Source organism: Vipera berus, assembly GCF_964194415.1.
Source record: "Vipera berus genome assembly, chromosome: Z".
Classification (NCBI taxonomy): domain Eukaryota; kingdom Metazoa; phylum Chordata; class Lepidosauria; order Squamata; family Viperidae; genus Vipera; species Vipera berus.
This window is the reverse complement of record NC_138205.1, coordinates 4,623,345-4,764,572: the sequence shown is the minus strand read 5'-3', so window position 1 is coordinate 4,764,572 and position 141,228 is coordinate 4,623,345. Positions and strand designations below refer to the sequence as shown.

General features: G+C 47.3%; 5 protein-coding genes and 1 long non-coding RNA gene across 12 annotated transcripts; 1 reads left to right on the top strand and 5 right to left on the bottom strand.

Moving 5' to 3' along the window:
* Window positions 1–3,413: 3,413 nt before the first annotated feature.
* On the bottom strand, window positions 3,414–29,102 carry LOC308678358 (putative RNA-binding protein 23; the record flags this gene model as incomplete). 4 transcript variants are annotated; one of them, XM_081345496.1, is made up of 17 exons in its annotated part: window positions 28,942–29,102; window positions 28,467–28,550; window positions 22,789–22,917; window positions 22,605–22,685; window positions 19,915–19,962; window positions 19,416–19,489; window positions 19,267–19,317; window positions 17,514–17,687; window positions 16,737–16,790; window positions 16,515–16,632; window positions 15,296–15,448; window positions 13,493–13,630; window positions 13,302–13,367; window positions 12,209–12,419; window positions 9,733–9,834; window positions 8,806–8,890; window positions 3,414–4,546 (listed from the first exon to the last, which is right to left on the bottom strand). In XM_081345496.1, exons 3-17 carry the CDS (start codon window positions 22,822–22,824, stop codon window positions 4,543–4,545), a joined length of 1,395 nt encoding a protein of 464 aa, XP_081201622.1. In that variant the 5' UTR covers window positions 22,825–22,917; window positions 28,467–28,550; window positions 28,942–29,102. The 4 variants fall into 4 exon arrangements, with proteins under 4 accessions (XP_081201622.1, XP_081201623.1, XP_081201621.1 ...); XM_081345497.1 differs by having other exon boundaries at window positions 28,946–29,095; XM_081345495.1 differs by lacking the exon at window positions 28,942–29,102 and having other exon boundaries at window positions 28,467–28,860.
* LOC308678359 lies at window positions 4,572–5,752 on the top strand. Its single transcript, XR_014028643.1, has 2 exons — window positions 4,572–5,334; window positions 5,437–5,752. It is a non-coding gene; the product is annotated as an uncharacterized lncRNA (long non-coding RNA).
* A 5,036-nt stretch (window positions 29,103–34,138) lies between the features above and the next one.
* On the bottom strand, window positions 34,139–69,246 carry LOC308678231 (protein arginine N-methyltransferase 5). 2 transcript variants are annotated; one of them, XM_081345281.1, is made up of 17 exons: window positions 69,070–69,246; window positions 60,515–60,633; window positions 59,643–59,728; window positions 58,393–58,527; window positions 57,549–57,664; window positions 54,398–54,447; window positions 54,157–54,320; window positions 52,403–52,564; window positions 51,360–51,437; window positions 49,258–49,316; window positions 47,007–47,129; window positions 44,141–44,316; window positions 40,698–40,807; window positions 39,019–39,112; window positions 37,267–37,383; window positions 35,359–35,423; window positions 34,139–34,542 (listed from the first exon to the last, which is right to left on the bottom strand). In XM_081345281.1, exons 1-17 carry the CDS (start codon window positions 69,222–69,224, stop codon window positions 34,390–34,392), a joined length of 1,962 nt encoding a protein of 653 aa, XP_081201407.1. In that variant the 5' UTR covers window positions 69,225–69,246; the 3' UTR covers window positions 34,139–34,389. The 2 variants fall into 2 exon arrangements, with proteins under 2 accessions (XP_081201407.1, XP_081201408.1); XM_081345282.1 differs by lacking the exon at window positions 69,070–69,246 and adding an exon at window positions 67,121–67,147.
* A 3,723-nt stretch (window positions 69,247–72,969) lies between these two features.
* LOC308676897 (HAUS augmin-like complex subunit 4) lies at window positions 72,970–91,986 on the bottom strand. Of its 2 annotated transcripts, XM_081342957.1 has the most exons (10): window positions 91,947–91,986; window positions 90,570–90,617; window positions 90,320–90,462; window positions 85,392–85,508; window positions 82,758–82,898; window positions 79,757–79,853; window positions 78,477–78,622; window positions 74,338–74,468; window positions 74,020–74,088; window positions 72,970–73,216 (listed from the first exon to the last, which is right to left on the bottom strand). In XM_081342957.1, exons 2-10 carry the CDS (start codon window positions 90,610–90,612, stop codon window positions 73,039–73,041), a joined length of 1,065 nt encoding a protein of 354 aa, XP_081199083.1. In that variant the 5' UTR covers window positions 90,613–90,617; window positions 91,947–91,986; the 3' UTR covers window positions 72,970–73,038. The 2 variants fall into 2 exon arrangements, with proteins under 2 accessions (XP_081199083.1, XP_081199084.1); XM_081342958.1 differs by having other exon boundaries at window positions 90,320–90,623; window positions 91,947–91,967.
* Window positions 91,987–98,061: 6,075 nt separating this feature from the next.
* LOC308677469 (uncharacterized protein C14orf93-like) lies at window positions 98,062–112,266 on the bottom strand. Of its 2 annotated transcripts, XM_081343908.1 has the most exons (7): window positions 111,518–112,266; window positions 109,661–109,927; window positions 108,741–108,802; window positions 106,925–107,028; window positions 106,128–106,240; window positions 104,764–104,829; window positions 98,062–99,042 (listed from the first exon to the last, which is right to left on the bottom strand). In XM_081343908.1, exons 1-7 carry the CDS (start codon window positions 112,022–112,024, stop codon window positions 98,641–98,643), a joined length of 1,521 nt encoding a protein of 506 aa, XP_081200034.1. In that variant the 5' UTR covers window positions 112,025–112,266; the 3' UTR covers window positions 98,062–98,640. The 2 variants fall into 2 exon arrangements, with proteins under 2 accessions (XP_081200034.1, XP_081200035.1); XM_081343909.1 differs by lacking the exon at window positions 104,764–104,829.
* An 8,362-nt stretch (window positions 112,267–120,628) lies between these two features.
* Window positions 120,629–135,169, bottom strand: LOC308677381 (proteasome subunit beta type-5-like). Its single transcript, XM_081343684.1, has 3 exons — window positions 134,962–135,169; window positions 132,931–133,237; window positions 120,629–121,703 (listed from the first exon to the last, which is right to left on the bottom strand). The coding sequence occupies exons 1-3, from the start codon at window positions 135,151–135,153 to the stop codon at window positions 121,405–121,407; spliced, it is 798 nt and encodes a 265-aa protein (XP_081199810.1). The 5' UTR covers window positions 135,154–135,169; the 3' UTR covers window positions 120,629–121,404.
* Between the last annotated feature and the right edge of the window lie 6,059 nt (window positions 135,170–141,228).

Genomic DNA, 141,228 nt, shown 5'->3' with positions numbered 1-141,228 from the left:
CTTTTTTTTGGCCTAGTCGTGGTTGCGCGATCAAAATCTGTGACCTTCCCACCCAATTTCCGAAAGCAAAGTCAACGGGGGGAAGGTGGGAGTCGCTGCACGCCCGTGCGACTCACTTAGCGACTGAAATGATTTCCTTCACATGGTGCCGCCGGTAAAAGATTGCCGGCGGAGAACACCCAGGGGGAGGGCCTTTTCTGTGGGTGCGCCTGCCCTGTGGAACCAGCTGCCCGTGGAGCTCAGGACTGCCGCCGACCTGCGTTCATTCCGCCGGGACCTGAAGACTTGGCTCTTTGAGCTCTCCGGCCCAGGCTGAGAATTTTTAACTGGGGTTTTTATTTTCAGGGATAATTTAATCTTTTTATTTGTCTTTTAACTTTTGTATTTTGTATTGGTGTGATTTTAAAATGCCTTGTAAACCGCCCCGAGTCCTTCGGGAAAGGGCGGTATATAAATCTAATAAAATAAATCATAAATAAATCGTAAAAATCAGCCACAACTCATCTACCGTAATAACCGCTTTGCTTAAGGGAAGAAAATTCTGGTCCCATTTGTCTCTGGAGATTCTCGATGGTTTCATCTCCATATAGAATGAAATAAGAGCTGGAAGGGGCCTTGGAGGTCTTCTAGTCCAGCCCCCTGCTCAAGCAGGAGAACCTATACAATCTCAGACAAGCGACTGTCTAGTCCAGGGGTAGGCAACCTCGGCTCTTTTATGACTCATGGACTTCAACTCCCAGAATTCCTGAGCCAGCCAAGCTGGCTCAGGAATTCTGGGAGTTGAAGTCCATGAGTCATAAAAGAGCCGAGGTTGCCTACCCCTGGTCTAGTCTCTTATTAAAAGCCCTCCAGTGATGGAGGGCCCACGATTTCCGGTGGCCAGCTGTTCCACTGGTTAATTGTCCTCACTGTTAGGAAGTTTCTCCTTAACTCCAGGTTGCTTCTCGCCTTGATGAGTTTCCATCCGTTGCTTCTTGTCCTGCCTTCTGGTGCTTTGGAGAATTAAGTTCACGCCTCTCTTCTTTGTGGCAGCCCCTCAAATACTGGAATACTGTTATCATGCCCCCCCATAGTCCTTCTTTTCTCTAGATTGGCCATTCCTGATTCCTTCAACCGTTCTTCACATTTTAAGTCTCCAGGCCTTTGATCGGCTTAGTTGTTTTCAAAGGAGCAAATTTCCCCTTTCATCTCCCCTACGGAGAAACAATTTTTAACTATTTTGCACGGACGAATGCTTCATTTTTTTTTCTCCTGATCTATCCCGAAATCAAACATACTTTGGAGGGTGGGGGAAGAGAGAGGGAAGGGAAGGAGGGATGCATTAAAACAATACGCATTTTAATAAAAACAACCAACTTGGGATGAAATAAGGTTGAACAAAGAGCGGGGAGGCAAGCAACGTTCTGGGTGCCGTCCCCTAAGGAGAGACATCTGGCAGGAGGGGGGGCCCTTCTCCGTGGGGGCCCCCTCCCTTTGGAATGCCATCCCTTGAGAAATTAAGATTGAACCCCACTTGGGAGACTCTTTCGTAAGGCCCTGAAGACCTGGCTTGGCCAGCGGGCCTGGGGAACTTGGGTTGGGATGGAGCCCATCAATTGGCTATTTGCTTGTGTGTTGTCACCAGTGGGGTGGGTTTCCCCCCCCCCTATGTATTTTGTTTGTAGGCTTCCTAGAGTTGCTGTGAGCATGTAGGCAGCTATAGTTAATTTTCTAAAAAAGGTATGATATAGACAGACAAGAAACAGATAGATGCAGATCATGATATCGATGGATAAGAGACAGATAGACAGATGATAAGATACACGATGGATAGAGACAGATAGGCAGAGGCAAATGATTAGATAGATAAGACAGATAGGCAGACAATAGATAGGCAGATGATAGATAAGGCAGATAGGCAGAGGCAGATGATTAGATAGACAGACAGATAGGCAGATAGACAGGCAGCCGATAGATAGGCAGAGGCAAATGATTAGATAGGTAAGAGACAGATAGGCAGACAATAGATAGGCAGATGATAGATAAGATAGGCAGGGGCAGATTAGATAGACAGACAGACAGACAGATGAGACAGATAGGCAGCCAATAGAGATAGGCAGTCAAATGGGGTTTTTATTGGGGATTTTTATATTATTCTACTGTTTTTAGCTCGGGCTCGTATTTAATTCTCTTTTTAATTTTTGTATTCTGTATTATTATATGTGCTCTGTTCACCGCCCTGAGTCCTTCAGGAGAAGGGCGGTATACAAATATAATAAAATAAATAAATAAATGATTAGATAGGATAAGACAGGCAGCTGATAGATACAGAGACAGATAAGCAGAGGCAAATGATTAGATAAGATAGGATAAGAGACAGATAGGCAGATGATAGATAAGAGACAGATAAAGGTAAAGGTTCCCCCGCACGTGTGTGCTAGTCGTTTCCGACTCTAGGGGCCGGTGCTCATCTCCGTTTCAAAGCCGAAGAGCCAGCCAGACGTCCGAGGACGTCTCCGTGGTCATGTGGCCGGCATGACTAGATGGCAAAGGCGCACGGAACGCTGCTACCTTCCCACCGTAGTGGTCCCTATTTTTCTACTTGCATTTTTTTTTACATGCTTTCGAACTGCTAGGTTGGCAGAAGCTGGGACGAGTCACAGGCGCTCACTCTGTTACGCGGCACTCGGGATTCAACCCGCCAAACTGCCGACCTTCTGATCGACAAGCTCAGCGTCCTAACCCATTGAGCCACACCGCGTCCCTAAGAGACAGATAGGCAGAGGCAAATGATTAGATAAGACAGATAGGATAAGACAGATAGGCAGATGATAGATAAGAGGCAGATAGGCAGAGGCAAATGATAGATAGGATAAGAGACAGATAGGCAGATGATAAGATATAGATAGATAGATACAGATAGGCAAATGATAGATAAGACAGATGATAAGAGATAAATAGATAAGGCAGATAGATATAAAGACGGACAGATACACAGATATAGACAGACAGATTGATTTGGAAAACGCTGATCAAAGTAAGGAACTGAGGACTGCTTTCCTTTCTTGCACGGACTCTCGGATGTCGAGGAAAAACCCTTCCCTCTCCAAACACTTTTACCCTCGTCCTAAAGGTGTTTTTCCCCCCCTCTCTTTTCAGGAGAAACTCTTTCCCGCTCCTTGGGGGGGGGAGGAAAGAAAGAAAGAAAGAAAGAAAGAAAGAAAGAAAGAAAGAAAGAAAGAAAGAAAGAAAGAAAGAAAGAAAGAAAGAAAGAAAGAAAGAAAGAAAGAAAGAAAGAAGAGAAGAAGAAAGAAAGAAAGAAAGAAAGAAAGAAAGAAAGAAAGAAAGAAAGAAAGAAGAAAGAAAGAAAGAAAGAAAGAAAAGAAAGAAAGAAAGAAAGAAGAAAGAAAAAAAAAAAGCAGTCGTACGCACGGTTCCGTTCGGTGACTTTTATTATTCATTTATAAGCAAAAGAAGAAGAAAAACAGAAAAATCGAAAAGAGATAAAAAGAAAAAAAAAAGAAAAAAAACCAAAATACACCTTTGAAAATCTGAAAAGGAGGGGACGGGGTTGTTTCTCTCTGAAGGATTCCGAGGACACGGGGGGGGGGACGGACAGGGGGGTGCAGCCGGAGAAGAACGGGGAGACACCAAGAAGGGGAGACGAGCGTCGAGAGAGAGAGAGAGAGAGACAGAGAGAGAGAGAGAGAGAGAGAGAGAGAGAGAGAGAGAGAGAGAGAGAAAGGGGGGGGAAACACCCAAACATCCCCATGGGTACAGATCGAGGAGGGGGGGGGCGGTGGGGAGTGGGAAAACGGGGAAGAGATATACACCGCGCGGGCCTCCCACCCACACGCTGGCTTGCGCGCCTCTCCGGTCTATGTACAACGTGCGTGCGCGCGCACAAACACACGCACGCACGGATCCCGTCTCGGCTGCCAGGACCGCCCAAAGCCATCCAGCAGCCTGATCCGAGAGCAGAGGGTGAGAAGGAGGAGGAGAAAAAGAGAGAGAGAGAGAGAAAAAGAGGGAGGGGAGGGAGGGATGGAGCCAAGGGTCTTCCTGGCCCTCCGAAGCCCACCAAGCAAGAGAAGCTGCAATTCCATCTCTTGGGGGGGGGGAGAGGAGGAGCTCCTCCCAGGGGGATAGTGCACCCTCCTCCAATTACGGCTTGAGGAGGGGGAGGGTGGGTGGGAGGGAGGGAGGGAGGGAGGGGAGAGAGAAAGGGGGGGGGGTGTTTCAGAATACAAGCTTCTTCCTCCTCCCCAGCACTCGGCGGGAGGGAAATTCGGAATAAAATCAGAGTTCGTGTTCAGAAGGATTTTCTTCCTCTCCCGCCCCCCCCCCAAAGAGAGAGAGAGAGATCCGTTCCTTCAAAGTCCGTCCCCCAGCTTTGGAATCCAATTCGGGGGTGGGGGAGAGAGAAAAAGGTTGTCCGGATGAGGCTGTTAACGGTGTGGAGATGATTATTTCCGCCCCCCCTCCTTTCCGAGCTCCCTGGGAGAGGAAGGGCCGGAAGGGTGAAGTTGGGGGGGGGGGTTGGGAGAGAGACCGGATCGGGCCTTACCTGCAAAATAAGGGGAAAATAAAGAGAGGTTAGCAATCTTCCTCTCCACACGGCCCCGTTTCCTTCCTTCCTTCCTTCCTTCCCTCCCTCCCTCCCTCCCTCCCCAAGGTCCTTCTCCCACTCCCTTGTCTCTACGCCTCGGCCTCCCCGCTCAGCAGGGAAGGGGGGGGCTGGACTGGATGACCTCCCGAGGTCCCTCCCCGAGGTCCTTCTCCCACTCCCTTCTCTCGACGCCTCGGCCTCCCCACTCAGCAGGGAAGGGGTGGGGCTGGACTGGATGACCTCCCGAGGTCCCTCCCCAAGGTCCTTCTCCCACTCCCTTCTCTCGACGCCTCGGCCTCCCCACTCAGCAGGGAAGGGGGGGCTGGACTGGATGACCTCCCGAGGTCCCTCCCCGAGGTCCTTCTCCCACTCCCTTCTCTCGACGCCTCGGCCTCCCCACTCAGCAGGGAAGGGGGGGGCTGGACTGGATGACCTCCCGAGGTCCCTCCCCAAGGTCCTTCTCCCACTCCCTTGTCTCTACGCCTCGGCCTCCCCACTCAGCAGGGAAGGGGGGGGCTGGACTGGATGACCTCCCGAGGTCCCTCCCCGAGGTCCTTCTCCCACTCCCTTCTCTCGACGCCTCGGCCTCCCCACTCAGCAGGGAAGGGGTGGGGCTGGACTGGATGACCTCCCGAGGTCCCTCCCCAAGGTCCTTCTCCCACTCCCTGCTCTCTACGCCTCGGCCTCCCCACTCAGCAGGGAAGGGGGGGGCTGGACTGGATGACCTCCCGAGGTCCCTCCCCGAGGTCCTTCTCCCACTCCCTTCTCTCGACGCCTCGGCCTCCCCACTCAGCAGGGAAGGGGTGGGGCTGGACTGGATGACCTCCCGAGGTCCCTCCCTCCCCAAGGTCCTTCTCCCACTCCCTGCTCTCTACGCCTCGGCCTCCCCACTCAGCAGGGAAGGGGGGGCTGGACTGGATGACCTCCTGAGGTCCCTCCCAGCGCGGTTGGGGTTTCCCACTCGCGATTTCGCCCTAGGGCGGAGGGGGAAACTTCCAAGGGCCGGGAGGGAATTTAACGGGCCGAGGAAGGAGTCTGGGCGCTGGAGAATCTGCATGGCCGGTCGCTCAGACCGCTTCCCCAGGACAAGCCAGCAGGAGATACCGGTTGTCCCCGGACTTACGACGCTTCCTTTAGTGACCAAGGTTACGACGGCCTTGGGGGGAGGGAAAAAAAGAGGGACTTGGGGCCGTTTTTCACACTTGCGGCCGTCTGCGGCATTCCCCCTGGGTCACGTGAGTTACACTCGGATGCTTGACGACCGCTTCATATTTACAACGGCCGCGGTGTCCCGGGGTGGTGGTGGTGGTGGGTTTAATCCTGCGATTCCCCCCTTCTGCGTCCTTCTGACAAGCAAAGTCAACGGGGAAGCCGGATTCGTTTTAACAACCGTGTGCCTCATTGAACAACTGCAGCGATTCACTTAACGGGTGCGGGCAGAGTCGTAAAATGGGGCAAAAAATTCAGCCGACAAATTTCTCAAATTGAGAATTGAGAAATTGAGTCCTGGGCTCAATTGTGGCTGTAAGCCGAGGGCGAGCTGTAAAAACGAGAATAAAGGCCACTCCCTGCTAGACGGATGACGTTACCTAGTTGGGTCATGAAATGTCTAAAAGACAGCAGTCGGGTTTAAGAGAGCACCAAGGACCTCGCAGTCCCATCATCCCTCCTCCTCCTCCTCCTCCTCCTCCTCCTCCTCCTCCTCTTTCTCCACTCCACAAACCCAACTCCTTTCTAGACCGATGGTGTTACCTAGTTGGGTCATGAAACGTCTGCAAGAAAGCAGCCAAGTTCAGAAGCACCAAGGAGTCCTTCACCTCTGAATTTCCCCCCCCCCTCCGTCCTCCACTTTGCAAACTCCCTACTACCACTGATGTCAGCTAGCTGGGTCATGAAACTTCCTAGAAGCAAGATCAGAGTGCACCAGGGACCCCACAGTCGTCCTCCTCCTGCAAACCCCACTCCCTGCTAGCACTGATGATGTTACCTAGTTGGGTCACGAAACGTCTGCAAGAAAGCAATCAAATTCATTGAGCACTAAGGATCCCACGGTCTTCCTCCTTGCCACCTACTCCTCCTCCTCCTCCTTTTGTTCCTACTCCTCCTCTACTCCACAAACCCAACTCCCTGCTAGCACTGTTACCTAGTTGGGTCATGAAACATCTGCAAGAAAGCAGCCAAGTTCAGAGAGCACCAAGGACCCCACGGTCCTCCTCCTCCTTTCCACCTACTCCTCCTCCTCCACCTTTTGTTCCTCCTCCTCTACTCCACAAACCCCACTCCCTGCTAGCACTGGTGATGTTACCTAGTTGGGTCATGAAACGTCTGCAAGAAAGCAACCAAATTCATTGAGCACTAAGGATCCCACGGTCCTCCTCCTCCTTTCCACCTCCTCCTCCTCCTCCACCTTTTGTTCCTACTCCTCCTCTACTCCACAAACCCAACTCCCTGCTAGCACTGATGATGTTACCTACTTGGGTCATGAAACATCTGCAAGAAAACAACCAGGTTCAGAGAGCACCAAGGATCCCACGGTCCTCCTCCTCCTTTCCACCTACTCCTCCTCCACCACCTTTTGTTCCTCCTCCTCCTCCTCTACTCCACAAACCCCACTCCCTGCTAGCACTGATGATGTTACCTAGTTGGGTCATGAAACATCTGCAAGAAAGCAACCAAGTTCAGAGAGCACCAAGGATCCCACGGTCCTCCTCCTCCTTTCTACCTCCTTCTCCTCCACCACCTTTTGTTCCTCCTCCTCCTCTACTCCACAAACCCAACTCCCTGCTAGCACTGTTACCTAGTTGGGTCATGAAACATATGCAAGAAAGCAGCCAAGTTCAGAGAGCACCAAGGACCCCACGGTCCTCCTCCTTGCCACCTACTCCTCCTCCTCCACCTTTTGTTCCTCCTCCTCCTCTACTCCACAAACCCAACTCCCTGCTAGCACTGGCGATGTTACCTAGTTGGGTCATGAAACATCTGCAAGAAAGCAACCAAGTTCAGTGAGCACCAAGGATCCCACGGTCCTCCTCCTCCTTTCTACCTCCTTCTCCTCCTCCACCTTTTGTTCCTCCTCCTCCTCTACTCCACAAACCCACCTCCCTGCTAGCACTGTTACCTAGTTGGGTCATGAAACATCTGCAAGAAAGCAGCCAAGTTCAGAGAGCACCAAGGACCCCACGGTCCTCCTCCTCCTTTCCACCTACTCCTCCTCCTCCACCTTCTGTTCCTCCTCCTCCTCCTCCTCCTCTACTCCACAAACCCCACTCCCTGCTAGCACTGGTGATGTTACCTAGTTGGGTCATGAAACATCTGCAAGAAAGCAGCCAAGTTCAGAGAGCACCAAGGACCCCACGGTCCTCCTCCTCCTTTCCACCTACTCCTCCTCCTCCACCTTTTGTTCCTCCTCCTCTACTCCACAAACCCCACTCCCTGCTAGCACTGGTGATGTTACCTAGTTGGGTCATGAAACGTCTGCAAGAAAGCAACCAAATTCATTGAGCACTAAGGATCCCACGGTCCTCCTCCTCCTTTCCACCTCCTCCTCCTCCTCCACCTTTTGTTCCTACTCCTCCTATACTCCACAAACCCAACTCCCTGCTAGCACTGATGATGTTACCTAGTTGGGTCATGAAACATCTGCAAGAAAACAACCAGGTTCAGAGAGCACCAAGGATCCCACGGTCCTCCTCCTTGCCACCTCCTCCTCCTCCTCCACCTTTTGTTCCTCCTCCTCCTCTACTCCACAAACCCAACTCCCTGCTAGCACTGGTGATGTTAACTAGTTGGGTCACGGAACGTCTGCAAGAAAACAACCCAGCTCGGAGAGCACCAAGGTCTTCGCGGGTAAGCCATTTTGTCTTGTAAAACTGCTCACAGAAAATCGAAGGGCCGTGGGGAACTTTGGGGTTCAAGGGTCGCCTGGCTCAGATATTTTTTTTTTGCGGGGTGGGGGGGTAGGGAACGAGGCAGAGAAGACCTTGAGTTTTCAGGTATCCCGTTTGGCAAAAATCCACCCTGGGTCGACTTACAGATCTTAAAGTTAGGTTGTAAAAGGTCTGCATTGTCAAATTTGGAACGTAACGCAGGTGAAAAATCTTCTTTCCTCCCCCCCCCCAAGCAAAGACTTCTTTCCTGCCAAACACACACACACACACACACACACACACACACACACACACACACACACCCTAGACGTTGCTGTTTTAGCGACTTACATTGTTTGGGGACTGAAGAGGCCTGTAAGCTGGAAGCACTGGGAGGCCAGTGTCTGTGAAGCCAGATTCAACGCTGGGCTAAGAGCTGTAGGGGTGAGAGAAAGATAAAGCGTTAGGAACCCAGGAATAATTTCCCGTAGGAGGGGAAGGAAAAAAAAAAGATGCTAAAAGGAGATATTTGGTGTAATGCCAAGCAGCAGTCTGGAGAAACATTCACTAGATTAGTTTACGCAAGCTGGTGACTTTACAATGTGGAGAGACTTCAACTCCCAGAATCCCTCAGCCGGCAAACATTTAAGATGGGTGGAGTCCAACTCCCAGAATCCCCCAGCTGGCAAACTTTTAAGATGGGTGGACTTCAACTCCCAGAATCCCCAAGCCCACAAACTTTAAGATGGGTGGAGTTCAACTCCCAGAATTCTCCAGTTGGCTAACTTTTAAGATGGGTGGGCTTCAACTCCCAGAATTCCTCAGCCAGCAAACTTTAAGATGGGTGGACTTCAACTCCCAGAATCCCCAAGCCCACAAACTTTAAGATGGGTGGAGTTCAACTCCCAGAATTCTCCAGCTGGCTAACTTTTAAGATGGGTGGGCTTCAACTCCCAGAATTCCTCAGCCAGCAAACTTTAAGATGGGTGGACTTCAACTCCCAGAATCCCCAAGCCCACAAACTTTAAGATGGGTGGAGTTCAACTCCCAGAATTCTCCAGCTGGCAAACATTTAAGATGGGTGGATGTCAACTCCCAGAATTCCCCAGCTGGCAAACTTTAAGATGGGCGGGCTTCAACTCCCAGAATCCCCCAGCTGGCTTGGGAATTGAAGTCCAACCATCTTAAAAGTTGCCGCGTTTGACACACACTGAGTCACCTGTCCTCAGGACCACTCCCAATTGCTCCTGGGTCCCCCCCACCCCCTAAAAATCTTACCTGTCAGGGCAGCCGGATTCAGGGCTCCCAAAGGTATCGCTCCGTTCAGCTGCAAAGCAGCCTGAGCTGCTGCTGTGGTCGACAGTGGGATCGCAGAACCTGCTGTGTGGGGCAAACACAAGACAAGACCTTTGGGGAGGGAAGAATGAGGCTGCCGCACTCGGGGCAGTGAAAAAAGACCACCCTCTTCCCGAGGGGAGGGAGCATTCGGGCCGTGACTTATGGGAGCTGTTGTAAGTAGAGGACTACCTGCACACACAGGGCCATCGTCTCTTTGGTCCTCCCAAAATTATGGCTGGGAAGATGTACTATTACAGCTTCCATCTTTAAGGCCACGGAGACGTTCTGGCGCTGACTGTTATTTGATGCCATTCTGAATGAAGGCAAATCTAGGCGTCCCGGGATAATATTGCAGGATTTGAACATTTCCCTGGCTGTTTTTGTCCCTGCTCGGCCAACAATCCTAGTAGCTGCAAAATTGAGTACCTGATAAGGGGGATTGCACCTTATGTAGGACAAATGGGGAGGAAGCTAACCGCCAGATTACAAGAACATGAGCGAATGGCCAGACAGGGAGATTGGAACTCATTGGTAGCCTCACACTGCAGTGAACAAGGACATACAATTTCGCAGCTACTGAGATTGTTGGCCGAGCAGAGACAAAAACAGCCAGGGAAATGATTGAAGCCTGGGAAATGGGCCCCTTGTCAGTCAATAGGAGTGCTGATTTGCCACCAGCTTATTAAGTACTTAGGGGCCGAGGAGTTGACAGCACAAGGAAACAACAGCCAATCGCTGGCCATCAACACACCAACCAACCAGTAGGACGGTACCACATGAATACAAAGCATCAGAATAGCCCAAAGCACACATAATCCCGTAGAGAAAAGTTTGGACAAGTCCAAAAGCTCAAAAGACAAAAATCTCTGGTTCTGGTGACAGACCCAGATTGGATCTATGCAGTTGCCTTCCACACCAGATCAAGACACAGTCCTGTTCAACTATTATTTAATGAAGTAGGGGAAATTTGGGTCACCCGAAACTTAAATACTATGGATCTTAAAGGCTAAATTGGAGCACTGTAATTGAAAATGGCTAAAATTTTAAAAAAACAGGACACAACAACTATAACTAAAAATATACTGATAAATATCTTAACTGACTGTGCTATAACTAGAATTGTAGTAACTTGATTGTGACATAGTAATTGTGGGAAACAAGAGAGGAAAATGTTAGATGTTCTAACCTGAGATAGGCACAAATGATTTTGGTACTGGACTATTGTTTACCCAATCACCACGTTGCTTTCTAAAACATTTTGATATTTTGATGTAAAGTTGGAAAATTAATAAAAATTGTAATAAAAAAAGACACAGCCCTGTTTGGCCAATTGGTCAAACGTCACTTTTTTGTGCAATTTTCTGTCCCTCCTTCTCTTCCACACAGACTTCATCACACACACACACACACACACACAATCCAATTCCGTTATTCTGCCAAACATGCTTCCTAAAATATACCTCTATGATCCAGAAAGGAATTACCGTATTTTTCGGACCATAAGACGCACTTTTCCCCTCCCAAAAGTGGGTGGAAAAACGAGGTGCGTCTTATGGGCCGAAGGTAAGCGAAAACACTTGTCTCCTGTTCAGTCAACGCAGTCCATCAGCTCCATTGGAGAGACGTGATTGAATGAAGACGTGGAATTCTCCGCCCCGCCCGTGTGATTGGTCGGCAGGGGAGGAAATACGGACGTGCCTGCCATGCCTTCTGACTGCCTCCCCCTCCCTGCGCGCGCACATTTTCTTTCTTTTACCTCGCTGCTAAAGAAATAGTTTTTGCTGAACTAAACCTCATAGGCGACTTGCCCCAGCAAAGCCGTGAGGAGTCGTCCCTGCAGGTTTCTCTGCGAAGTTTATTGGAAGTGATTTCCCATTTGCAAGATAATACTGCTAATTGTTTGAAATTGCTTCGGCATCTTAGAAAACCTATTCAGGGAAAAGAAACTACCGGTACCTCCCTTTCTTTCTTTCTCTCTTTCTTCCTCCCTCCCTCCCTTTCTTTCTTCCTTCCTTCTCTCTTTCTTCCTTCTCCCTTCCTTCCTTCTCTCTCTCTTCCTTGCTCCCTCCATCCTCCCTTTCTTTCTTCCTTCCTTCCTCCTTTCTCTTTCTTTCTTTCTTTCTCTTTCTTTTTCTTTCTTCCTTCCTTCCTTCCTTCCTTCCTTCCTTCCTTCCTTCCTTCCTTCCTTCCTTCCTTCCTTCCTTCTCTCTCTCTCCCCTCCTTCCTCCCTAGTATACCGGTACTATTTGGTTCAGAATAGTTTTTTTCTTGTTTTCCTGCTCTAGAAACAAGGTGCGTCTTATGGTCAGGTGCGTCTTATGGTCCGAAAAATACGGTAACCCCATTGCTACTGGGCCTTCCCAAATGTAAACCGAATCCATCCCCCGGCCTCCAAATTTCAACCAGGGTGCCTCACCTTCGGCCAGTTTTGCCATTAGTTGCAGCTGGGAGCCGGTGGTCCCCAAGTTCAGAGCTGACCGGTCAGGCTCATCAGCCCCATCAGGAAAAGTGATGTCGGTGGTGCCGTCCAGCCGTTCGGTGACCTGTCCGACCCGCATGGGCCGTCCAGCCAACTCGAAACCGTTCAGCTGTTCCAGGGCACGGCGGGCACATTCTGCTTCTGCAAACTGGAGAAAGGAGCATGATAACGGGCTTCCAATATTTGAGGGGCTGCCAGAAATGGGGGGGGGGCAACCTATTCTCCACAGCACCCGAAGGCAGGACAAGAAGCAACGGATGGAAACTAATCAAGGAGAGAAGCAACCTGGAACCGAGGAGAAATTTCCTAACGGTGAGAACTATTAACCAGTGGAACCACCTGCCTCCAGAAGTTATGGGTGCTCCAACACTGGAGGTTTTTAAGAAGAGATTAGACAACCATTTGTCTGAAATGGTCTAGGGTTTCTTGTTATTCTATTATTTTTATTCAACTGTAAACCTTTTACACATGTACTGCGTCCAGTTTTGGTCACCACAGCGTAAAAAAGATGCTGAGACTCTGGGAAGAGCATCTAAGATGATTAGGGGACTTGAGAGGCTAAAACATATAGGGAACGGTTGCTGAAATTGGGTATGTCTAGTTTAATGAAGAGAAGGACGAGGGGGGACACGATAGCAGTGGTCCAGTATCTCAGGGGCTGCCCCAAAGAAGAGGGAGTCAAGCTATTCTCGAAAGCGCCTGAAGGCAACGGATGGAAACTAATCAAGGAGAGAAGCAACCTAGAACTAAGGAGAAATTTTCTGACAGTTAGAACAATTAACCAGTGGAACCACCTGCCTCCAGAAGTTGTGAATGTTCCAACACTGGACAGTTTTTAAGAAGAGACTGGACAGCCACTTGTCTCAAATGGAATCCTGAGTGGGAGGAGGGGGGGGTTGGACTAGAAGACCTCCAAGGTCCCTTCCAACTCTGTGATTCTGTTACGTTGCAGGTGCCTGTGTCTTGGTAAAGAAGAGCCGAGGCCAATTTCCGCTCTGCCCCGTGCGGAGAAAATCCACCCCCAACTTACGGTGATGAAGCCGTAGCCTTTGGACTGTCCAGTATCCTGGTCCCGCATTAGCACAATGCTGTCAATCTGCGGAGGAGAAGAGGTGGCGGCCCCAGTTATAAAGCCAAGGCCGTGCCCTTGGGGCTTCAGGATCAACACAAATACACACACGCACCCCACACACCCTTTTCTGTGTCCTCCTCCGACCCTACCTTGCCAAAGGGCTCAAAGATCCCCCGCAGCATCTCTTTGGTGATGTTGCAGTGAAGAGAACCGACGTAGAGCCGCATGGGACCCCCGCTGCCTTTCTGAAGGTTGTTAGCCATGGCTGCCAGCCTGTTCTTCTCCGCCTAAGGTCACAAATTGGGAGGGGTGTGGGTGTCAAAAACAGCCAGGAATAACCCATTGTTTATTTTTTAAAGGTAGTCCTCGATTTGCAACGGTTTTCATTTAGCACCCGAAGTTACGACGTCACGAGGGGGGGAAGAGGCCGTTTCTCGTGCTTAGAACATGGCCGCATGCCTGCGGCCGCGTGATCAGAAATTCAGAGGCTCGCCGACGGGTTCGTATTTATGACGGTGGTGGTGGTGGCGGTGTCCCCGAGTCGTGGGATCGCTTTCCGCCACCCTTCTGACAAGCAAAAGTCAACGGGGGAAAAGCCAGATTCCCTGAACCGTGTTAACTAAATTTACCAACTGCAGCGGCTCGCTTAACAACTGGAGCAAGGGAGGTCGTAAAAAACTGAGGCAAGACTCATTTAACAAATGTTTCACATAGCGACGTAAATAAACGTTGGGCTCGACTGCGGTCGTGAATCGAGGACTACCTGCAACCCCACGTCTGGCCAAAAACAATGAGAGAACAAATTCCATTTGCAGGGCCCATGAATATTTAGGGAAGGGTCTTCAAACTTGGCAACTTTTAAAGACTCGTGGACTTCAACTCCCAGAATTCCTCAGCCAGCCGGAATTCTGGGAGTGGAGGTCCACAAGTCATAAAGTTGCCAAGTTTGAGTCATGGTTGTCCCAAAGATGCTTTTTCAAAAAAGACAACTGGACCCTCTTTTTCTTTGTGAAGACGTTTCGCTTCTCATCCGAGATGCTTCTTCAGTTCTTCAGCAATGCAAGATGAACCGGGGAAGCTCCGTGGATGAGAAGTGAAAGGGCTTCAAAGGAAAAAAAAACAAAAAGTCCAGTTGCCTAGACTGGGGGACAAATTCATAAATGTCATAAATCACAATCCCCAATTAACTACTTTGGCAGGGCTTTCTAACCAATGCGCCAGCTCCAGCCCGCCAAAATGTAGACAGCTTGACCTTGGTTCCCACAGGAAAGTTATTGTTATGACTAAACCAGAAGCAAGCATCTCCCCCTTCCCGTTGCTGTAGGCAAACGAAAAAAACGTAGTGAAGACGGCCGCAGTTTGAAGGTTTTTGACACCTGTTTTGTGTGCGGGTGAACAGCAGGCAGAAAAGAGCCACGGAGATTAAGCGTTGTTAAAAAAAATAAATAAATAAAAATTAAGGATTCCTGACTCTGCTCAACCTAATCATGGGAGATTCCGTCTTCCCTTTGGCTTGCTCTGTTCGCAATCCCACAAATCGTACTTTCTATCCCACCTGTATTATTATTTTTAATGTGCATTTAAAAAATCGCATTCCTGTCTTCTGCCCTTCCTTCCTTCATTTCTTTGCACGCCTGGCTGAGGAATTCTGGAAGTTGAACTCCACAAGTCATAAAAGGGCCAAGTTTGAAGGCCCTTGCTTGTGGACTTCAACTCCCAGAATTCCTCAGCCAACATGCCTGGCAGAGAAATTCTGGGAGTTGAAGTCCACACGTCCTAAAAGGGCCAAGTTTGAAGGCCCCTGCTTGTGGACTTCAACTCCCAGATTTCCTCAGCCAGGCACGTTGGCTGAGGAATTCTGGGAGTTGAAGTCCACAAGTCCTAAAAGGGCCAAGTTTGAAGACCCCTACCGCAGATTTTAAATTTTTTTAAAAAAATAAAATGTTTCAAACCTGGGAAGCCTGAACGATAATGGGCACGCCCAGGAGGCGTTGCCCCGTCAGCCCGATGGCCAGCGGCACCGACTGTATCTCACAAAACTCGACGTAAGCGATGCCTTTCGAGCGGCGGGAATTTCGGTCAGAGATGATCCGTACGTCACGCACCTGGCCAAAGTGACAGTTCAGGAGAACATTACCGGAAGAGTCCTAGGTGCCAAACATTTTGTGCTTGGGTCTCCTTTGTTCTTTTTATTTATTAGATGTTTTACCTCAGCTTTATTCTTTTTATAAATAACTTAAGGCAGAGAACGCAGGCATTATTTCTTCCCACAAAAACAACCTTATGCGATGGATTAGGTTGAGTGTGTGTGATTGGTCCAAAGTCAACCTGCTGGCTTTCCTGCCTAAGGTGGGACTAGAATTCACTGTCTCCTGGTGATTCAACCAGACACACCCAGTTTTTGTGTCTAAGATGGAACTACTGTGTTTCCCCGAATATAAGACTGGGTCTTATTTTATTTTTTTTGCCTCCAAAAGAGGCACCAGGTATTATTTTCAGGGTAGGCCTTACCTCACCTCCGGCACCAACAGCCCCACCCAGCCGGTCCACTTCTTCTGGGGCCAAAGTTGTGCAGCTGCATTCAGGCCTGCGTTTTACAGGCCTAAGCAGCCGAGTACCGAGCTATGGATCCAATCCATAGCTTGGTGCTCGGCTGAGGTCTTGCAGAACCAAGCTATGGATTGAACCCATAGCTCGGTTCTTGGCTGCACAGGCCTTCCGGAAAGCCCCGGGACTGAGAAATGCAGGCCTGGCTGCAGAAGAGGCCTTAGAAGAAGTGGGCTAGTGAGGAGAGGCCTGGCTCCAACGTAAGTGGGTGCGGGGCGGGTGGGGCAGCTCCACACCCCCATCCCTGCCCTAGCTTGATTTTTAGGTGTGTGCCTCGCCCCAAAACTAGGGCTTATATTAGGCCCACCCCCCCAAAATCAAGCTAGGGCTTATTGTTGGTGTAGGCCTTACTTTCAGAGAAACACGGTAGAAGTCACGGTCTCCAGGTTCCTAAGCCAGTGCCTTAACCACTAGCCAAATCAGGGATAAAACCAGAGACTGAGGTATCTACTACTCCGCTTAACTGCAATCATGGACTGTGCTAACTAGGTTGGTGGGAAGTAAGCACCAGAATGGGCCAGAAGCCCTTGCTTGGGGCCAAGTAAGAAGGGAAGGGGACCTGACCTTGCCAACAGCAGAGAAAAAATCCTCAAGGTCTCGAGGGCGGATACGGGCAGCCAGTTGCATGCAGAACACGGTGCGGGCATCACGCTCTTCGGGGCTCAAGCTGCCCAGGGGTTCCCTGTTGGAGACAAGAGGGGTGATCCAGACACGGAACGGATGCCCGGGAAAAGAGACGTGGCACGTGACGAGTCCTCTCAGTTACTCCCTAGTTGCGCTACTCACCGGAGGGGGCTTTTCTCTCTGAACAAGGGACTCTTGCTGTGTCCAAACCGTCGCCTGCAGAGAAACACAACACAAGCCCAGATCGCAACCTTCAGCAGCGGCCCCACAATCGCAGCACGGGTGACGCAGCACAATTTGCCTTGCTCATCATCGCATTACAGCCTGCCCATTACAGTCATATGACATAATGGTTGTTAAAAAACAGGTTGGTTAAATGACTGTCTCGGTTTTACGTTGTTTTTTGCAGCGGTCATTAAGCAAATCGAGGCTTTGCTATGGATGCGGGGGGTGGGGGTGGTTTGCCAAAAACTGGAAATGCCAGTTTTCGGCAAAACTGTTGTAAAACATGGTCGGGTGACCACAGGGTGCTGCCAACGACTGTAAATCTGGCCGTGTTGCCAAATGCCCCGAGTTCAGTCACGTGACTGCAGAGGAAGCCCGACCGCCAGAACTTTGAACCTGGTCTTCATCGTAAGTCAAGGACTACCTGTGTAATCCTTAGAAACAAAACAATTTGTTCTGTCCCATCAACAGTACTGGCTGTGGTAAAGACGTTTCGGCCCTTTTCGAAAAATGGATCCTTTAAAATGGCTTCGGATCAGCCAGATAAGGAATTCCAAAGAACAGGTTATCCAGATTTAAGCAAGAGGTTTTCAGAAAGGTTAGACCAGGCCTACCCAGTTACTTCAACCATTCTTCGTAGTAAAACTGAGCTTTCATTCTTTCAGTTTTGGGAGAACCACACTATGGTCTCGGCCGAGCTTTTGGATGGCTTACCCGGGGGGAGGTGGGCTGCGGTAGCGGACTCTTTCCTCCCGTCGGCGCTCTCGGCTCCGAGATCGGCTGGCCCGCCTACGATCCCGACTGCGGCTCCGATGGCGGCTTCTGCTCCGGTGACGGCTGCGGCGATCTCGGCTGCGTCTGCGATGACGGTCTCGGTCCCGACTACGGCTAGGAAGACAAGCATATCCGATTTGCGCATCGTGTGTGTGTGTGTGTGTGTGTGTGTGTGTGTGTGTCTTTTGCTATTTTCCCCTGTAACTGGATTGCTGAGGGAACCAATTCTCTATTTAGCCCAGCAGGAGGAAAAAAAAAATCGGAAAGCCTCAAAAGCGGAACAGCCCTTTGACCAACCACAAACTCTGGAAAGATCCCGACAGTCTCTCCATTTATTTACGGGAGTTTTCAAATCAACAGCCGCAGCAACAATGGTAAAAAAAAAAAAAGCAACATACAACCAGCGGTTCAGCTGGTTCGCACTACTTTAGCAGAACTGGTAGCTAATTTTTTTGTTGCCCAGGCCCGGAATGGACTTCCAGAAGCGGCATCCACAAAAGAACCGGTTGTTCACGTATGTGAATCCCACCACTAGATGGGAGGCTGCAAATTACAGCTGCCATGTCACAAGGGGTTGCAAAGTGATCATGTGAGCAACCAGATTTTATTTTTTTATTTTTTTTTAGCAGGAGCAGCAGTAATAGGGTTCTCTAAGGGCATGGTTTTGCCAAAAAATCAGAATGCCAATAGCGGTAGCCCTGAAGACTTATATACCGCTTCACAGTGCTTTACAGCGCTCTCTGAGCTGTTTACAGACTCAGCCTATTGCCCCCAACAATCTGGGTCCTCATTTTACCGACCTCAGAAGGGTGGAAGGCTGATTCAACCTTGAGCCGGTCAGGATCGAACTGCTGGCAGTGGTCAGAGTCAGCCTGCAATCCTCATCCCTGCTGACCGTGGGACACTACACACAGCCATGAACGAGGCTGTGTTTGAAAGTGCTGGAAGCTTAGTCGTGTGACTGCAGAGGGCCCCCCGTCCAAAAAGTTTGGAATTTCGAATCTAGGTCTTAAATTTTTGCAGGTTTGTTGTAACTTCAAATAGTTGCTAAGCAACCAGTCGTAAATTGAGGACTACCTGCAAGCAACACCGAAATAACCTGCCTTTCTTTTGACTCCTCACCTTCCACGTGAGACCTGCCAGCACTTAAAACCTCTAAACATTTGTTCAGAAGATGTAACTTTCATTAGAAAGCGTATCGCAGCAATGCATATAGCCGGACCTGAGAGTCACCTGCCAAAATCCCTAAATTCAACTTTTCCCTCCTTTAACTGCCTCCCATCGCTCACACCCCCCCACCCCCAAATGACCAATCAGATTTAAGCAAGAGGTTTTCAGAAAGGTGAGTTCAAGCGTAGGCTGTGGCATGCAGCTGCTTTCTTCTCCCAGCCGGGTGACCTTGAGGCAGCATCTCAGGGACATACAGCTATTACTTTCGCTTTCCCCTAAGCATCACCCATCCCCAGAGTTCGTGGCAAAGCAACAAACAAGCGTTAAGGTGGCAGCTGACATGCCATGATCCCCCATCCCACCCCACTTTTCAAAGGCCCTGTGCCAGCTTCCCTACGTGGGGAAACACACACACACACACACACACACACACACACACACACACACACACCTCTGCTTCTGCACCAACCCCAGCCTGGGCCTGCCCACTTCCTCTGTGATCTCTCTCTAGGACCATCCCTACCTGTGTCTGTGGTCTCGGCTCTTGCTACGACTCCTACTCTTCTTCTTTTTGCTGTGAGGGAGGAAGCAAGGCAGCAATGAGAGTCACTCCGACACAGGGAGGGAAGGAGGGAGAAGCAAAGGGGGATCCGCAAAGCCTCTGCAGCTCACCTGCTGCTTTCCCCGTTGCTGCTGCTGGGGGCGCTGTCCTTCTTCGTTTCTTTTCCTTGCTCCTCCTGCGAAGGCTAAGGGAGAAAGGAGTTTATAGAGCAGTGATGGCGAACCTTTTAGAGACCGAGTGCCCAAACTACAATCCAAAAACCCAATTATGTATCGTCGGGTGCCCGGTGGGCCTGGCTGTGGTGGTAACGGCAGACTAGGTGGGACTAAAAAGTTCAATCAATCAATTCCAACTTTGCAAGACTTTTTTTTTCCCCGTGAGAAGTTGAAATTGATTGAACCTCTTTTTTTTTTTTGCACACAGCGGCAGAGACCTAAAGCGAAATTTTTTTATAAAACCCAGCTGAAGGCCTAAGACTGGGGCGATGGCGCACGTGCCCACAGAGCGGGCTCTGCGTGCCAACTGTGCCATAGGTTCGCCACCACAGTTATAGAGTGTAGTCCTCCAGCTCCCTCTCATATCTCCACCCCGTCCGTTTTTGGACATTACCTGGGCTGTGGGGGGGTCAGCTGGTGGCTTTGAGGGTCCTGGCTGGGCCTGGAACAAATACAAGAGTGGATTCAGCAGGAAAGAGGCACCAAGAGGAGGCAGGCACGGAAAGACGATCCCCTTTTTGCACTTAAAACCTGTATCAACCCACAGCCTGATTTTTTGCTAGCTAGAGGTGCAAAGTGACCCCCGAGAGAGAATGCTAATCAGCAGGCTTCAACTGTCATTTGCAAATGCGGAGGGCGGAATCCTGAACTCTAACCTCCAAAGGGCATCCTCCATTTTTTCATGTGTTCCTTAGAATTTCAGTCCTAATTTTTAGAAGCAAAAAAAAAAAGATTGAACTATCCAGTCACTTTGGCCCAACTAAAGACATCACACACCCCACGTCACCTCTCAACGTTTGCATTTTTCGTTACTGAGAATGCAGAGAACGAGGAGGACAGCTGAGAGACTGTCTCCAATAAATATTAACATATAAGAGTTTAGAGCTGGATTAACACAGATTGAAACGTCATTTGAGACTGGAGTGATGATCATCTTTAAAACACAATATTCTGCACAACACAGACTCGGGACTAAATAGTTACAGGGACTGCGAGAATGAGGCTGGCGCAAGCGGCGAACAATGAAAAAAGGGGACACTTATGTTTCCATTCCGGGTAGCCCTCAACTTACAAGCATTCACTTAGTGACCATTCAAAGTCACAACAGCACCCCAAAAGTGAGTTTTGATCGTGTTTCACACTTATATCTGCCACGGCATTCCCGTGGCCATGTGATCAAAATGTTGGCGACTGGTTCGTGACAGCTGCAGCCCAGGGTCATTGGAGTCCTTTTGTGACCTTCTGACCAGCCAAGTCAAACGGGGAAGCCAGATTGTTGTCAAATGGAGCAAAACTCACTTAACAACCGTTTTGCTTAGCCACAGAAAGGTGGGGGCTCAACTGCGGTCGTAAGACGGACTCCCAAGTAAATGGAGACCAGCAACACTGGGAGTGGGATCCCCACCCACCCTCTGCCTTCCTCTTCATCCTGTGTCAGACTCCAAGAGAGATTTGCCCTTCTTCGAGGCGAGATGGGGTGTCTAGGACAGGGCTTTTCAACCAGTGGTACAGGTACCACCTGTGGTACATTGGCACCTGGCAGGTGGTACACAACCATCCTAGAAAAGTGGTAGCGGGGGATGGGAAGGAGCTGAACCGGTGGCAGCACTGCACAAGCCTGAGCGAGAGACGGCTGGAGCTGCAGGGCTGTCAGGGCTCAGCGGAAGCGCCAGGCTCCGGCTGGAGCTCAGCGCTGATCCCGGCGCTTCTGCTGAGCCCAGAAGAAGCGCCAATCAGCTGGAATGTTGCAGCATCTCCAGGGTCTTGTGATTTACATTCAGATGCTTGGCAACTGATTCATATTTATGACGGTCACAGTGTCCCAGGGTCATGTGAAGTGACCAAAACCTGCTGCAACCATCCAGCAGATGGGGGGGAGGAATAAAAACCAAACACCCGCCACCCCACCCCCACTGCCAATCCTCAAGAAAATTGCTCACAACAATGAAAACCTCGGACATGAGGAAGAGCGCCGCCGGGCGGGCAGGCAGGTGTCTTGCTCGGCTGTGGCTTGGGAGGCACTTTTTTCAGTGCCATTGTAACTTCAGTCACTAAGCGAAACTGTTGTAAATTGAGGACTACCTGTACTTCATCACTTTTTTCCTTTTTTGGGGGGGGTCATCAAGTTTTTGACACCTTGCTAGGCAACTGGTGGTACTCGGATGTTGCCATATCCTAAAAGTGGTCCAGTGGGTGAAAAGGTTGAAAAGCCCTGGTCTAGGAGGCATAAGCTACGCCTAGGAACACCTACTGGAGGCTTAATTCAGCAGAAAAGGGACAGCCAGCCACCTTATTTTAACTTTATACAAATTCCTGACATACCTTTCTATACCTTTTCTTTTTCTGCTAAGAAAGGACACTGACCAATATTTTGAAAACCATCTTGAATTACATGGGTGTCAGACCTGCCACAACTTACCACCTCTAAACAGAAATGATCCTTGACTCCGTTTGTTGAGAAAGGTATAGTTTTATTAGAGCAGGGGGTCCCCCAACCCCTGGCCTGTGGATCGGTACCGGGCTGCGGCATGCCAGCAACCGGGCCGCACAAACAAAGCCCCATCTGCGGGATGCCGCCAGCACACAAAACCACGTGGGAAAAACCTCTCTCCACGGAACCGGTCCCTGGTGCCCGAAAGGTTGGGGACCTCTGTATTAGAGGTCAAGTGGATTGGAGTATTGCAAAGCCAAGACCGTGCCCCCAAATCCCTAAGTTCTACTTTTTCCGTCCCTTAACTATCTCTCATTGCTCCTCCCCCAGTGTTGTAACCCATTAGGTTCAGGCATGATGTTTTCCTAACAGTCCAAGCGCAGTTTGGTATGCGGTCCCCCTGCTTCTTCCAGCTGGGTGGCCTTGAGGCAGCATCTCCAAGAGATACAGCCCTTACTTTCGTTTTCCCCACAGTTCCCCCCCTCCCCCACAATTCATGGGAGTCGGCATAGCCAGAAGCAAACACAAAAGCAGCGGCTGGCTGCGGCAAACTGCTATGAACTTATCTCTGGATCCCTGGCAAAATACAAAGTAGTAGTAATACTTTCCCACAGGTTGAGCACCTTTCTGATTTGTAATCTCTCGTTCCTCACCTCCTCTTTCTTGTACGGGGCCTCCAACATAGCCTCTATCACGATGTCAAAGTCGTCTGAGGCCATGCCATCTTCTTGGGTCTATGAATGAGAAGAGTTAAGAAACAAGAAGGTCAGAGGCTAATAACCCTAACCCACCATGCCATCTTCTCCAAACGAAAGGGAAAGAAGGCTGGATACTCACAGGATCCCGGGATGGATGGGGGAACGCCGGATCCATGGCTGGCCCAAATGGGTGGGCTCCCCACCACCCAGAGGCACAGGAGCCGCTGGTGGAGAAGCGGGTCTAGCAGGCAAAGGAGCTGGTCACAGCCTGGAAGAAGAAGGGGAGGCCAGAATGGCTCTGAGAAGTGGAATATAGAACAGGAGCTGGGGCCATATAAGTTGCCTGGAGACAAAAAAGTTCTACACTCTGGAATGGAATTGTGCTCTAAAAACCCCTTTCTGGAATCCTCTGGATAGCGTATCCAGCAAAGAACAACCCCCACCCCCCCACCCACCCACCCCCGCTTTCAAATTAATTATCCATCAACTTTTTACATAAAGGAAACCGTAATTTATAACAATTGGCCTTTGCTTCTATTTTCTCTGCTTTGCTCACAGACATATCTGTACTCCAGGCCATCCTAAGAGACCTCCTATTTCAAAACCCCTCAGATTGTCAAGGACGAGCAAATGGAAACTCGACCAGAGAGAAGAAGAAGCAACCTGGAATTAAGGAGAAACTTCCCGACAGCAAGGACAATTAAACCAGTGGAACAGCTTGCCGCCAGAAATCATGGGCGCTCCATCGCTGGAGATTTTTAAGAAGAGGCTGGGACAGTCCCTTGTCTGAGATGGTAAAGGTTCTCCTGCTTGAGCAGGGGGCTGGACTAGAAGACCTCCAGGGTCCCTTCCAGCTCTATTTCATTCAAATGTTTGTTTCTCCACTGGGTTAAGGTAGAACTATAACTTAAAAGTATTTTGCGAGCATAACTTGCTTCTGAAGGAGATGGCCAGATCGGCATTCAAATCCAGTTTTTTTTTAAAATCAACAGACTGGAGAAGAAAGTCCTAGAAAATGTTTGGATGGAAAGATGAAGGGAAAGAGTAGGAAAAAAATCTGTGCTATCTATCAGTAGCTAAGAAATCCTAAAAGCCACATTATCATTCTTTTTTTTAAAAGTTGATTTGTAAATGAGTTTTACAATTCTGGTTCAAATGGTTTGCCACAATACTGCAATCAAATATTCATCTATTTTCAAGCATGAAGTGTTAACTTAAAGAGAGAGAAAAAGAGGCATTTTATAAACATGTTTAAAAGAAGGAAAGAGAAAAAGGAGAAAGAAAAAGAAAGAAAGAAAGAAAGAAAGAAAGAAAGAAAGAAAGAAAGAAAGAAAGAAAGGAAGGAAGGAAAGAGAGATGAGAAAGGGAGAAGGAGGAGGGGAAAGAAAAAAAAAAATGAATCCCAGCTTTTTGGCTGGGGGGGGGGAGAAACACAATATCCTGCAATAACACTTCAGGCGCCCATAACTTTAGTCAAACATGCAGTTACTTTCACAGAACTTTGGAATCTAAGTAGAGCTTGCAAAGCTTGACGATTTGGGAATGCAGCATTTCTCAATTTTAGCAACTTTTCGGAGATACGTGGATTTCAATTCTCAGCATGCCCTAGCCTTCAACTCCCACCAATTCTGGGAGCTAGGAATCCACAAATTCTGAGAAAAATTGGGAATGCTACGCAGCCCTTCTGGACCTTGCCATCCTGTGGGCAAAACGGAAAATTCTAGAGTTGCCCCAAGGGACGCGGTGGCTCAGTGGGTTAGGACGCTGAGCTTGTCGATCAGAAGGTCGGCAGTTTGGCGGGTCGAATCCCGAGTGCCGCGTAGCAGAGTGAGCACCTGTTACTCGTCCCAGCTTCTGCCAACCTAGCAGTTCGAAAGCACGTAAAAAATGCAAGTAGAAAAATAGGGACCACTCCGGTGGGAAGGTAACAGCGTTCCGTGCGCCTTTGGCGTCTAGTCATGCTGGCCACGTGACCGTGGAGACGTCCTCGGACAAGTGCTGGATCTTTGGCTTTGAAACTGAGATGAGCATCGGCCCCTAGAGTCGGAACCGACTAGCACGCACGTGCGGGGAAACCTTTACCTTTTAGAGTTGTCCCATTTGGCTCAATCCTAGTTGTAAACGTTTACAACCCGCAGGATCACCAGTGGCATAAACGTAACGGGTTTCACCAACCCGAAACAGGAGCAAAACTATCCTCTTTTCACTCCCAGGAAGATTTCACAACAATTCTGGCCCTTTCTTAAACTTTTTCTATCCTCCCGCTGCTAGCTTTTTAGTAGCTGAGGATGAGAAATCGAAGTTGTACCGTGAGCCTTAAGTACCAGAGCACTAAAGCGAGGCTCATATTAGAAGAACAGAACAAGGCATTTAAAATACCTTCCTGAAACAAGTTTAAGGGGGGGGAGGGGGAGGCATTCTCCAAAACAGCAGTTCTCAATCTTTTCTTCACCATGGACCCCCCCTTTAAATTGCTTTTGTGGCCACGGACCCCGCCCCAAAGACTTAAGATTTAAATTGTCACATTTCTTCAAGCCTCCGTGGACCTCCTGTGACGGCCTGGTGGCCCACAGGTTGAAAACCGCTGCTCCAAAATGTTGTCAGCAGAAGGAATCGGTCCGTTTATTTCCGCGTCTTTCGCGGAACCTTTTCAACATTTGTTGTTGTTGTTAGTTGCGAAGTCGTGTCCGACCCATCGCGACCCTATGGACAACGTTCCTCCAGGCCTTCCTGTCCTCTACCATTTTCTGGAGTCCATTTAGGCTCACGCCTACTGCTTCAGTGACTCCATCCAGCCACCTCATTCTCTGTCGTCCCCTTCTTCTCTTGCCCTCAACCTTTCCCAGCATTAGGCTCTTCTCCAGTGAGTCCTTCCTTCTCATTAGGTGGCCAAAGTATTTGAGTTTCAACTTCAGGATCTGGCCTTCTAAAGAGCAGTCAGGGTTGATCTCCTCTAGGACTGACCGGTTTGATCGCCTTGCAGTCCAAGGGACTCGCAGGAGTCTTCTCCAGCACCATAGTTCAAAGGCCTCAATTCTTTGGTGCTCAACCTTTCTTATGGTCCAACTTTCACAGCCATACATTGCAACTGGGAAGACCATAGCCTTGACTATACTCATAAATTCATCATAGGCACCGTTAAATTTCAGCTGCCAATGCATGTCTAGTTCTCTCTCCTCCTGCCTTGCTTTCCTTGAATTTTTCTTTCCGAAAGAGAGCCAAGCCACCCACCTACCAGTAATCCTTACAGACACGATCTTCGATAAAGGAGCTAGCTATCATTTGCAAGTTGCTCTATATAAGCACATGTAAGTTTCTAAAAAGCTTATCTGAATTTCCAGGGGCAAACCCTTTATATTCTTCCTTCCAGCAAAGTCCCAAGACTGTTCATCCTTATTTCTAAAGTAAGAATATATCAGCATAACTGTAATGGAACTGCTTTAGAAGTTATCAGCAACTATACATCTACTCTGATGTTTTTTGCACTCTGTTGTTACCCAGGAAAGGACTTGAGTTACTACTTATTCCAAAATAAAAGGAAATTTACTGGAATGTAAGTGGGAAATTCAACCAAATAACCCCTTTTCATTTCCTAACAATTTAACCAAGCCAAAAAACAAAAACAACCCTGACAATATCTAGCAATAAAGAACATATATTGCCCTAGTTTTTTTTTAAACAACTAGAGCTCTGGAAGCACACACTGTAACATTCTACTGGAAAAGCAAACAGTACAAATGAGTTTTAAAATTTTCCAACCAGCAGGCGTGGGGAACACAAAAATTTTTAACTTACAGGCTCATAAGCAGAAAGGTTCACCATTGATGGTTCCTAGTTTAAGTCATGCAAATTGTGGAAAACTTAACAAAAATACTATGCAGATTGCTGAAATCAGCCAACTGTAGCTCTTTGCACAGAGTAAGGCTGCTCACAGACACAAGAAGCCTTTTGAAATGCCAAGGTACCCATAAGAGCCTTATGCAAAGAGGACATTACATTCAGATTTATTTACTTAAAACTCACAAACACGCAAAGAAGGTTCTCTCCCTATTTCCACACTGCCAACACTCATGGTTATTCTATAACTTTGCAAAATTCCACACTGCCAAATTTTAGGATCTGTGAATAAAAGCAAGTAAGTGCACTCTCAAAACACATTTAACAGCCTTGAGATCCAATAGATCAGAAATATTCCCAACATTCACTTTTGGGGGGGAAAAAAAGCTGGAACTTCCTAAACCTCCAATTGTTATTAAAATTTCACCTTGCTACCTCCCTTTCCCAAGATCTTTTTGTTCCAAGTGGCAGTTAAGAATCCTTTTTGAAATCTGAAAACAAAAATAGATTTTGTAATCCCATAGTATAATAACACACTCACCCAAACCCACTGCTTTTATTATTATTATGAAGGATCTGCACTACAGCATATCCACACAACTTCCTTGTTTACTAGGCTTTGTTTGAAGAAGTCACACATGCAAAGCCAGATAATCTCTTACCACAAGCCTTTTCTAACAAGACACAGGCTTCTAGATTTCTAAAAACAGGCTTGAAACCAATTTCATTTTCCTGCTCTAAGCCACCTCCATGCCTTTAGACTCTCTTATTCCATGTTTACTGAAGAGTCTAATTCGCTCATTATCCAATTCAAAAACAAAAATGACATAAATAGAGTTTCACAGGGCCTGCAAAGATGGCAGGTGACCACTCTTCTGGGCATAAGCACAGCATAAATCAGGGCAATTTCGCCCTGCTAAGATCTCAAATTCACCGAAAATAAACGTCTACGAAGATTCTCAGTCATCCAGGTCATGGTTGTCTCAAAGGTGCATTTTTCAAAAGGCAACTGAACTATGGGGGTTTTTTCCCCCCTTGAGGTAGAAATGTTTTTTCCTCGAGGAAGCTTTATCAGGGAATAATTCATCTGGAAATCAGCTCTATTAAACAAACCTGCAAAGGAAGACCCCAAGCAAGGGCCAGGCCAAGGAATAAATCAAGGCAAGGCTATACTAAGCAACCTTTTGTCTGAAATGGTCTAGGGCAGTGACTCAACCTTAGTGACTTTTAAGATGATTGGACTTCCAACTCCCAGCCAGAATTTCCCAGCCAGCATAGATGGCTGGGGAATTCTGGGAGTTGAAGCCCATTCCCCTTAAAAAAAGTCAAGGTTGAGAAGCACCGATTCAGGGTCTCCTTTAGTTTAGTTTAGGCCGGGTTTTCCTTGTGTGTCCGATCACACTTGGCCAATAAAAAGAACATTCCAATTCCATTATTGCAAGTCTGAGCAGAGGGTTGGACTAGGGCAGGGGTTGGCAACCTCGGCTCTTTTATGACTCGTGGACTTCAACTCCCAGAATTCCTGAGCCAGCATAGCTGGCTCAGGAATTCTGGGAGTTGAATTCCACGAGTCATAAAAGAGCCGAGGTTGCCGACCCCTGGACTAGGGAGACCTCCAAGGCCTCTTCCAACTCTTTGTTATTCAGTTATTCTGAAATTCCATCCCATTTAACACAAGGCCTTTCAGCAGATTTCTAACCCACTTCCCCCACCCCTCAGCCTGAAAGGGCTGTGGCTTATTCCTTATCCCAGCGGTTTCTCAACCTTGGCAACTTGGAAGATGTCTGGCCTTCAACTCCCAGAATTCCCCACCCTGGGGAACGGGGATGGGAGGGGGTCCTGAAGATTGTTGTCTGGCCTTCAACTCCCAGAATCGCCCAGGCAGCCATACAGGCTGGGGAATGATGGGAGTCGAAGTCCCTACGTCTTCCAGCTGAGAATCACTGCCTTTATCCGATGGGCCCAATGATGGCAACCTACCTCTCTCGCTCTCCCTCTCCTCCTTTCCTCCTTGCCTCGCCCCGACTAAGGCAACGAACCACCGGCACACCGCAGCCCCAGCGCCTGTGGGTAGAAAAAACAGCGCCACATGGACCAGGGCACCCTCTGCGCCATGTTCCCCGGCTCCCTGCCTTCCCCAAGGCTCCATCTTGTCACCTACCTGCCCTGAAGACGAACAGCCCCCCCTCCCCCAAAACGCACTTCCGGGAAAGAAAGGCCGAAAGGTACCGGACGGGGGAGCAGGCCACGCCCTCCCACCGAAACCACGCCCCTTTCGGCAGCTGCGCCTCTTCTCTCTCCCCCCCCCCACCTCTTTCGGAGCCCTGATGGAAATTCTAAGCCCCCGTTTGACGTCACCGTCCGCGGCGTGACGTCACCGCCACTATCCGTTCGTCGTTTCGACCGCCGGAGGCCTGGCTGTTTTGGGTTCTTTTTCACCCACTAAGTCACTCACCCACCTCCCCCTCCCTTTTGGCCGCTAGACCGCGGCGATTTTGTCCGTCCCGTCGGCCTCCGAAGGGCTTCGCTCCCTCCTCAGACGCGGCGGCAAACGAAGCAGGAGCAGCAGCGATTCTAAGATGGCGGCGGACGCTGCTCCCTCCAGGACCGTACCCCTCCCCTTCTCCTTCGCCTCGCGAGGGGGCGCAGCACGCGTGCGCAGGGGCGTCCGAACCGCGGATTGGCTGAAAAGATGAGGAGGGAAGATGAAGCGTGTCAAAAGAGGGAGGGACCCGAAGGGAAAATCTCGGGCGCCGATTGGATTGTCTGCCTCGGGGAGGCGGGCTTCTATAGTGACGTTCCCGCTGATTCGATCACGGCTCAGAAAGGCGTATTGAGATAGATCTTTTTTTTTCTTTTTACCTTTACTTCCCTCGCAGGTAAGAAAACCAATGGTTGTTAAGACAGAGGCGGGGTTTCCTAGTAGCCAATTGGGCAAGCCGACGGGAAAAAAAAATAAACTATCGGGCCGGTTGATTGGCTGGACGAGCGGAAAAAACGCGAAAGTGTATTAAGTACAGCGAATATCATTGGGCTACAGCGTGGCGGGTGGAGCGAAGCGAAAGGATCCTCCCCTGCGAGGTTTGCCCTGATTGGTTAGCCCTTCCGGCTACAAACAAAGACCTGATTGGGCCTTTGGTCGCCGAGTCGGTAAAGAGAGCCACTTTCCGGGCGGGTCAGAGGCCGCGAAGCTCCTGTAGCGAAGGAAAAAGGGGAGGGGTCGCGCAGTTACCACGGCAACAGCGGCCTGGTCTCCCGGCTGAGGCCTGGCGAGTTGCTCGCCTCGCCCAGTTTCCTAGCGAGGAGGCAAAATAGGCGGCCTTTTGTCCCGAAACTGGGGAGGTTTTGTAGGCTGCCGAGGCGGGATGGAGATTCGGAAGGGCCAAAGGTCTCCATAATCCCTTATTATTAAAGCCTTATTAAAACCTGGCAGCTGAGCGCAATTCCTGAGGGAGCCCATTATGTGAGGTAAAAGAGGCCGCTTTCAACAGGGTCGCCTCAGCTAATCCTGCTTCAAATTGGGAGCCGGCATCCCTCGTGCATCCAGGCCCTTAAGGGGTGATAAAAGTAAAAGCACCCCCTTCCATCTGCCCATAACACAGCGGTAAATCAAGGACATCTCTCCACAATGGCAGCAAGCCTGCTCCTTTGAGCCTAAAATTTTATGTTGCTGAGCGAGAAATTGGTGAAGTGGATTTTGCCTCGTTTTACGACCTTTCTTGCCACGGTTGCTAAGGGAATCACTGCGGTTGTTAAGATAAAGAGTGGAAAGTCAGCCCCCTCCACCAGAGAAGGAAATGTTAAAAGGGCAGGAAAATATTATTTCCTCAAAGGATCTTGGAGAGGCAGGAAAGCAAGCCCAGTTTTCTTAATAGTCCTAAGTCTCCCTCCCCCAAGCAGAAACCAGCTCTATAGAAATGCAGGTGTAAATCCAGGAAGGTTGAAGCTAGAAAATTAAGAAGACAAAAGGCACCTAAAATCTACATACCCCACCCAAACTCTTAAAGACAGCACATAATAGTGAAGGGAAGGCACACAGGTCAAAATCGCTCGGATTCGGACCGGTCTGGACTCTGACTGGGCAGAGTCTGGCGATCAGGACACGGGCGGTCTTGTCGATACCACCTGGGATGAGTTTGATTCTGTGACCCCTGAGGAAGTGGACAGGATCATGGGGAGGCTGAGCACCACCACATGTTTACTGGACCTGTGCCCTTCCTGGCTGGTCTATGCAGCCCGGGAGAGGACACGCAGCTGGTTCCAGGCAGTTATATCGGCTTCTTTGGGTGAGGGTAGCTTCCCCGCCGTCTTGAAAGAGGCGGTGGTGAGGCCTCTCCTCAAGAAGCCTGCCTTGGACCCAGCTGTATTGAACAACTTTCGTCCTGTCTCCAACCTTCGCTTTCTTGCGAAGGTTGTGGAGAGTGTGGTGGCGCATCAGCTCCCTCTGGTCCTGGATGAAGCGGATTATCTAGACCCGTACCAATCGGGTTTCAGGCCCGGGCACAGCACGGAGACGGCATTGGTCGCGCTGGTGAATGATCTCTGGAGGGCTCGGGACAGGGGATATTCCTCTGTTCTAGTCCTATTAGACCTCTCGGCGGCTTTCGATACCATCGACCATGGTATCTTGCTGCGGCGTCTCAGGGGACTGGGAGTGGGAGGCACAGTCTTACAGTGGTTCTCCTCCTATCTCCAGGGACGTTCGCAGTCGGTGTTGGCAGGAGGGCAGAGGTCGACCGCGAGGTCTCTCATTTGTGGAGTCCCTCAGGGGTCGGTCCTCTCGCCTCTCCTGTTCAACATCTACATGAAACCGCTGGGTGAGATCATTCGTGGTTTTGGAGTTGGGTATCATCAGTACGCGGATGATACCCAACTTTTCTTTTCGACCCCAAACCACCCCAGTGATGCCCTCAACGTGATGTCCCGTTGCCTGGAGGCGGTTCGGGTCTGGATGGGGAGGAACAGACTTCAACTCAACCCCGACAAGACTGAGTGGCTTTGCATATCTTCATCCCGGGTCTATTTGGACATTCCACCTCTTGCTATGGGGGGTGAACTATTACCCCCCGTAGATAGGGCTCGCAACTTGGGAGTCCTCCTAGATTCACGGCTCACCTTGGAAGACCATATAGGAGCTGTGACTAGGGGGGCTTTCGCCCAGGTTCGCCTGGTGCGCCAGTTGCGGCCCTATCTTAGCCGGGATGATTTATGCACGGTCACTCATGCGCTCGTGGCCTCTCGTCTGGACTACTGCAACGCTCTCTACATGGGGCTGCCCTTGAGGACCACCCGGAAGCTCCAACTGGTACAGAATGCAGCCGCGAGAGTTGTGTTGGGAGTCTCCCGATACTCCCACGTTACACCTTTGCTCCGTGAGCTGCATTGGTTGCCAGTTGCCTTCCGGGTGAGATTCAAGGTACTGGTAATGGTGTTCAAAGCCCTTCATGGCATGGGGCCGGAGTACCTTAGGGAACATCTGCTGCCGGCATCAAGCTCCCTGCGCCCTGTGCGTTCCCACAGAGAGGGCCTCCTCAGGGTGCCACCGGTCAGAGAATGTCGATTGGTGGCGCCCAGGGGGAGATCCTTCTCTGTGGGCGCTCCGGAGCTGTGGAATCAGTTGCCGGTAGAGCTCCGGATGGCGCCCGATCTTCGCTCCTTTCGTCGCGATCTCAAGACGTTTTTGTTTGTACAAGCCAGCCTAGCCTGATGGGGATTGGTGGGGGTTTTATTTTTTTGTATTCTTAATTTTATTTTTGGGGTTTTATTATTGTATTAATTGTTTTAACTTGGGCAATTATTTAATCTCTTTTTAATGTTTGTACTTTGTATTTGACTTTTGCCCTGTGAACCGCCCTGAGTCCTCAGGGAGAAGGGCGGTATATAAATATTATTAAATTAAATTAAATTAAATTAAAATACGTGACACAAGAAATAGCCTCAAACAGGAACAGGAAGCAGCTCCAAACAAAAGGCTCCAGAGGGTATAAAAACCCACTCCCTACATGTGTTCACCCTTTTTTTTTTCTGTCAGCCATCTTCCTGTCTGGTTCTTTTTTTCAATAAACTACAACCTTCTTCCTTAAAGCGGTCACCATGTTTGTTTTCAGCTTGGACGGAACCACGATGAAGATTTCTCTTCCAACAATAGGTCACACGCTTGCGAAGTGAATCAGGCTTCTGCCGTTGACTTGGCTTGCAACCGTCATAAATGCCGAGCGTCTGAATTTTGATCACCGGACCATTGGGGACGCACCGACGATCCCAATACGAAAAACGGTCGTTAAGTCACTTTGTTCGCAGCCCTTGTAACTTTGAATGGTCGCTAAGCGAACTGTTGTTAAGTTGAGGACTACCTGCATCAGGCTAGCTTAACAGCCTGGCTGCCTCATTTTGCACCTTCTAGATACTCTTCAAGGGAAGCCCTACATACAGTCTGCTGGAGTAGTCAAGCTCAGAAGCAACTACTGGCAGGATATATGCATTGCTCTAAATATGAGGAATGCAGTCATTAATAGCACTAAGACTTATAGACAGTTTCATGGGGCTTAGCAGCCCTAATTTATGGAATCAGCCTAATCCCCCCCCCTAGGAATCTGGGTCATTTTACTGACCTCGGAAGGATGGAGTTAGGCTCAAACTGCTAGCAGCGAGCAGCAAATTGGCCTGCAATACTGCATTTGAACCACTGCGCCCACTTTTGTGATCGAGAGCATCCTGTCATACAGGATCACAGTCTGGATTGGAAGCATCCCTGATTTGGACAGGAAAGCGGTGGAAAGAGTAGTGAGGATGGCTGAAAATATCATCGGCAGTTCCTTCCCTTCCACCCAGGACATGGCACAGAAGCGTTGCTTGAGCAGGGTCCATACGATTATCTGGGACACGACACATCCTCTTCACGACCTGTTTTTCTTGTTACCTTCTGGGAGGGGGCTCCGTGGTATCTGAAGCAGAACATCCAGATTCAGTCACAGCTTTGTTCCATAAAGTATTAACTTTGTGAACTCTAAAGCTTCCTCCTTCCGTTATGTATTCAAGATGGACAATGATTAATATTTATGTTACTTATATGTAAGCGTGGTCTATACCCGTGCTGGTGAACCTATGGCACGCATGCCATAGGTGGCACGCAGAGCGCTATCTGTGGGCACGTGTGCCGTCACCCCTGTCCTAGGCCTTCAGCTGGCCAAAAAAAAAAAAAAAGGTTCGTTCAATCAATCAATTTCAACTTCTCACAGGAAACCAAAAGATCTCACAAAGTTGGAATTGATTGATTGAACTTTTTAGTCCCACTCAGTCTGCCATTACTACCACAGCCATGCCCACCCAATGGGCCATGCCTACCCGGCACCCGATACATAAGTGGGTTTTAGGTTGCAGTTTGGACACTGGGTCTCTAAAAAGATCGCCATCACTGGTCTATACATAGGTTGTATATAGCATGTTTAAATGTGCGTTATGTATGTGTACACTTTGAGAGCAAGCAACTAAATTTCATTTTTAATGTGTGCCATTGTGCCCACAGTAAAAAATGACAATAAAGTTCTATCTATCTATCTATCTATCTATCTATCTATCTATCTATCTATCTATCTATCTATCTATCATACTGCTCCAGGTCCTTGTTTCTCTTGGGTAGTGGCTTCCAAGAACACATTTCAGCAACTTTATTGAAATTTCACCGACCGGAAAACATGATCGAGGCAGGTGGAAGCAGCCAAGCTAAAGACTTTTGAGTCCAACCTGCAAACCAGCAAACGGTGAAAGACCTTGTGACTTTGCGTAGAAAAATCAGTCTCTCTCTTGTCCCGAGTGCAAAGCAGAAGGAGGTTCCTTGTGGTCTCGATGCCGGAGCGATGGCGGGGCAGGGGAGGGGGGGAACGACGACAAATTGAACTCCTGCTCACAATCCAATGGTGTAGGAACGTCCCGTGGGGTTGTGGATGACCGAACACATTGGGGAAACCACAGCCCACTCGTACCACACTTTCTTGGAGTTGCTGCAACGCCAAAAGGTCACTCGGATCTTCTCGCCCGCCTGGACGGTCATGGGTTGCTGTGGGTGGGACACCGTTACTAGCAGCACAATCATTCTGGGCCATATAAACATTACTTTCCCCCCTCACACACACACACAAAGTCAGGTCCCACGGGGTCAGGCCTCCCCCACAGAGTCAGTCCCACCAGCATGTTTCCGTACAGAAGTAGAGAGGTCATAGGAACCCAAGTATTTTTGAATTATTGGCTGAACACCTGGTTCTGCCAGCGGGTCTGGGGAGCTAGAGCCCATTAAATGGTTAGTTTGAATCTGTGTTGTCACTGGGGTGGGTGGTGGGCTATTATTTTCCTTCTTATTTTTAAATTCTTTTTAAAGCATGGTTTTTATATCCTGTAAGCCGCCTTGAGTCGCCATTTATTTTCTACATCAATAAATATTCAAACGCATTTCAAATAAACACCTAATTCTCACACTGCTGTCTAATGACTATGTATATTTACCCATGTAGTATGGCTGCAGTGTTATTATTTATCATTATTATATTCTTTACTACTAATCCATCCATCCACCCATCCATTCATCTACCTATCTTATCTTATCTATCATCTATCTATCTCTCTCTCTATCTGTCTATCTATCTACCTACCTACCTATCTACCTATCACTTAACTAATGTCTCCCTTGGCACAGAAATTTGGCGCTCAAGGGCAGTCGTTAAGACAAGGACTTCCTGTAATGTAAAAACCCTTGCAGCGAAACAAAAGTTTCGTTTTGTTAATAGTTTTCCTCGGTGAAAAATCTTCAAATACTGCTGACAGGAAGGCTTATTCCCATGCCGGGAATTTAAAAAAAAAACTAATACAAAAGACCTACCTTAATGGGAAAGAATATAGGGAACCACGAAAACATGCCAGGTGAATGAGTCTCAGGTCGGATACCTGTAAGAATGAGTGGGGAGAGGAGAAAGGGGAAAAAAAAGAGGTTTCAGCAATATCAAGGCAACTATAACATCTTCCCACTGAGGGTGAGGCCCCCACCTACCCTTCTGGCCTTGAACAGAATAGAATAAAAGCTGGAAGGGACCTTGGAGGTCTTCTAGTCCAGCCCCCTGCTCAAGCAGAAGAACCCGTCCTATACCATCTCAGACAACGGACTGTCTAGTCCAGGGCTCTTCAAACTTGGCCCTTTTATGACTTGTGGACTTCAACTCCCAGAATTCCTCAGTCAACCTCCATTTTGTTTGTTAGATTTAAGACAGGGCTCTTCAAACTTGGCCCTTTTATGACTTGTGGACTTCAACTCCCAGAATTCCTCAGCCAACCTCCATTTTGTTTGTTAGATTTAAGACAGGGCTCTTCAAACTTGGCCCTTTTATGACTTGTGGACTTCAACTCCCAGAATTCCTCAGCCAACCTCCATTTTGTTTGTTAGATTTAAGACAGGGCTCTTCAAACTTGGCCCTTTTATGACTTGTGGACTTCAACTCCCAGAATTCCTCAGCCAACCTCCATTTTGTTTGTTAGATTTAAGACAGAGCTCTTCAAACTTGGCCCTTTTATGACTTGTGGACTTCAACTCCCAGAATTCCTCAGCCAACCTCCATTTTGTTTGTTAGATTTAAGACAGGGCTCTTCAAACTTGGCCCTTTTATGACTTGTGGACTTCAACTCCCAGAATTCCTCAGCCAACCTCCATTTTGTTTGTTTGATTTAAGACAGGGCTCTTCAAACTTGGCCCTTTTATGACTTGTGGACTTCAACTCTCCGAATTCCTCAGCCAGGCACTGACTGAGAAATTCTGGGAGTTGAAGTCCACAAGTTATAAAAGAGCCAAGTTTGAAGTGCCCTGCTCTAGTCTCTTCTTGAAAATCTCCAGTGATGGAGCACCCAGGATTTCCGGTGGCAAGCTGTTCCACTGGTTAATTGTCCTGTCAGGAAGTTTCTCCTTAGTTCCAGGTTGCTTCACTCTTTGATCAGTTTCCAGCCATTGTTTCTCGTCCAGCCCTCTGGTGCTCTGGAGAATAATTTGACCCCCTCTTCTTTGTGGCAGCCCCTCAAATGCTGGAACGCTGCTATCACGTCACCCCTATTTCTTCCTTTTCTTTAGACTAGCCAAATCCAAGTCCCGCAGCCCTTCTTTGTACGTTTTACTCTCCAGGCCTTGGATCATTTTACTTGCTCTTCTCTGAATTTTTTTTTTCCAAACTCTCAACATCTTTTTTGTGATGTGGTGACCAAAATTGGCTGCAGCATTCCAGGTGTGGCCTCGCTAGGGTTTTATACAGCGGTACTAATACCTCGCGTGATCTTCGTTCTGTGTCTCTATTTATACAACCCAGGATTGTTATTAGCTTTTTTTTTGGCTGCTGCTGCTGCACACCACCGGCTCACGGTCAAGTGATCGTCCACTAGCACTCCAAGGTCGCTCTCAGAGTTACCGTTTTTGAGCCCGGTCTTGCCCCATCTGCGCTTGTACCTTTGATTCGAGGCCTTCCAAGACCTTAAAATTTGGCTGTGCCGGGTTGGCGCAGAGCCCCGATGGAGATGCATTGGAAAGGTGGGTGGCTGGTGTACCCCCCCCCACACACACACCTCCTCCACTCAAGCCTGCGGTTTTTACTTGTAACCCATCCTTGTAATTTAATTTTTTTAAAAAATATTTTTATTACATTGTTAAGCTGCCCCAGAATCACTTTGGATAGTGCGATGGGCTTCGTATAAATGTAATAAATGATAAAAGGAGAAGGGCACATTCTTCCGTCTGAGGCTTCCCTTAACCTACTGAGTGTGATATCGCCGTATAGCGTCGTCTCAAAGTAGCCGGCGAAGCCGTGAAGCACCGTGTTCACGTCCACCTGGAATTCCAGCGTTTGATAACGGTTGTTGTCCTTCAGAGGGTCTGCAAGAGGGGAAAAAGACGAGGCAAAAGGTATTATGGGACACACACACCCCGGAGGCTCTAAAGCAGGCGTGTCAAACTGGCGACATATCGTGACTTGTTCCCCAGTGCCGGCAATGGAGTAGGCGTGGTTTCGGCATGACGCATCCGGCCGGTCGGCCGGCAGTTTGACAATGCCTGCTCTAAAGAAAGCAAGGATAAAATATCCAAGCCAGATCCAGCTGTTTCGAACAGGGTGGAAGATGGCTTGTTGTGGGGCGGGTTAACCCAGGTTTTCTAGTAAAGTTAAAAAAAATTTTTTTTTTTAAAAAAAAAGTGCAGTCAGCTCTTCTTATCTAGACAAGGGCTTTTCAACCTTTTTACAGATCGTACCACTTTTAGGACATGACAATATTCGAAGACCACCAGTGCTTAGCAAGGTGTCAAAAACATGACGACTAAAAAAAAAGGGGGGGGGGATTTTGGGCTTTACTGGTTGGATTCATTGGTCGTGATAGAAATGGCTAGTTTATAATATTATGGGAAAGGGACACGGTGGCTCAGTGGGTTAGGACGCTGAGCTTGTCGATCAGAAGATCGGCAGTTTGGCGGGTCGAATCCCAAGTGCCGCGTAACAGAGTGAGCGCCTGTCACTCGTCCCAGCTTCTGCCAACCTAGCAGTTCGAAAGCACGTAAAAATGCAAGTAGAAAAATAGGGACCACTACGGTGGGAAGGTAACAGCGTTCCGTGCGCCTTTGGCGTCTAGGCATGCCGGCCACATGACCACAGAGATGTCCTCGGACAAGCACTGGCTCTTCGGCTTTGAAACGGAGATGAGCACCAGCCCCTAGAGTTGGAAACGACTAGCACGCATGTGCGGGGGAACCTTTACCTTTTTAATATTAAGGGAAAGTAAAAAGTCGGGGTTCAATGTTAATGCTTCCTTCTACTACAACCGAGGAAGTCAGAAGTCAATGCCTTTTCTTTTTTCCCTTCTCCCCCTCACTTTTCCCTTTTTCTCTCACCCCTGGCTCGCAAAAGGCCCTCACTCGCTCTCTCACTCACTCACCCTTTGCTTGCAAAGGCCACTCTCTCTCTCATTCACTCACTTTGCTCCCAAAAGCCCCTCACTCTCGCTCACGGACACTTTGCTCCCAAAAGCCGCTCTCTCTCTCTTTCACTCACTCACACTTCGCTCGCAAAGGCCACTCGCTCGCCCTCTCCTCACTGCTTCATTAACAAAAGCCTCTTCTCTTCTCTCTCTCTTTCTGTGTTTTTTTTTCTCTCTCTCCCGCCGAAATCTGCCCCTTTTAGAGCTTCTCCTCTCTCCGTCCTACTCCCTTTTTTCCTCTGGAGACGCTGGAAGCTCCGATCAGCATGTAGCCGCGTGCGGAGATCCTGAGGCTTCTGCCGAGTCCTGCAGCTCCAGCTGATCTTGTCCAGGCCTAAGTAGAGCCGCTTTAGCTTGTTCCCTCCCCGTTACACTTTGGCTAGGGGGTTGCGTACCACCTGCCAGGTGCTAAAGTACCACCAGTGGTACGCGTACCACTGGTTGAAAAGCCCTGATTTCTAGACAACTAACCATCTAGTTCAGGCAAGTATTCCTTTCCATAACACCGTAGGGGTATTTTGCTCTCCGAAAGCATTGTCCCTACCTGGATTGGGGTGTTTGAAGGAGAAACAGGCTTTTGGGGGTGCTAGCTGGTGGAAGTTGTGAAGGCGCACAACGTACGGCATTTCAAATTGAGCCTGGGAAGCAAAACGAAATAAAACAGAATAAAACCAGTTTTTTTAAAAAATGCCAAATGTGTTAGGGTGCTCTCTGAGCTTGGTTTTTTTCTTCTTGCAAACGTTTCACAACCCACCTAGGAAACATCATTAGGGCTACTGGAAGATGCCATTCCCAAATCTTTTTTTTAATAGAAAGGTTCCAATTTCCCTTTGTCTCTAAGGATCAAATTAAAGGTTTGTAATAATTTCTCTTCTACATGTAGGGTGGAGTATACTATATGTTTGATTCTGCATGCTGCTGAAGATTCCTTTTAGTTTTGTATCACTGATAAAATTAAATTTAAAAATTCCTCCGGGGCGTCCTGCAAATCTAAAGGATGTATTTTAATTAGGAGATTTGATTACAAAATACGTATGTTTGATTATATACGTCATTTTAAGACACGAGATCCTTCATTATCTTTTAACAATGTTATTTTAACGGAAGTAACTTGATTATTTGAAAACACGTAATATTTGACAGTAAATAATTTTAGGAATTTTAGACGTCGGGGGGGGGGGAAGGCTAAAGTGAGAATTAAGAAATTAGATGATGGAAATTACCAGAGGGAATGTTTAAAAATTAAACATTTGTTTGAAATATGGTTAAAGTAATAGAAAGATTGTGAATATAAATGAAGATTAGTTTAAGAGAGATGAGCCCTTAAAGTAATATAATATGCCTTCTTTTTTTTTCTTTTGTGTTTGGTTTTTTTGACATGAGAAATATAAAAACGTTGGGGTGGTTTATATAAAAGAAATGTTTTCTGTTTTATCTTTTTTTTCTTTTTGCTCTTAACCGCCCTGAGTCTTCGGAGAAGGGCGGGATATAAATGGAATTAAAATAAAATAAATAAATAAAATAAATTTTGTTTTAAGATACAAGAAATGTAAAAATGTCATGGCTTGTATGGGAAAAAAGACTTAAATACCTAAGTGTAAGTAATTTTGAGAAAATCTTAACCAGTAAAAGTGTTTTGAATACTGTGGGGAAAAACAAATTTAAATAAGAATTTTGTAAACAGGATTTATGACGAGGCAATCGAAATGATCAATGAAAAGAAGCTTTATATTGATGTGGCTATTATTTGCAGAAACATTAGAAAAATGTTTATATTTAATTGTCATTTACAATTTGTGCTTTAGATTGTACGCCGCCCTGAGTCTTCGGGGAAGGGCGGGATATAAATGGGATTAAAAAAAAAAGAACTGTATTAATTTAAGATTGGCAAAAGCGAGAATATTATTGGAAGAAGGGGCAATCAAGTAAGACTATTATATGGACTATAGAATTATAGAAATTAATTGGTATTGTTTTTTAAACATTAACCCAGACAACACAATATTAAGGTGTATGTTAAAAATCAACAGAGCATATTTTTTTAAACAATAAAATTAGGAATTTTAACCTGACCTTTACTGCATACATATTTTTTTCCGTTAGGAAAAGCCTTACTTCCCCCCCCCCCCAAAAGATCAAGAATTCTTTTTTCCTTTCCTTTTCTTTTCTCCAAACAGATTTTAATTTCTTTCTAGCAAAAAACACATTTGGAGACCCACTCACCTCAGGATCGCGATCCTTTTCACGACAGGCCCGCACTTCATTATAAAGTTTCGAGGACGAGATGGGGCCCAAGAAAGAGGTGTAATCACAGGGGATGCTGACCCCGCCCTCTGTGCATGGGCAAAAAGCAAAGAAACATCAGTCACTTGCAATTAAAATAGGTCGTTGAATCTATCCTAATCCACAGATCTTCCAGCTGGCTTACGGCATTATTATTACCGGTAGTCCTTGACTTACAAGCAGTCAAAGTTGAAAAAAAGTGATTTACAACTGATGCTTGCATTTACAACCATTGCAGCATTTTCCCACAGTCATGTGTTCAAAAATTAAGCTGCTTGGCAACTGGCAGGTATCCGTGACAGTTGCAGCACGCCGGGGTTGCAAATGCAATCACCATTTGCAGCCTTGACAGCCGTCAAGCCTTGACAGACCTACCAGAGAGTCGGGGATACACCGTCATCTGGACCATAGTTGACCTGTTTTCCAAGCAGGTCCATTTTGTTCCGTTAAGGGGCTTACCCTCGGCCCGGCGTCTGGCCTGGCTTTTTATAACCCACGTGTACCGTTTACACGGGGCGCCTAGACGTATTATCTCGGACCGAGGGGTACAATTTACCGCCAGGTTCTGGCGTGAATTTCTCCAGTTCATCGGGTCATCCCAGGGACTAAGCTCGGGGTATCATCCCTGCACAAACGGCGCGGCAGAACGAGCCAACGCGGCGGTGGAGCAATACCTACGCAGCTATGTCTCGTACCAGCAGGCAGACTGGGCTGACCTATTGGCGTTTGCAGAAATCGCCCACAACAACGCTGTGCACAGTGGTACTGGTCTCCCACCGTATACAGTGGTGTCTGGCTACGATTTCCCTCCTGTTCCCGAGTGTGACCAGGGGCCGGCCTCCTCTTGTCAACCCCAGGAGTGGATGCTACAAGTCAGAAAAGTATGGGCGGCGACCAAACAGGCTCTAAACAAGCAAGCCAGTATTGTAAAAGCCCAAGCGGATAAGAAGCGCCAACCGTTCTACACCCCAGGGGTTGGGGACTGGGTGTACTTATCCACAAAATACCTGAGATTACAAATACCTAGTAGAAAGCTGGGCCCTAAGTACATAGGCCCCTTCCAGGTAACCCACATCGTCAATCCGGTCACGGTGCGCCTTCGGCTGCCTAAATTTCTAGGCAAAGTGCATCCCGTGTTCCACGGCAGCTTACTGAAACCAGCCCCTGTTCCTATTCGGGGGGAGCCAGTCGGGCCGGGGCCTGTGGGTGATGGGCAATATGAGGTACAAGAAGTCTTAGACTCCAGGATGCGGAGAGGGCGACTGCAATACCTGGTGCTGTGGAAAGGATACCCAATAACTGAGGCATCCTGGGTGGCGGAGTCAAACGTTCAGGCCCCTAGATTGGTTAAGGCGTTCCACCAGAAGCACCCTGGTAAACCCTCGGGAGGGGGTCGGGGGGGATCTGCTGCTCTCCTTAGTGCTTGTCTGACTTCTCTACCTTGCCTTTCAGGAGGAGCCTTGGTAGGAGGGGCCGACTGTCGAGCCCTTCGGGTTCGACAAACTCGCCGGGAGGGGGATTCGGCTCGCAGCCCTCGGCAACAGCAGCGGCCACGCCCACACCCTCCAGCTGTCCGGCGGGCGAGCTGCCGTTTGCCGCCGAAAGCCCAGCCGGCCCCAAAGCCCCCAGCTGACCGGCGGGCGAGCAGCCGTTCGAATGCCCAGCCGCTCCTACACTCGCCAGCTGGCCGGGGGGGAAGCAGCCGCGCGCCGCCGAAGGCCCAGCCGCTCCCATCACCAGCTGGCCGGGGGGGAGGCAGCCGCGCGCCGCCGAAGGCCCAGCCGCTCCCAAGCTCCTCAGCTGACCGGCGGGCGAGCAGCCGTGCGACGCCGAGAGTCCAGCCGCGCCCACACCCTCCAGCTGTCCGGCGGGCGAGCGCCGGACCCACGGGCGTGCCGCTATCTGAAAGGAGGCTGAGGGCGGTCGTGAGTGGCTGCAGGATGGCTACGCCGGGGCAGCCAGCAGGGAGACGGCCGGCAGCGACGCAGGGTGCTGAACAGCTGCACCCGGACCTTGGGGGCTGCCAGGGGGTCATGGGGATGGCGCGGGGAGATGCATTGGTGGAGGGGAGCACACTCAGGTTGTTAGGAGGGGGGTGGGCTTGTACTTACCTTCACGCTGGGAAGCACGGTGCCGGTGGAGGGAGCTGGGCGTGGGTTGAAGGAGTAGGGGGGTGGAGTATTTACGCAGGCCAGGCGGATGCTGGTCTGCACGAGGGAGGGGTGGAGTCTAGGGGTGGGGCTGCTACCTAGTTACAGATTCAGAATAAAAGGTGCGTTGAGAGCGTGTGGCTCTCAACGCTGACTTTGTTAAGGTATAGAGATCCTGCTATTAAAGGTACTCTTTCCAGTCATCCGTACTTCGTCGTGGTTTTTCCTGTGGGCTTGTCAATCCGGCGAAGACGAGGAGTTGACACTGGCAAGCAAATTCTACCTGGGGGAAGCCCAGATTCCCTTAACAAACCCGTGATTCATTTAATGACCATGGTGATTCACTTAAGAACCATGGCAAAAAAAGGTCAGGATCGGAAGCTGCCCAAACTTACCCTGTGTGGTAAGATGGGTGGCCAATAAATTTTATAAAGAAAAATAAAATAAAATAAAAAATAATAAAACAACAAAAACTGAATTAAATTAAATTAAATCAAAAAAGCAATAAAACAAAAAATGATATTAAAATAAAGTAAAATGTAACAAAACAATAAAAAATGAAATTAAACAAAAACAATAAAAAATAAACAAAATAAATAACAGAACAATAAAAAAGTAAAGTAAAATAAAAAACAAAAACATGAAATTAAAATAAATAAAATGTAAAAACAAAAAAAGGAAACTAAACTAAAATAAAATGTAATAAAACAATAAAATGAAATCAATAAAAACAATAAAACAAGAAGAATGAATTAAAATAAACAAAATAAAATATAATCAGATTAAAAAATGAAACAAATTCAATTAAAATAAAAAATAATAAAACAAAAAATAAATTAAAATAAATAATAAAATATAATCAAATAAAAAATGAGGTAAATTAAACCAAAACCATAAAATAAAAAATAAATCAATATATAAAATAAATACAATAAAAAAATGAAACAAAATAAAAATAAAACAAAAGTAAATTAAAAATACAAACAAAATAAACAAACTATAATAAAATGCAGAATGATAAAATAAAAATAAAACAAAATTAAATTAAAAATAAAATAATACTAGGCATGAATCCCTTAAGAACTGCCTTGCTCAACAGCGGAAATTCTGCCTCCCCCCTCTGGTTGCGGTCGTAAGCCGAGGACTCCCTGTGATATATAAATATTCTAAATATTTCTGACCACAACTGTCATTTTTTTAAAGCTTCCATAGTCTCTTTTTCCCCCGACTCACCTTTCAGACAATGTTCCGCCCCATCCAGACACTCCGGAGACAACTCATTGTCCGCGAAGGAGCCCAGCAATTCCGACACCATCAGATCCGCTTTCTCGGGGGCCTCCCACTCGCGCATGTCCCGGGAGACCACCGTCACCTGAGAACCCCATTCCTCGTACTGCCAGCTCTCCAGCCTGGAAGAAAAAAGGGCGGGAAGAGGTGCAGGCGGTTAAAAGGGACTAGCACCTTCGATCGCTCGCGTGGAAGACTTTCTCTCCACAAAACCGCCCCACAGAGCAGACTAGGATTAAATATGATTAAATGTTCATCTCCCCATTCCCCAGAAGCAAGAGGTAGAGAGGAAAGGATGAGAGAGACTGCTCTCAAAGCTGGCTGGGGGGGATTCTGGGAGTTGAAGTCCACGTATCTTACGCCCCCTACCCCCCCAAAAGGTTGACCAAAACTACTCTTAAGACTTCCATTGTTGCATCCGTCCCCGTTGGGTAAGGAAGAGAAGAAAGAGGGTGATGTTTTTCTGAGCAGAATTTGTCATCCGTTTGGATTTAAGTTGGCCTAAGAAACCATTATTTTGACCAAGAATGATGGCTGTGTTAAACTGTGGTTTGGAACAGGGCTCTCCGAACCCGGCAACTTTTTAAGACTAGTGGACTTCAACTCCCAGAATTCCACAGCCAAGCAGGCAGGCCGGGGAATTCTGGGAGTTGGAAGTCCACCTATCTTAAGGTTCCCCAAAGATGAACAAAACTACTTCCACTTGTTTCATCCAGGGGTCTTCAAACTTGGCCCTTTGATGACTTGTGGACTTCAACTCCCAGAATTCCTCAGCCAGGCACGTGTGCCTGGCTGAGGAATTCTGGGAGCTGAAGTCCACAAGTCATCAAAGGGCCAGGTTTGAAGACCCCTGGCTTTATTCATCACCTTTGGAGAAGGAAAGGAGGAAAATAGGTAGGTGCACAATTTTTTTAAATCCTGTGCCCCACTTCAGAAGTGCACGTAACACCCCATCTCACCCCCCTGGGTTCTGGGTAGGAAAAACCGGATTGGAAAGAAACCATGATACTAATGGGTAGATTCCCACCCCCCACACACTGCACTCTGCAATGGTTCCAATAGCTTAAGCCGCAAAACACACAATCAGTCAAGTCTTCTCTGGCCACTGTCCCTTCCCCAGATGTGTGACTTCTCAATTCTTGGCCTTCTCAACAGGCATGCTGGCAGGGGAATTCTGGGAACTGAAGACCCTTCACTGACAGGGTGCTCGGGGAAGAAATACTGCCTTAACTAAACGGACATCCAAGATCTAGGCCAAACCCAGGTCACGTAAAAAGGCCTGAATCGCTGCCAGCAGCAGACAAAACAAGAAGCCTTGAGTGGGTTTCCTGGATCCAGTCGTTCGTGTCCTGCCTTTATGTTTTATTTATTTTTTTCATAAATAGCTCAGCATACTTAATACTCCTTCCCCCTGCTATTTTCTCCGCAACAACAACAACAACAACCCTGTGAGGTGGGTTGGGCTGAGAGTGTGTGTGACTGGCCCAAGGTCACCCAGCTGGCTTTCATGCCTAAAGCAAGCCTAACAATTCACCCTCTCCTGGTCATTGTCCCCAAAGTCACTCAGCCAGCCTCCCACCTAAGGTGGGACTAGAACTCCCAGTCTCCTGGCGATTGGCCCTAAGGCTCCAAGTCTTCCGCCTAGGACAGGATTAGAGCTGCCAATCTCCTGGTGACTGGCCCCCACATCACCCGGTGCTTTTCCTGCCGAAGGTGAGACTAGAATTCCCAGTCTCCTGGGGACTGGCTCCAAATCACCCACTGGCTTTTCTGCCTAAGATAGGACTAGAACTCCCAGTCGCCTGGTGATTGGCTCCAAATCAACCTAGGGCTTTCCTGCCTAAGGTGGGACTAGAACTCCCAGTCGCCTGGTGACTGGCTCCAAATCAACCTAAGGTTTTCCTGCCTAAGGTGGGACTAGAACTCCCAGTCGCCTGGTGATTGGCTCCAAATCACCCTATGGCTTTCCTGCCTAAGGTAGGACTAGAACTCCCAGACTCCTGGTGACTGGCTCCAAATCAACCTAAGGCTTTCCTGCCTAAGGTGGGACTAGAACTCCCAGTCGCCTGGTGATTGGCTCCAAATCAGCCTAAGGCTTTCCTGCCTAAGGTGGGACTAGAACTCCCAGTCGCCTGGTGATTGGCTCCAATCACCCTGTGGCTTTCCTGCCTAAGGTGGGACTAGAACTCCCAGTCTCCTGGTGATCGGCGCCAAATCATCCTGTGGCTTTCCTACCTAAGGTGGGACTAGAACTCTCTGGGTGACTGGCCCAAGGTCCTCTAGCCAGCGTTTGTGACTAACGCAGAACTAGAACTCACCGTCTCCTAGCCACGGGTCCAAAGTCACCCAGCCAGCTTTCGTGCCTAAGACGGGACTAGAACTCCCATTCTCCTGGCTTCTAGCCTTTACCACTAGACCAGGGGTAGGCAACCTGGCCTCTTTTATGACTCGTGGACTTCAACTTCCAGAATTCCTGAGCCACCCACGCTGAGGGAAAAGGGAGAGGTTTCCATGCTGAGCCATGGCTGGCTCAGGAATTCTGGGAGTTGAAGTCCACGAGTCATGAAGGGGCCAGAGTTCCCCCATGCTGGCTCAGGAATTCTGGGAGTTGAAGTCCACAAGTCATAAAAGAGCCCAGGTTGCCTACCCCTGCACTAGACCATGCTGGGTCTCCTCAAAACACATTTTCCTGCACAATGACATCCACAGGCAGATTCCCCCCCACACACACACACACCACGCCCCCCCCCCCGTTGGAACTAGAGCTTCACGCCAAGGACACGAAGTCCCTGGCGGGCCAGAACCCACTTACGTCACCACAGCGTTGGGGTTCTTCTCCACGGCGTAAATCTTAACGCGCCGGTTGGCCTGGCGGGCCGCTCGGAGGGAGGCGTTGACCAGGGGACCCCTCCCGGCCCCCAAGACCATCACCACCCTGCGGGGTCGGGGTAAAAAACAAACAGGGAGAAGCGTGGGACACAAGGCAAGGAGTCGACAAAACAATAACAACAACAACAGGCCGTTCTCTATCATTAGCGCCTGGCTAAACCGGGCGCCCCGCTGGGAGCAATCCAGCTAAAAACCAAGCTGGCGAGAGCGAGTGATTGTTGTCGTCCCACAGGGCCAGAAAGTGTGTCTCCACTCACAATCAAACACAAGGCCGCCCACCCGTTGGGCGACAAGCACCGGCAGCCAATGAAGCCGAACGAGTGGCTGGTCTCACTGCTTTTCATTAAAAAGGGGAGTTGGCGTGTGTGTGTGTGTGTGTGTGTCTGTGTGTGTGTGTGTGTGTGTGTGTGTGTAGAGAATGTGCTTAAAAGTGAATTCTAATTTTAAAAAAGGTGACTTTTGCATTGGGGTATTTGCCCAGCTGCCCCTTTTATTTTAAAATGAGTTTGTCTCGGATCGCACAGCCGCCAGCCATGTAATCCTGGACGGAGCTGCGTGGTGTGATGTTGTGTTCCAGGGACTGGAAGGGGTCAGCAGGCAGTCCTCGACTTAAAACGACCACAACGGAGCCCCAAATTTCGGCTGTGGCTCAGCGAGACGGTTGAGGGAATTTTGTCCCGTTTTTACCAAAGTCTGGCCAAAGTGGTTCAGCGAATCGTTGAACTTGAGCGAGGAACACGGTCGTTAAGTGAATCGGGCTTCCCCCTCCCCCCCCATTGACTTTGCTTGCCAGAAGGTGACAAAAGGGGGAATCACGTGACCCCGGGAGGCTGTGACCGTCGTAAATACGAGTCAGATGTCAGGCATCAGAAACCCGACCACGTGACCGCGGAGGATGCTGCCACGGTAGTTAAGTGTGAAACACGGTCGTGAGTCCTCTTTTTTCAGCGCCGCTGTAACTTCGAACGGTCGCTAAAGGAACCGTGGTAAGTCGAGGCCTACCTGGGACATTAGTGCTTTATTGCTATAGAAAAAAAAAGGATTAAAAATTGAGGGAGAGGCCACATTTCAGCTTATTATGGGTGGTCCTCGACTCACAACCCTTTTGTTTCATGACCGTTTGAAGTTCAACGACACTGAAAAGGGGACATATGTCCAGTTCTCACACTTATGACCACTGTAGCATTCCCCCCCTCCCCCCCCGGTCATGGGATTCAAATTTGGGTGACAAACGTCATGTATTTCCGGTGTTGCAGCAACCGGAGTCCCGAATTTGTCATTTGCAACCTTCCTAGATAGCTTCTGACAGGCAAAGTCAAGTGGGAAATCCAGATTCACTTAACGACCGCAGCAACTCATTTAACAACTGTGGCCAAAAAAAAAAAGGTAGTAAAATGGAATAGGACTCATTTAACAACTGCCTTGCTTGGCAGCCGAATGTTTGGGTCCCACTGTCGACATAAATCGAGGACTACCTGTAGTCACTAATATTATTTAATCCAAGGGACCCAGGATGATTGACAGGTACCCTTGCATCCCCAGTGGGTCCGTTGTAATTTCGAATAGTTTCTGAGCAACCGGTCGCAGGTCAAGGACGGTAAGTCCGTCGTAACTTCAAACAATTCCTCAGCAACCAGTCCCAAGTCAACTCCTTGACTTGCGACCGGTTGCTTAGCAACTGCTCGAAGTTACGACAGACCTAAACGGAAGGGGGGGGGGTGTCTTACAATCCCTATTTGAAGACCTGAAGGTTCTCTCTCACAGTCATGTGACTACAATCTGGCTGCTTGGCAACCAGCCCGCCTTTACAGCCATTGGCAGCGTCCCGTGGTCACGTGACCGCCTTTGACAACGATTTGCTCCCAGTGGTCGGCAAAACGGGCCCATAGCAAACCACTGACCACAGCAGGGTTCACTTAGTGACCACGGATTTGCTTAAGGACCGCTGCAAAAATGAGAGAGTTTTACAAGCTTTGCAACTTACGACCATGATGGGGAGGCCTTCCATGATGGCTGTTAAGTCGAGGACGACGTGGTACACTTTTGTAGGAGGACTGAAACGCGGCAAAGAGGAGGCAGATGGATCTGACACATTTTGTCAACCTACGTCCAAGGATTGTGAACACACACACACACACACACAGGCCTGCCTCCATGTTGGGGTTTCTACTCACTGGACATTCGTCTCTTTCTCCGCGTCGGGAACACGGTCCAAGAGGCACCGGTATATCGCCTGAACAGAGAAAAGCAACACAACTTTAGTTTTCCCGATCTAGAACAGGGGTCCCCGAACCCCGGTTTGTGGACCAGTACCAGGCCGCGGCATGCCAGCAACCGATCCGCACAAACAAAACCCCATCCGCGAGATGCAGGCAGCATACAAAACCACGCACTCTCCGGTCTGCGGAAAAACCTTTCTCCACGGAACGGGTCCTTGGTGCTCAAAAGGTTGGGGACCTCTGGTCTAGAACAGGGATAGCCAACCTTGGCTCTTTTATGACTCGTGGACTTCAACTCCCAGAATTCCTGAGCCAGCCATGCTCCACGAGTCATAAAAGAGCCAAGGTTGCAGAACATTGAGGGTCACACAAGCATTAGGGCTGCCCTCAAAGGGCCAGTTGCATAAGACTACGTATCGTATTCTTGAAGAGCATCCGGAAGCTCCAGTTGGTGCAAAAGGATGCAGGTTTTGTGCAGACCTCGGTTCATGCAAGCACCATGGGCATTCGCAGCCCCATTTGTATGAGTGTCGCGGGCATTCACAGCCCCGTTCGTGCGAGCACTCATGGCGCCACTCTCACGAGCAATGGGTTTTTGTGCACACGTGCGTGCATTTGAGCACACAAACCCTGTCCCCACAAAACCATCCCTTCATTGCCCCCTCCCCCAGCTCTTGGACGCCAAACCCCAAAAGGTTGGGGAAGGCTGTTATTGTTCTGTCCCAGCCTACTTGAGTCCTTGTTAACTCACTAGGACAAACCCCTCTTCCAACAAGTAGGCTGGAAGTGCAGGAAAAACAAACCCCTTTTAATATTACTTACAGACCTGCAAAATGTCCCCAAAACAAAGGCAAACAGAACACGATTCAAACCCGAGAATTGTTCACAGGCAAGGCAATCAGAACCTGATCCCACAAAACTGGAGTCCTTTGCAAATGGTTGCCTTCAGCAGCCAGCACCGCCCACACCTTCCCTTTTTATTATGCAGCCCCAAGGGGTGGCTTCTCAATGCTTTCTCCTTCGCCCTTGGAGTCGCCCCATTGCCTCCCTCTGTCCTGCTCTTGTTGCCTGTCGGCGTTTGCGAGCGTCTATGGCCGTGGTGGCGAACCTATGGGACGCGTGCCACAGGTGGCACGCAGAGCCCTCTCTTGTGGACACACGAGCCGTCGCCCCAGTCCTAACCTTTCAGCTGGGATTTATAAAACCTTTTCGCTTTAGGCCTCTGCCGTCGTGTGCAAAACAAAAAAAAGCCGCCCTGAGTCTTCGGAGAAGGGCGGGATATAAATGGAATTAAAAAAAAAAAATTCAACTTCTCGCTGGGAAAAAAAAAAGATCTGGCAAAGTTGGAATTGATTGATTGAACTTTTTAGTCCCAGCCAGTCTGCCGTAGCCACCGCAGCCACGCCCACCCAATGGGCCATGCCCACCCGGCACCCGACGATACATAAGTGGATTTTGGGTTGCAGTTTGGACACTCGGTCTCTAAAAAGTTCGCCATCACTGGCCTATACATAGGTTGTATATAGCATGTTTAAATGTGCATTATGTATGTGTACGCTTTGAGAGCAAGCAACTAAATTTCATTTTTAATGTGTGCCATTGTACCCACAGTAAAAAATGACAATCAAGATCTATCTATCTATCTATCTATCTATCTATCTATCTATCTATCTATCTATCTATCTATCTATCTATCTATCTATCTATCATACTGACCACCCGTCACCCAATGATACATAAGTGAGTTTTAGGTTGCAGTTTGGGCACTCGGTCATCGCTGGTCTACGATGTCTTCCAGCTGTGAGTCCTCAGAGTCTGACTCAGCTTCCCAGCACAGCTGGGCCTCAGCCTGAGAACGAGGGAAAGGGCCAGGGTCTTCATCAGATTGGAAGTCCCGGCACTCATCAGAGCCTCTGATGGCTCTCCAGGCCCCCCTCCCCTCCTCCTCCGATTCCCCAGACTAAACTGCCGGGTCCACTGGCTGGCACGGAATCACAACAGTTATAGACTTTTTCATTATTTCAACAAATCGCCCCCTCTACCTCTTGAGAACTGACCTGCTGGTACTGGGAGTATTTGATTGGGTCCTTCTCGAAGACTTCGTAAGTCTGGGACTCCAGGTTGTCCATCAAGGGCTATTGGGATCAAGAACCAAGGAGAGGCGTTGGAATCGGGGATAATCCACAGAAGGCAAAGAGCAAATTGGAAGGGCACAACTTCCCTCCTCAATATTTGAGATAATTCTGAATACAGGCAGTCCTCAACTTACGACCGATCCATTTAGCCAACGTTTGTTGTGACAACGGCCCAGGGAAAAAAAAAACGACCGTTTTTCACACTTAACGACGGTCGCAGCATCCCCGGGTTCACGTGATCCCAATTCAGACGCTTGGCAACTGGTTCGTATTTACGACGGTCGCGGCGTCCCGGCGTCATGCCATCCCCTTTGGCGACCTTCTGACGAGCAAAGTCAACAAGGGGGAAGCCAGATTCGCTTCCCAACCGGGTTACTAAGATGTCAACTGCAGGGATTCGCTTAGCAACCGCAGCCGGAAAGGTCGTAAAACGGGGCAATTCTCAAGAGTTGTCAAAAGCTGTCTCGCTCAGCAGTGGAACGTTTGGACTCAGTTGTGGCCGTAAATCGAGGACTACCTGTAATTAAGGCATCGTCAAGATTGAGCCGGTCTGATGCCTGCTAGCTTCTAACGCTGATCAACTTGCCGTAGGAAATCGGGGAGGGGTAGAAAGTGAAGGGAGGAAACAGAATTCATGGACCGCGAGAGCCTGCGAGAACACCAAGGTCACTAGCGCAGGTGCTCGAAGGAGAAGTGGATTGTTCCCATAACCAAAAGAAACATTACTATTGGACAATGTAAACACCCAGCAGGTGGAGCCAAAGGGAACCTACTGTTTAACTAAGCAAGCTATTGCGCAGGAAAACCAGAGCTGGTTTTGCTTCTTCGGTTCCGAGACGGTGTATCCCATAAAGTTTTACCTTTGGGGCATTTTAATTGCCTTGCGGGATCCTTTCCTTTGGGGACATTCCGGACCCCAAATCTTTCTGAGGTTCGGTCCAACATGCCAAGAACGGAAGACTCACCTGCAACGGAGACTGCAGGTAATCTTCATAACCTTTTGCAAAAAGCTCATAAGCGGAAGGAGGTGGGCGATTCTGGCTGAGATACTCCAAGTATTGCAAGTAAGAGCAGAATTCCTTTCCTGGATGGTGGTGGGCTCCCGTGATGATGAACTGCACCTCAAGCTGAGTGAGGGGGAAAAAAATAAGAGGTTCACAGCTTCCAGCAAAAAATAAAATAAAATAAAAATGCATGATTAATATTAATATTTATATATATATATGTGTGTGTGTGTGTGTATGTGTGTGTGTGTGTAAAAGTAAAGGTTCCCCTGCACATACTCTAGGGGCCGGTGCTCATCTCCGTTTCAAAGCCGAAGAGCCAACGCTTGTCCGAGGACGTCTCCGTGGTCACGTGGCCAGCATGACTAGATGCCAAAGGCGCACGGAATGCTGTTACCTTCCCACCGTAGTGGTCCCTATTTTTCTACTTGCATTTTTACGTGCTTTCGAACTGCTAGGTTGGCAGAAGCTGGGACGAGTAACAGGCGCTCACTCTGTTATGCGGCACTCGGGATTTGACCCGCCAAACTGCCGACCTTCTGATCGACAGGCTCAGTGTCCTAACCCACTGAGCCACCGCGTCCCATATATATATATATATATATGTTTTCGTAGATTCTCGCGGGTGTCTGTATGTGTAGGTCTAGAGTCTCAGGTTTCTTCCCGCGTTCCTTTCATCTTCAGAAAGTTGTGGCGACGTTTCGACGACGGATGGGATTTCGTCGAAACGTCGCCACAACTTTCTGAAGATGAAAGGAACGCGGGAAGAAACCCAAGACTCTAGACCTACATATATATATATATATATATATATATATATACACACACATACATATATATATATATATATATATATATATATATATATATATATATATATATATATATATATATATATATATATATATATATATGCTTGTTAACTATTTTGTTAACTTGTTAACTATATATATATGTATGTATGTATGTATATATGCGTGTGTGTGTGTATGATGTGTATATGTGTGTATATATGTAGATGTATCTGTATATAAAAATAGATGTGGAGAAGCAATCAGAGCAAGGAGAAAAGATAAGAACAGCTTTAAGCAGAGACGGGAGGATTATTTCTGAGTCACGCAGGCCAATTAAGCGCCAGACTTCTTTTTTTTTTCATTTGCCCAACTTTTTACTTTTAGGTTCAAACTAATTGTGGGAAATATACAGTTAGTCCTCGATTTACGACCATTCATTTATGAGCCGTGGCAGCGCAGTGGTTAGAATGCAGTATTGCAGGCTAATTCTGCCGACTGCCAGGAGTTCGATCCTGACCGGCTCAAGGTTGACTCTGCCTTCCATCCTTCCGAGGTCGGTAAAATGAGGACCCAGATGGTTTTTGCGGGGGGGGGGGGGGACAGTAGGCTGACTCTGTAAACCCCTTAGAGAGGGCTGTAAAGTGCTGTGAAGCGGTATATAAGTCTTAAGAGCTATTGCTATTTCTAAACAAAAAGTGGTATACGTTATCAGCATTTGCCTGTTCTGGAAAAGAGTTGAGAAAAATTGAAGGATGGATGGATGGATGGATGGATGGATGGATGGATAGATAGATAGATAGATAGATAGATAGATAGATAGATAGATAGATAGATAGATAGATAGATAGATAGATAGATAGATAGTGTCTGTGTGTACCGAAAAGAGGACAAACCCAACAGAGGTTGGGGGGACTTACTTACTTTAAGCAGGCGAAAGATCAGACGCTGATGCATCTTGGAAAGAACAGGGAACCCTTTCTTATTGGTTAAGAAGATGCTGGTGGGTAGGATGGCTGCTTTGATTGGCTCGCCCAGCCAGCGGTCGATGACATGGTTGGATGGCAGGTCTGGGCCCACCTCCAGCGCTGCCAAGAAAGGGAACAGAAAGTTGATCAGCGGGAGGAAGCGAAACGGCACGGGAACTTCTCGTCTCGGCACTTACCCACAGCCACACGCTTGTTGTAGTCGCACAATGTTCGGAAGCTGTGCCACCTGCAAAAAAGAAGGGAGCGAATTGGGGCACTCAAGAAAGACTGGCCTTGCCCATCTCTCTCTCTTTCCCTCTCTCTCTCCCACACTCCCTACCTACCTCTCTCCCTACCCCTCTCCCCCACATTCCCTCTTTCTCCCTCTCTCCCTCTCTTTCCCACTCCCTCTCCCACATTCCCTACCTCTCCCTTGCTCTCTCCCTCCGTCTCCCACACTCCCTACCTACCTCTCTCCCTCCACCTCTCCCCCACACTCCCTCTCTCTCCCTCCACCACATTCCCTACCTACCTCTCCCTCGCTCCCTCTCTCTCTCCCTCCATCTCCCACACTCCATACCTACCTCTCCCTCCCCTTCTCTCCCTCCCTCTCCCCCACACTCCCTCTCTCCCTCCCTCTCCCACTCCCTCTCCCTCCCTCTCTCCCACATTCCCTCCCTCTCTCCCTCGCTCCTTCCCTCTCCCTCCATCTCCCACATTCCCTACCTACCTCTCTCCCTCCCCTTCTCTCCCTCCCTCTCTCCCCCACACTCCCTCTCTCCCTCCCTCTCCCACTCCCTCTCCCTCCCTCTCTCCCACATTCCCTACCTATCTCTCCCTCGCTCCTTCCCTCTCCCTCTGTTTCCCACACTCCCTACCTACCTCTCTCCCTCCCCCTCTCCCCCATACTCCCCCCTCTCCCCCATACTCCCCCCCTCCCTCTCCCACTCCCTCTCTCCCTTCCTCCCCCACATTCCCTACCTACCTCTCTCTCTCCCTCCATCTCCCACACTCCCCCTCTCCCTCCCCCACTCCCTCTCTCCCTTCCTCTCCCACATTTCTTTCCTACCTCTCCCTCGCTCCCTCCCTCTTCCTCCCTCTCCCTCCCTCTTCCACACTCTCTCCCTCCCTCTCTCTCCCTTTCCCTCCCTCCCTCCCTCTCTCTCTCTCCCACACTCCCTCCCCCCTCTATCTCTCTCTCTCCTTCCCTCCCTCTGTCTCTCTCTTTCGCCAGGAAGGGCTCACAAAATTAGCAGGTGTGGGGTGACAATCGCCAGGAGATGACTCACTAATTGGAATAATAAGCAATTCCCCACTTCACAATCCTCACAATAGTAACAGATTTGTTGTTTGTGTTTCAAAGCTGCCTAAAAGTAGCGCCTCGAGGCCGTTTCCTCTTACAGAGGAAGCACTCGAAATAAATAAACGAAGCTGTCGCCTTACAACCCACAATGGTGCCCGAAATGTCGGCTGCTAAGTGAGACAGGCTGTTAAGTGAGTTTTTGCCAAATTTTACGACCTTTCCTGTCAAGTGAATCGCTGCGGTCATTAAGGTGATCAGACGGTTGTTAAATGAATCTGGCTTCCCCAGGGACTTTGCTTGTCAGGAGGGTGCAAAAAAAGGGATTAACATGACCCCGGGACAGTGCAACCGTCGTAACTATGAACCAGATGCCAAGTGTCTGAATGTTGAGTCTGGGGATGCTGCAATGGTCGTTAAGTGGGAAAAACGGTCCTAAGTTTGTTTTCAGTCACTAAACGAACTGTTGTTAAGTCAAGGACTAACCTGTACTGTCAAATAGGAACACGTGGTTTTTAAGAGAATAATCCAAGGCCACATTTGACTTGACTTCTCTCTTGAGATAAATTATATTATAGTGGTGAATTAACTGAATTCAGCACTTTATTTCGGATCCAGCGAGACTTATTCCTAGGAATGCAAGTAGTCCTCGCTTTATAACCGTTCGCTTAGCAACCGTTCAAAGTTGCAACGGCACTGAACAAAACTGACTTACAACCGGTCCTCGTGCTTACGACGGTTGCAGCATCTTATGTGATTGCCATTTGCGCCCTCCCTAGCTGGCTTCCGACAAGGAAAGTCAATGGGGGAAGTTGGATCCGCTAAACAACAGTGTGATTCGCTTACCGGCCGTGCGAAAAAGAAGCCACAAAATTGGGTGCGACTCAACTTTGCCTAGAACCAGAAATTCTGGTTTCCCAGCTGTGGCCGTAAGTCAGGGACTACCTCTACAACTCGGTAGCTATTTGAAGTTCTTGAGAAACTTAATTTAACTGTTCGATTCGTCCCATGCAAGTAGTCCTCGACTTACAACCGTTCATTTAGTGACCATTCAAAGTTGAAATGGCACTGAAAAAGTGCCGTTTTCCACACTTACGACCTTTGCGGGATCCTCATGACCACGTGACCAAAATCCAGATGCCTGGCAGCCGATTTTCTATCTGTGACGGTCGTTGCAGCGTATCACGGTCACGTGGTTCCCCCTTTTGCGACCTCCTGACCAGCCAAGTCAACGGGGGAGGCCGGATTCACTTAACGACCGGGTTACTTTTTATTATTTTTTATTATTAATCATTTTTAATAATCCATGATTTTATTTTTTTATGAAAGCTCCAAGCACATGGATGACATATCATGTTCCCTTCCCTTCAGACAAACCTTTCCATACTGGTGTAGGAGTTATCAGCCAGTGGAACAGGCTGCCATACAAAGTGGTGCTATATTCTTCCTTGGAGGTGTTCAAAGAGGAACCTAAAAACATATTTATTTGAACAAGCCGGCCTGGTCTGATGGGTTGAGGGGTATTTTAATGTTATTGTATTAATGTATTGAATTGGGCTGTAATATTTAATATTTTTTAATTTTTGTATGTTGTATTTTATTGTATTGCCCTGTACACTGCCGAGAGTCCTTCGGGAGAAGGGCGGTATAGAAATTAAATTATTATTATTATTATTATTATTATTATTATTATTATTATTATTATTATTATTATTATTATTATTATTATATTATTATTATTATTATTATTATTATTATTATTATTATTATTATTATTATTATTATTATTATTATTATTATTATTATTTGATTATCCACTGCAGTGATTCACTTAACCCCGGTGGCAGGAAACATCGTAAAAACAGGGCAAAACTCACTTAAAACAGCAGAAATTCTGGGCCCCAACCGTGCTCGTTGAATCGAGAACAATCTCGGCAGCTGAGTAGCTACTCAAACCCGCTTGAGCAACTTGATTTGATCGCTCAGTTCATCTCGTATTTCAAACATCGGCCAAACTTCCCTGGAAGAAAGACTTCTTTCTCACTTACCACTGCCAGGTCTTCTCCTCGCCCACGCAGTCCTCTTCCCCGGCCTGCAGGGCCTCGTTTTCAATCACATCGTCTCTCAGATCTTCTGGGGCCAACAGCGGCACTCGCATCCAGAACTGGCACGGGAGAAAGAAAAGGAGCCTTAAGTCTGCGGTGGATAGGTTTACATGTGTATGAATAATGCAGAGAATAACGAGAGTTGGAAGGGACCTTGGAGGTCTTCTAGCCCAACCCCCTGCTCAGGCAGGAGACCCTAGACCAGGGCTCTTCAAACTTGGCCCTTTTGTGACTTGTGGACTTCAACTCCCAGAATTCCTCAGCCAGGCACGCCGGCTGAGGAATTCCGGGAGTTGAAGTCCACAAGTCACAAAAGGGCCAAGTTTGAAGAGCCCTGCTTGTGGACTTCAACTCCCAGAATTCCTCAGCCGGCGTGCCTGGCTCAGGAATTCTGGGAGTAGAAGTCCACAAGTCATAAAAGGGCCAGGTTTGAAGACCTCTGCTTGTGGACTTCAACTCCCAGAATTCCTCAGCCGGCACGGCTCAGCTTGGAAACCTCTCCCTTTTCCCTCAGCGTGGCTGGCTCAGGAATTCTGGGAGTTGAAGTCCACGAGTCATTAAAAGAGCCAAGGTGGCCTACCCCTGCTCTAAGAGTAATTGTCACATCCCTTTTAAGTTATTTCTTGCTAAGATCTTCCCTGCTTTTGCTCGATGAGAAGAGAAAATAATGTAAATTTAAATAGGAAGGAAACGACGTTATCAGCTCGGGCACCGTAGACGTTGTGCGGGTCTCTGGTTGTGGTGACATCTTATCTGAGACAGACGACAGATATCTCGCTGGACGTACCATGGAGGTGTGGTGGCCGGTATGGATGTGGTTACACAGGACACGTGCCAAGTTGGGGTGGTCCGCCTGGGTCAAGGGAATCAGGAAAGCGGGGAGGCCTAAATAAGCCCCGAAGTTCAGCTCCTCCAGCATGGCCTGCAACGGAGAAAAAATAAAAAATCAGAGATATTAAGATGACAGCTTGCAGTCCTGCACACTCTCCTGGATTTACAAGCCTTCGTTGAGCCACCGCTCAAAGTTGCCACGGGTGACCTAGGACCAGTGTTTCACCCTTACGACCGTTGCAGCATCCCCCACGGTCACGTGATCAACATTCAGAGGGCTCGGCAACCTGACTCGTATCTACGACGATCGCAGCAGTCTCCCCGCGTCACGCGATCCCCTTTGGCGACCTTCTGACAAGCAAAGTCAACGGGGGTGGGGGAAGCCGGATTCGGTGAACAACCCGGCGACTAATTTTAACCACTGCAGTGATTCGCTTAACAACGGTGGCAAGAAGTGGTTTTGGTCAGAAAATGGAAGTAAATGCTGGTTTCTGGCAAATAAATAAATAAATAAATAGACACCGCGTTCATGTGAAGGCGTCGGCCGTACATCAAGGACCACCTGTATGCCTCCAATTCACTAATCCGGGGGTCTTCAAACTTGACAGCTTTAAGACATGTGGACTTCAGCTCCCAGAATTCCCTAGCCAGCCAATTGCCAACTTTTAAGACTAGTGGACTTCAACTCCCAGAATTCCCCAGCCAGCAAACTGCCAACTTTAAGACTAGTGAACTTCAACTCCCAGAATTCCCCAGCGAGCAAATCGCCAACTTTAAGACTAGTGGACTTCAACTCCCAGAATTCCTCAGCGAGCAAATCGCCAACTTTAAGACTAGTGGACTTCAACTCCCAGAATTCACCAGCCAGCTGGCTGGGGAATTCTGGGAGTTGAAGTCCACTAGTCTTAAAGTTCCCAAATTTGGAGATTCCCTTCTCTAAACTACTGTTTCCAGTAGCTCTGAAGTAACTACAGCCATCATCTGTCAAAATAATTGTTTCTGACGCAAAATTAAATCCAGACTACAACATGTTCCCATCCTTTCCCATGCATTCTGTAACTGATTCTGAATCAATGGATTCAGAAGACTAGCCCAGTAAATTATATTCTCCGAGGTTATTCTTCGCTTCTTGTTGCCACCATACAAAAAATGTGTCTGCATTACCGAAGCATCCACGATACGTCTTCCCTTGCCAAGGTCACTCACCGCCTCCGAATTCCTGCGAACTTTCTCCAGTTCGGAATCTGCCCGGATCCACGGCGATAGTTTTCCCACAATCAGCGTGTTCCAGTCTAAGGAGGAACAAGGTATCGGGTACGTTCGCACAAACATGGAAGTTGGTTTATGCTGGGAATGGTGTAGGCAGGTTAAAACCACCCAAATCACATGCTAGAAAAATCTGACTCGTAACAATGAATAATATCTGTGCCAAACCGACTTAATTAAGGATTCACCAGGAATTAAGCAATTCCACTATTTTCTCATTTTTAGTTTTTTTGTTTGTGGTAGCACAAAACAGGCCAGGATTGTGTATAAGTGAAGTTAGAAAAACAGAAATGCCTTAATTAAGCTTCCCGGATCTCCAGGTACGTTTTTATAAATTACAGGTGAGCTGGGTGACTCTGGACCAATCAGAAGGAGATAGTGAGTTCTAGTCCCGCCTTAGGCACGCAAGCCAGCTGGGTGACTCTGGACCAATCAAAAGGAGACGGTGAGTTCTAGTCCCGCCTTAGGCATGCAAGCCACCTGAGTGACTTTGGGCCAATCACAAGGAAATGGTTCTAGTTCCGCCTTAGGCACGAAAACCGGCTGGGTGACTTTGGTCCAATCACCAGAAGATGGTGAGTTCTAGTCCCGCCTTAGGCACGAAAGCCAGCTGGGTGAATTTGGGCCAGTCCCTCAATCCACCTCACAGGGTTGTTGTTGGAGGATGTGTTTGCAGCCTTGAGTTATTTGTGAAAATAATAAAGGCGGGATATGAATGAATGAATGAACGAACAATGAAAGAACATCCTGCAATTTTTTTGACCTCTATGTTTAGGGACATTAAGTGAAATCAAGTTTCCTGACGTTCTCACCTCTCCCGGAGAGTAATAGATCAGAGCGAGTCTGCGGTCCTGGTCGGTGTTTAGCTGGCTCCTGGAAAAATTCTCTTTTGTAGCGAGGATGGAAAATCGGCATGCAGAGAAAATCAAATCTACGGAATAGGTGGGGAGGGAGGGGGAAAAAAACCAAACAAACAGGCATGTGAAGACCCCGATGTTGGAAGACACAACGTGGCTGGCGGCATTTCCACAACAGACCCAACTGCAAACGAGTCAGCTACATTTTAGCTTAATGAGACTTTCAAAATGATAATAGTTTCTCAACCTTGGCCGCTTGAAGATGAGTGGACTTCAATTCTTAGAATTCCCTAGCCAGCCATGGTCTACACATCTTCAAGCAGCCAAGGTTGAGAAACACTGATATGTGATAACAAAGATGCATTGTGAAAAAAACCTTCCTTGACTAAGCCAAGGCTCTTCAAACTTGGCCCTTTGATGACTTGTGGACTTCAACTTCCAGAATTCCTCAGCCAGACACGCTGGCTGAGGAATTCTGGGAGCTGAAGTCCACAAGTCATCAAAGGGCCAAGTTTGAAGACCCCAGCTTGTGGACTTCAACTCCCAGAATTCCTTAGATAGCCAGGGCTGGCTGAGGAATTCTGGGAATTGAAGTCCACAAGCAGGGGTCATCAAAGGGCCAAGTTTGAAGACCCCTGCTTGTGGACTTCAACTCCCAGAATTCCTTAGACAGCCAGGGCTGGCTGAGGAATTCTGGGAGTTGAAGTCCACAAGTCATCAAAGGGCCAGGTTTGAAGACCCCCTGGACTAAGCCTTGGATAAGAACACTTCTGAATCTTCTACAGGTAGGCCTTGACTTGTGACCGTCATGGAGACTGGAATTTCTGTCGTATCTCATGACAGTCATAAGTCAAAGCATCCACATGACTTGGCTGATTTGATTATTTCTCTAGTGGTTGTTAAAAGAACATGGCAGTCAAAAAGCAAACCCCAATGGACCTCGGAGGTCTTCTAGTCCAACCCCTTGCTCAGGCAGGAGACCCCTATACCATTTCAGACAGGTGGCTTCCATTCTCTTCTTAAAAACTTCCAGTGTTGGAGCATCCATAACTTCTGGTGGCAAGTTGTTTCACTGGTTAATTGTTCTCACTGTCAGGAAATTTCTCCTCAGTTCTAGGTTGCTTCTCTCCTTGACTAGTTTCCATCTGTTGCTTCTTGTCCTGCCTTCGGGTGCTTTGAAGGATAGCTTGACACCCCCCCTTTTTTTGTGGCAGCCCCCTCAAGTATTGGAAGACTGCTATCATGTCTCCCCTAGTCCTTCTTTTCAGTAAACTAGACATACCCAATTCCAGTTCTTTATAGAAGTTGTGAATGCTCCAACACTGGAAGTTTTTAAGAAGAGACTGGACAACCATTTGCCTGAAACGGTATAGGCTTTCCTGCCTGAGGAGGGGGTTGGACTAGATGACCTCCGAGGTCCCTTCCAACTCTATTATTATTATTATTATTATTATTATTGTTGTTGTTGTTGTTGTTGTTGTTGTTGTTGTTGTTATATATATAGAAGGGACGCAGTGGCTCAGTGGGTTAGGACGCTGAGCTTGTCGATCAGAAGGTCGGCAGTTTGGCGGATCAAATCCCGAGTGCCGCGTAACAGAGTGAGCGCCTGTTACTCGTCCCACCTAGCAGTTCGAAAGCACGTAAAAATGCAAGTAGTAAAATAGGGACCACTCCGGTGGGAAGGTAGCAGCGTTCCGTGCGCCTTTAGTCATACCGGCCACATGACCACGGAGACGTCCTTGGACAAGCGCTGGCTCTTCGGCTTTGAAACGGAGATGAGCACCGGTCCCTAGAGTCGAAAACGACTAGCACGTGTGTGCGGGGGAACCTTTACCTTTTAGTTATTATATATATCTTAGACTCCAGCCCCCTAATCATCTTTGTTGTTCTTCTCTGCACTCTTTCCAGAGTCTCAAAAAGGTTTTTTTTTTACATCGTGGCCACCAAAACTGGATGCTGAATTCCATGGCTGGCCTTACCCAAACAAAGCACCCCACCATTCTCCCTGATGGATTTCTTCTGCCGTGTACGGTCATTTCTCGCACCGAGGGCCATCTGATCTGCTGAGCTGTGAAATGTTAATTTCCCCACAACGCGTTATTCGCCGCTGCCCTGTCTCCTCCTTTCTAATGGCTCTTATTATTTGCACCATGCCCGTTTCAGTTCTGCCGATCGGAACTGTAAAGCCTCTCTGAGCATTTTGTATTAATGGACAGATGGCGTAACGTTCATTCTAATCAAAGCAATCAGACAATCCTGATCGACATGCATTTACCAATAATTTTTTTTAAAAAAATAAATAAATCTCCGAATGAAATACGGGTAACTCAGAACAGCTCAAATCCCATCTCCTTTTTTTTTTTTTTTGAAAAAATATCATTAAGAGTGACAATGACGCTTATCTCCAAAGCAGTTTTTTTAAAAAAAAATTATTCTTTTTCTTTTTTTTCTTTTTTTGTTTTACGATAGCTCTTAAGACGCCTGGAACTGCCTCCAGACAAATGTTTATCCGCTGGAATCGTTTTGTTTTTCTGCTAACAGGCGGCCAAAATGCCTCAGATAAAAGATTTACGGACTGTAATTCCCAAATGTTTTCTGTCGGCTCCTCGAGGTGCCCTAAGATGTGGCTTTTTTTGCTGAATCGAGAGTTGATCACAGCCACCCCGCTGCAAATGCATCCTGCACATTTTGGGGGGGGGGAGATTACACTAAAAAAGAACGAGGGGGGGGACAACGGCCAGATGGACCGAAGAACTGGGCAGCCCAGGAAAGATTGCACAACTGCAAGGATCCGAAAGAGATAAGGAATCCAGGCTTTGAAATGGAATGTAAAATGCGAAAGTTTTGGGCTGCATCTCTGGAGCGAATCAGCCGCAACTGAAGTTGCAGATCACTGCTGGCCTCCATGCCCAACAGGAACACCCCCCCCACACACAAAGTGGACTTTGGGCCGTGGCTAGAACAACCAAACCAAACTCGGAGGGAGGGAGGGAGGAAAGAAGGTAAAAAAACAGGAAGGAGAGAAAGAGGAAGGGAGGGGAGGGAGGGAGGAAGGTGAGAGACAAAAGAAAATAGGAAAGAAGGAGGGAGGGAGGGAGATGAGAAAGAAAAGAAGATAGAAAAGTGGAAGGAGAGGGAGGGAGGGAGGGAGGAAAGAAGGTAAAAAAAGAGGAAGGAGAGAAGGGAGAAGGGAGGGAAGGAGGAAGATGAGAAGAAAAAGAACATAGGAAAGAGGGAGGAAAGAAGAGGAGAAAGGAAGATAGAAAAGTAAAGGGAGAGAGGGAGAGAAGAAGAAAGGAAGGGAGGGAGGGAGGAAGATGAGACAAAAGAACAGAGAAGGGAGAGAGGAAGACGAGAAAACTAGACAGAAAGAAGGGAAGGAGGAAGTTGAGACAGAAAAGAATGAAGAGGGAGGAAGGAGAGAGAGAAAACAAGATAGAAAAGAGGAAGGAAAGAAGGGGAGGGAGGGAGGGAGGGAGCGAGCGAAGGAAGAATTTCATCTGCAAAAATCCTATCTGGCAACGGACTCCTGGAAATGCAGCTTGCCAATCACTCTATGACTGCAACACACTCACAACACGTTCAATGAATTCACCCTGGTGCCTAAAGCGTAAATAATAATAATAATAATAATAATAATAATAATAATAATAATAATAATAATAATAATAATAATAAGAAGAAGAAGAAGAAGAAGAAGAAGAAGAAGAAGAAGAAGAAGAAGAAGAAGAAGAAGTAGTAGTTGGAAGGGACCTTGGAGGTCATCTAGACCAACCCCCTGCTCAGGCAGGAAACCCTAGACCATTTCAGGCAAATGGCTGTCCAGTCTCTTCTTAAAAACTTTCAGTGTTGGAGCATTTACCGCTTCTGGAGGCAGGTTGTTCCACTGGCTAATTGTTCTAACTGTCAGGAAGTTTCTCCTTAGTTCTAGGTTGCTTCTCTCCTTGAATAGTTTCCATCCGTTGCTTCTTCTCCTGCCTTCAGGTGCTTTGGAGAATAGCCTGACTGCCTCTTCTTTGGGGCAGCCCCTGAGATACTGGAAGACTGCTATCATGTCCCCCCCCTCGTCCTTCTCTTCGTTAAACTACACATACCCAATTCCAGCAACCGTTCCCGATATGTTTTAGCCTCCAGTCCCCCAATCATCTTTGTTGCTCTTCTCTGCCCTCTTTCTAGAGTCTCGACATCTTTTTTACATCGTGTTGACCAAAACTGGATGCGGTATTCCAGGTGTGGCCTTACAAAGAGGTAGAGTTGATACAACACGTTAAGACCCTCACCAGCCTTCTTACATGGATCTCTAAAAGGCCATTTTATCCCCAAAAGATTTTGAATAGAAAGAATAATATCCTCCCCCTATGATAATATATTATTATTATAACTATTGCTATTATTATTACTATTATTATTATTATATGACTACTACTACTTATCCCCTAAGGCAGGGGTCTTCAAACTTGGCAACTTTTAAGACTTGTGGACTTCAACTCCCAGAATTCCTCAGCCAGCCCTGAGGGCTGGCTGAGGAATTCTGGGAGTTGAAGTCCACAAAGTTGCCAAGTTTGAATAGCCCTGCCCTAAGGTGAGGACGGCGTTCAGTCCCATAAGTTTCTACAGCACTATTTCTCAACCTCGGCAGCAAGGCTGGCTGGGGCATGCTGGGAGTTGAAGTCCACACATTTTCCAACTTGCCACAGTTGAGAAACGTTGTTCTGGAAGTTTCTACGCGCTTGCTTTTTGGTTTTTTTTCTGGAAGGCCTTTTGAGAGTTGATTCGGTGTAGGCCTTGGACGCAAGAAATGGCGCTGCTTATTCAACCGTACGCTGTTAATTCAGGGAGACCTCCGCTTGCCACAATCCATTTCGTGACCGTTCCAAGTTACAACGGCCCTGAAAAAAAGTTTGACTTGGGACCGTTTTTCACACTTATGACCAGCGCAGCACCCCTCCCCCCCAGGATCAAAATTCAGATGCTGGGTAACTGGCTCACACTTATGACCGCTGCTGTGTCCCAAGGTCACTCAATTCGCCTTTTGCGACCTTCTGACGAGCAAAGCCAATGGGGAAGCCAGATTCACTTAACAACCGGATTACTAATCGATCCACCTGCAGGGATCCGCTTTAACCCCTCTGGCAAGAAAGGTTGTAAAATGGGGCAAAATTCACTTTAACAAAGGTCTCGCTTAACAACTGGGGCTCAACTGTGGTCATAAACTGAGGACGACCCGCCTTACGTTACTGCTTTGAATTTCGCACGCCACTTACGAGTTCATTTTGAGGTTCAGCAGCCAATCCGAGTCATAACTAATTGCCTCGCCTGCCCCTTTCTAATTTTTAAGTGCACAACTCTTATCTCCGTTAAATTATAAATCCATTTTGGCTCTGGCCCCCTTTTTTCAGCCACCACCAGAGTTAAAATCTGATGTTGGAAACGTCTTTGCCCTGCTGTAGACCTAATCAATCGGTGCAATTTCCTCTTACAGCAATATAAATTTGCAGCGGGAGCTATCAACCATTTTATCTTTTGGCTGATCACCCTAGCCCTCCTCCTCACTGGGCAAAGATAGCATAAGACGGCCAAAATAAGCAGACACCATTGGTGTCTGGAACTCACTGGTGGGGAAAGAAGGAACAAGGATCTTCTTCTCTCTCTTTTCTCTAACCCAGAATCACCCTCTGAGAACAGTTTACAGGAACCAGGTATGGCCAGTCTAATGGATAGAAGGGTGCGAGGGGAGACAGGATAGCCGTCTTCCAGTATTTGAGGGGCTGTCAGTGAGAGGAAGGGGGTCAACCTACTCTCCAAAGGACTTGAGGGAAGGACAAGAAGTAATGGAATGGAAGCTTATCATGAAGAGGTCCAACCTAGAAAATAAGGAGAAATTTCCTGACAGGAAAAAAAAAATCAGCGGAATGGCTTTCTTTCAAAAGTTGTGGATGCTGCACCATCGAAGGTTTTTAAGAAGAAATTAGACAACCGCTTTGTCCAGGATGGTATAGGACCTCCTACTTAGGTAGGGGGTTAGACTAGAAGACCTCTAAGGTTTAGGTTTTATTGTATTTGTATACCGCCCTTCTCCCGAAGGACTCAGAGCGGTGAACAGGGCATACATAAAAATACAAGATACAAAAATTAAAAAAAGAGTCCATGAGGGACTTTAAATGTTAAAATCAGCACCTTGTATTGGACCTGGAAGCAAACTGGCAACCCACGAGGCTTGCAGGGTAGAGGTATAATATGTACTATCCTAGGAGCACACATAGCTGCTCACTCTGCTGCATTCTGTACCGGTTGAAACGTCTAAATACTCTCCAAGGGCAGCCCTATGTAGAGTGCGTTGCAATATTACTCTACAATAGAAAGCATTTCCAGATGTCCTGCAGGCACTGGCTAGCCAGACTTACTACCTTGTGAAAGCAAGTAGTATTTATTATAGCATATGCATGATGGCTGAAGCAATATTAACTCTGTAGCATAAAAATGGTCCACGTATGGCTAGAACCTATCCTATTTAAGCATAATTGTAGCATCAATAGGAAATGCTGATTGGTACATTCTCACCTTGAAACTCTAGCAGTTCTTCCCATGACTTAGTTAATAACTGAATAAAGTTGTCACTGTAATACAGAAAGCAGACAGCGGTATCCTTTCTACAATGTTAGTACTTACACAGCCTCCTGCGAGGATCTCTGCAGGCAGTGCAATGGAACCATCTCTCTCAGTGAATTTATCTCTGACAAAGTCATTGACTGTAAGCTGTTTTTCTGTATTATAGCAGAACATGATTTTTCCTGGCAAATCTACTTAAATACACAATGATAGATAGATAGATAGATAGATAGATAGATAGATAGATAGATAGATAGAGATAGATAATTACACAGACAAACACAGTGGTACCTTGGTACTCAACTGCTTTGAAACTCATCCAATTTAGTACTCAGTGCATTTTGATGCTAAAAAATTTGTCCCGGTACTCATAATTTGTTTGGTACTCAACGCACAAGCTAGAACTGCTCGGTATTGGATGCCTTGTGGTTCACTATATCATTCCTTACAGGAAAGATTTGCTTGGTACTCACTGTGAGGATAGGGATAGGGATAGAATATGGAAGTGACCTTAGAGGTCTTTTAGTCCAGTGCCCTGCTCAAGCAGGAGAACCTATACCACAGGTCTGCAACGCGTGCCTCCGGAGCCGCATGCGGCTCTTTCAGCCATCTCCTGCGGCTCCCAGTCCTCTGCCATGTGCAGTCCAAACAAAAAAAAAAGTGGGACTAAAAAAGTTCAACCAATCAATTCAAATATGCAGGGTAGGTGCATATCTCGCCTTGGCTCCACTCTTCAGTCAAACCCTGTTCTGCACATGCACACACATTTTTTGCGGCTCCCAGTTTTTCCTTTTGTGAGGAAACCGGTTCCGAGTGGCTCTTTCACTGTTTCAGGTTGCTGACCCCTGACCTATACCATTTCAGACAAGTGATTGTCTAGTCTCTTCTTAAAACCCTCCAGTGATGGAGCGCCCACGGTTTCTGAAGGCAAGCTGTTCCACTGGTTAATTGTCCTCACTGTTAGGAAGTTTCTCCTTCATTCCAGTTGCTTTTCTCCTTGACTAGTTGCCATCCATTGTTTCTTGTCCTGCCTTCAGGTGCTTTGGAGAATAGGTTAACCCACTTATTCTTTGTGGTGACCCCTCAAATACTGGAATACTGCTATCAGATTCCTCCTACTCCTTTTTTTTCTCTAGGCTGGCCATACTCAAATCCTTCAGCCGTTCTTCAATTAACAATGAGTTCCAAAGTACCACTGTAAATAGATAATGAATGGATGGATGGATAGAGGATAGAGGAGGGATGGACAGATAAGATAAAACTTAGCAAGCTTTTTTTCGATCTCATTTTTGTCTTCCGAGGCAACTGTCATGGATCAGATGAACAACATAGAAGTTTGGTAAGTAAGTAAATAAAAAAACAAACTAAATCCATTTCAGCCTTACGGGTGTCATCAAATCTCACAACTGCATCTTCAACTCTCTAATATTTAAAATTGAATTTGAATTTTATTGAATTTATATACCGCCCTTTCCCGTAGGAAAGGTACCAGTATCCATCCCAGTCAACATTTCCCAGTTTTGGAGGGAGCACTCTGGGAGATACATTTGTGAGACAGACACACAAAAACACACACAATACCCCCCCCTGACTGTATTAGAATAACTCAGCTGAAGATCTCGCCACTTTTTAAAAAAAAAAATGTTAGCCTCACTTCCAGGTGGACTACAACTCCCATCATGCCATGCTTTCTGGCAATGATGGGAGCTGTACTCCTAGTACGTCTTATGGAGTGGGGGTCGATCTGGGGTCAGAGGTCATCCCAGGGGTGAAGATTACGGCCTTCAAGCCGGCCCGTGCCCTCCCCCTTCCCTCAGGTGACCCCAGGTAGAGGTCAGAGGTCATCCTGGCCCGAATGCCGCAGGTCAAAGGTCGCTGGCGGAGCACGTGGCTCTCCTCACCCTTGTCTAGCAACCGCCCCCAGGGTGCCCGCCACTTCTGGGACGCAGCTCAGGTCTCTCCCGCAGGAGACCCGAGCCACGCCGGCTGTCCCCGGCCCCACCGCGGGCGAGGCCGCCGCCGCCGCCGCTATCGCCGCAGCCGTAGACGCCGCCATGGCACGCCGCACAGGGATCCAAGAGCCGGCTAGCCACGCCCCCTCCCTTCCTCGGACCGACTCCGCCAATCACGAGAGGCCGAAGCCGGGGAGGAGCCAGCGTGCGCCATGAGGAACCAATCAGAATCCACGCCCGGCCGCGGCTGGGGGGGGGGAAGCGAGGCTTCCTAACTTGAGAAGGTGAAAAAAAAAGCCATTTCCCATCATGCCTCTGGAAAGAGAACAAGCCCGGCTCTCTGTCTTGAGAGAATAGGGCTTTCCCGCTGTTGAGTTTCTATGAGGACTACATAGACCACAGTGCATTGCTCCCTACCCTTCCGTAGAACTACACTTCCCAAGATGCACCGGTGTACCGACCAGAGCTTTGCGAGAAGCGCGGGCTCCCCTACTACAGTGGTATATAAAGAAGATACTATAAAAGCGCTGGTATGTCTGAGGGCCAGTGGCGCAATGGATAACGCGTCTGACTACGGATCAGAAGATTCTAGGTTCGACTCCTGGCTGGCTCGATTCAGACTAATGTTTTTTGTTTGGTCTTTGTTAAAAAAAAATAAAGAAAAAAGCGGTATTTTCAATGCTTTGACTGGTTTTTTTTTCTTTTTTGTCTTGGTTTTGTTTTTGAGTTTTGAGTAACTTTGTTCTGATAGATACAGACAGATATAGATATGACACGACACAAATATATATACATATACATTATATATATATATATATATATATATATATATATATATATATATATGTGTGTGTGTGTGTGTGTGTGTGTGTATATATAATCTATATCCCACACATATATGACATATATATAAATAGACATATTCGAATCTCAGATAAAGGGTATGACTAACTGATGAGAACATAAATGAGTTCGAAATGATCATCTTAGCCTCCCAAATTCTTTATTAGCAATTTGAATAATTTGCACAAATAATGAGCTGTCATAAGTTGACTAGTTCCTGTGGATAAGCCCTGAGCCGGGCCAAAACAGGAATGAAAGAGTTAATTAGCAAGGTCCATTCAAAAAAGCCTTGACAAATACTTAAACATATACATATACATATATATATGACATATGTATAACACACACACATCTACATCTACATACACACACACACACACACACATATATATATATATCACATATATGTGGCATTTCCCAAATTTGAATTAAATACGAATCCTTTTTTTCCCCCAAATCAGAGGTTTTTTCCAGAATCCTATGCAGGGTATGGAATTGTTCATATTCTCCAAAGCACCTGAAGGCAGAAGAAGCAGCAATGAATGCAAACTAATCAGAGAGATCCAAGCTAGAACTAAGGAGAAATTTCCTAACAGTGAGAACAATTAATCAGTGAACTTCAAAAGTTGTGGGTGCTCCAACACTGGAGATTTTAAAGAAGAGATTGGACAGCCATTAATCTGAAATGTTACAGTCTCCTCTATGAGCAGGGGGTTGGACTAGATGACCTCCAAGGTCCCTTCCAACTCTGTTATTCCTCCTCCTCCTCCTCCTCCTCCTTCTGCCAGTTAGTGTTTCTTAACACTAACAAATTTCATTGCTGGAAAAGCGGGTTTTGCTTCATCCTCTTAGTTTTAAGTCCTACTGGTGGAAAAACAACTTTATAGCTCAAAGCTTCGCTCTCACCACTAAGAAGTTATAACTTTTAATTAGCACAATTTTTTTTTAAAAAAAGAGAAATGGCAAGACTTTAGCCAAGTTCAAGAAATTAATTCTGGTGATTATGGGAAGTTGCTTAAGTGACATTCTGCAAAATCTAACAAGCCTGATTTATTGACTGATCGATCAATAAAACGTCTAGAGTAGATTTTCAAGGTTATTTTCCTACCGGAGTGCCAGACTGCTGTCATTCAACAGATAGCAAAGCAGGAAAGATTTGTTTCAAAATGTAGAGTTCTGTTTTAAGGACAAAATTAATTCAGATACTTCTGATTTTTTTATCACTACACCAGGGTGATCCGAGGGCCCTTGCGAGTCACCCCCAAACACTTCAGCTTTGCAAAATCAAAATTTGCCAGCCTACATTGAAAAATAATACAATATCAAGATTCATTTATTTATATTTTGCATTACTTACCCACCTTATCTCCCTCCCACTGAATAATTGTGAGACACAGTAATAGCAGCAGATGCATGTTTTAGTGTTTAATACGGTAAATATCAATAAATTTAACCCATGCCATGAAAAGTGCTTTTGGGATAGTCTGCCATTTAAAGTTGAAAGGAAAAAAAAAGATTCAAACATTGCACAGTGCTTTGTCTCTTCATCTGGAGTGCCATTTAAAAAAATAATAATACAAAATTAAGTACAACAGATTCCACAGCTTGAAAACCTGTCGTGGTACAATCTATCCCAACTCAAGTCCTCTCTATACAAATTCGGACTTCAATTCCCAGAATCCTCTAAGCATCCATGCTGCCTGGGGAATTCTGGGAGTTGTTTTATTCCCTGTGGAGAGAATATGGACTGGGAAAAAGTGCTTTAATACCGGGATATGTTATAGAATTGCCCTTCTAGCAGACAAGCCAAATGCTGGGACGTCACCTTAGCTATAGTTTAATTAAGGCAATTTTGTGTGTCTCCATTTGCGTGTCTCCTGGACCACTGTTCACAACCAGGAATGGTGGGTGGGCCCCAAAAGGTTGTGTATGTTTATCAAGCGAAGAACTGGGAATGAATTTGAAGAACTGGCAAACACCCTGCCAGTTTGTCAGGATAATGATTTAACAGCTAAATAGCTTATGTAAAGATGTAGTGCAGGGGTGTCAAACTGCCGGCCCGCAGGCCGGACGCGTCACAACGAAACCGCGCCTGATACATCGTGCAACGTCACGTGACGTCACAAATTTGACATGCCTGATGTAGTGTAATGTGGATGATGCAATAATAGGAATGACTCAGCAGGTGTGTGTATCCCTTTAAGAGTCTGAGTATAAAAGGGAAGTTTTTTGCTGGAATCTTTCTCCCTCTGTCCTTTGACTGCTGTAATTGCCGTGTATTGGAGTCTGCTGTTTCACCATGTGAATGTACTTTGTTCCTAGTGTATATTTGTAGATAGTGTGCAATATAAGCCACATTTAATACAAACCACCAGGGCTTATTTTGTCATAGAACGCTCAGAACGGAGTTCCGGCACCTTTTTTGGATGGAACCTTGTAGGGTAGGCAAGGTGGGTTGTATGACATATGTGAGTTCCGGCACCTTTTTCTTTTACAAAAAAAGCACTGGAAACCACTGTTTACTGTATTTACTCCTGGGTTACCTCAGCGCAATGACTGTGCATGCTCTGACAGTTTTCCTCAACTGTGGGATGTGGACTTCAACTCCCAGAATTCCCCAGCGAGCAACGCTGGCTAGAGAATTCTGGGAGTTGAAGCCCATAACCTGAGAAACACTGTTCTGTGCTAAATAAAGCAGCATTTCCCCCCCCCCAGACTTCTGCATTAAGCCAAGAAGGCAGACATGTTAGGTTAAATCAGGGTTTCTCAAAGCTGGTTAACTTTAGCACATGTGGATTTCAGCTCCCAGAATTCCTCAGCCAGCCATGTCTCTCTGGCTTAAAAGTTGCCACCTTTGAGAAACACCCAACTTAGATCTTTGCATCCTTGACTCTTGGAAGGTTTTGGCAATGCGAAACAAGGATTTCAAAATTATCTCCCTGTCTTGTGGCAAAGGGGGCAGGCAGGAAAAAGAAAGCAATCCGTACATTTCAAATTTTATTCTGTGATATTTATTGTGCGCTGTTTCGATTTTCTGCAAATCATGTGCGGGCAGTGGCCATTCTCGCCGCCTCCTCAGTCTTCGCTGAATTTGGTCAGCACCCACCGGCGGTTCTGAATGATTTCTTGCAACTGCGTGTATTCTTTGACTAACTCCTCAAATTCTGGCCCCAGGGTCTCGTAATTCGAAAGGATACCGCGGGAAGTGGTCAGATCTAGCTCTTCTTGGCTCAGGCTGGCCTGCAGTTTGTCCCTGGAGAAGAATTAAAAAGAGCCAGGTCCCTTCCAATTCTGTTGTTCTGTTCTGTTCTGTTCTGTTCTGTTCTATTCATCATAATCGTAATAGTAAAGTTGGGAGGGACTTTGGAGGTCATCTAGTCCAACCCCCTGCTCAGGCAGGAAACCCTGTACCATTTCAGACAAATGGCTATCCAGTCTCTTCTTAAAAACTTGCAGTGTTGGAGCATTCACCACTTCTGGCGGCAGGTTGTTCCACTGGTTAATTCTATTACTATCTTATTCTAATATTACTATTACTATTCTATTCTATTTCATTCCATATGTTCTATTCTATTTCTATTCTATTCCATATGTTCTATTCTATTTCTAATCTATTCTATTCCATTCCATACGTTCTACTCTATTTCTATTCTATTCTTCTCTACTATTCTATTCTATTCTTCTCCATTCTATTCTATTCTATTCTATTCTATTCTATTCTATTCTATTCTATTCTATTCTATTCTTCTCTATTCTATTCTGTTCTATTCTATTTCTATTCTATTCTCTACTATTCTATTCTATTCTATTCTATTCTATTCTATTCTATTCTATTCTATTCTTCTCTATTCTATTCTATTCTATTCCATTCCATATGTTCTATTATATTCTATTCTAATTCTAATTATATTCTAATCCATCTTCTATTCTATTCTATTCTATTCTATTCTATTCTATTCTATTCTATTCTATTCTATTCTATTCTATTCTATTCTATTCTATTCTATTCTATCCTATCCTATCCTATCCTATCCTATCCTATCCTGTTCAGCTCACCTCATCATCCGATGCACGTCCACTACCTCAGGCGTATAAGTGTCCAACAGGATCTTCACTTCCTCGAGCCTAGAAGAAGCAAAATAGTTCCGAGTGAGCTTCAACTTTCTATTCCTACCAGAAAAAAGGCGTCTTTTGCCAGCAATCGGTCTATCTGGAGAAGGTTTTCTAGAAGCCCAACCGTTCTTGAGCAACATTCAGAAAGTTGCCACTAGACTAGAGGAAAAAAAAATCTATTACGATTGTTTTGGTAGGGAAAATTGGCATTAGGAGTTGGCCGGGGGGGGGTTTGCCTTCCCAGTCGATAAAGGAGCTCACCGTATCTTGAGGAGCATAGCGCTGCATTTAATCTCCAGATACAGGGTGTTGAGCTGGTCAAGTTCGGATTGGACCCCGAGGCGAAACTCACGAGCAAAGCGTTTCAATAGGCCCAAACAACGCAACAGGACCTGGAACAAACAGGGAACAACAATGCAAAGAGGCCATCACAAAGGAAGTTATCGTACGCCTCCAGAGATGGATCATCCTTGCGCAGATCTATCATGTGTGACGACTGTGTTCTTTCCCTGAATTGGCAGTCTCTTCACAGAATAATTCGTGTCTTAGTGGCTTCATGTGAACCAGTTCGGTGTAGTGGCTAGGTGCTGGGCCCTTCACTACTAGGAGACAGTGAGTTCTAGTCCTTGCCTTACAGCTGGGTGCCTTTGAGCCAATCACCAGGAGATGATCGTTCTAGTTCTTCCTTAGGCATTTAAGTGGCTGGGTGTCTTGGGGTCAATCATCAGGAGGTGGTGAGTTCTAGTTCTGCCTTAGCCAATTAAAGACGGCTGGGTGCCTTTGGGCCAATCACCAGGAGAGTGGGAATTCTAGTCCCACCTGAAGCATGAAAGCCAACTGATGACTATGGGCCAAATCACCAGGAGATGGTGAGTTCTAGTCCTGCTTTAGGCATGAGAGCTGGCTGGATGACTTTGGGCTAATCACCAGGATACAGTGAGTTATAGTCCCATCTTAACCATGAAAGACAGCTGGGTGACTTTACTGCCAATTCTTTTCCATCTGCTTCACAGAGTTGTTATTGTGCAGAAAATGGAGGGGGGGGGGGAGAGAGAATTAGGTTTGCATAGTGATGAGCTGACCAACAAGAAAGAGATGAATACGTGACTGAACTGTTTCAATGTGCTGTACACGGAGCTGCTTTTGAAGCTCACAGCTAGGAGTAATTTATTTATTAATCGCGTCTATAGACTGCTGCAATGCTAGAGAATCTAGTTAGAAATGTGCCTCAGTATTTCCATCTAATACCTCTGCTATGTGAGCTGTACAAAGTTAATCGTGAGGTTCTAAGTGCACCTGAAGTGGTAAAAAAACAGGAGAAAGAGAAAGAGGAGAAAGAGAAGGAGGAGGAGGAAGAGGAGAAGGAAGAGAAAGAGGAGAAAGGAAGAATAAGAATAGAATAGAATATTAGAATAGAATAGAATATTTAGAATAGAATAGAATATTAGAATAGAATAGAATAATATTAGAATAGAATAGAATAGAATAATATTAATAGGATAGAATAGAATAGAATAATATTAATATTAATATTAATATTAATAGAATAGAATGGAATAGAATAGAATAGAATAGAATAGAATAGAATAGAATAGAATAGAATAGAATAGAAATAAGGAATAGAATAGAATAGAATAGAATAGAATAGAATAGAATAGAATAATGTTTAGAATAGAATAGAATGTTAGAATAGAATAATAAAATAATATTTAGAATAGAATAGAATAATATTAGAATAGAATAGAATAGAATAGAACAGAACAGAATATTAGAATAGAATAGAATAAGAATAGAATAGAATATTAGAATAGAATAGAATATTTAGAATAGAATAGAATATTAGAATAGAATAGAATAATATTAGAATAGAATAGAATAGAATAATATTAATAGGATAGAATAGAATAGAATAATATTAACATTAATATTAATATTAATAGAATAGAATGGAATAGAATAGAATAGAATAGAATAGAATAGAATAATGTTTAGAATAGAATAGAATGTTAGAATAGAATAATAAAATAATATTTAGAATAGAATAGAATAATATTAGAATAGAATAGAATAGAATAGAACAGAACAGAATATTAGAATAGAATAGAATAAGAATAGAATAGAATATTAGAATAGAATAGAATATTTAGAATAGAATAGAATATTAGAATAGAATAGAATAATATTAGAATAGAATAGAATAGAATAATATTAATAGGATAGAATAGAATAGAATAATATTAATATTAATATTAATGGAATAGAATAGAATAGAATAGAATAGAATAGAATAGAATAGAATAGAATAGAATAGAATAGAATAGAATAGAATAGAATAGAATAGAATAGAATAGAATAGAATAGAGCAGAGCTGGAAGGGACCTTGGAGGTCTTCTAGTCCAGAGGTCCCCAACCTTTCGGGCACCAGGGACCGGTTCAGTGGATAGAGGTTTTTCCGTGGACCGGAGGGTGCGTGGTTTTGTGTGCTGCCTGCATCCCGCGGATGGGGCTTTGCTTGTTTGTGTGGACCAGTTGCTGGTATGCCGCGGCCCGGTACTGGTCCACGGACTGAGCTCTGGGGACCCCTGTTCTAGTCCAGCCCCCTGCTCTAGCAGGAGAACCTATATCATTTCAGACAAGTGACTGTCTAGTCCAGGGGTCAGCAACCTGAAACAGTGAAAGAGCCACTCGGAACAGGTTGCCTCACAAAAGGAAAAACTGGGAGCCGCAAAAAATGTGTGCGCATGCGTGTACATGCGCTCATGCGCAGAACAGGGTTTGACTGAAGAGTGGAGCCAAGGCGAGATATGCACCTACCCTGCATATTTGAATTGATTGGTTGAACTTTTTTAGTCCCACTTTTTTTTTTGTTTGGACTGCACATGGCAGAGGACTGGGAGCCGCAGGAGACGGCTGAAAGAGCCGCATGCGGCTCCGGAGCCGCGGGTTGCAGACCTGTGGTCTAGTCTCTTCTTCAAAATCTCCAGCGATGGAGCGCCCACGATTTCTGGTGGCAAGCTGCTCCACTTGCCTTCGGGAGGAGGAGGAGAAAAAAGAAATAGAAAGTGGAGGAGGAAAAAGAGAAAGACAAAAAGGAGGGGGAGAAAGAGGAAGAGGAAGAGAGGAGCAGGATGAGGATTGTGGGGTCCCTGGTGCTCTCTGAGCTTGGTGGTTTCCTTGCAGATGTTTCATAACCCAACTAGGGAACATCATCAGTATTAGAAGGGAGAGGAGGAGGATGTTCTGAACCAGCCAACTACCGGCCTTGTAATAAAGCAAACCCCTGTTCAAGCAGTAGAGACTGGAGAGCGTCTGAGGTTGCAAAGCGTTTGCCAAGTTTAATTCACAAGCAAAACAACAGAACAAGAAACACAGGAACTTGAATCCTCAAGCGGAAGGGTTGCTTTCAGCAACCAGCCCCTCCCCAAACACTCCTTTTATTTAGAGTTCAGGGCGTGGTCTCCCTGTGCCTCCTCCCGAGGAGTCCCACAGCCTTTCTCTGTTTGTTCCTGCTCGACTGCCTCCTGCGTCGGGCGTCCTTGAACAGGGCCAGCTGTGGGTCATCATCCTCCGCACTATCGGGCTCACGCAGCTGAGAAGAGGTCCCCGGCTGAGGGCTCTGCAAAGCCTCCAAGCCATCATCAGCCGGTTCGTCTTCCACACCCTCCTCCTCCCCCTCATCTGAGTCATCCGATACATCTGAACCGGCTGCCGGACCCACCGGCTGGCCCTGAGTCATAACAGAGGAGGAGGAAGAGGAGGAGAAGAAGCAGGAGGAGGAAGAAGCTGCGGGTGGGGGTGGGGGTGGGGTGAAGGTGCTGACCTAGCAACCAGGTGACACTGAGTTCTAGTCCCACGTTAAAACACGGGAAACACCAGCTAGGTGACTCTTGGGCCAGTCAGTTTCTCAGCCTGGCCCGATCTCAGAGTTCTTGTGGGTAAAATTGTTGTGGGAGGAAGGAGCAGCACGGCATTTGTTTGCCCGCCCTGACTTATAATTATAAGCCGTCATAAAAGTGGGATTAAAACCCGAATCGAATCGAATCTCAATTTATCCACCCGATGAAACGAGAACTTCGGCCTTTCGGCATCGTTTGTTGAGCTGGGCACAGCTGCCGCTAGCAGATTCCCGACCGAGGTTGAGTGTGTGTGTGTGTGTGTGTGTGTGTGTGTGTTGGAATTTAACAGCAAGGATTACAGAAGCCAACGATACTTATCTGGGGTCAAGCTATCCGCAGCCCTTTCAAGAAACGCAAACAGGTTTTTTTTAGAGACAAAGACGCTTGCCCCGCTGTTTAAAAGCTTATCCTAATCTTAAAAGAGTTCCCAAAGTCTCTAGACAGAGGAATTGGGGCTCCGTCCAGAGCAGGACGGATAGCGGGTAGACAGACCAGAATTTCTACCTGGGGATAAACCGCTTTCTGCTGTTCCAGACATCCGGTCAGTTCTTGCTGCTCAGCTCTGGCCTCCTTCAAATGCTGCTTCTCCGTGGCTAGACTCTCGGCCAGGGCGCCCAGCATAATCGTCTGGGCTGCGGCTCCGACGTTATCTTCAAAAAAGCAAATTCAGAGAGGTCAGCGTAAGAGAAATCAGGAGAGTCGGAAGGGACCTTGGAGGTCGTCTAGTCCAACCCCCTTCTCAAGCAGGGGACTCTAGGCCAGGGGTCTTCAAACGTGGCCCTTTGATGACTTGTGGACTTCAACTCCCAGACTTCCTCAGCCAGGTGCCTGGCTGAGGAATTCTGGGAGCTGAAGTCCACAAGTCATCAAAGGGCCACGTTTGAAGACCCCTGACCTATACCATGTCAGACAAAAGGCTATCTTAGCTCTCTTCTTAAAAACCTCCAGGGATCCAGTTAATAAAGATGATTAGGGGGCTGGAGGCTAAAAGATGTGAAGAACAGGAGTGGGAGCATGCTGACAGAAGAACAGAGTTGGAGTTGGAAGGGACCTTGGAGGTCTTCTAGTCCAGCCGCCTGTTCAAGCAGGAGACCCTATACCAGGGGTAGGCAACCTTGGCTCTTTTATGACCTGGGGACTTCAACTCCCAGAATTCCTGAGCCAGCATGGCTCAGCATGGAAACCTCTCCATTTCTCCTCAGCATGGCTGGCTCAGGAATTCTGGGAATTGAAGTCCACGAGTCATAAACGAGCCAAGGTTGCCTACCCCTGGCCTAGGCCTAGGCCACTTTATGACTCGTGGACTTCAACTCCCAGAATTCCTGAGCCAGCCATGCTGAGGGGAAAGGGAGAGGTTTCCAAGCTGAGCCATGCTGGCTCAGGAATTCTGGGAGTTGAAGTCCGCGAGTCATAAAAGAGCCAAGGTGGCCTACCCCTGGACTAGACCTACCCAATTCCAGCAACCGTTCCTTATACGTTTTAGCCTCCAATCCCGATCATCTCTGTTGCTCTTCTCTGTAGTCTTTCTAGTCTCAACATCTTATTTACATCGTGGTGACCAAAACTGGATGCCGTATTTAATAGTTTGTCCACTAGGACTCCAAGATCCCTCTCACAGTTACCACTATTGAGCTAGCTTTCATCTAATCGGTGCCTGTACATTTAATTTTTCTTGTCGGTTTAAAACGAATCCCAGCCAACTGGAAATCCCAGCCCGCAATTTTCGGCTCCCAACAACTTTTATTCTCCAGGCCAACCTGATAATACTGCAATTCCAAATTTACCACTTTCCGGACGATAGTAACCGAGCACATCCAAACATTTGGTCTTTAGAAGCTTCTCTAACTTGGCTGGGAGGTGTTTGTGCACCTGTTCCAGGTCCTAGAGAAAGACAGAAAGAAAAATATATTCTTTTTCCCTGACCAGCTTCAATTATTACCTGTTCTCTCCAGGATTACAGCTGGTCCTCCGCTTGCCATCGTAACTGAGCCCCAAATTTCCGTGGATAAGCGGACCGAGAACCTCCATCGACATTTTAGCCCTGCCCTTTGGGATGGGGACCTTTCGAACAGTGCGGGAGGATGAACAGATTTCCAGAAAACATGGCAGACGGCAGGAACCATTTGCGCTTCGGTTTGAGAGGCAGACAACGCAAACTCATCCTCCAACTGCCCGCGCCTCTCTTCGACGGTGAAGGGATCCAGGGCTTAAAACAAGAAGGCCCCACGCCCATTTGCACCGCTCAGGTGATCCCGAGGACACAGGTAAACCCCCAAGTGGCCTCAACGACTCTCTAAAAGACTGAGTGGCTGTTCGTGCCGGCATCCTGGGAAATTCCGATTATTCCATCTCTGGCCATGGGGGGTGAGCTATTACCCCCCCCCCCGTAGATAGGGCACGCAACTTGGGGGTCCTTCTAGATTCACAGCTCTCTTTGGAAGAGCATATTGGAGCTGTGACTAGGGGGGCCTTTGCCCAGGTTCGCCTGGTGCGCCAGTTGCGGCCCTATCTAGACTGGGATGCCTTGCGTACAGTCACTCATGCGCTCGTGACTTCTCGTCTAGACTACTGTAATGCTCTCTACAAGGGGCTGCCCTTGAGGTCCACCCGGAGACTTCAACTGGTGCAGAATGCAGCAGCGCGAGTTGTCTTGGGAGTTTCCCGATACTCCCATGTTACACCTTTGCTCCGCGAGCTGCATTGGCTACCGGTTGCTCTCCGGGTGAGGTTCAAGGTGTTAGTGATGACTTACAAAGCCCTTCATGGCATGGGTCCGGATTACCTACGACAACACCTGCGGCCGGCGTCAACTTCCCTCCGTCCAGTGCGCTCCCACAGAGAGGGCCTCCTCAGGGTGCCTCCGATCAAAGAATGCCGATTGGTGGCCCCCAGGGGGAGAGCATTCTCTGTGGGCGCGCCAGACCTTTGGAACCGCTTGCCGGTCGAGCTCTGGATGGCCCCCGACCTTCGCTCCTTCCGGCGCGATCTCAAAACCTTCTTTTTTGAACAAGCTGGCCTGGTCTGACGGGATGGGGTTGGGTTTTTTATAATCAGTTTTAACTTTAATATGTATTAATTACTACGGGCATAGTTGTTTAATCACTTTTTAATTTTTGTATCCTGTTTTTATTATGTATTGCCTTGTTCACCGCCCTGAGTCCTTCGGGAGAAGGGCGGTATACAAATTAAATTATTAAATTAAATTAAATTAAAAGAAGGCAAATGACCAGCCATCTGCAAGGAGTATAAATCCTTCCCTTCCCCCACCATCCAGTCAGAGCCGAAGAAGCTTCTTGGACGAGAAGCCAAACGTCTCCAAAGAAAAACAAGGAAGTCCATTTGCCTCGTGAAAAAAAACACCTTTGGGATGAAGTTCGGAGACGATACAACCAGTAGTGGGCCTTATTCAGGACGACAAGGTGGAAGCTTACCGCAAGGAGGTGGAGGGGTTGGTGAACTGGTGTAAGGAAAACAGCCTAGTTTTAAATACCGGAAAAACCCAAAGAGATCATTGTCAATTTCCGAAAAGGCAGGCCCAGCCACAATTCTCTGTGCATTAATGATTGCCCTGTGGAGACGGTTACCAGCGTCAAATTCCTGGGTGTGCAGCTAATGAGTAGGCTGGCTTGGTCGCTCAACAGTGAGAAACTGGTGAAGCGGGCCCAGCGGCGCCTGCATTTTCCGCGTCGCGTGAGAAAAGCACGTCTTCTTCCCCCTGTCCTGACCACTTTCTGCAGAGGGACGATCGAGAGCATCCTGTCATATAGGACCACAGTCTGGATTGGAAGCCTTCCCGGCTTCGGACAGGAAGGGGGTGCCGAGAGTGGTGAGGACAGTCGAAAAGATCGTTGGCATTTCCCTCCTCTCCATCCAGGACGTGGCACAGAAGCGTTGCTTGAGCAGGGTCCGTAAGATTATCTGGGATGCTACACACCCTCTTCACGACCTGTTTTCCTTGTTACCTTCTGGGAGGAGGGGGCTTCGTGGTATCCGTAGCAGAGCATCCAGATTCAGCCACAGTTTCATTCCATACAGCATTGACCTTGTGAACTCTCAGCCTTCCTCCTTCCATTATATATTCAAGAGGGGCAGCATTTAATATTTATTTGCTATGTGTATGTAGTCAAGGCCGTGGTCTTCCCAGTTGCAATGTATGGCAGTGAAAGTTGGACCATAAGAAAGGCTGAGCGCCAAAGAATCGAGGCCTTTGAACTCTGGTGCTGGAGAAGACTCCTGCGAGTCCCTTGGACTGCAAGGCGATCCAACCGGTCAGTCCTAGAGGAGATCAACCCTGACTGCTCTTTAGAAGGCCAGATCCTGAAGCTGAAACTCAAATGCTTTGGCCACCTAATGAGAAGGAAGGATTCACTGGAGAAGAGCCTCATGCTGGGAAAGATTGAGGGCAAGAGAAGAAGGGGACGACAGAGAACGAGGTGGCTGGATGGAGTCACTGAAGCAGTAGGCATGAGCTTAGATGGACTCCAGAAGATGGTAGAGGACAGGAAGGCCTGGAGGAACGTTGTCCGTGGGGTCGCGATGGGTTGGACACGACTTCGCAGCTAACAACAACATGTCTATGTAGGGGCGTGGGTCTATATACATATGTTGTATGCAATATGTTTTAGGTATGTGTCACGTATGTGTTTCCCTTTGAGAGCGGGCAACTAAATTTCACTTTTGATGTGTGCCGTTGTGCCCACAGTAGAAAAATAAAAAATTGACAATAAAGCTTATCTTATCTTATCCGTGTCCTGGAGGACTTGAGAAACCCCCGTAGATTCTTACTTGGTGAGCAGGCAGATATTCCGTTAAGTGATCGGGCTGCAGGCCTAAGACCGACGGACGGGGGTTTGGCAGGGAAGAATCCAGTTCAAGCATCCGTTTCAATTCCGCTACTAGCAACTGCTGTTCCAGGGTTTCCAGGAACTGAAGGCAGGAAAAAGGAGATTTAAAAAGGGGGGTGGGGGGGGGGGAGGGAAGAGATAAACAAACTTCAATCAGCCAGAACTTTCCCTCCAGAAAAACACATTAAGCCGATAAAAAAACATAGTCTGGCTGGCTGAGCCACCAGGGCGAAGAAGAACGAATCAGATCAAGCTTCGTTGTGAGCTGGCTGTTCGGTTTGACCACAACGGGGCCTGGGTTTTGCTTGGCAATTCGAGGGAAATGTGCTGAGCGGCTTGTTTAACTACAATTAACGAGACCCAGCGCGTTTTATGGCGGTTAGCTCGAAGCAAGAGGGAGGAAGATTGCGAGGTCCCTGTTTGGCGCTCTTGGCTGTTATCCTTGCAGACATTTTTATTATTAAACTAGAAAACATCGGTAGCGCAAGCGAGTGAGGTCTGTGGAGGGGAGGAAGAGGAAGAGGGGGAGGAAGAGAAGAGGAAGAGAAGGAGGAAGGGGAGAAGAGGAGGAGGAAGAGGAGGCGGGGGAGAGGAGACTAAGAAGAGGAGGAAGAGGAGAGAAGAGAAGGAGGAGGACAAGGAGGAAGAGAGGAGAGTAAGTAGAGGAGGATAAGAATAAGGGGGAGGAGAGGAGAAGAGGAGAGTAAGAGAAGGAGGTGGAAGAGAGGAGAGTAAGAAGAGGAGGATAAGAATAAGGAGGAGGAGGAGAGGAGGAAGAGGGGGAGAATGGGGAAGAGGAGGAGGAGAAAAGGGGGAGGGAGGGAGGGCTTGGTCGTTTTCTTGAAGGCGTTTCATTACCAAACTAGTTAACAGTGTCAGGGCTGCAAGGGACTGGGGTTTGCTTTCTGTTTACCCATGATAGATAGATAGATAGATAGATAGATAGATAGATAGATAGATAGATAGATAGATAGATAGATAGATAGATAGATAGATAGATAGATAGATAGAATTAGGTGATAGATAGATAGATAGATAGATAGATAGATAGATAGATAGATAGATAGATAGATAGATAGATAGATAGATAGATAGATAGATAGATAGATTTAGGTGATAGATAGATAGATAGATAGATAGATAGATAGATAGATAGATAGATAGATAGATAGATAGATAGATAGATAGATAGATAGATAGATAGAATTAGGTGATAGATAGATAGATAGATAGATAGATAGATAGATAGATAGATAGATAGATAGATAGATAGATAGATAGATAGATAGATAGATAGATAGATAGATAGATAGATAGATAGATAGATAGAATTAGGTGATAGATAGATGATAGATAGATAGATAGATAGATAGATAGATAGATAGATAGATAGATAGATAGATAGATAGATAGATGGATAGATAGATAGAATTAGGTGATAGATAGATAGATAGATAGATAGATAGATAGATAGATAGATAGATAGATAGATAGATAGATAGATAGATAGATAGATAGATAGATAGAATTAGGTGATAGATAGATAGATAGATAGATAGATAGATAGATAGATAGATAGATAGATAGAATTAGGTGATAGATAGATAGAATTAGGCGATAGATAGATAGATAGATAGATAGATAGATAGATAGATAGATAGATAGATAGATAGAATTAGGAGATAGATAGATAGATAGATAGATAGATAGATAGATAGATAGATAGATAGATAGATAGATAGATAGATAGATAGATAGATAGATAGATGATAGATAGATAGATAGAATTTGGTGATAGATAGATAGATAGATAGATAGATAGATAGATAGATAGATAGATAGATGATAGATAGATAGAATTATGTGATAGATAGACAGACAGACAGACAGACAGATAGATAGATGATAGATAGATGATAGATAGATAGAGGGGGTAAACAGACAGCAAACCCTAATCAAAAGTTCCTAATCAAGGAACCAGCAAGGACATCCCACCAAAACTCCCAGGGCAAGTCACTCATCACCGCTAGCATTGAGGAGGTCACCCACTTCGGCAGCGAAACATCTCCAACACCGGCAAGCTCAAGACAGCCTCAAGGACCCCCTCGAAAGCTCCTCTACCGTGCAACGGCGATTCGCTTCTCGGCTCCGAGTCGCGTCCGTCGAGACTGCTCTGGGCCTCCCTTTTCTCCAAGCGCACCCCCATTCTCACATCCCTTCGGGAAAACCTCTCCTTTCCCTGAGGGCTGTTCGTCATCTTCCAGGGCCTTCCTCACGTTCCTGTTCTGCCTCCCAGGGTTGATCGGCTGCTCTACCTCCTACGTGCCGCCGGAGCCTGGATCCAGCTCCACAGGATGCGCAATTACCCAGCTTACATCGAACCCTCTGCCCAAGCCGATTCCTTTTTATGCCCCTTTTCCGCCCTGCTGAGATAAGGCCACCAACTCTGGTCTCCCGCTGGGCGGTTTGCTTCGCACCACTGGCCAAGCCAGCGTGAACGCTCCCTCGCCAGCCCGCCCGAGCGCGCATTAAGTCGGCTGCGTTGTGCGTTAAGCTTCTTTCCCGACGACGTTACTTTTTTGTCCTGGGGGGCGGGATCGGCTCCCAGTTCCAGCAAAGCCTCCTGCAAAAGGCGGTGTAGGGCTTCCCACTTTAACCAGTTGGCGCGGTGCATCTCCAGTTCTTTCCTGGCCTACAAGAGGAGGATTAAAAAAAAAATTATTATTTTTTTAAACAAAGGGAGAACTGGTTTTTTTAATAAGGGCGACGGGGGCTTGCTCAATAAATTAAATTGCCGCTGGCAGGAACTGCGGCTGCTCCAGTCCAGTCCAGCTAACCTTGCCAAGCGAGGATCCATCATCTTTGACCGCACAACTGCAGTTTTTTTCTGGAACTGGCAGGCTGCCGTTTCGTGCCTTTTTTTTAGTGCGTGGTGTGTGTGTGTATGTGTGTGTGTACATACACACACACACACACACGTGAGATGGAGAGACAGAGAGATAGGCAGGAAGAGAGAAACGGTACCAATCCTACGTCTCTTTCTATCCATCTTTCTTTCTCTCTTTCTCTCCGTATCAGTCTGTATCTATCTACCCACCAACCTTAGATCAGTGGATGGGCAGATATAGATATAATTGATATAGACAGAGAGAGAGAGATGGATAGATAGAAAGAGACATAGAGAGATATAGATTAATGGAAAGAGGCAGAGATACAGAGATTGGTAAGAGGAAGTAGATAAAAGAGAGAGAGAGGGAGGGGAGAGGCAGGCTGGTAGAGAGGTAGATTAGATCCATTTCTCTCTCTTTCTTTCTTTCGGTCTACATCAATCTACACCTGCCTATCTAGCCATCTAAAGTATATGGATAGAAAGACATTGACAGATATAGTGAGAGATTGATAGAGATTGATAGTTAGTAGATAGAGAGGGAGAGAGGGAGAGAAAGAGAGGGGGGGAAGAGAGAAAGAGGCTAAGGCACCAAGTTAGAAAACAGGAGACCATGAGTTCTAGTCCTGCCTTAGGCACAAAACCAGTGGGGTGACTGTGGGCTAGTCACTCTCTTTCAGCCCAACCTACCTTCCAGGTTTGTTGTTGTAGATAGATAGATAGATAGATAGATAGATAGATAGATAGATAGATAGATAGATAGATAGATAAATAATAATAATAATAATAATAATAATAATAATAATAATAATAATAATAATAATAATAATAAGAAGAAGAAGAAGAAGAAGAAGAAGAAGAAGAAGAAGAAGAAGTAGTAGTTGGAAGGGACCTTGAAGGTCATCTAGTCCAACCCCCTGCTCAGGCAGGAAACCCTATACCATTTCAGACAAATGGCTGTCCAGTCTCTTCTTAAAAACTTCCAGTGTTGGAGCATTCACCACCTCTGGAGGCAGGTTGTTCCACTGGTTAGTTGTTCTAACTGTCAGGAAGTTTCTCCTTAGTTCTAGGTTGCTTCTCTCCTTGACTAGTTTCCATCCGTTGCTTCTTGTCCTGCTTTCAGGCGCTTTGGAGAATAGCTTGGCTCCCTCTACTTTGTGGCAGCCCCTGAGATATTGGAACACTGCTATCATGTCATCCCTCACCCTTCTCTTCGTTAAACTACACATACCCAATTCCAGCAACCGTTCCCTATATGTTTTAGCCTCCAGTCCCCCAATCATCTTTGTTGCTCTTCTCTGTACCCTTTCTAGAGTCTCGACATCTTTTTTACATCGTGGTGACCAAAACTGGATGCAGTATTCCAGGTGTGGCCTTACCAAGGCATTGTAAAGTGGTATTAGTACTTCACGTGATTTTGATTCTATTCCTCTGTTAATGCAGCCTAGCACTGTGTTGGCTTTTTTGGCAGCTGCAGCACACTGCTGGCTCATATTGAAGTGATTGTCCACTAGGACTCCAAGATCCCTCTCACAGTTACTACTATCGAGCAAGGTACCACCTATACTATACCTGTGCGTTTGATTTTTCCTGTCTAAATGTAGAACCTTACTTTTTTCACCATTGAATTTCATTTTGTTAGATAGCGCCCAGTGTTCGAGTCTGTCCAGATCCTCCTGTATTTTAAGCCTATCTTCTGGAGTATTGGCTATTCCTGCCAGCTTGGTGTCGTCTGCAAATTTGATGAGCTTGATGGATGGATGGATGGATGGATGGATAGATAGATAGATAGATAGATAGATAGATAGATAGATAGATAGATAGATGATAGAAAGAGATGGATTGACAGAGATACGGAGATTGATAGAAAGATATTAAACAGAGAGAAACAGATTGACAGATAGATATAGAGATATAGATAGATAGACAGACAGACGGATGGATAGATAATTGATAGAGATATGGGTTGATAGAGATATGGAGAGCTTGATAGAGATATTAGATAGAGAGAAACAGTGACAGATAGATAATTGATAGAGATAGATACGGGTTGACAGAGATACGGAGAGATTGATAGAAAGAGATATTAGATAGAGAGAAAGAGATTGACAGAGATAGATTGATAGATAGATAGATAGATGGATAGATAGATAGATAGATAGATAGATAGATAGATAGATAGATAGATAGATGATAGAAAGAGATGGATTGACAGAGATACGGAGATTGATAGAAAGATATTAAACAGAGAGAAACAGATTGACAGATAGATATAGAGATATAGATAGATAGACAGACAGACGGATGGATAGATAATTGATAGAGATATGGGTTGATAGAGATATGGAGAGCTTGATAGAGATATTAGATAGAGAGAAACAGAGTGACAGATAGATAATTGATAGAGATAGATACGGGTTGACAGAGATACGGAGAGATTGATAGAAAGAGATATTAGATAGAGAGAAAGAGATTGACAGAGATAGATAGATAGATAGATAGATAGATAGATAGATAGATAGATAGATAGATAGATAGATAGATGGGTTGACAGAGAAACAGAGAGATTGATAGAGATATTAAACAGAGAAACAGATTGACAGATAGATATAGAGATATAGATGGATGGATAGATAATTGATAGAGATAGATAGATATGGGTTGATAGAGATATGGAGAGCTTGATAGAGATATTAGATAGAGAGAAACAGAGTGACAGATAGATAAACAGGCAGGCAGGCAGACAATACATAGAAGCTGTGATAGACTATTCAGCGTAGGGCTGCTGTACACAGAGCAAGGAAAGGCTTCCTCTCACCATTTTGCAAACAGACACCAAAACACCCGGCCCGTTTTTTTCCTCCCAAGATTTCTTAGGGAACCAGTAGGGAGAATTAACCCCCAGTTAATTTCATTTCAGCCCTGATGAATATACTGGGTCTTAGTATGTTTTTGAATCCAACCTGGGAAGAAGCGAGCTCCCCAATTCACACAACCCGGGGGATCTTTTAACTGGAACTGGATAAACAATGCCAGACAAAATACAGTACTTCTGTACGTCCTTATGGGAACTGGATCTAGCCCAATGCACGATTCCTCTTATTATTCCCGCTGTCTTCTTGCGGGCTGCCTTGTGCTTGTAATCCAAGGCTCACCACCCAATCTGCAAGTAGGGCAGCTACTGTTGATGTCGAGCACTATAATCAATGAGAAACACGCCTGCCTCAAGAGAAGTCAAATCCCGTAGCTTTACATTTGTAAATAAGTAATTTATTTTTCGTGGTGTTTGTCTCATCTCTCTCTGCACTGCAGAGATGAGCGACATGCTGAGCAGGGAATATTTGCTCATTCTTGCTTAAGATGATCTGCAATGCAACACAACACTCATCCAGGATCTTCCCTAGAAGATCAACCTTTTTCAACCATGGGCACTTGAAGAGCTGGCGGGGGAATTCTGGGAGTTGAGGTCCACCCTGCTTTCAAGTGGCTTCAATTGAAAAACACTGGTTCAGATCCTCATTCTCCTCCGTCCCCTTTTGCAACACCTCGTCCCAGACAAGGAAAAAATGGGATTTTCCAGAATACAGTAGTCCTCGCCTTACAACTGTTCATTTGTGACTGTCCGCAGTTACAACGGCACTGAAAAAATGGCCATTTTTCACACTTAGGACCTTTGTAGCATCTCTACGGTCATGGGATTTACCTTCAGATGCTTGACAACTGGTTCATATTTACAAGAGAGAGAGAGAGAGAGAGGTGATTGATTAGATAGATGATTAGATGATAGATTAGATATAGATAGATCGATAGATCGATAGATAGATACAGAGAGAGGTGATAGATTAAATAGATTATAGAGAGAGAGAGAGAGGTGATAGATTAAATAATTAGATTAGATAGATAAGATATAGATAGATAGATAGATAGATAGATAGATAGATAGATAGATAGATAGATAGATAGATAGATAGATAGATAGATAGATAGAGAGATACAGAGATAGGTGATAGATTAAATAATTAGATAAGATTAGATAGATAAGAGAGAGAGAGATAGAGACAGATAGGTGATAGATTAAATAATTAGATGATAAGATTAGATAGATAAGATATAGACAGATAGACAGAAAGACAGATAGGTGATAGATTAAATAATTAGATGATAAGATTAGATAGATAAGAGATAGATAGAGACAGATAGGTGATAGATTAAATAATTAGATGATAAGATTAGATAGATAAGATATAGACAGATAGACAGAGATAGGTGATAGATTAAATAATTAGATGATAAGATTAGATAGATAGATAGATGATAGATAGATAGATAGATAGATAGATAGATAGATAGATAGATAGATAGATAGATAACATAGACAGACAGACAGACACACAGATTGACTTAACAATCGTGACACTAATTTAACAAAGGCGGCAAGAAAAGCCATGCAATGGGGCAAAACTGACTTAACAACTGTCTCATTTAACAACATAAATATGGAGCCCGATTGCGGTTGTCAGTTGAGGATTTCCTGTATGCCGACTGTTACCCACTTCCTTGTCTCCCACCCACCCACCCCCACCAATCTCTCTCTCTCTCTCTCTCTCTCCCCCCACCTCTTCCAACGGCTGGGCCAAAGCGATGCTCATCCCCGAAGGATCGATGTGTGTTTTCAGATCCGTAAGCAGGTTAGCCAATCCAGGATAAGCAGAGAGATCCTCGTTGGTCAGCGAGCAAGGGGGCAGCTGGCTCCTACAACCTGCGGAAACAGAAATTGGTGTGTGTGGGTGTGTGGGTGAGAGGGAAACTAATTTTCCCCCTTTTTAAATTCTTTTAACGTTCCCTCCCAGAAAGCTCCGGCATGACCTTGTTGCAGGAAATTAGCGTCCACAGCTCCCGAAACCGCCATTCTGCCTGTTTCTCGGGGGGAAAAAAAGGAAATAAAATTAGAAGAAGCCATATTTAAGAAAGAAGCAGGAATCTGATTGAGGGGGATAAAAAAAAACTCCTGGAAAATAAACCCAGAGGATTCCTTTTCGGGAGCAGGGAGTTGTAGAAGCATGCGACGCTTATAGCTTTTTTTAAAAAAAAATCCATCTTGGTGCCCTCCAGATGAATGAACCAAGAATGGAGGAGAGGATTAGGATCCGAACTCGTACCCAAAGGGAAGGGGTTCCTGATTGGAAAAGACCGCCCCCCTCTCCCATTTATAGGGGTGATGCCAAGTTTTGGGTAGAGAAACAAGGGGTGATGTTCCCCACCATTTGAGCCAAGCCGAAATTCTTTCCTCTCTCACACGGCAGGGAAAATAGCTGGTTTAAGGCACCAGGCTAGACAATGGGAGAGCATGAGTTCAAATCCAGCCTTAAACGTGAAAGCTGGCTGGGTGGCTGGCTTTGGGTCACGAGGTGACAGTGAGTTCAGGTCCCGCCTTAGACACGAAAGGTGACTTTGGACAACATTTCCAGGAGACGGCGAGTTCTAGTTCTGCCTTAAGACACGAAAGCTGGCTGGGTGAACTTGGGCCAATCACCAGGAGACGGTGAGATCTAGTCCTGCCTGAGGCACGCAAGCCAGCTGGGTGACTTTGGGCCAGTCTTTCTTTCTCAGCCCAACCCAACTTGCAGGGCTGTTGTTGGGGGTGGGGGAAAGGGAGGAAGAATGAGGTATTTATAATAAAAAAAAAACATTGACGCAGGATAAAAAAAACAAATAAATAAAAATACATGAGTTTCAACACAGGGAGAGCTGCAAGGTAAAGAACCCCCACTCTTGCGTGTGTGAATGCAGCCTTCCGGGCGTGCTTCCCTGCCAATCCTACAGGGATCATAGCATCCCAGGGCTGGCAGAGGGCATCAGAGGTCATCTAGTCTAACCCCTTGAACAGGGCAAGGGGAGGGGCTTATTCTGATTTTTTTTTCTCCTACCCCAAGGAAAATCGCCCCAAAGCACCCCCCAACAAGCCCCTGCATCCTTCCCGACCCCGACCCTCACTTCCCAACGCCGACCCCCACTTTTCCTTGCTGTAACCCTCCAAGCAGCAGGCAGAAATGCAACCGGTGAAGCTCCCCTTGAGATTACCCCAGTTCCGTTGCTTCCCCCCACCCGGCAATTTGCAAAGCAATTGCAAGGAGAGGAGAGAGAAAGTGATGGGGATTTACACCCCCTCTAAGCATCGCCCCCCAACATTCGTCCCCCCCCAACCCCCCCTCCCCTTTCCCTAGCAAAGCCCTGGAATCCAACCTGTGACGTCACGGGAGGGCGTGGCCGCTCTACCCGCCCTTTTTTTTTTCCTCCTCCCGCGCGCTCGGTTAAACGCCCCGCCCACGCCGAGGACCAACTACGACGTCCGCCTAGCGCGCGCCGAGAATTCCACCCCCCCGAAAGGCTGGCAGGCGGTGATTGGTCGAGCTCCCGACCGCCGGAGGCGGGAGCGCACAGGGAAGCCTCCAATGGACGAACAAGAAGCTCAAGGGAAGGCGTGGCCTTGACAATAAGGACGGGCCGGAGGCGGCGGAGGGGAGGGACTCCGAGCGGTTTTTTTTTAAAGCCTTCTGATTGGTCAGCGCCTTGGATATTTCCCTCCAGTAATGCATAGGGGGCGCTGTCCGACTCTTCCCTAGGCTCAGCGCTGAGTTTTTTTTTCTCCTTCTGCAACCGGGCGCCCCCCGCTCAATTCTATCAGCTCTGATCTGGGGAAAAAAAATTTTTTTTTTTGCTTTTAATGATCATGGGGGTTTTTCGCCGCTCGGATCAGGTAGCTGGGTCCTCAGCTGTCTAGGTGCAATTGTCTAGGTGCAAACTCCCATCATCCCCAACCAGCATGGGCTTTGGTAGGGAACGGCGGGAATGCCTTAAATGTGAAATTTAGGAAAGCTGACTTGGGAGGTGGGGGAGACCCCGGCTGCGTCTTCCCTTTTCTCTGTGCATTAAAATCTTAATTCTGCAAGGCGAGTCATTTCCATCCGAATGAGATGACAGCTCTTCCTTATTCCCCATGCGTGGTTTGTGGGTTTTTGTCCCCCCCCCAGTGTTTGCTTTTCTGGTGGATGAATTTGCAAAGAATACATTAAAAAAATAACAATTCAGGGATCTGGAGATTGGATCCAGTTGGGAGAGATTTTCTCTGCCTTCTTTGGAATAGTGGTCTTCCATCGTGTTTGCACCAGATTTATTTATTTATTTATTTTATTAATGGGACTTATATCCCTATCTCCCGAAGGACTCAGGGCGGCTAACAACAATAGCATATAACAGAAATTAAGATAAAATTAAAATTAAAATCATCTGTGCAATAAATTAAAATTAAAAATTAAAAATAAATTAAAAATTGTAAACATAATTAAAATGCCTGTCAGTCCAGGTCAGCCAGGTGGAAAAGGAGTGTTTTGAGGCCGCGGCGAAAGGACCGGAGATCTTGGGCCATCCTAAGCTCAGGTTAGAACCAGGTTAGAAACTAGGAGATGTTGAGTTCTAGTTTTTGCCCAGGCTGTGAAACCCAGTTGGATGACTTTGGGCCAAACGCCAGAAGAAAGTGAATTCTAGTTATGCCACAGGTGCAGGAGCAGGCTAGGTAATTTGGACCAATTACCAAGAGGCAGTGAGTTCGAGTCCTGCCTTAGACATTAGAGGCGGCTGGGTGACTTTGGGTCAATCACCAGGAGACGGTGAGTTCTAGTTCTGCCTTAGGCGTGAAAGGCAACTGGGTGACTTTGGGCAAATTTCCAGGAGATGGTGAGTACTAGTTCTGCCTTAAGACATGAAAGATAGCTTGGGTGACTGAACCAATAAGCAGGAGACGGTGAGTTCAAATTCTGCCTTCGACGTGAAAGATAGCTGGGTGACTGAACCAATAACCAGGAGATGGTGAGTTCAAATTCTGCCTTAGACATGAGAGATGGCTGGGTGACTTTTGGGTCAATCACCAGGAGACGTTGAGTTCTAGTTCTGCCTTAGACATGAAAGGCAACTGGGTGACTTTGGGCCAATCACCAGGAGACGGTGAGTTCTAGTCTCACCTTATGCATGAAAGCCGGCTGGGTGACTTTGATCCAATCACCAGGAGACGGTGAGTTCTAGTCCTGCCTCAGGCATGAAACATGGCTTTCCCTCCCCCTCAGCCCAGCCCACCTCATAAGGTTGTTTTTCTGAGGAAAGGGGGCGGGGAAATGAAGAAGCCTTGTGCATTTTGGTTACCTTGGTTTATTTATAAAAATAATCAAGGCAGGGTATAAAATAAGCCCAGCAAACACCCCCCCTCTCCCCCTTTGGCTCATTAAACAGACTCTTCCCATCATTGACTTATAGATCCATTATGTCCATAGCCTCTCCGGCGGTCCAAGAAGAATTTCTAGTCCTCGCCGGGGAGAGTTAAGTGTAAAAGACAAGAATAAAGGAAGAAACACTGATACGGAACAACGAATGCCACAAGGAGTAAGCGGAGACTTCGCTGTTGTTGTAGTTTTTTTTTCCAAGATTGCAAAACTACAAATAATAAGTACAGGTAATTCTCACAACCCGAATTTCTTGAGACCAGAAACTCCATTGTTAAGCCAGGAGGCTGTTGAGTGGGCCGCCCCTGATTTTGCAACCTTTCCTGCCCCTTGAGTTGTGACTAAAGCCGCTGCCGTCATTAAGCGAATCCAGCTTCCCACCACCACCACCCCGTTGACTTTGCTGACAGGGTCGCAAACGGCAAACACCTGTGATCTCCCGGGACGCTGCAACCGTCGTAAGTACGTCGCCCCCGTTACCAAGTGCCCAAATTCTGATCATCCTGGCTCGGGGGGGAAGCTGCTGCAACAGTTGTAAATGTGAGGACCGGTTGTAGGTCAACTTCCTCGGTGCCGTGGTAACTTTGGTCGCTAAACGAACGGTCGTAAGGTAAGGACTGCCTGTTTCTTAAGATTTGGACCGTTCCTCCGTTTGTACTACTAAGAGGAGCCACCAGAGGACAGGCAGGGCTCGCGCGGGAAACACAGAAATGTTTTCGCTGGTGCCGTTTTCGCTTTCTTGCAAACCCTCTTTTAATCTTCCTGCAAATAAAACAAAGAGATCTGCCAGCGCCCAACGGGGGGACAGATGCCAAGACGATCCAGGGTTTCCCCACAAACTGAGGCAAGCCTAAATCCTCTCTCACCTGGCACGGAAGATAAAGACGGTTTAAGGCACCAAGCTAGAAAGCGGGAGGCTGTGTGTTCAAGTCCAGCCTTACACATGAAAGCTGGCTGGGCGACTTTGGGCTAATCACCAGGAGACGGAGAGTTCTAGTCCCACCTTAGGCGTGAAAGCCGGTTGGGTGACTTTGAGCCAATCACCAGGAGACGGGGAATTCTAGTCTCGTCTTAGGCAAGGAAGCCGGCTAGGTGACTTTGAGCCAATCACCAGGAGACGGGGAATTCTAGTCTCGTCTTAGGCAAGGAAGACGGCTAGGTGACTTTGAGTCAATCACCAGGAGATGGGGAATTCTAGTCTCGTCTTAGGCAAGGAAGCCGGCTAGGTGACTTTGAGCCAATCACCAGGAGACGGGGAATTCTAGTCTCGTCTTAGGCAAGGAAGCCGGCTAGGTGACTTTGAGCCAATCACCAGGAGACAGGGAATTCTAGTCTCGTCTTAGGCAAGGAAGCCGGCTAGGTGACTCTGGGACAATCACCAGGAGACGGGGAATTCTAGTCTCGTCTTAGGCAAGGAAGCCGGTTAGGTGACTCTGGCACAATCACCAGGAGACGGGGAATTCTAGTCCTGCCTTGGTCATGAAAGCTGGCTGGGTGACTTTGGGCCGGACCCACTTTCTCAGCCCAACCCACACTGCAGGGTTGTTGTTGTTGTGGGGAAAAGAGGAGGAGGAAGAATGAGCTATTTATAAAAAACGTTGAAGCAGGATAAAAGCAAAGAAAAACAAAAAAAACGCCACCCCAGAGTTTCAACCTAGGCAAAGCTGGAAGCCAAACAACCCGCGCTCTCGTGTGTGAAAGCAGCCTTCCGGGCGTTCCTCTTGTCAAAGTGTCCCTGCCCATCTTACAGAGATCACAGCATCCCAGGGCTGCAAAGGGAGATTAGAGGTCATCCAGTCCAACCCCCTGCACGGGACGGGGGCCCTTCATTCTGATTTCTTTTCCTTCTGCCAAAAGGAAAATCAGGATGTGCTAAGCTAATATGACACAGAAATGTTTTAGCATCGGGGTCCCCAACCTGTGGGCCGTGGCCACAGGACAGGCTTGCCACCCCAAACTTGTGCTAGTGCTGCGGGGTGCAAAAACAGGACACCGCGCCAGGGGGTGCAAAAACTGGCTGCCGCCGCGCCTCACGACACAAAAATGGGACACCGCTGCATTACGGGGCACAAAAACAGGCTGCCATTGTGCTGCAAGGCGCAAAAAGGTCTACTGCTGCCCCAGGGGTGGGCGCAGAAACAAGGCAATGCACCAAACAAGAACAGGGCAGGGTTGCTATCACGCAAGCGCTAGCCCTGCCCCATTTGCAGCCCTGTGCGTACGTGCACGCACCCACCCATGTAAAATGCTTTCCCTTCCCTTTTCCTCCGGTCCGCCGACCGTCAAAGGTTGGTGACCTCTGTTTTAGCCCATCATTTTTTTCTTCCTTTTACAAAGCCTCGTTTAATCTTTCTGCAAAGAAAACAAGAGACCTGCCTCTAAGCCAGAGGTCTGCCATCTTTTGGGCACCAGGGACCGGTTCCGTGGAGAGAGGTTTTTCTGCAGACTGGAAGGTGCGTGGTTTTGTCTGCTGCCTGCATCCCGCGGATGGGGCTTTGCTTGTTTGTGTGGCCCGGTTGCTGGCATGTCGCGGCCCGGTACCGGTCCACGGACCGGGATTTGGGGACCCCTGCTCTAAGGTGCCTCCAGCCAAACGGCTGAGCTAACGAGAGCGTACGAGGCCGCCAAAATTTCCCCTCCTCGCCAGCGCGCAACTCGCTGACGGAGGAACTCATCCATCGATCGCCCGGCCTGTAACAGCTGCCATTCAGGAGGCAAAGTATACTGCTAGTCCTCGTCTTAACGACCACGATTGAGCCCAAATTCTCGGCGGCTAAGCAGGGCCTTCGTTAAAGTGATTTGGGGCCCATTTTTACGCAAAGTGTAATGACACGCAAATCGAGAGGAGAACCAGATGGACTTAACATCCGTGCGAACTGATTTAACGACCGCGGCGATTTGGTTAACGAAATGTGACGAGGGAAGTCGTCAAAATGGGGCGAGACTCCCATAACAAATGTTCTCACTTAGCAACGTAAATTTTGGGCCTGACTGTGGTCGTAAGTCGAGGGCTGCCTGTATTTGCGGGTTGAAATGCAAGGAGGCTGCAGGACAGGAAGTGTCCGTCCTTCCCATCTTCCTCGTCCAACCCCATTTGTGATGTCAAGGTGGCTTCTTGCAGAACCTCAACTTTGCTTCCTGTTTGGTCTTAAATCAAGTTGAAAGGCAGAAAAATCTCTTTGCATTCTTCTCCCCTTAAACAACAGTGGGGTTTCTCCTTGATCTCTTCCAAGCCAGAACTATCATTCTATGAGGGGAGATCCCCTTTTTCAAGTCCACTCTGCTCTTCTTCACTCTCCCACCAGGGAACAGAGATGATTCCTTCCAAACCTGGCACGTGCTGTTGGGTTAGAAGAGAATTACAGAGTTGGAAGGGACCTTGGAGGTCTTCTAGTCCAGCCCCCTGCTCAGGCAGGAAACTGTACACCATTTCAGATAAAAGGCTCTCCAGTCTCTTCTTAAAAACTTCCAATGTTGGAGCATTCACAACTTCTGGAGGCAAGCAGTTCCACCGGTTAATTGTCCTCACGGTCAAGAAATTTCTCCTTAGTTCTAGGTTGCTTCTCTCCTTGCTTAATTTCGGTCCGTTGCTTCTTGTCCTGCCTTCTGGTGCTTTGGAGAACAGGTTGACCCCCCCACCCCTTTTCTTTGTGGCAGCCCCTCAGATATTGAAAGACTGCTATTGCGTCACCCGTAGTCCTCTGCTTTGTTAGACACACCCAATTCCTGCAGTTGTTCTTTATATGTTTTAGCCTCCAGCCCCCAAATCATTTTTGTTGCTCTTCTCTGCACTCTTTTTTTAGAGTCTCAGCAACTTCTTATCTTCTTAAGATTCCTCTTAAAATGGCCGCTGTTGTCTCCTAGTGCTCAATGGGAGCTCAGCGAATGAAGCCCATCGTCCTTTTCCAAGCCTTGCAGTGAGGACAATTAACCAGTGGGACGGCTTGCCTCCAGAAATTGTGGGCGCTCCATCACTGGAGGTTTTTTAAGAAGAGATTGGACGTTGTGCTTTGGCCCCTTCATGACTTGTGGACTTCAACTCCCAGAATTCCTGAGCCAGCCATGGCTCAGCTTGGAAACCTCTCCCGTTCCCCTCAGCGTGGCTGGCTCAGGAATTCTGGGAGTTGAAGTCCACGAGTCATACAAGAACCAAGGTTCTAACTTGTTAGGAAATTTCTCCTTAATTCTAGGTTGCTTCTCTCCTTGATTAATTTCGGTCCGTTGCTTCTTGCCCTGCCTTCTGGTGCTTTGGAGAATAGCTTGACTCCCTCTTTTTTGTGGCAGCCTCTGAGATATTGGAAGGCTGCTATCATGTCCCCCCTCGTCCTTCTCTTCATTAAACTAGACATCCCCAATTCCAGCAACCGTTCCTGATATGTTTTGGCTTCCAGTCCCCTGATCATCTTTGTTGCTCTTCTCTGCACCCTTTCCAGAGCCTTGACATCTTTTTTTACATCGTGGTGACCAAAACTGGATGCCGTATTCCAAGCGTGGCCTTACCAAGGCCTTGTAAAGTGGTATTAGCACTTCACGGTGACCTTGATTCTATCCCTCTCCTTCCTCAACTCCAATTCAGACAACCCAAGAAAACTTTGCACCCAACCCGGCCTCCATTCTCTGGGTTTTATTCGGCGGGTCCTTTTTTGCAAAGAGCCGAAACAGTCTTACTCGTCTTTTTCCACTTTGATTTCCACAAACGAGCTGAGCTCGGGGCCGAAAGCTTTGTGGCTGGGCAGGTGGGCTGGGGTGCCCGTTCTGGGGTCTTCCTCTTGAAAGTGGGGGTTGTAGAGCTGCGGGGGCAGACGCTGGACCTCCCCAGAGGGCAAGCGCTCGGAGGGCAGCCCGTACACCCGGTTGGCTTTGGTGCCGTGCTTCGAGTTGGCATCCAGACGGTAGCAGAGCTGGCTGAGCGGCGTCGCTCGGAAGCGTGGGGGCCGTGCCACCCACACGCCGGGTTCGTGGGCGCTGTCTTCCTCATCCGACATCAGCTCTTCGGTTACGCCTTGCCACAGAAGCTGCTCTTCCGGGCCAAGTAGCCGGGCCACCCCTGAACGGTTGGCAAAAAGCTGGAAAGAAAAAAAAAAGAGAGAGATTAGCTCTTCCTGGATTACAATCGCAACGGCCTTTGCTCCCGTCGTTGCCTGCCCATCTGTCCTCCTCTATTGCCAGGTAGTCCTTGACTTATGGCGACAATTGAGACCCAAATTGTCTGAAATGATCTAGGGCAGGGCTCCCCAACCCCCCAGGTCTGTGGACCAGTACCAGGCCGCGGCATGCCAGCAACCGGTCCGCACAAACAAGCAAAGCCCCATCTGTGAGATGCAGGCAGCAGGCAAAACTACGCACCCTCCGGTCCGCGGAAAAGCCTCTCTCCACGGAACCGGTCCCTGGTGCCCCAAAGGTTGGGTACCTCTGATCTCCACTTGAGCAGCGGGTTGGACTAGAAGACCTCCAGGGGTCCCTTCCAACTCTGTTATTGTGTGATGAGGAACGTAACCATCTTTTGAGAGGAAAAAAAGAGTTGATACTAACAGCCCTTCCTGGATTATCACAACGGCCCTCACCTCTTTCCAGGTTGTCCTCGACTTACGATCACAATTGATGCCGAGATTTCTGTGGCTGAATCCTTTGTTAAGTGACTTTTCCCCATTTTACCCCTTCTTCCCTCAGCTGCTACGTGGATCACGGCAGCTGCTAAGGTAGTAACCTGGTTGTTAAGCCTCCCCCTGGACTTTGCTTGTCAGAAGGCCGCAAAAGGGGACCGCGTGACCGCAAGACACAGCAAAGGTCATAAATATGAGCCAGTTGCCAAGTCTCTGAACTTTGAACCCGCGATCCTGATGATGCCGCAAAGTTCCTATGTCAACATCCAGCTCGAGTGCAAACAAAACTTCCGTCTCTGAAAAACGTACCTACGTTTACTGAATACACTGCGCGGTTATGTCGAAGCACAGCTAACTCTGAGGTTCCCAACACCAATTCGTAGACCGAAGCAATAATTTTCCCAGCCAAACTCCCCAATGTCTTACACGCAGGCCGTACGCACAAGTTCACTTTGTTATGGGAACCGTCTGCTTCCAATCCACACCTGTTCTGGTGTCCTTGAAAAGGTTTCAGGCTTTCGCGGTCTTCAGCCCATTCGTAGGAGTTTCGTTTCTCCATCTGATCCCCTTGAAAGTAATACCTCCCCTCCCCCTTAAATCTAAAGGCAGGTTGAAACGCAGAGGCACGTAGCTGCCGAAGTTTCCTCCTTGACATCCTAATCGTGACAACAGTCGTCAAAGTCACGTTTTGTAACTTCAGTCATTGAACGAACGATTGGACGTTGAGGACCACCCATATTTTCTGCTGTTCTTTGCATGCGTGCAAGGCTGGGTCCCCTGCCCCATATTTGGCAGGCGGATTTGGCAAAGAGGCAGAACGCAGGCTTCACGGATCGGATGGCCGTGAATAATGCAAACCCTTCTTGGCAGCCAAGGGACAGTTGGAAGCTGGCGGGTCCCTTCGACAGGCCTGCAACTCCCCTTTGCTAAGGCCAATGGCATCACACACACACACACACACACACACACACACACACACATACACACACACATGCAAAGACACACTCACATGGCAGCTGCTGCTGGGGGGGGGGCAGTATGGGCGAGGGAAGCTTCGATGGATCACAACCAGCTCAATTTTTTCCACCTTTGGGAAACCAAAGTGAGATCTTGGCTTTGCTGAACGATATTGGGAAATCAGCGGGATGCAGACACGTCACAGGCTGGCTTCCTGAATTTTTATTTTGGGGAGAGTTTCTCTCCGCTGGCCACCTACCCTGGGCCCTGCACATTTTGGGGAATAAACCCCTCCTGATCCCTTAAAATTAAATATACAGGCAGGCCTCGGCCTACGACCACAATTAAGCCTAAGAGTTCTGTTGCTAAGCAAAGCAATTGTCACGTGAACTTCTGCCCCATTTTGCAACCTTTCTTGACCGGGACGTTAAGGGAGTCCCTGCGGTTGTTAGGTTAGGATCGGGGCTGTTAAGTGACTCTGGCTTCCCCCATTGATTTTGCTCGTCAGAAAGTCTCAAAAAGGGATCACATGATCCTGGAACGCTGCGACTGTTGTAAATATGAATCAGCTCCAAGCTTTTAAATTTTGATCACAGGGATGCTGCAACGGTCGGAAAAACGGTCATACGTCGTTTTTTCCCCAACGGTGTTGTAACACTGAACGGTCACTAGGTAAACCGTTTTAAGTTGAGGACTTACTGTATGCAGAGAGTCCTCTGTTTACAACCTCAATGGTAAAATGCTGAGCGAGACAGTCGCTAAGTGAGTTTTGCCTCATTTTACGACCTCGCGTGCACGTTGGGGAATAAACTGTCCTGACCTGGGCGGGGCCGTTAAAATTAAATACAGGCAGTCCTCAATTTACAACCAGACAGTTGTTAAAGCAATCCCTGCAGTTCTTAAAGTTAGTAACCTGGCTGTTAAGCGAATCGGACCGTTCACTTTGCTTGTTGGAAGGTCACAAAAGTGAATCACGTGACCCCAGGACATTGCAACCGTCAGAAATACGAGCCAGTTGCCAGCTGTCTGAATTTTGATGACGTGACCACGGGGATAGTGGAACGGTCGTTAAGAGTGCAAAACGGTCATAAGTCACTTTTTCCAGTGCCGTCGTAACTTTGAATGGTCGCTAAATGAACTGTTGTAAGGCGAGCACAACCTATACACGGGAGCAAAATGGAAGATAAGCTGCTGCTTGGGGGAAAAAATGTTTTTATGGGGGTTTGTTTTAAGAAGCCGGGAAGCCTTTGGATCATCTTAAGCACGTGAACTCTGGAAAAAAAAATCGAATTTATTTCTCTTAGACGTCTATTCATAACTTAGTGAGGTGATAACCTTTAAAAGGGACGCAGTGGCTCAGTGGGTTAGGACGCTGAGCTTGTCGATCAGAAGGTCGGCAGTTTGGCGGGTCGAATCCCGAGTGCCGCTTAACAGTGAGTGCCTGTTACTCGTCCCAGCTTCTGCCAACCTAGCAGTTCGAAAGCACGTAAAAAAAATGCAAGTAGAAAAATAGGGACCACTACGGTGGGAAGGTAACAGCGTTCCGTGCGCCCACGGAGATGTCCTCGGACAAGCGCTGGCTCTTTGGCTTTGAAACGGAGATGAGCACCGGCCCCTAGAGTTGGAAACGACTAGCACGCGTGTGCAGGGGAACCTTTACCTTTACCTTAACCTTTAAAATATATATATATAAAATCCCAGAGACACTTCCCGATTAGGGGACCTCGCTAGTTTAAGCAAAGCATAAAACTTAAAATCGTGTCTGGTCTTGTAAAAAGTTCATTTTGGAATTTTTATGGTCTTTTTTCTCCTCAAGTATTTATTATAAGTCTGCTGCTGCTTTCTGGCCCTGGATGGATGATTGAAAGGGGAGATGAATTATTTTTTTTTCAAAATTATCCTATTCTGAGGGTTAAATGAATATTGAGCAAAAAAGCTAAAATCAGCAGGAAGACCCTGCGGAATTTGGTCTGTTTAACCCCAATTAAACCAGGATGAAAATACTTTTCCAGGCATCCATAGGGAGAGGAGACAAGGGAGGGGGGGGGGGAAATGAGGCCACATGTACATTGATATCACAACCTGTGTGATATACTTGTTGTTTTCTTCTGGTTCATTACACAGAAGAAATGTTTGCACAAAAGCAAGGATAACGGTAATGAGCTGGATCCATAATAGCTAATTATCTAGGGAAGATCCGCTAGATTAGAGCAAGATGGAACAATTATTACTAGCAGAAATCCCATCAACTTCAATCATCTAGGCCAGGGGTCTTCAAACTTGGCCCTTTGAGGACTTGTGGACTTCAACTCCCAGAATTCCTTAGCCAGGCCTGGCTGAGGAATTCTGGGAGTTGAAGTCCACAAGTCATCAAAGGGCTAAGTTTGAAGATCCCTGGTCTAGGCCCTGTTTCTCAACCTTGGCCGCTTTAAGTTGCATGGACTCCAACTCCCAGAATCCCTCAGGCAGCATGGAATTCTGGGAGCTGAAGTCCACAAGTCGTCAAAGGGCCAAATTTGAAGATCCCTGGTCTAGGCTGCGTTTCTCAACCTTGGCCATTTTAAGTTGCATGGACTCCAACTCCCAGAATCCCTCAGGTAGCATGGAATTCTGGGAGTTGAAGTCCACAAGTCTTAAACGTCGCCGGGTTTCGAGAGCCCTGATCTACCTATATTGCCCAATTTGGATCAGTCCCCTGGTGCAATACGATGAAACGCTCTATTCCCCTTTTTTATACGGAGACAACAAGCTGCAGAAGATGGAGCTGAGATAGCCAATAACAACCCCTCTTCACCCCACCCCTATTACCGGTGGGTCCTCGACTTACAACCGCCCACTTACTGACCGTTTGAAGTCACAACGGCACTGAAAAAAGTGACTTGTGACCCTTTTTTTCACACGGCTGTGGCAAAATCCCCTGTGGTCACATGATCACAATTCGGCCCCTTGGCTCATATTTATGACGGATGCCGTGTCCCCGGAGGTCACGCAACCAACTCTTGCAACCTTGCAGGTAGCTAGTCCTTTGCCTTCTTTTAGAGAGCCGTTGAGGCCACCTGGATGGCCTTACCTGTGTCCTCAGAGTCCCCTGAGTGGTGCAAATGGGTGTGGAGCCTTCCGTCCAAGAGACGCGCAGGCTGTCGGGGATGAGTTTGTGTTGTCTGCAACTCAAACCAAAGTGCAAATGGTTCCCGTAGTCTGCCATTTTTTCCCCCCTGGAATTCCGTTCATCCTCCCGCGCCGTTCAAAGGGGGTTCCTCCCGAAGTGCACGGCTAAATGTTGAAGGAGGTTCACAATCATCCAGGTCAGGGGTAGGCAACCTGGGCTCTTTTATGACTCGTGGACTTCAACTCCCAGAATTCCTAAGCCAGCATGGCTCAGCTTGGAAACCTCTCCCTTTTCCCTCAGCGTGGCTGGCTCAGGAATTCTGGGAGTTGAAGTTCACGTGTCACGAAGGGGGCAAAATTTCCCTCATGCTGGCTCAGGAATTCTGGGGGTTGAAGTCCACGAGTCATGAAGGGGCCAAAGTTTCCCTCATGCTGGCTCAGGAATTCTGGGAGTTGAAGTCCACGAGTCATGAAGGGGCCAAAGTTTCCCTCATGCTGGCTCAGGAATTCTGGGAGTTGAAGTCCACGAGTCATAAAAGAGCTAAGGTTGCCTATCCCTGATCCAGGTAATGGTTGTTCCAAAGGTGCTTCTTCAGGAGGCAACTATTTTCTTCTTTGAAGGCCTTTCAACAAGGAAAAGAGACGCAGGGCAGAAAACTTCCAGCAGCCAAGAAGGCCCCATACCCATTTCCACCGCTCAGGTGACCCCGAGGACACAGGTGAAAACCTCCAGGTGACCTCAACAGTTCTCTAAAAGAATGCAAATGACCGGCTGTCTGCAAGGAGTATAAATCCTTCCATTTCCCCACCATTCAGTCAGAACTGAAGAAAGCTTCTGGGATGAGAAGCGAAAAGTCTTCAGAGAAAAAACAGGGAACAATCCAGTTGCCTCTTGAAAAAAAACACCTTTGGGACAGCCTTGACCTAAACGTCGGAGAATCTCCTTCCACGTTTATTTTAAGATGAATATTGCCAAACAAGTCCCAGGCCCGAGAGTAGATGAAGGCAGGATGATGGAAGACGTGACACCCCCTGTATATATTTCCGCTGCCATCGACTGCAAAGCTGAGGGGGACCACAACTTAAATCTAAATTAAACCCAGTAAGGCTTAATCCCACCCGTAACGTTGATAGACTGCCAGCCTGATCGTATATCAGCCCTGGAAGATAATGGAACTGGCACTTCTGTAAATACAATTAAAGGAAGGTCGTAAAAAACTGGAAGTTTGCATTTGGAAATAAATACAGCTAACACCGAGTTGGGAAAAAAGAGACCAACATTTTATGGAGTCTAGGAGGAGAATTCCCTTACGTCAACGGAGAAGCCCGTGATCAGCTTGCATTTAGCGATTTTAAATTTTAAAACATTTTACATTTGCACTTTTAAATATTTCATATTTTCACAGGAAACCGATCGGGCTGCCTTGGTGGACGTTTGCTTTTAACATCTGTGTTTTGCCTCTTGGCTAAGCCCCTATTATTCCATCACCCTCGAGGTGGGGGTGGGGGGGAAATAGTTTTTTTCTCCATAAATTTCAGTGGAACATTGCTGCAATTTCCTCTTCCACATTGGAGCTTCAAAATTTTTGTGTGCAGACGTCGTGAAATAAAATCGCTGGAAGCCTTGTATTGACTTTTAAAACGTGACGAAACCCCACCCCACCCCAAAGTAATAAACAGAATAAGAGTCATCGGGTCACCTGCAACCAAATTACAGAATAACAAGAATTGGAGGGACCCCGGAGGTCTTCTAGTCCAACCCCCTGCTCAGGCCGCAAATACCTTTTAAGAGAAATGGTTGTCCAATCTCTCGTAAAAACCGCCAGTGTTGGAGCACCCGCAACCTCTGGTGGCAAGCTGTTCCATTGGCTAATTGTTCTCACTGTCAGGAAATTTCTCCTTAGTTCTAGGTTGCTTCTCTCTTTGCTTTGGTTAGTTTCCATCCGTTGTTTCTTGTCCTGCCTTCAGGTGCTTTGGAGAAGAGGTTGATCCCCCAACTCTTCTTTGTAGCAGCCCCCAAATACTGAAAGACTGCTATCATGTCACCCCTAGTCCTTCTCATTGTTAGACTAATAGAATAACAGAGTTGGAAGGGACCTGTGAGGTCTTCTAGTCCAACCCTCTGCTCAAGCAAGAGACCCTATTCCATTTCAGAAAAAATGGCTGTTCAATTTCTTCTCGAAAACCTCCCGTGATGTAGCACCCACAACTTCCGGTGGCAAGCCGTTCCACTGATTAATTATTCTCACCGTCAGGAAATTCCTCCTTAATTCCAAGTTGCTTCTCTCCTTGGTTAGTTTCCACCTGTTGCTTCTTGTCCTGCCTTCAGGTGCTTTGGAGAATAGGTTTACCCCCCCCCCCCACACACACACTCTTCTTTGGGGTAGCCCCTCAAATATTGGAAAGCTATTATCGTGTCTGCCCTGGTCCTTCTTTTTGTCAGATTTGACACACCCACAACGTACGGAATTGCCGAGCCTTACCCGATACCGCCGGCTGCGTAATTTCTTCTCCTCTTTCTCCTTAAGCCCTTTGAAAGGATTGAGAGAATTCCGATATTCGCGTCGCTTGGTCAAAAAGTAGGCCACACAAGCACCTAAAAGAAGAAAGCGTGTCTGTGCACAAGTGTACACAAGTCGGCAACCCAGAACGCCAGAATTTGGGTCACTCTAGATCGCCAAAGGCTGCTATAAACACATCTCTCCGTTTACACAATTCAACATTTCAAATATCATCCATCAGTTCTGGAATAAACACCAGAAGCTATTTCTAAAGCCGAAGGAAAAAAAATGTTCTGTTTAGCGACGGAAGAGGAATATAATGATTTGGGTGGGGCGGGGAAGAGGGGGGGGGATGAATTTGGAATGCAGGTAGTCCTTGACTTATGACCAAAATTTCTCTTGTTACTAAGCGAGAGATTTGTTAAGTGAGTTTTGCTCCATTTTACGACCTGTCTTGCCACAGTTATTAAACGAAGACACTGGCTTCCCCATTGTCCCGAGGTCGCAAAAGGGGATCACGTAACCCCGGGACGCTGCAACCGTCACAAATACGAAAACAGTGGCCCAAACCACTGAATTTTGACCACATGTACCGTTCGTCAAGTGAAAAACGGTCATAAGTCACTTTTTTCCCCAGCGCTGTTGTAACTCCAGTCACTAAACGAAGCGTGGTTAAGCTGAGGACTACCTGTAGGTTCGAGTGGCGAAACCTGGAAACCAAATGGGGTGGGGGGAAAAAAATAAAAAAAAATTAATTAAAAAAAACCAACCCAGCTCACCTTTAAGTTCCTTATCCGTATAATTATGGTGATTGGAAACCAATTCGTGTCTGAGTTTTTCCAGCAAAAACTTCACCACGGAAATATTCCAGGTTGATTTAATACTGCAAAAGAAGGAACAGAGTAAATAGCCTAGCTGCAGGGCAAGGCAACCTTGGCTCTTTTATGACTTGTGGACTTCAACTCCCAGAATTCCTGAGCCAGCATGGGGGATCTATGGCCCTTTCATGACTCGTGGACTTCAACTCCCAGAATTCCTGAGCCAGCCATGCTGAGGGAAAAGGGAGAGGTTTCCAAGCTGAGCCATGCTGGCTCAGGAATTCTGGGAGTTGAAGTCCATGAGTCATAAAAGAGCCCAGGTTGCCTACCCCTGGCCTAGCAGACTTCAAAAACTGAAGTAAAAAATTAGCATAAAATCATAATCATAATAACAATAATAGTTCGAAGGGACCTCGGGGGGTCATCTAGTCCAACCCCCTGCTCAGGCAGGAAAACCTAGATAATTTCAGACAAATGGTTGTCCAGTCTCCGCATAAAAACCTCCAGTGTTGGAGCATTCACAAGAATGTCACTAAAAGACCAGTATTGTTGTCACAATGCCTGGGGAAAAGACAGACCTTATGGCCATTTTTTCACACTTATGACCATTGCAGCATCCCCAGGGTCACGTGATCAAAATTTGGACGCTTGGCAACTGACTCATATTTACGACGGTTGCGGTTGTCCCGGGGTCGCGTGAACCCCTTTTGCGACCTTCCGACGAGCAAAGACAATGGGGGAAAGCCGGATCCACTTAACAACCGTGTTTACTAACTGAACTTGCAGGGATCCACTTAACAGCTGCAGCCAGCCAGATGGTAAAAAGGAGGCAAAACTCACTTAACTCTCTTGCTTAGCAATCGGAAATTTTTGCGGTCATACGTTGAGGACTTACCGGTAGAGTTTTCCATTTTTCACAGCAAAGCACTGCTCACCGTTGATAAAACGCTTTGCACCTAATCTATAAATCGGACGCTGCTGATAACAACGGATAATGGGATCCACTTTTTTCTGGGAAGCAAGGCAGCCGGATAAATGGAAGAAAAATCTTTGCCGGCTTTGTGCATTCGACAACAACCGAAACACCCTTGGACTGCACAAAGTGATAGAAAACACCACACCGTCTGCTGATCGCTTTGTTCCAAAGCTCACGACAGCTTTCTTTGACAGGAAAGTGAAATCCCAAGACGGTAAAGACGTACAGGTTAGTCCTCGACATACACCCACAGCTGAGCCCAAAATTTCTGTCGCTAAGTGAGACAATTGTTGAGTTTTGCCCAGTGGTGGGATTCAGCCAGTTCGCACCAGTTTGGCAGAACCGATAGCTAATTTTTTTGTTGCCCAGGGCCAGAACGGACTTCCGGAAGCGGCATCCGCACAGAGAACTGGTTGTTCACGTATTTGAATCCCACCACTGTGTTTTTTGCCCCGGTTGTTAAGCGAATCACATTAGAAACGCAGTTCTTAAGCGAATCTTAACTTCCCCATTGACTTTGCTTCTCAGAAGGTCACAAAAAGGGGATAGCATGAACACACACACCCCCGGGACGCTGCGACCGTCATAAATCTGAACTCGTAGCCCCGTGGCTGAATTTTGATCCCGTGACCACGGGGATAATGCAACGGTCGTTAAGTGTGAAAAACTGGTCCTAAGTCACTTTTTTTCCAGTGCCGTGGTAACTTCGAACGGTCACTAAACGAACGGCCGTTAAGTCGAGGACTGCCTGTAATTAGCAAAGCCTTATTGATTTTATTTGTCTCTCACACAACAGCTCACCTTTCCGCGCCATCAAACCGCTTTTCGTTGGCGACGTGGTTGTGAACGTTGTGGACCAGTTTCTATAAAGGGGAAAAGAGAAGGCGGCAAAATTCAGCCAAACTCGGTCCCGGGTGATGAAAAACACGATTCAGACAACAAGCCTTCCGAACGGCGGATGCATTGTGGGTCACAAGCTCGGCCGTAATAATAATAATAATTATAATTATTATAATAATTGTGGGGTTTCTCCTTGATTTCTTCCAAGCCAGAACTATCGTTCTATGAGGGGAGGTCGTCTTTTTCAAGTCCACCCTGCTCTTCTTCGCTCTCCCACCAAGGAGCAAAGAGAAGATTCCTTTCAAATCTGGCACGTGCTATTGGGTTAGAAGAGAATTACAGAGTTGGAAGGGACCTTGGAGGTCATCTAGTCCAACCCCCCTGCTCAGGCAGGAAACTGTACCATTTCAGATAAATGGTTATCCAGTTTCTTCTTAAAAACCTCCAGTGTTGGAGCATTCACACCTTCTGGTGGCAAGTCGTTCCACTGGTTAATTGTTCTAACTGTTAGGAAATTTCTCCTTAGTTCTAGGTTGCTTCTCTCCTTGATGAGTTTCCGTCCATTGCTTCTTGTCCTGCCTTCGGGTGCTTTGGAGAATAGCTTGACTCCCTCTTCTTTGGGACAGCACCTGAGATATTGGAACACTGCTATCATGTCCCCCCTCGTCCTTCTCTTCATTAAATTAGACATCCCCAATTCCTGCAACTGTTCTTCGTATGTTTTAGCCTCCAGTCCCCTGATCCTCTTTCTTGCTCTTCTCTGCACTCTTTCTAGAGTCTCAACATCTTTTTTTACATCGTGGTGAGCAAAACTGGACGCCGTATTCCAAGTGTGGCCTTACCAAGGCCTTGTAAAGTGGTAGGAAGGGAAGTCAACTCACGGACAAGACCAGATCCCGTTTGCGCCTGGCGTTCTTCTGCCCGATGCTTCTGCTCCTGCAAGGGGGACTGCTGAAGCCTACAGAGAAATGGGGTTCGCCGTTCGGGGTCTCCTCGTGGGTCGTGCTGGTGGGGGACCCCTCTGGACAAGAGAGGGGGTCATTCAGAGGTTGCAGAAGTGGCTGATGGGCCATCGGTGGGGTGGGGGAGGAAGGAGGAACATACACCGGTGGTACTGGGGCGTCTCCTGTAGGACATTCCTCGGCTACCTGGCGGGAGAGGAATAATTACACACGTCCCGCACAAACGGGAGTCCCCTTTGCTGGTAGTCCTCGGCTTACGACCACAACGGCCCCCCATTGTGATACTGAACACGATTTTGGCAATGACAGAACAAATTAAGCCCCCCCCCAAATTTTCATCGCTAAGCGAGACAGTTAATGTACGAATCCATTGAAAGCGCACAAATACCAAGACCAAAATTGTCGTCGCTAGGCAAAGAGTTGTTCGGGGAACTTCGTCCCATTGTACGACTTTGCTTGCCACAGTTGTTAAGTTAGGAACGCGGTTGTTAAGTGAATCCGGCTTTCCCCATTGACTTGACTAGCCAGAAAGTCGCAAATGGGGGAAATCATGTGACTCCGGGACGCTGCAAATGTCATAAATAGGAACCAAGGTTCAGAATTTTCAGCGTGTGAAGGTGGGGGAATGCGACAACGGTCCTAAGTGCGGGAAAACTGGTCCTAAGTTGGGTTTTTTCAGTGCCGTTGTAACTTTGAACAGTCGCTAAACAAATTGTCGTAAGTCGAGGACTACCTGTGTTCCAATTTCTAAACCTCTCTGCTTTAGCACTTTGAGAGGAGGGGCAGCAAGCAGCCCCCCAATTCCTTGAAACGTACTTTTCATGCCACTCTAGCCTTGAAAACTCTACTCCTCTGCAGTCTTCCTACATACGTGCATAAATAAGGAGATTTGTTGGAACATTAGCGATAGTCCTCGACTTATGACCGTTTGCTAAGTGCCTGTTTGAAGATGCAGAGGCACTGAAAAAAATGATTCATGACCGGTCTCCACACTTATGACTGTTACAGCATCCTTGTGGTCACATGATCAAAAATATGGACACTTGGCAACCGGGCGGGTGTTCACGACGGTCGCAACACCCCGGGGTCATTCGCGATCGCCGTTAGCAACCATCCCAGAGGGCTTCCGGCAAGTAAAATCAGCGGGGGAAGCCGGGTTCGCTTAATGACCACGATTCACTTAACAAAGACGCAGCGATTCGCTTAACTACCTGTGAAACTGGAGGTCGTCACATGGGGCCCAACCGCCTCCTGGTGAGCAGCAGGAATTCTCCCAGTCGTAAGTCGAGGACTAGGAAGGCAAAATCTACAATGCTCTGAACGCCCACGTGGAATGCAAAGCCTCTCCTCATCGCCCCTCAGCGCAGGGGAATCGTGCCAGGCCCAAATGAGCAGCCGAGGCTGCGAGGCGGTTTTCCTCCTCCTGTCGGAAGCTTTTCCCACGCTCCTTTCCTGCCAGCCCTCCGCCAGCTCAGCCCAAACTCCTCATTTACCCCGAGCAGCGCCAAACCCAGTTCCAGCTCGGCCTAAGGACGACGTTGCCAACCCTGGCAGGGTTTTCAGCTCTCTCGCTGCAGCTTCTCCAGCCCAGATTTGGCGCGACTCCCAGATCGCCACTCTCTGGAGGAGCGTTTGGCAGGGAGCGCGGGAAACGCCATCAACTATTCATGATGCCATCTGTGCCCGACCGGCGGGACGGGGCTACGGCTCGGATTTGATGGAGCGGGAGAGACAGAGCCCACCCACCCCACCCCACCCCAATTCCAAGCTACGTACTCCGCCGAGGGCCGATACGGGCGAGAAGGCCAAAGTTTCGGATCGCCCCGCTGCAGCCGACGCGGCTCCCAGCTGCCTCAATTCCTCGATGACCACCTGGACGCCGTTCCCGAACCCTTCGGCCTCCAGGTCCTCCTCGTCTTCGGCGTCCACTGGCTGCTCCTCGGGGCTGGGTTTGAGGGCCACGAGGGGCGCCCGTCGCAGGGCCGCCACGTCTTCCTCGAGGCGTCTCAAGGCGTCGTTGTTGGCCCGGGCCAAGTTCAGCGCCAGCTCGGCTAAGCTGACCGCCTTTTCAACCCGCTGGTAGATGAGGTGGAGCAGCTGCTCCGAGGACTGGACCGTCAGCCCCGTGCCCGTGATGGTGATGGGGGTGCACGGAGGGGACGATGGGGGTAGGGGTGGCGGGGCCGTGGCGGGACCCCCCGGCTCCTGCTTGCAAGTGCCACAGCAGCATTTGGCTTCTTTCCCGTGGGACGGGGAGAACAAGATGGTGGCGCTGAACGACATGGGAGCAGGAACCCGGATTTTTGCGGGACTGGCAGATCCCGGTAGAAGCAAAGATGGCTCCGGGGTGGATCGGAGAGCCTCAGGAGAGAAGGCGCCTCAAAGACACCATACTACCGAAAGTGTGGGGGGGGGGAGAATCAAGGAAAATAAAGCAGCTGGATGAGTGTGGCTCGGCCTCAGCCGTGCAACTTTGCAAGGCCGCAAGTGGCCTTTTTGGGAACATCGTGGGGGGGTTTCGAACCAGGGTCTCCAACCAATTTCCCGCCCCCCAGACGGACACGAAAGCCAGCCAAAGGGAGCAAAAGAGAACCAGCTTGTTTTAATGGTGAAGCTAGGAGGCTGGGAGTTCTAGTCCCACCTTAACTGTGAAAGTCAGCGGGGTGACTTTTGAGCCAATCACCAGGAGATGGTGAGTTCAAGTCTCGCCCGAGAGGTGAAAGCCGGCTGGGTGACTTTGGACCAATCACCAGGAGACAGTGAGTTCTAGTCCAGCCTTAGGTGTGAGTGTCAGTTGGGTGACTTTGGGCCAATGAACCAGGAGACTCTGAGTTCTAGTCCTGCCTTAACTATGAAAGTCAGCTGGGTGACTTTGAGCCAATCACCAGGGGATGGTGAGTTCAAGTCCTGCCTTAGACACGAAAGCTGACGGGGAGACTTGGTGGCAAAAACCAGGAGGCTGGCAATTGTAGTCCCACCTTAGGATGAAACCCGGCTGGGTGGCTTTGGATCAATCACCAGGAGACGGTGAGTTCTAGTCCCGCCTTAGGCATGAAAACCATCTCTCTCTCTCTCTCTCTCTCTCTCTCTCTCTCTCTCTCTCTCTCTCTCTCTCTCTCGCCAGCCCACCTCACAAGGTTGTTGTTGTGGAGAAAATCGGAGGAGGATGTTGCATTGGGTATGTTCACCGCCTTGAGCTATTTGTAAAAAATAAAAATAAAAGTCGGGACACAAATAAATCGTAAAAATCAATACAGCCGGTCAAGCCACTTCCCGCTGCTGCCCGGCTCAGCGGCCCTTCAAAGCTGCAAACCGTTGCAAATCTTGCAGGCCTCTCGCCTTGCCGCTTCCTCTGAATTGTGGTGCCGTTTTTGGCTCTTTGCCACTGCGGCGGAAACTCTATTAACTCACTGCTGACCTCCTGTAAATTTTACCCACGGCCTCCTGAGTAGATTGTCAATGGACTCTCACAATTAACTCAGTGTGGAGAAGGAGACGGCGGAGGGACTACTACGGAGATTTTTCAAAAACAAGAATTTTCATGGTTAACCGGAGGTTCAGCAGCTTCGGAGACCGTGGGAAACCTATCAGCAAACTCCGATAAAAGCTTTGATTCGATCTCTGCCACATCGGCAGATTACAGGTGGTCCTTGACTTACAAGCACTTGTTCAGCGACCGTTGGAAGTTACTACTCGCGCTGGAAAAAAAGCGACTTATGACCATTTTTCACTTACGACCGTTGCAACTTCCCCCGTGGTCACGTGATCAGAATTCAGACGCTTGGCAACCTGCGCATGTTTACGACGGTCGCGGCGTTCCCCCGGGGGTCACGCGATCCGCTCTTGCGACCGTCTGACAAGCAGTCAATGGGGAAGCCAGATTCACTTAACGTCGGGTTGACTTAATTTAACAATTGCGGGGATTTGGTTAACGAAGGTGACAAGAAAAGTCGTAAAATTGGAGCAAAACTCCCTTAACAAATGTCTCTCTTAGCAACAGAAATGTTAGGGTCAATTGTGGTCGTAAGTCGAGGATTACCAGTATTCTGAATAAATCTGGCAAAATTATTAGTCAAATTATAGGCATTGTAGTTCAAAGATAACACAGGGAGTCCTCGACTTACAGCCACAACGGAGCCAAAAATTTTAGGACCTTTCTTGCCGGTTGCTAACAAGTGTGAAAAACAGTAATGTCACTTTTTTCAGCACCATAGTAACGTCGGTCACTAAATGAAGGCTTGTAAATCGAGGACCTTTACTGTGCGTCCAGGATCACTTTGTCTCTCTCTCTCTCTCTCTAATAACTTATTCACTAAACTTGCAAAAACATCTTCAGGCCGTAACTAACCGGCTGCATGTCAGCAGGGGGTTCCATCTGTTAGCTTTTGCCTCTGTTCCCACAACACGCTTAACCTGACTCCAGGGTTGGCCGATTTTTCTGGATGGCACAGCACACCACAGCCTCAACTATAACCACAGCGAAAATAAATCTAAACCGGGCTGAGCATCCTTGCAGGAAGATGGGCTCTAAACCTCTGAACGGCTTCCAGAAGCGTGCTCGAGAAGCACAGGGGGAGGGGGTCGTGGGAATCATCCTGGGGCGGGGAAGGCAGAAACTGGAGTTCAGAATCCGCAGATGGTGTTGCAAAAAAAAAAACAAAAAAGCAACTCCCGAGTCAACCCGTTCACACGACACGCGCGCGCGACCCAGGTCCCGAGTTCAAAGACAGGGAATCGAACGCCGCGGCCGCCCAACGTTCCATCCCGCGTATACAGCGCGAGGCTAAACCAACGCGCACGCGCGAGGCAGCTCGCCAGCCAGCCGTGTACAAAGCGAAGCGGCTGTTGGTCTCCGCCCTCTTTCTTTCCGATTGGCCGGCGCGCTGGAGCCAGGCGCATTTGATTGGCTGCGAGCCCTGGCGCCTTGTCCCGGAGACGAGAAGCGGGAGGGGTAAGGCGCCCAGAGGGGAGAAGGGCGCCTGAGGGAGGCCCGCGAGGCTGGACTCTTTTCAAGGCCGCCTCTGCAAATCAGGACTCCGGCTACTCTATGGTATTTTGAGCCGGCCAGAGGGATCAAAGCAGGGCATGAGGTCAAAGTTCAGATGCTTTTCCTACTTGCCCCCTCCCCCTCCTCCAAAGCATCAGAACTAAAATAGACCTGCATCCTGGCCACATTTCCACCAATGGCCCCAAGAAAGCTAATACAAACCTGGGTTGTATAAACAGAGGCATAGAATCAAAAATCAGGGGTCTTCAAACTTGGCCCTTTGATGACTTGTGGACTTCAACTCCCAGAACTCCTCAGCCAGGCTCGCTGGCTGAGGAATTCTGGGAGTTGAAGTCCACAAGTCATCAAAGGGCCAAGTTTGAAGACACACACACACACACACCCTCTGATCAAAATCATGGGAAGTATCAGTACCGCTTTGTTAAGGCCGCACCTGGAATCCTGCATCCGGTTTTGGCCACCACATTGTACAAAAAAAAAAAAAATGTTGAGACTTTGGGAAAAATGCAGAGAAGAGCTACTAAGATGATTAAAGGCCTGGAAACTAAAACATAGGAAGAACGGTTGCAGGATTTGGGTTTGGCCAATCTAGACAAAAAATGGACTTGGGGGGGAACACATGATAGCCATCTCCTAATATTTGAGGGGCTTCTGCAAAGAAGAGGGGGTCAACTTATTCTCCAAAGCACCAGAAGGCAAAACAAGAATTTAACAACTGCAGTGATTCACTTAACTGTGGCAAGAAAGAAAGGTCGTAAAATGGGGCACAGCTTACTTAAAAACTCTCCCACTTAGCCACAGAAATTTTGAGGTCAATTATGGTCACAAATCGAGGAGTACCTGCACTTACTTCTGCTACACTCATGGGACCCACAGGATTCTCAACTCACTGCATCCTCTGCCACCATAAAGTAATTTTTTTCCCTCCCAAGCTATGCAGAAACATCAGGGCTGTTGGAATTGGATATGTCTAGTTTAGTGAAAAGAACGACTAGGGGTGACGTGTTAGCAAGTGTTCCAGTATCTCAGGGGCTGCCACAAAGAAGAGGGAGTCAAGCTATCCTCCAAACCACCTGAAGGCAGGACAAGAAGCAATGGATGGAAACTAATCAAGGAGAGAAGCAACCTGGGATTAAGGAGAAACTTCCTAACAGTGAAGACAATTAACCAGTGGAACAGCTTGCCACCAGAAGCTGTGGGTGCTCCATCACTGGAGGTTTTTTTTGAAAAAAGACAGGACAGCCACCTGTCTGAAATGGTGTAGGATCTCCTGCTTGAGCAGGGGGTTGGGCTAGAAGACCTCCAAGGTCCCTTCCAGCTCCATTCTGACCAAATCCTGCCTTGACTGGATGCTGCAAAATGGTTGATTCTGGCCAAGAGTGTTTGCACGCCCTAGGGCCTTGCTTTGCAACACCAGAATGGACCAAAAATGCTCCTAGTGAGTAAATAAACTCAGGATTTTCAGGTTTTTTTTTTCTCCTTGCAATTTCCTTCCACGGGTCTCCTCCATCTCTGAAACTTCCCGGAGGGATACCTGTACATCAAGTAAAGCTTTCAAGCCTTAAAATGTAATTTGCACCTGCAAGCTGAATTCGCTTATTCCTTTTTGATTTCTGCCTCCAGACCTCAAATCAGACCAGTTTCCCTTTCTTGCAAAGACAAATCCAGCTGCATGATATAATACGGACCCTCCCATCAATTCCCCCCCCCTGCATCACTCAGGCGCCGCTTCCTACAGCTAAGAGACTGTAATTCCCCCGCAGGTTACCTCCACTTAAAACACCTTCATTTATTCTTTTAATGGCGGTGGAAACGAAGCCCGGAACAGCTCCGTTAACCAGCTTCTGTACTTCGAGTTGCTAGAATAGCAGCCGGAGAAAGAAACCCTGGTTTAAAACTTGTTAGTTTTGGGGCTGATGGTTTTGGGGAGGAACATTTACAATTGTAACGCTGAAGAAGCCCCAGTAATTCCCGCCGTCCCCTCCTGCCATACCAAGCAAGCTGAAATGAAAACCAAAAGGTAGATTTCATGACATAATTACCCCGAAATTCCTTATTGCTTTTCTGCAAGGCTTTTTTCGTAGAAAATCTTGTGCCCTGGGCCTTATTGTTACCGCTATAATTGCTTTTTTGTTTTTTTCTAGCTTTTTGGGGAAACGGTGCCTCCATCCCAAGGCCTGGCAGCCTGACGATCCTAACCTTAGGAGATAAATTGCTGGGTCTTCCATTCAAAAGGATGCTTGCACACCCACAAGTCTTTGCACACACTCGAAGGTGTGTGTGGGGGGGAGTTTCGGTACATCCTTGTCTGTTGTTTTTTTTAAAAAAAACACCAAGGATTCAATTAAAGCGCTTATCTATCCTATCAATATCTTATTATCCGGAGTTTCTACGAGGCCGCCGGTTTATCGCTTCCAAGCCTCCCCCACCCACCCCCTTTTGTTTTCTTTCTCGGTACACGTCAACCTGTCTAGCCATTTTGCAAAATTAAAAAAAATAAATACATGTACACCTTTCTCGCACACTCTTTTCCTGCACTCATTTTGCTCCTTTAAGCTTCCTGGTTGTTTTTCCTTGGCAAGGCCAAAAAAAAAAAAGGAAGGGCAGACTGGGGGATTCTCTGCCCCCACCCCCGCCATCGTCTCTCTCCCCTTGTACACACACACACACACACACACACACACACACACACACACACACGTTTCCCCTTGATCCTGTCTCCTCACATGCATGCATGCACACGGCACCCCTGGGCAAAGGATACAAGAAGGTCATACAGCTCTTTGTATTCGCCTGCGTGTCCATGTTTGTGTGTGCAAAAAAAAAAAAGGGAGGGGGAGAGGTGTACCCTGCTGCCAACTGCCACACCCCCGTGCTCTCCCCCTCCTCCTGCCCTGATTGGCCAGTCTCCTGCGCGCACACACAATCGCACACCACAGCTGCACACGTATTCTTGAGCAGGGCCCCAGCAGGGAGCATCTAGCAGAAATGGGCACTGCCATTTCCCCCACCCCTTCTCCTTGACACGCAAACATTCAATCTCTAATTCTAGGGGTAGGCCACCTTGGCTCTTTTATGACTCGTGGACTTCAACTCCCAGAATTCCTGAGCCGACAGGGGGGAACTATGGCCCCTTCACGACTCGGGGACTTCAACTCCCAGAATTCCTGAGTCAGCTGTGCAGAGGGGAAAAGGAGAGGTTTCCAAGCTGAGCCATGCCGGCTGAGGAATTCTGGGAGTTGAAGTCCACGAGTCATAAAAGAGCCAAGGTTGCCTACCCCTGTGCTCCAAGCCACGGTACGACCGGAAGTCCTCGACGTACGACCACCGAGCCCAATTTTACGTCTGCTGAGTGAGACATTTGTTTTGCGAGCTTTCCCCCATTTTAGGGTTTTTCTTGCCACGGTCCTTAAGTGAATCGCTGCCGTTGCTCAGTTAGGAACACGGTTGTGACTTGAATCCAGCTTCCCCTGTGGACTTTGCGCGACGGAAGGTCGCAAAAGAGGATCACGCGATGCCCTCCTGGGACGCTGCGACCGTCGTAAATACGAGTCAGTTACCAAGCATCTGAATTTGGAGATGCTGCAATAGCTGTGAGGAAAACCAGTCATACGTCCCTTTTTCCAAGCTGTTGTAACTTTGATCGGCCGCTAAATGAACTGTAAGTGGAGGACTCTGTACAGATAGTCCTTGACTTACAACAGTTCACTTAATGACCGTTGAAACTTACAGCGGCCCTGAAAAAAGAGACACCCCCTTTCCAGCCTCCCCGTGGTCGCGTGATCAAAACTTAGCTGACATTTATGACGGCTGCCGCGTCCCGCGGTCACGTGATTCCCCCTTTTGCGACCTTCTGACAAGCAAAGTCAATGGGGAAGCCAGGTTCACTTAACGACCGGGTTACTAACTTGAACAACTGCAGCGATTCACTTAACAACGGTGGCAAGAAAGATGGTAAAAATGGGGCAAAGCTCACCTATCCCATGTCTCGGTTCACAACCCCGAAATTTGGGGCTCCATTGTGGACGTAAGTTGAGGACTACGTGTTATTTGCAGGGGCCGCTTTGAACCCAGGACAGACACCCCAGCCCTGTCTCCTCTCGTCGGTACTTGTCTAGCAATTAGATTTTAGATTAGATTAGATCACTAATTATCTAGTTATCTAATAACACTGGAAGTTTTGTAAGAAGAGACTGGACAGCCATTTGTCTGAAATGGTGTAGGGTTTCCTGTCTGAGCAGAGGGTTGGACTAGATGACCTCTAAGGTCCCTTCCAACTTTATTATTATTATTATAACCTTTACTGTCATTTTTTTTCCCTGTGGGCACAACGGCACCCATTAAAAATGAAATTTAGTTGCTCGCTCTCAAAAGTGTGCACATACATAACACACATTTAAACATACGATACGCCACATATGTATAGACCTACGCCCTTACATGTAAGTAACATACAAATATTAATCACTGTCCATCTTGAATACATAGCAGAAGGAGGAAGCTTGAGAGTTCACGAGGTTGATACTGTATGGAACAAAATTGACCGAATTTGGACGTTCTGCTTCGGATACCACGGAGCCCCCTCCCAAAAGGTAACAAAGAAAACAGGTCACGGAGAGGGTGTGTAGCGTCCCAGACAATCTTGCGGATCCTGCTCAAGCAACGCTTTCGTTCCACGTTCTGGATGGAAGGAAGGGAACTGCCAACGATCTTTTCTGCTGTCCTCACCACTCTCGGCACCCCCTTCCTGTCCGAAGCCGGGAAGGCTTCCAATCCAGACTGTGGTCCTGTGTGACAGGATGCTCTCGATCGTCCCTCTGCAAAAAGTGGTCAGGACAGGGGGAAGACGACGTGCTTTTCTCACGCCACGCGGAGAATGCAGCCGCTGCTGGGCCCGCTTCACCAGTGTCTCGCTGTTGAGCGACCAAGCCAGCCTTTTTTCCATCCCGTCTCTTTGCAACGGTGCAAAAACCTTTCGCTACCGGCTTCTTTTTTTTTTGCAAACCCTTTTGTTCCTTCCCCTTCGCGAGCACGAATGCCGCGCCGAAGGAAGGAGACACTTCAAAAGCCACCTTTGTTTTAAGAAGAAACAAAACACTTAAAAAAATAAAAACCAAACACGCTTGGCCTGCCTCATCCTTTTCATCCCCCAAGCTTGCAAATGACCTTTTCCCTTCGTATTAAAGTCTGGGGCGATGAACACGCAGTCGGTCGTGCCAAGTGAAGAAAGCAGGACGAGAGGAAGGCGGAGGATTATCTGAGTGTGTTGAGATTGTATGGAATCGGCCCTCAAAAACTAAGGGCAAATTGTCCCAGGAGTTAAGAAAAATGCGCTGGAGTTCCTTCATTTGGGAAAACCCATCCGGGCACAACGACCCACCCCCACCCCAGGCTTGTTTGGCCTAAAAATAAAACCTTCAAATGACATTCCCAGCTCCCGCAGCCACATCCCCATGGCCGTTTGCACTGTGCGTGGGCGAGAATTGAACCACAAATAGTCCTCAACTTACAAGAGTTCCTTTAGTGACCGCTCAAAGTTACAACGGCACTGCAAAAAGTGGCTTACAAGTTTTTCCCACGACCATTGCAGCATCCCCCTCGGTCATGTGATCAAAGTTTGGAAGCTTGGCAACTGGCTCATATTTATGGTGGTTGCAGCATCCTGGGGTCATGTTACCTGTGTGTAGTGTGCATTGTGGACAGCACTTAATTTCGTTGTGAGATACACAGTGACAATAAAGATATTATATTCTACTCTAATTCTGAATTCTAATTATTCTATTCTATTTTCTATTCTATTCTAATTATTGTATTATTCTATTCTATTCTTATATTTCTAATTCTGAATTCTACTACTCTATTCTATTCTATTCTATTCTAATCTTTATTCTATTTCTATTCTATTCCATATTTTCTATTCTACTCTAATTCTGAATTCTATTCTAATTATTCTATTATTCTGTTCTATTTCTACTGTAATTCTGCATTCTAATTATTCTGTTCTATTTTTTAATTATTCTATTATCATTATTCTATTCTATTCTAATTTTTCTATTATTCTGTTCTGTTCTATTCTTATCATTATTCTATTCTATTCTATTCTATTCTATTCTATTCTATTCTATTCTATTCTATTCTTCTATTCTATCCCTTTGTGATCTTCTGACAAGCAAAGTCAATGGGGAAGCCAGATTCACTTAACAACCGTGTTACTAACTTAACAACTGCAGTGCTTCACTTAACAACTGTGGCAAGGAAGGTCGTAAAATGGGGCAACACTCACTTAAGAAATGTTTCGCTTAGCCACAAACAGTTCAGGTTCAATTGCAGCCGTAGGTCGAGGACTACCTGTATAACACACCTGTGGACGTGCACACACTCCTTGGGACCGCAGTAGACAAAGATTGACCTCCCGTTCTTGTGAAGAGCACAAATAGCTCGGACAATCAAAGTTGGATTCCAAAGCAGCTGGACATTTTATTACATAAAACACGGGTTAAACCCTCTTCCGACAATATTTGTGGCCTCCCCCTTTTCGTTAACGGTCGAAGTTACAATTTCGCTTCTTTTATGGGTTTGGAAAACACTCTACAGCCAATGGCCTTTTACTGAGACCCCCGGGCTGCTGCCCTCCACCCCTTTTCAGTCCACGGTTTCAGGCCACAGCTTCAGCGGACGTGTCGCGGAACAATTCCCGCAGGCCGGCTACGTCGTCGCTGGAGACGTGGATCCAGCCGTCCGAGCGGACGTGGTAGAGGTTCACTGAGCCCCCCGAGTAAGCGTCGCGGTACGTGGCTTGATAGATGGCCCGCCGGGCCAGATCATAGGCGTCCTCCACCGAGAGGTCGTGAGAGTAGCCACGATCCATCACCCCGTAGGCGTAGACGGAACCGGAGCCCACCGAGAAGACGGTTCCCGAGATGCGGTTCCCTTCGCTATCCACGTAATAGAGACCTGAAAGGCAGGGCAAAGAAAGCAGGGTTAACGGAGTCGCCCGTAAATTTTCCGACAATGATCTTAAACCATGGTTGAGCACCTAAAAATTAAGAAGGGCAGGCTTGGTTTTAACTGGGCCGAAGACGATTTCTGGGGGAGCGCGTTCGAAACCTGCAGTTTCTCCAAATTTTACCGTCCTAATTCAATCAAGTCTTCCACTTACAACTGTTCCTTTTTAGTGAAGTTAGAACAGCACTTGAAAAAAGTGACGACGGTTGTGGCATTTTTCACACTTTTTTTCCACACTTATGACTGTTTTTTCACACATGCGACTGTTGTGGCACGTTAAGGTAATGATTTAACAGCTAACCAGCTTATGTAATGTTAAGATGTGTGATGCAATGATGGGAATGACTCAGCAGGGTCTGTATCCCTTTAAGAGCCAGCAGGGTCTGTGTCTCTTTAAGAGCCTTTGTATAAAAGGAAGGCTCTGCTGCTATGCTCTCTCTCTCTTTCTTCCATTTCCTGCTGTAACTGTGGTGTGTTGGATCCTGCTGTATTAGTACGTATATGTGTGTTGTTCCTGGTGTATGATATTGTAGATAGCGTAATATAAACCACCATTTAATACAGACCACTGTTTACTGTGTTTACTCTTATCTCAGCGCAATAAGACTGTGCACGTTCCGACATGGCATTCCCGTGGTCACGGGATCAAAATTCAGACACTTGGCCACTGGCTCGTATTTATGACGGTCGCAGTGTCCCAGGATCCCCCACCCTGACAAGCAAAATCAATGGGGAAGCCGGATTCGCTTAACATCCGTGTTAGCAATTTAAGCAATGGCAGCGATCCGCTTAACAACCGCGGCAAGGAAGGGCCTCCAATGGGGCAAAACCTCACTTTTAACAAACTGTCTCACTTAGCCATGGAAATTTTAGAATGGATTGTGGTCGTTCCAAGTCGAGGACTACCCGCTCCACAATCCCGGATGATATCGTGCGCTAGGTGTGTGTGTGTGTGTGTGTGTGTAATGGCAGAACCGGATTGTCGGAGGTTTGCAGAGTTTCGAGTGCGGGCTTATCAGCGGGGCTGGCTTCAGAAAAGGGCTGGACCAATTCGTGGCAGTCGGATAACGGCTATTAGCCTGGAAGGCAGATTCGCGGGCTTCCTGGATACTTGGTTGGCTACTGTGAGGGCGGCTTGCTGGACACGGTGGGCTGGAGCCCCCTCCAAGAGCGGGCTGTTTATTTATTTATTTATTTATTTATTCGGTTTATATACCGCCCTATTCCCAAAGGACTCAGGGCGGTTTACAAGGCAAAATTTAAAAACAATCCAATATAAAATTAAAATAAATTAAAATAAATTAAATTAAGTCTAGCCACAAAAATTAAATCACAATTTAAAAACATTAAACCTCTCAGTCCAGACCAGATAGCTCAAAGAGCCAGGTTTTCAGGTCCCGGCGAAATGAACGAAGGTCGGGGGCAGTCCGGAGTTCCGTTGGCAGTTGATTCCATAGGGCAGGCGCGCCCACAGAGAACGCCCTCCCCCTGGGGATCGCCCGTCGGCAATCCTTGACCGGCGGTACCCTGAGGAGGCCCTCCCTGTGGGAGCGCACAGGACGATGGGTAATTGACGCTGGCAGCAGGTGCTCCCTTAGATAATCCGGGCCCATGCCGTTTAGGGCTTTATAGGTCATCACCAGCACCTTGAATCTCACCCGGAGGGCAACCGGAAGCCAATACAGCTCGCGGAGCAGAGGTGTTACACGGGAGTATCGGGAGACTCCCATTACAACTCACACGGCTGCATTCTGCACCAGTTGAAGCCTCCGAGTGGTCCTCAGGGGCAGCCCCATGTAGACAGCATTGCAGTAGTCTAGCCGGGAGGTCACGAGCGCATGGGTGACTGTGCGTAGGGCATCTCGGTCCAGGTAGGGCCGTAACTTGCGAACCAGGCGAACCTGGGCAAAAGCCACCCTGGCCACGGCTCCTATATGATCTTCCAAACTGAGCCGTGAATCCAGGAGGACGCCCAAGTTGCGGGCCCTATCAACGGGGGGTAACACCTCACCCCCCCCCCCATAGTTAAGGGTGGAAAAGATTGGTTAGTCTGAGATGCCGGTATACAGGGGAGGGGAAGGAGAAGGAAGAGAACAGGACAAAGGAAAAGAAGAACGAGGACGAGGAGAAAGAGGAGGAGGAGGAAGGAGGAGGAGGAGGAGGAGGAGGAAGGGAAGAAAGAAGAGGAATTTTTCAAAGTTGTTTCCTAGTCTCTCATTCCAAACCTTTGCTAAGAAACCCTAGTATAGTCAAAAGAGCCGAGATATTGCGGCCTACAGCCATACTGTATGTAATCAGATGAGGAGGCCTTCAAAGAAACCGTTTTGGGACAACACAAGGAGAGAGAATTATGGGATTGTTTAAATAAAAATCCACAGAGAGATTTAAAATCAGGTTTGTAGAGATGGGAGGGGGAGACAGAGAGAGAGAGAGAGAGAGAGAGAGAGAGAGAGAGAGAGAGAGAGAGAGAGAATTGTATTCACCAATGAAGGGCTTAGAACACTGTTTTTCAATCTCAGCAATTTTAAGACCGGTGGACTTCAACTCCCAGAATTCCCCAGCCAGCCATGCTGGCTGGGGAATTCTGGGAGTTGAAGTCCACCCGTCTTAAGATCGCCGAGGCTAAAAAACAAACAAACGCTAGCTTGGAACCACAATCCTACCAGCACAGAATGAGGGGAGGGAGAAAAAGGCAGTGCATATGATTTATGCCCCACTCCAAAATTTATTTGCTTCACATTCAGGCACTTCAGCAGAATTTATTCTCTCCGTGTTATTTCCGAATGTGGCCTTAAACGCCATCCAGGCACTTTTTCTTTTTGCCATTTCTCAAGAACCAGCCAGCTTGATCCCCAGAGTTAATAGAAACGGATCTATTTACACAGCGCTCCGATAATTTCTCGAGGGCTTTCGGGGACTGCAAAAAAAAAAAACCAAACAAGCAAAAATAGCAAACAAACAACCCCCCCCCCCAAAAAAAAACACCTTTCAGGCAATTGGCAATTTAAGTGAGATTTATTAGCTTTCTTCCCCCAGGAGGGAACCGCAAACCTGCCCAGCCTAGCTGAATCAGCATAGGAGAACACAACCACACAACTGCAACACAACAAACACCAAAGGGGGAGGGGGAGGCGTTTGAGTCTTGCCAGGTTCTCTCTCGGCAGCTTTTGCACAAGCCGAAGCACAGGGGAAAAACAGTCGTGTGCGTGTGTGTGTGCAGCCGCACCAAAAACCGAGTTGTGTGCCTCAAATTTATGGTGTGAGATAATATGCCAGGGTAATAGATGAAATAAATAAACTATGAATTCCCCATGATAGATAGATAGATAGATAGATAGATAGATAGATAGATAGATAGATAGATAGATAGATAGATAGATAGATAGATAATGTTAAATGCTTGTTAACTATTTAGATTACCTTGCTAGGCCCCAAACATGGGACAAATCTTTATTTCCTGTTTCGGCATAACCGAAGGCCATCCACAGGCAGTAGTCACAACAGTGACAGCTCATATTTGTGTAAATTTTAGATTGCTAACAAAGAATTAAAGGCAGACTGATATGCATTTCAAACTTATTTGTTTTCATCAGTCAGCCATACCCTTCTGAGATTCGAACCTGGGCTGATCTGCACATTAGGCATTTGTTTTAACCTCTAGGCCACAAGCTCTATCTCACTTTGTTAGCTGAGAAGCAGGTTCGAATCTCAGAAGGGTATGGCTGACTGATGAAAACAAATAAGTTTGAAATGCATATCAGTCTCCCTTTCTTTGTTAGCAATCTAAAATTTACACACACACACACACACATACATAAGGTAAAGGTAAAGGTTCCCCCGCACACGCGTGCTAGTCGTTTCCGACTCTAGGGGCCGGTGCTCATCTCCGTTTCAAAGCCGAAGAGCCAGCGCTTGTCCGAGGACGTCTCCGTGGTCATGTGGCCGGCATGACTAGACGCCAAAGGCGCACAGAACGCTGTTACCTTCCCTCCGTAGTGGTCCCTATTTTTCTACTTGCCTTTTTACGTGCTTTCGAACTGCTAGGTTGGCAGAAGCTGGGACGAGTAACAGGCGCTCACTCTGCTACGCGGCACTCGGGATTCGACCCACCAAACTGCCGACCTTCCGATCGACAAGCTCAGCGTCCTAACCCACTGAGCCACCGCATCCCTATACATACATACATACATACATATATATATATATACACATACACACACACTGCTCAAAAAAAAAATAAAGGGAACACTTAAACAACACAATGAACTGTATTTAATAGTAGGATGTCTTATCTTGTGTTCCCTTTGTGTGTGTGTGTGTGTGTGTGTGTATATATATATATATATATATATATATATATATATATATATATATATATATATATATATATATATATATATAATTTTATTTATATACCGCCCTTCTCCCGAAGGACTCAGGGCGGTGAACAGGGCAGACATATAAAAAATACAAAAATACAAAAGTTTAAAAAAAATTAAACATATGCCCAAGCTAAAAACAGTAAATACATATATTAAAAATGACAATAAAAAACCCAGCCCATGCCCCATCAGGCCAAGCCGGCTTTTTCAAATAAATGTGTCTTCAGCTCGCGACGGAAGGAGCGAAGGTCAGGCGCCATCCGGAGCTCAACCGGCAACCGATTCCATAGTTCCGGGGCACCCACAGAGAAGGCCCTCCCCATGGGGGCCACCAGCCGACATTCCCTGACCGGAGGCACCCTGAGGAGGCCCTCTCTGTGGGAACGCACAGGGCGGAGGGAAGTTGATGCCGGCAGCAGGTGCTCCCTAAGGTACTCCGGACCCATGCCATGTAGGGCCTTAAACACCATTACTAGTACCTTGAATCTCACCCGGAAGACAACTGGTAACCAATGCAGCTCATGGAGCAGAGGTGTAACATGGGAGTATCGGGAGACTTGCAATATATATATATATTATATATATATATATATATATATATATATATATATATATATATATATATATATATATATATATATATATATATATATATATATATATATATATATATATATATATATATATATATATATATATATATATATATATATATATATATATAATATATATATATATTGCAAGACTAAGGAGTTTTTTTAATATATCAATTTTATTGGTTTTTATAAAGGTAAAGGTAAAGGTTCCCCCGCACATGCGTGCTAGTCGTTTCCGACTCTAGGGGCCGGTGCTCATCTCCGTTTCAAAGCCGAAGAGCCAACGGTTGTCTAAGGACGTCTCCGTGGTCATGTGGCCGGCATGACTAGACGCCAAAGGCGCACGGAACGCTGTTACCTTCCCACCGTAGTGGTCCCTATTTTTCTACTTGCCTTTTTACGTGCTTTCGAACTGCTAGGTTGGCAGAAGCTGGGACGCGTAACAGGCGCTCACTCTGTTACGCGGCACTCGGGATTCGACCCGCCAAACTGCCGACCTTCTGATCGACAAGCTCAGGGTCCTAACCCACTGAGCCACCATGTCCCTTGGTTTTTATAGGGTTAGGGATAAAGTGATCAGGATTGGAATTGAGGTTTGGGTTAGGGTTAGGATTTCCCCAAATAACATTTTCAATATTTAGCAAACAGCATATTGTCTGGGTGCATGTATTTAACTAACAGTAATAGATATGGTTAATTATCATAAACAATGTTGATTAATTGCAAGCGGTGAGGCGTTCCGACCCTCTTGTTCTACCCCGAGGTCCCGGGAGTGAGGATGTGCAGCCTCCTGAGCTCCGGCTGGTGTACCTGAATGCCAGGTCTGTCGTTAATAAAGCTCCTCTCGTCCGTGACTTGGTCGAGGGTGAGCAGGCGGACCTGGCTTGCATCACGGAGACTTGGTTGGGCCCAGAGGGCGGTATTCCTCTGGCTGATCTCTGCCCACCAGGTTTCCGGGTGCTACACCGGCCTCGGGCTCAGGGTAGGGGTGGGGGAGTGGCTGTTGTTATGAGGGAGACCTTAGCTCCGCGGGAGGCCACCGTTCCGCAGATAGTCGGTTGTGAGTCTCTCTTCTTGAGATGCGGCCCTGGTGCGCAGTTGGGCTTGCTGCTGGTGTACCTTTCACCTAGTCACGCAGCAGCAGCCCTGCCTGAGCTTCTCGATGTCCTCTCTGGGTTGGTGGTTGAGTTCCCGAAACTTATAGTTTTGGGGGACTTCAATCTACCATCTCTGGGAGGATCATCTGAGTTGGCTCGGGAGTTCATGGCTTCCATGACGGCCATGGACCTGACGCAAGTAATTTCAGGACCGACTCATGAGGGAGGCCACACCCTTGACCTAGTTTTCTTATCTGGGCGGTGGTTAGATGATCTTGGTGGGGGCTCCCCAATTATTATGCCCCTGTCATGGACCGATCATCATCTCCTGCGGCTGGTCTTCCGTTTTGCCACCCCCCGCCGTGGGTGTGTGGAACCAGTTAGATGGTACCGCCCCAGACGCTTAATGGACCCCGCGAGATTCCAGGCAGCGCTGGGGTCCCCACCTGCCTCCCCCACTCACAGCTCGGCAGATGCCTTAGTGGAAGCTTGGGAAAGGGCAGCCACTGAGGCTCTTGACCGAGTTGTACCCTTGCGGCCCCTGACCCGATGCAGATCCCGTCGAGCTCCATGGTTCTCCGCGGAGCTCCGGGAGATGAAGCGCCGGAGACGGGGCCTAGAGAGCGGTTGGAGGTCCAGCCGATCCGAATCCGACCGATTGCGACTAAGAACCCATATTAGGTCTTATCTCGCTGCGATAAGGGTGGCGAGGTCTAATCACTTCGCTACCCTTATCGCGTCCGCAGATAATCGCCCGGCCGCTCTGTTTAGGGTGACTCGCTCCCTCCTTAATCAGGAGGCGAGGGAGGAACCCTTGCAGGGTCGTGCCGAGGAGTTTAACAATTATCTGTCGGACAAAATCACTCGGATTCGGACCGGTCTGGACTCCGACTGGGCAGAGTCTGGCGATCAGGACGCGGGTGGTCTTGTCGATATCACTTGGGAGGAGTTTGATTCTGTGACTCCGGAGGAAGTGGACAGGATTATGGGGAGACTGAGCTCCACCACATGTTTATTGGACCCGTGCCCTTCCTGGCTGACTTATGCAGCCCGGGAGAGGACACGCAGCTGGTTCCAGGCAGTTATATCAGCTTCTTTGAGTGAGGGTAGCTTCCCTGCCGTCTTGAAAGAGGCGGTGGTGAGGCCCCTCCTCAAGAAGCCTGCCTTGGACCCAGCTGTATTGAACAACTTTCGTCCGGTCTCCAACCTTCGCTTTCTTGCGAAGGTTGTTGAGAGTGTGGTGGCGCACCAGCTCCCTTTGGTCCTGGATGAAGCGGATTATCTAGACCCGTACCAATCGGGTTTCAGGCCCGGGCACAGCACGGAGACGGCATTGGTCGCGCTGGTGAATGATCTCTGGAGGGCTCGGGACAGGGGTCATTCCTCTGTTCTAGTCCTATTGGACCTCTCAGCGGCTTTCGATACCATCGACCATGGTATCCTGCTGCGGCGTCTCAGGGGATTGGGAGTGGGAGGCACGGTTTTACAGTGGTTCTCCTCCTATCTCCAGGGACGCTCGCAGTCGGTGTTGACAGGAGGGCAGAGGTCGACCGCGAGGTCTCTCGTTTGTGGAGTTCCTCAGGGGTCGGTCCTCTCGCCTCTCCTGTTCAACATCTATATGAAACCGCTGGGTGAGATCATTCGTGGCTTTGGAGTTGGGTATCATCAGTACGCTGATGATACCCAGCTTTTTCTTTCTACCCCAAACCACCCCAGTGATGCCCTCAACGTGATGTCCCGTTGCCTGGAGGCGGTTCGGGTCTGGATGGGGAGGAACAGACTTCAACTCAACCCCGACAAGACCGAGTGGCTTTGCATACCTTCATCCCGGGTCTATTCGGATATTCCATCTCTTTCTATGGGGGGTGAATTATTACCCCCCGTAGATAGGGCTCGCAACTTGGGAGTCCTCCTAGATTCGCGGCTTACCTTGGAAGATCACATGGTGGCCGTGACTAGGGGGGCTTTCGCCCAGGTTCGCCTGGTGCGCCAGTTGCGGCCCTATCTAAGCCGGGATGATTTATGCACGGTCACTCACGCGCTCGTGACCTCTCGTCTAGACTACTGCAACGCCCTCTACATGGGGCTTCCCTTGAGGACCACCCGGAGGCTCCAGCTGGTACAGAATGCAGCCGCGAGAGTTGTGTTGGGAGTTTCCCGATACTCCCACGTGACACCTCTGCTCCGTGAGCTGCATTGGTTGCCAGTTGTCTTCCGGGTGAGATTCAAGGTGCTAGTAATGGCGTTCAAAGCCCTCCATGGCATGGGGCCGGAGTACCTCAGGGAACATCTGCTGCCGGCATCAAGCTCCCTGCGCCCTGTGCGTTCCCACAGAGAGGGCCTCCTCAGGGTGCCACCGGTCAGAGAATGCCGTCTGGTGGCCCCCAGGGGGAGATCCTTCTCTGTGGGCGCCCCGGAGCTATGGAACCAGTTACCGGTTGAGCTCCGGACGGCGCCCGATCTGCGCTCCTTTCGCCGCGATCTGAAAACATACTTGTTCGAGCAAGCCGGCCTGGCCTGAGGGGGGATTGGTGGGGTTTTTATCATTTTTATTGGGGTTTTTATTATGTATCAATTGTATTTTAATCGGGCATGCATTTAATTATTTTTTAATTTTTGTAAATTTCTGTGTTTTATTCTTGCCCTGTACACCGCCCTGAGTCCTTCGGGAGAAGGGCGGTATAGAAATGATAATAAATTAAATTAAATTAATCACTCAGTAGCCCTCTTCTTACTTATATTCAAGATTACACATCATATTCCTTTCTCTCTGACTCGTTTTTCTAGCCATTGGTAAAAATTATCCCACGTTCCAAAGTACACTTCCTTCTCTTTAATCTCTAAAGTCAATCTATCCATTTCTGCACACTCTAGAATTTTCTTAATTAGTCCTTCTTCAGCTGGTTAAGTTTTCATTTTCCCAATATTGGGCAAATACAATTCTTGCTGCTGTTAATACATGTAGCAATAAATACCTACAATCTTTCTCGTACTTTGGCTCCTATTATTCCTAACAAAAACAATTCTGGTTTGAAGTCTATTTGAGTTTTCAATTCCCCCCCCCCACTTGACTACAGGTAAATCCTCGACTTACGACAACTGACCCAAAGCTAGGTGGTGGTGAAGTGAATTCTGCCCCGTTTTAAGACCTTCCGAAAGTGATCACATGATGTCGGGAAACCGCAACCGTAATAAATGTGGAGCAGTTGCCAAGCATCCGAATTCGGATTAGGGGGAAGCCGCAACGGTTGTGTGAAAAAACGGTCATAAGTGTGAAAAACGGCCGTCAGTCGTTTTTCTCCAGTGCCGTTGTAACTTTGAACTTTAAACCAACTGTTGTAACTGCCTGCGTAAGTGACGTACGATCATTTTTCACACTTAACGACCGTTGCGGCATCCCCATAGTCACGTGATCAAAACTGACTCAGATTTTATGACCATCGCAGTGTCCCCGGGTCATGCGATTCCCACTTCTGAGAGGCAAAGTCAACGGGGAAAGCCAGATTCACTTAACAACCGGGTTAATAACTTTTAACTGCAGGGATTCACTTAACAAGTGTGGCAAGGAAGGATGCAAAAGGGGGCAAAATGTGTCTCATTGAGCAAGAGAAATTTTGGACTCGAGGTCGTAAATCGAGGACTACCTGCGACCTCCCATCCTGATCCAGATTAGCAGCCCGAGACCAGCGAAAGTTGTCTAGCAAATGTTGAAAGTCTGGAAAAAATTCAGAGAAGAGCAACTAAGATGATCCAAGGCCTCGAGACTAAAACATACGAAGAAGGGCTGCGGGACTTGGGTTTGGCTGGTCTAAAGAAAAGAATAGGGGTGTCATGATAGCAGCGTTCCAGCATTTGAGGGGCTGCCACAAGGAAGAAGGGGTCACGTTGTTCTCCAAAGCACCAGAGGGCAGGACGAGAAACAATGGTTGGAAACCGATCAAAAAGAGAAGCAACCTGGAATTAAGGAGAAACTTCCTGACAGTGAGGACAATTAACCAGTGGAACAGCTTGCCCCCAGAAGTTGTAGGCGCTCCATCACTGGAGATTTTTAAGAAGAGGCTAGACATACACCTGTCTGTGACAGTAGAGGTTCTCCTGCCTGAGCAGGGGGCTGGACTAGAAGACCTCCAAGGTCCCTTCCAGCTTCTACTCTACTCTACTCTATTCTATATTCTCTCTTCTTTCTTCTCTTCTCTTTTCTATACTATTCTATTTTCTCTTTTCTTTTCTCTTCTCTTCTAGCCACAAGTTCTCAAAAAGAGACACCGGCCATCATTCTTCCAAGTGGCCACTGGAAAAATTTCATCTTTCCCACAGACCTCCTACCTCCTCCGCTCCTGGTAAGCATCGTGCAGGGTACAGATAGTCCTCGGATTACAACCACAATTGAGTCCATTTCTGCTGCTAAAGCGACGTCATTGTCAAATTTGGCCTCAACTGTGGTCGAGGTCGACCCATAATTGCAATTTAGATCTAGTGGGATGGATCAGAACCAGAGGAACGCATGCAGTCCTGGACTTGCTGACTATAACTGAATTCAAAATTTCCATTGCTAAAAGCAGGAGATTTGTTGAGGGAGGTGCATCCCATTTAACAACTTTTCTGCCACTCTTCAAAATAAATCCCTGTGGTCCTTAAATGAATCATGTGGTCATTATGGGGATAGGGCTTTCCCCCCCCCCCATTCACTTTGCTTGTCAGAAGCCAGTTGGGAAGGGATCGCAAAGAGGGATCATGTGATCCCAAGACACCGCAACGGTCATAAAATAAGAGGCCAGCTGCCAAGCCCCCAAAGTTTGATCACGTGAGCATGGGGATGATGCAACGGTCGTAAATGTGTTGGCCACCAAACATCCGGATATAAACCACGTGAGCATGGGGATGCTGCGACAGTCGTAAATGCAAGTCGGCCGCCAAGCATCCGAGTATAAACCACGTGACCACAGGGATGCTGCGACGGTCATGTAAAAACTAGTCAGCAGTCCCCACTTTCAGTGCCCTTGTGAACTGCGAGTGGTCACTAAACGAAATGGTCGTTAAGTCGAGGACTAGCCTGCCAAGCATTCTGAAAGGCCAGAAACAAAAGAGGTAAATTCCTCACCTGGTCCCCTCTTGTCCCAGCCACAGATCATGGTGCCCATGGAGAGGCCCATCCCTTTGTACTGGTACACCATATTGGCCAAGAGTTTGGAGGCGGCGGCCACCGAGATCCGCTCCTTATTGCGGAGTTCGTAAATGCGACACTGCCGGGCGAGCAGCCGTTCCCAGAAGCTGCAGTCGGCGGCACCCCCGGCCATGGTGCCCAGCAGGTACGGGTTGATCTCGATGATCTTCTTGACCGTCTGCGAAGCAATGTAGACTCCGGCGGTCGAGCGGGAATCCGCCGCCACAATCACGCCGTGCTGGAACTGGAGGGAGCGAGAGAAAGAGAGAAGGGAAGATCCAAAAGCAGGTCCGGGGTAAAGGTAGTCCTCGGCTTCACGACCGCAACGGAGCCCAAAATTACCCACTGCTAAGTAAGGCCGTTAAGCGAGCTTCGTCCCCTTTTGCAACCTCTCCTGCCCCAGCCGTTAAGAGAAGCGCCGCAATTGTTCAGGTAGTAAAAGTCAGTAACTTAAGTCACTTTGGTTGTTAAGTGAATCACTGCAATAAAGTTAGTGATTTAGTCACTTCGGTTGTTAAGTGAATCACTGCAATTGTTCAGTTAGTAAGTCAGTAACTTAAGTCACTTTGGTTGTTAAGTGAATCACTGCAATAAAGTGACTTAAGTCACTTCGGTTGTTAAGTGAATCACTGCAATTAAGTTAGTGATTTAGTCACTTCGGTTGTTAAGTGAATCACTGCAATTGTTCAGTTAGTAAGTCAGTAACGTAAGCCACTTCGGTTGTTAAGTGAATCACTGCAATTAAGTGACTTAAGTCACTTCGGTTGTTAAGTGAATCACTGCAATTAAGTGACTTAAGTCACTTCGGTTGTTAAGTGAATCACTGCAATAAAGTGACTTAAGTCACTTCGGTTGTTAAGTGAATCACTGCAATAAAGTGACTTAAGTCACTTCAGTTGTTAAGTGAATCACTGCAATTAAGTTAGTGATTTAGTCACTTCGGTTGTTAAGTGAATCACTGCAATTGTTCAGTTAGTAAGTCAGTAACGTAAGTCACTTCGGTTGTTAAGTGAATCACTGCAATTAAGTGACTTAAGTCACTTCGGTTGTTAAGTGAATCACTGAAATTAAGTGACTTAAGTCACTTCGGTTGTTAAGTGAATCACTGCAATAAAGTGACTTAAGTCACTTCGGTTGTTAAGTGAATCACTGCAATTAAGTTAGTGATTTAGTCACTTCGGTTGTTAAGTGAATCACTGCAATTGTTCAGTTAGTAAGTCAGTAACGTAAGTCACTTCGGTTGTTAAGTGAATCACTGCAATTAAGTGACTTAAGTCACTTCGGTTGTTAAGTGAATCACTGCAATTAAGTGACTTAAGTCACTTCGGTTGTTAAGTGAATCACTGCAATTAAGTTAGTGATTTAGTCACTTCGGTTGTTAAGTGAATCACTGCAATTGTTCAGTTAGTAAGTCAGTAACGTAAGTCACTTCAGTTGTTAAGTGAATCACTGCAATTAAGTGACTTAAGTCACTTCGGTTGTTAAGTGAATCACTGCAATTAAGTGACTTAAGTCACTTCGGTTGTTAAGTGAATCACTGCAATTGTTAAGTTAGCAAAAGTCAGCAACTAAGTCACTTCGGTTGTTAAGTGAATCCAGCTTCCCCACTGAATTTTTCTAGTCAGAAGGTCGCAAAAGGGGAACACAGGACCCTGGGGAGACTTGCGACCGTCATAAATGTGAGTCAGTTGCCAAGTATCTGAATTCTGATCGTGTGACCAGGGGATGCTGCAGAAGTCGTAAGTGTGACAAACGGTCATAAGTGCAACCCCCGGCCTATAAAACTACCCCAAGAGGAATGGAAATTCGATTTTAAAAAACACGATTTTCGACCCTCTTGGAAGCTTAGCTTGGTCTCCCCGCTTTGCAAGGGGGTTCTCTTCCTCTGGGCAGCCTCCTCCTCCCCCCAGCTCCGTAGAGCCTCCAGCTCCTCTCAAGTCTACCTTGCCTCCCCCACCGCCGGCTTACCTTGAAGGCCAGCGTGGTGGTCCCGTGTTCCAGCTCGATTTTGGCGTCTCCCGCGGACAGCCCGGCGTACGGGGCGGCCAGCGTCAGGTCCCCCGATATCTTGGCCCCGCCGCGAGGGCCCGGCGCCCCCAACCCGAAAAAGCCGGGCCCGTTTGCGGGGAATTGCGGCTCCAGCAGACTGGCCAGCGCCATGTTAAGTGAGGGCAGCACACCGTGACTCAGGAAAGCGCTGCGGCCTGGGGGCTATATAGACACCGGGCGCCATGTTGGGTGAGGGCAAGTAACTGCGTCATGTCGCAAAAAAAGGACGCGATCGCGCCGGACGAGCTGCGCTGGATAACAATGTGGGGACGCCATGTTGGATGAGGGCAATGTTTAGCTTCGGCGCCGGATTAACCGCGCTGGATAACACTGGGGGACGCCTTGTTGGATGAGGGCAAGGATGAGCTTGCCAGGCCGGTTGGTCTGCCCGAAGGGAGTGATGCCTTCGGATGATGAGAAGAAAAGAGAAGAGCGGACAACTTCAAAAACAGATGGAAAGGGGAAAAAAAAAACCATGGAATTTATTGTTGAAATTCAGAATCTTATTAGTTCCCTGCTAAGGAAGGAAACAACCCGAAAGGGGTCGATTTTGACTTTTTGCAGGGTGCAATCTGCACCATGAACTAGTAATGCAGAGGTTCTCCTGAGGAACTCACTGCCTCATGATGGCCCATAGTAAAAACAGATTTAAAAATAGCAAATCGAGTTTGGGGTAATGGTTAAGGCATCAGGGTAGAAATGGGAGACAATGAGTCTTAATCCTGCCTTGGGTACCAAGCCAGTTAGGTGACCTTGGGCCAGTCACTTGCTGAGCCCCACGAAGGAGGTCAAGAAAAAGTACAGACGTGTTCAGATTTCATGGAAAATAGATGGTGATGATGATAGATAGATAGATAATAAATATAAGATAGATAGATAGATAGATAGATAGATAGATAGATAGATAGATAGATAGATAGATAGATGATAAATAGATGATAGATAATAAATAGAAGAGATAGATAATAGATACAGATGATAGATTGATATATGATAGATAATAGATGAGATATAGATTAGATAGGTAATAAATAGAAAGATAGATAATAGAAGATAGATAATACTGTAGATGGTAGATTGATAGATGATAGATAATAGATGAGATGGATACATGGAAGATTAGATAATAAATAGAGATAGATAGATAGATAGATAGATAGATAGATAGATAGATAGATAGATAGATAGATAGATAGATAGATAGATAGATAGATAGATAGATAGATAATAGATTAGATAGATAGATAGATAGATAGATAGATAGATAGATAGATAGATAGATAGATAGATAGATAGATAGATAGATGATAGATTAGATAGAATAGATAGATAGATAGATAGATAGATAGATAGATAGATAGATAGATAGATAGATAGATAGATAGATAATAGACATGATTGATAGATGATAGGTAATGGATAATAGATGAGAGATGGATAGATGATAGATGATAAATAGGAGATAGATAATAAATAGAAGAGAGATTGATATAGATAGATAATAGAAGAGAGATATAGATAGATAATAAATAGATAATTGATAGATTGATGAGATAGAAAGATGGAAAGATAAACATATATAACACATATACACATTGTTCTTCTGTTGATGGTTCTTTCACCTGTTTGTGATGTTTTGTATTGCTACAGTGCATGCTTTTGTATAGTTTATTTTTGTATTTTTTTTATATATAAAAATGAACTCCGTTTACACAGCCGTCCATCTACAGTGAGTTATTCTGAGGGGCTAACCACCCTTAAAACTAAAGCAAAGCTAAACCAATAAATCATATCTGATAGGTTGCTAATTTATTTATTTTTTACAAGCAAAGCCCCATCAGGCCAAGTTAGTACTTGCATGGACCCCCTCTAAGGACCCCCCCCCCCAGACACTTACCTTCTCTCCCACAGAAAGAGGAAATTCAATTCCGATTTTATATCCGCAGAATGCTTTAGTGCTTTATTAATAGTTTCGCTTCCATGCTGATGTCCTGAACATTCTCTGTGGGAAGGTGTCTCTTAAGATTTGTGATCTCTCCTCTCTCCACTGGAAATGGCTATTTTTCTTTTTGTCCCTGTTTACTCCCCTGTACCTGGCTTTTGTATTCCTCTTTAATCTTCTTTAAAAAAACAATCAAGAAACTAATGACATTTGGCCCAGAGAAGTAGTGGAATTAATCATCTCCACCAAGCACTGTATAGGGTCCCTTTTTAAATAGTAATACTATTTTTTTTAAAAAAAGATGGGTCTGGAAGAGCTAAAAGGGGTACCGTCAAATCTCTGCACTTCTCTTTCTCTTTGACCCTGTGAGAAGTTTTATATCAAAATATATTTTATTCTTTCTATTGTTTCCATCGTCCCTTAAAACAGGGGTCCTCAACCTTGGCAACTTTAAGACTTGTGGACTTCAACTCCCAGAATTCCTCAGCCAGCTTTGTTGCCAAGGTTGAGGACCCCTGCCTTAAAACATTAACAGACTCCCCAATGGACTGAGAATCAGCATCTCCACTAGATAATTGACAGTCAAGATCAAACTAAGTTAATGAAGTAAAAAGAGCCAGCGGGAAAATCTTTTACTCAAACTTCCTTTTAGGAATAGAAATTTCTTCTTTCGTCACAACTCTCTGGATCTCATGTTTATTCTTGCGTAGCCCCGGCTTGTGTTGGAAACCCAAATTATTATTCTGACAGCCCCAGATTTCCAACATCTGGAACAGCTTCACAACTTTCCCAAGATCCCAGCCAAGATCTCAGTTTCAATCAATCATTCAGAATCAATCGTGGGAAGGGACCTTGGAGGTCTTCTAGTCCAACCCCATGCTCCTGCAGGAGACCCTATTCTATTTCAGACAAGTGATTGTCTAGTAGTCTCTTCTGGTGGCAAGCTGTTCCACTGGTTAATTGTCTTCACTGTTAGGAAGTTTCTCCATGATTCCATGTTGCTTCTCTCCTTGATTCGTTTCCATCCATTGTTTCCTGTCCTGCTTTCTGGTGCTTTGGAGAATAAGTTGACCCCCTCTTTTGGGGGGCAGCCCCTCAAATACTGGAATATCATGTCCCCCACCCCCAGTCCTTCTTTTCTCTAGACTGGCCATTCCCAAACCCCGCAACCGATCTTCCTATGTTTTAATCTCCAGCCCTTTAAATTCTTGGAACGGTTCCCCTGAAGTTAACTAAAAACTGCTTTAGAAGTAAATTAGAATAAATTCAATAGAATCTCCACGGGATTTTTGGAATGCAAATGAAGTGTGCAAATTCTCCCCGCTGTCTTAAGCTATCGGATACACAACTCCAGCAAATCTGCGAAGCGTACGCTTTCTTCTTTCTCGGGGACGCGGTTTCCCAACCTCTGGAAGGACAGAGGCAGGTGGGGTGGGGTGAAGACAATTCGGCGTCCCCCCACCCCACCCATTAGGTAGGAGACGCAGAGGGCCTGGTTAAGATTGACAGCTGTTAACAAGACAGGACTGCTTTGGGGGCAGGTGAGGAAGGGACAAGCGAGGAATCACATTGGGGAGGGGACAAATCCTGGTCTCAGCCACCGGGTACGTCAAACCTGAATTAAAAGGGTTTTGATTCTCCCGGCATTGTCCTGTCCTTGAATTTCAGGACAGGTAACCCCGGTGACATTGAAACACTGCATGCAGCTAAGATATTTTGCTCAAGATTGTCCTAAAAACAGCGTCTCCAGAAGTCCCGAAAATACAAATCGTTCCACCCCACCCCCCCACCTGTCACTTAAGCGGTGGGTGCCAATCCAAGGCACCCTTGGATCAAAAAAAAAAAAAGAAGACATTATTTCGTTGTCTGGGTTTTCGCTCAGCTCCCACCCTCCCACCCCCGTCACCCGAAGGACCTGGGTCTATGGAAAGCTGAGGATTGAATTCCTAATTCTGCCTAGTAGTCGCTGTGAAGATCAGGTTTTTCTTTTAAAAGAGATTGCAGCTAGTCCTCAACAGGTCATTTAGGGACTGTTCAAAGTTACAACAGAATATAGAGGCAGTGCTTTGGCTTAGCAAGAGTTTGGTGATGGTTCTAAGTTGCAACTGCACTAAGAAAGTAACTTATGAACATTTAATCATCATCATCATCATCATAAAGTTGGAAGGGCCTTGGAGGTCATCTAGTCCAACCCCCTGCTCAGGCAGGAAACCCTATACCATTTCAGACAAACAGTCTCTTCTTAAAAACCTCCAGTGTTGGAGCATTCACCGCTTCTGGAGGCAGGTTGTTTCTCACACTTACAACCGTTGCAGCATAACTCATACGCTTTACACTTTTTCCCTTAACCCAACAACTTCAGTGTGATGCATTTGTTAGTGAATCCCCAATTCCTAAATTAATTTAGTATTTCTGACTATTTTTTTTTATAGTGTCCAGCTCATTTTCCAAGATCTTTTAATTTTCCCCAAGCTGTACATTCTGGGTTTTTTTAAAATATATATATATATAGTTTATGGTTAGCCTTTCAAAGCAAACAACGTTATTAGAAGCCTAAGACTTCATTACAGGTAATCCTTGATTTAGTTCGTTTAGTTCCATTCAGAGTTAGAATGGCACTGTGAAAAAGGTGATTTATGACCGTTTTTCACACTTACGACCATTGCAGCATCCCCACGATCATGTGATCAGAATTCAGATGCTTGGCAACTGACTCGTACTTATGACGGTCGCACCGTCCTGGGGCCACATGATTCCCTTCTGCGACCTTCTGACAACGGGAGAGCCGGATTGAGTTAACAGCCGTTTGACTTAAATTGACAAATGCAGTGATTTGCTTAACAACGGAGGCCAGGAAGGTCATAAAGCGGGGCAAAACTCACTTAACAACTGTTTCGCTTAGCGATGGAAATTCTGGGCTCAAATTAAGATTGCGATTCGAGGACTCTCTGTGTTATTGATGGACTTTTTAATTTGGAATTTTCCTTTCCATTACGAAAGGCAAAGAGGAAGCAGGAAGGGCATTGAAGAAGGGGAAGGGGACAAGGAAAGAGGAAGGGGAAGAGGAACTGAAGGAGGAAAGGGGAAGGGGAAGTGGAAAGGGAAATAGAAAAGGGAAGGGGAAAGAGGAAGCCGAAGGGGAATTGAAGGAGGGAAAGGGGAAGGGGAAGGGGACAAGGAAAGAGGAAGTGGAAGGGCATTGAAGAAGGGGAAGGGGAACTGAAGGAGGAAAGGGAAAGGGGAAGTGGAAAGGGAAATAGAAAAGGGAAGGGGAAAGAGGAAGCCGAAGGGGAATTGAAGGAGGGAAAGGGGAAGGGGAAAGGGACAAGGAAAGAGGAAGTGGAAGGGACAGGGAAAGAGGAAGCAGAAGGAGAATTGAAGGAGGAAAGAGGAAGGGGAATTGGAAAGGGAAATAGAAAAGGGAAGGGGAAAGGGGAAGGGGAATTGAAGGGAACGGAGAAGTGGAAAAGGACAAGGGAAGGGGAAAGAGGAAGGGGAATTGAAGGAGGAAAGCGGAAGTGGAAAGATAGGGCTCGCAACTTGGGAGTCCTCCTAGATTCACAACTTACTCTGGAAGATCACATAGTGGCCGTGACTAGGGGGGCTTTCGCCCAGGTTCGCCTGGTGCGCCAGTTGCGGCCCTATCTGGACCGGGATGCCCTGTGCACGGTCACTCATGCGCTCGTGACCTCTCGTCTGGACTACTGCAATGCTCTTTACATGGGGCTTCCCTTGAAGACCACTCGGAGGCTCCAACTGGTACAGAATGAGGCTGCGAGAGTTGTCTTGGGAGTTTCCCGGTACTCCCATGTTACACCTTTGCTCCGCGAGCTGCATTGGTTACCAGTTGTCTTCCGGGTGAGGTTCAAGGTCTTGGTTATGATCTTCAAGTTCTTACATGGCATGGGTCCGGGATACCTCGAGGACCACCTGCTGCCGGCGTCGACTCCCCTCCGCCCTGTGCGTGCCCACAGAGAGGGTCTCCTCAGGGTGCCTCCGGTCAGGGAATGTCGACTGGTGGCCCCCAGGGGGAGGGCCTTCTCTGTGGGCGCTCCGGCATTATGGAATCAACTGCCGGTTGAGCTCCGGATGGCATCGGACCTTCGCTCCTTCCAGCGCGGGCTGAAGACCTACCTATTTGAACTAGCTGGTCTGGCCTGAGGGGGAACATTAGGGTTTTTTTAATGGTTTTTTACTATTTTTATTGTTATTGTATTTTAATTGGGCATTGTTTAATTTCTTTT

Coding starts and splice junctions, on each gene's coding strand:
- LOC308678231 (XM_081345281.1), bottom strand. CDS start 69,224: ATGGCGGCGTCTACGGCTGCGGCGATAGCGGCGGCGGCGGCGGCCTCG. Junction 59,729..60,514: donor TCTATTACTCTCCGGGAGAG/GTGAGAACGTCA, acceptor GTTCCTCCTTAG/ACTGGAACACGCTGATTGTG. Junction 54,448..57,548: donor GAGGAGAAGACCTGGCAGTG/GTAAGTGAGAAA, acceptor TCTTTTTTGCAG/GTGGCACAGCTTCCGAACAT.
- LOC308677381 (XM_081343684.1), bottom strand. CDS start 135,153: ATGGCGCTGGCCAGTCTGCTGGAGCCGCAATTCCCCGCAAACGGGCCC. Junction 133,238..134,961: donor CCACCACGCTGGCCTTCAAG/GTAAGCCGGCGG, acceptor CGCTCCCTCCAG/TTCCAGCACGGCGTGATTGT. Junction 121,704..132,930: donor CTGGGACAAGAGGGGACCAG/GTGAGGAATTTA, acceptor CCTGCCTTTCAG/GTCTCTATTACGTGGATAGC.
- LOC308677469 (XM_081343908.1), bottom strand. CDS start 112,024: ATGTCGTTCAGCGCCACCATCTTGTTCTCCCCGTCCCACGGGAAAGAA. Junction 106,241..106,924: donor TACGGATAAGGAACTTAAAG/GTGAGCTGGGTT, acceptor TTCTTCTTTTAG/GTGCTTGTGTGGCCTACTTT. Junction 99,043..104,763: donor GCAGTCTATCAACGTTACGG/GTGGGATTAAGC, acceptor TTTTCTTTCCAG/CTTTTTGCCAACCGTTCAGG.
- LOC308676897 (XM_081342957.1), bottom strand. CDS start 90,612: ATGGCGGTTTCGGGAGCTGTGGACGCTAATTTCCTGCAACAAG. Junction 85,509..90,319: donor TGGCCCAGCCGTTGGAAGAG/GTGGGGGGAGAG, acceptor CTCCTCTTGTAG/GCCAGGAAAGAACTGGAGAT. Junction 74,089..74,337: donor GCTATGCTCCTCAAGATACG/GTGAGCTCCTTT, acceptor TGCTTCTTCTAG/GCTCGAGGAAGTGAAGATCC.